Consider the following 144,179-nt stretch of genomic DNA (forward strand, 5'->3'; position numbering starts at 1 on the left):
CTATGTACATATGTGATTCCCTTCCTCAATCAAGAACTGCTTGAGACTGTCACTTTTTGTAACACAGATATAAACATATAAAATGGATTAAAAACTGCATCATCAGTATCTCACTTTGGAAATCAGTGTTCCTGGCAATATTGTTCATAGAGAGGAGAAAACCCACCAAGAATTGAAAGTGAAGAAGTTTCTATGATGTGTGGAGGCCTTTTTTTTAACTTATTACAGAGAAATCTAAAGATAATAGATCCAGGGATTCCAGGTTGAACAGTCTAATTTGGGAATTATCCCATCATATTCTTTAGTTTGCTGTTAGGTTAATAGTGCAGCATTGGAAATTCCTTGTTCCTCAGCAGAAAGAAGTGGGAGCAGGGCTGCATCTCTCTCTCTCTCTTTAGTTAGGGAGGTGGGAGTGAGATGGGAAAAATACAAAAATTACTATAACTATGCAATGTTATTAAGCACACAGTTCTGAAGAGGAAAGATGGATTAACTGATTACTGTTACATAATTGTTTTACAGATTAGCTGGACAAAACACAAGAGAAACCATCTGAATAAACAGGAGCATGGACAAGATAATTTAATAGGACTCTTGCAATTCTAATTTCTATGACTCTGTGAACTATAACTGCTAACAACTGGATAAAGCATTAAAGCTTACTGTTTTGGATGTAATAGGTCTGAAGAGTCTCATTCCTCATTGTACATGTTCCTCGTATACAATATGTTTCTGCCTCAGAGATGTCAGTGGAAGTTGTGGGTGTACAAGGAATGCAGGATCCAGCACAATTTTTCTATGTATTTTGAATTTGTGCTATAATAATTGCATTTGTAGCATTCCTCTGATTGGAAAAACAACCTGTTTGCTTAAAGAAGTAATTATTAATTCATCATGTAGAATAAAGTCACTTCAGGAATGCAACCATTCTGATCTTGGAGAAGGAGCGAGGCAAGTATCATTTATGCTGACGGACACAGAAAAGTCAAAACTCTCAATCAATTTAGAACAAATAAAAGATGTAATCAAATCAACTTTGAAACAAGGACTATAATCATGAGTACATATGTTATCAAATAATATTTAGCAAATAATATTTAGTATAGTGGTTTTATGGTCAAATTGTTTTACAAACACTGTGTAAGTGTGAGCCTGTGCAATTCTCAGGAATAGGACAGAGAAAATCAGGGGGAAAATATAAAGGAGCTAAGAATACTTACAAGCTGCAAAAAAGGAAGATGCAGCAACCAGATCAAAAATGGTCAGTGCTTAGCCCTGACAAACGTGAAAGGCCAGCTCCAGAAAGGCATATTGGAAAAATGGTTCCTAAACAGCCTTATACTGAGGAGAGTTAGTAAAGAACTGGAGGACACCAGGGAAGGTGCCTGTGTGAAAGGGGCTACCGCCACAAACAGCAACAAATCTAAGAGAGTAAATCCTACTTAGTATAAAAATGTACATAACATTTTTAAATTTTTCAAAACCACTTAAGTGCATAAGAACATTGACTTTCAACTGGACTTGGGTACTTTTGAAAATTTACCTATTTTGTCAAAAATATTTTTTTAATTTAATTTTTAGAAAATAATAATAGGAAAACAACTTAAATATGCTCCACAAAATACATCATCATCCAAGAATGAAAATGTCACAGAATGCAGCTGGAGTCTGTACCAAAAAAGTGGGATGTCAGTGGCAAACACATTATGGCTTCCAGTTTTAAAACCATGTTTATTATGAAAAGTCTAATGAAGAAAAGAAATGCATTGTTAAATATTATTTAAATGGGAAAGCTCATAGTTTGTACGGCCCTTTCATCAGATTTGCTATGAGTAAGTTTGATAACTGATTGGTAGCATTGTTCATATGATCATATATGACTTCAATGGGGGTTGGATCAAGCCATTAGGACATGATGTGAAGAAAATGTGGCTTTCCTGTTCTACATTTTTTTTTCCAGTGGTGCCATTTAGGGCTAGAATTTTGTAAGTCTCTTCAACAGGAGAAACAGGACAGAGAGTTGGGAGTAGCAGCTTGTTTAGGACAGTCCTGAAAAAGTTAGGAATAGCAGGTGGAATTAGATGCTACCATGACAGTTGGGAGCAGCAGTTGGGACCAGAAGATCCTGCTATATTTAGAATTGGGTTAGCTGATGAGGGAAGACCTGATTCTTATCTCACACTTGTTTACAACTGTGTAACTCTGTTGATTTCAGTGAAGTTACTTCTGATTTATGCCCCTGTAAGTGAGTCAGAATCAGCCCTAGAAGTCTAAAAAAAAATTGACAGGAGCAGGATTCCTTTTTACAAGGAGAGAACAGGAAAAGATCTTAGGAAAGGCCTAAGGTCTTAGGAAAGGTCAATAGAAAAGAGAGCAAAGTATGTAAGAAGAAGCATCAAGGGAGTGAAAGGGAGTTGAGAAAAGAGAGAGCAAAAGAAACTTGTGAAAGCAGGGGGACGAAAAGCAAACTGAAAGTCACCTGAATAAATATAAATAAATAAAGATAAACATGTAATGGACTTTCACTGCACTGAGGATGTATGTAGACTTTGAACTGCTGACTGACCTGTCTGTATTTCAAATGCAAAAATTAAACATATTAGGCTAGAAACTCATGTATGTCAGAGCTCTGCTTGGTGCTGCTGGGGCGTGTGTGTGTGGACAAAGGTGGCTTTAGGCCAAACTAGTCCCCACAGTAATTTACACTAAAGCTTCTCTAAATTCTGCTGGCTTGCAATGGCCCTGCTATAGGTTGTTCCACCATCCCAGGACCACCAACACACTAGGTTCCACTGGCCCATGACCCTCTTCTCAGCATGCCCACTATATTGGGTTTGGTGGGGATGTGGTATGAGTTGATGGCATAGATCACCCCATGCCACTTTAATCCTCAGCTACCTATTTAGGGCAGCTTTGTGGACCCTTTGTGCTCCCAGAACGATACAATGAAACTCTAGCATGGGCCAGAACCTGGTCCATTATTATATTTCCTTCATTTCTCCATAATGAATACATTTATTTTCTATATAACAATAGTTAGTTCTGGCATATTTAAATATGTGTAACCTCAATGCAGAGTGAAGGTGTTTGAGAAATATAATTGTGTTGGTTTAAGGATCCTGCCACAATCACCAAAATAGGGACCTCTGCATCATCCATGTGTGCTAAAGCATACCTTGCTCCATAGAAAAAGGATAGAAAAGATACAGGCAGAGACACATCCTGCTTGTTTGGTGTGCTGTCCTGCACACCTGAATATTGTTAGATTATAAAAAAATTGAATATTTCAGAGTTTAATACGCTACAGACCCAAGTTCAAACAGCTAAGAAACTCCTCCAAGATGGTGTCTGCTGGGATGTAAACTGTCCACTAAAGTTGTAGCTTTGAAAGCCTGATAAAAGTATAAGATGTTCCCTTTTATAATGTGTCAAATGAAGGGCTCAAATCTGCATGGAAATGTTTGAAGACAGTTATGGAAACACTCAGTTTGAAAATCAGATATAGAATAAAAAATCTTGATATCTGCAAAGAGAGTTTGTTGTTGGTGATAAATGAGTGGACAATCCTGACTGCTGAGTGCGGACATTAATGATCTCATGACACTTTTTTTAAAGTGTAAAAGTTTACCCTGTTATTCTTGTTCCAGTCTCCTCTCCATCATTCTTGTGCAGCATGCTGTATGACAGATATCTGTTCACCCAGAAGCGATTGTATTTCAGTGTTGTATATCCCAATATCATTTATGAAATACATTGGGATCATTTGGAAAGAAAAGCACTGTATACAGTAAATTTAAGACATTGTTATTTATTACCAGAAATATAACACATCTTCAAAACATATCCATTCAACAACAATAGCCAAATCTACGTTGGGTGTCTACACAGGTGCATGTGCCTCTGGTGACAGGGAGAAGTGGTACAGAAGTCATGCTGTCACAGACAGCTGCACCAATTTGAAAAGCAGCAGTGTGCACCAGCCACTAGCACAGGCTGTGGTATGCAGGATGTACACTAGCTGGCTTGGGGGTCTGGCCTTGCCCTATGGTCAAGAAGCCATACCCCCTTGAAATTCTCCATTGACTGGCTGGCATGGTAGCTAATCACTGTTTTCAACAGTCATTTAAGGCTGAAATTCTGCCCAGCAGCAGCTCCATGAAGTTGGGGTGAGGAAGCTCCCAACCCTGTCCCTACACAGCATAGTGTAAGATTTGGTCCATAATGTGCTGAAATCCAGTGTACATGAAGCTGATTTATTTTTGGTATAACTCCTTGCTTCTTTGCTTAACTATTTTGCAAAGGGTGCGTATTTAGGGAGCTGACAATGGGAAAGAGAAAGCCATATAGGTGATACACAGTTTGCATTCCTGACCACTTCTTAACAATATGACTCTGTTCCTAGGCATTGTACAATACAAATAATAATATAATAGTCATGTAACTGGCATTTTATCTAGATTATTAATTCTAAGAGGAAAAGACATTAAGGCTGCAATGATGCCTCTTGTCATCTCTAAGCTCTCCAAATTTTGCTGCAAATATTTCAATGAGAACATTTCATTTTTTGTTTAGATTACTCATGATTTAAAATCATTTTACAACTAATGATCATTTGATAATATTCCTTGCAATAGATGAACATTACCTAATGATTTTGCACTAGTTATTCCATGTTTGGCCCCACATAAATGCAAATAAAATTAAAATTATGTATTCTAATTCAATATTGAAAGTAGTTATGAATGTTGTTATTGCATTGTCTCACATAAATTATCAAACTAAAAGTATTATATCAATAACAGACTGTTCACTAAATATATTGCCAGCAACACGCATATTAAAGAACTATTAAACTGTACAGAATATGTAGATTAATTCATGTTCCAATAAATGTATAGAGACCATTACAAAAACCCAAACCAATCTGGAACTTATATGTATATGCACTCTATATTTGGAGTGGAAAAGAGAAAAGATGTTCAAGGATGTTTTAATGAACTGTCCTGGAGATGGCAGCATTGAGTAATTAATTTTTTTAGAATTTGATTGCAACACTTCTGGTATCCTCTTTCACCCTAACAGTGAAATAAAAGTTACGCATGCAGCACATTTCAGTACTGTAAACGGCAAATCATGTTGAATATTCAGTTTAATTTAGCATATAATGATTTCGGGAAATATATTCAACGGCTTGACCCCACATTGGAGAAATTCTCCAGGGAATCTCTACCACATAATTCTGCTGTAAAAGATAATGATAGCATAGATTTGGATTTCCAGCTATTATAAATCTCCACTCATCAATAAAAGTCTTTATTCAGGGCCCAACTGCATAGACAATAGGTAAAATCTGTGATTTGTGGCTCCATGCTAATAGGAAACAAAAATAACAAAATAAGTCACTGCCCAGTTTGAACTATAAACATCCCCACAAATGAAAATCACACAAAAATCTTCTGTTGTCACTGGTACAGTCAAAATCGGTCTCAAAACTATGCATCCTGTATGCATATCCTATTTTCAATTCCCAGCTCCAAACGTGTCTCTTCTTTTAATTTCTCATACCCTTTTGCTATTATTGGTCTTCTTTGGGCTTATATTATTTGAACGGTACAGAACTTTGGGATCCAATTTATGTGGAAAACATTATGCAACATAAGGTTGCGTTATTTATTTTAAAATGTTGCTCAAGGGGATAGTCTTAGCTCAGTGTTCTGAGCCGCCCAGAGGACAGCAATCTTACTTCGGCACAGGAGAGTCACTCTGTATTATGTTACAGAAATCTCCAATTCCATAGACATTCATGAACGGTTTACGGATGGATTTTATTTGTTTGGGTGGGAGGGGGTTGGGGAACGTTTCTGTTTTGAATTCAGCGGCTGCATTAATTTCTTTCGATCTTTTTACTCTCTTTGAAAGGGAAGCCTCAATTGCACTAATATGGTGGAGAGCGGAGATAGATGCGGGCGCGGGGGGGAGATGATTTTCAGCACCCTTATGTCTATATTGCAGATCAGGCAACACTGGAGTTTAGACGCAGCTTGTATGTGGTAGGTGGGGGGAGGAGGGAGCCTCGTGGTTACAACGCAGCAACAGCGCCTCGATCAAAGTTGCCACACTGCAGAGATTCACTCGCAAGCCCCCAGTTTATAAATAACACGCCAGTGAATGGCGTCTACGCCTTTTTACTACGCTCCACTCCTCAACCTAGCCTGGGCACCTCCCCCCGTGGCGGGGTTGAGGGACAGGCCGCGCTGCCAATAGGAAGGCAGCCCCCCAGGGCGCAGAGCGGCTCAGGGCCCGAAGGTAATTGCAGCCGCAGCGGCGCTGAATGAAAGGAGAGGCGGGCGGGGAGGAGGGGGCGGATTGGAATGCCGCGGCACCAGGCTAGGTTGGAGCCTCCCTCGGCCGCTGCTGGGATGGTCCACGCACTGGCGCCGTCACGTGTTTCTCTCCTTGGAGTGAGACTGAGTCTCGGCGGCGGCTGGAGGGGGCCGGACTCATAAACACAGACACCGCCGCTTGTTTGGGTTTGGGGCGCTCGGAAACTCCGAGGAGCAGCCGGAGGAGGAGAAGTCAGCCAGGCAGCCCCAGACCCGCCTTCAGCCTGGGGCACAGGAGGGGGCTTTGCTGCTGGCCTCGGCGCCTTTCCCGACTGGAATGAGGAGGAGGAGGAAGAGAGGATGTTCCTTCCCCACTTGGGCTGCTTCCCCTCCTGCTGCTGCCTGGTTGCATTTTGTGTTGAAATGGCACTTTCTCTTCCTAACGAGATGGGACTGAATGGGGTCGCCAGCCTCCGCACGCATAAGCAGCAGCGGCCACAGCGCTGATTTTTGGGCTGGGCTGTGTTTTAGGGGGGGAGAAGAGGCGTGTGTTTTGGGGTGTAAGCCCCGGACTTTGCAAAACAAACCGCTACCCAGAGGATCTTTGATCTGCTACAGCGATTGAGATTGCGCTCGCTGAGGCGAAGTTGTGAAGGGGAGGGGTGTTTTGGAGCGAAGCAAGGGGGACCCCCTCCTGCTCCTCTCTACAGAGGAATCCGATCCATACGACTGAAAGATGCGTTTCTTCTCCTCCCCGGCGGCGGCTACTGGGAGAACTAGACTTTCATCTGGACTGACTGGGACTGGACTTTTTAAGGATATATTGACCCTCCTAAGGGTGATTTGGGCATAAACAGCAATATAAAGGCTGCTGTGGTGCTGGAAGCTGCCTCTGCCACTGAACAGCTGCTCTCACCCTGCCAGTATCCCCTCCCCCCATCCCGTTTTGGAGAGGGGATTCCGAGCTAGTTTGCTTTTTTATTGTGATTGTTGTTGCATGAATTGTATTTTAAGAGGTGTGTTTTCCTGCATTGCTTGGCAGTTTTGGGGGCCTGTGGGCTGATAGCTGCCATAAAAGCACCACCACCTCTCCTTCCACCATGGCTAGCCCCACGGATAATAACGAGGGCTTCTTCTCAGATGTCAGGAAGGTGGGTTACTTGCGCAAACCCAAAAGCATGCATAAACGCTTCTTCGTGCTGAGGGCAGCCAGCGAGTCAGGACCTGCCCGGCTGGAGTACTATGAGAATGAGAAGAAATGGAGACATAAGTCAGGAGCCCCCAAGCGTTCCATCCCACTGGAGAGCTGCTTCAACATCAATAAACGGGCAGACTCCAAGAACAAGCACCTAGTGGCCCTCTATACCAAGGATGAGCACTTTGCCATTGCAGCTGACAGTGAGCTTGAGCAGGAGAGCTGGTACCAAGCCTTGCTGCAGTTGCACAATCGGGCCAAGGGCCACCACCACCTCCATCATCACCGCCACCACCACCACCACCACAGTGATGTCTCTTTTGGGGGTGGCAGTGCAGGACTGGGGGAGGCAGGTGACGATAGCTATGGCGAGGTGGTCCCTGGCCCAGCTTTCAAGGAGGTTTGGCAAGTGATCCTGAAACCTAAAGGTCTGGGCCAGACGAAGAACCTGATCGGCATCTACCGCCTGTGCCTGACCAACAAAACCATCAGCTTTGTGAAGCTGAACTCAGATGCAGCTGCTGTAGTACTGCAGCTGCTCAACATCCGCCGCTGTGGCCATTCAGAGAACTTCTTTTTCATTGAGGTGGGGCGCTCTGCGGTGACTGGGCCTGGTGAGTTCTGGATGCAGGTGGATGATTCGGTGGTGGCACAGAACATGCATGAGACCATCCTGGAGGCCATGCGGGCCATGAGTGAGGAATTCCGGCCCCGCAGCAAGAGCCAGTCCTCCTCCAACTGCTCCAATCCCATCTCTGTGCCCCTCCGCAGCAGACACCATGTCAACAACCCCCCACCCAGCCAGGTGGGGCTCAGTCGCAGGTCCAGGACTGAGAGCGTGACTGCTACCTCCCCTGCTGGGGGTGGTGGAGGAGGAACAGGGGGCAAACCCAGCTCTTTCCGAGTCAGAGCTTCTAGTGATGGGGAAGGAACTATGTCCAGGCCTGCCTCTGTGGATGGTAGCCCAGTAAGTCCCAGTGCCAACCGGACCCATTCACATCGGCATCGTGGCAACTCCAGGCTTCACCCTCCACTCAACCACAGTCGCTCCATCCCAATGCCTTCTTCACGCTGTTCCCCCTCAGCCACCAGCCCAGTAAGCCTGTCATCCAGCAGCACCAGTGGCCATGGCTCCACCTCAGACTGCCTCTTCCCACGCAGGTCCAGCGCTTCTGTATCAGGCTCCCCCAGTGATGGTGGTTTCATCTCCTCTGACGAATATGGCTCCAGCCCCTGCGATTTCCGCAGCTCTTTTCGCAGTGTAACTCCAGACTCTCTGGGTCACACACCGCCAGCACGGGGTGATGAGGAGCTCAACAACTACATCTGTATGGGGGGCAAGGCTGCCTCATCCTGCAGCTTGGCGGCTCCCAATGGCCACTTCATCCCTCGCAGTTGCCACCCACAGCATCAGCAGTGCCGCTATCCTGGCACCCCATGCTGCCCCCGGAGTGGTGGAGAGGAGGTAACTGACCTGGAGAAGGGCTTCAGGAAGCGGACTCACTCTGCAGGCACCTCCCCCACCATCTCCCACCAGAAGACACCCTCACAGTCTTCGGTGGCCTCCATTGAGGAATACACGGAAATGCTGCCTTCCTACCCTTGTGGTGGCAACCGGCTGCCCTCCTACCGGCACTCTGCCTTTGTGCCCACTCATTCCTATCCTGAGGAGCATTTGGAGATGCACCATCTGGAGGGCAGCCACCACCGGACCAACCCCACCCCACACACTGATGATGGCTACATGCCGATGTCACCTGGGGTGGCCCCTGTGCCCAGCAGTGGTGGCGCTCCCAAAGGCGGCGACTATATGCCCATGAGCTCCAAGAGCGTGTCAGCCCCACAGCAGATCATCAACCCTGGCCGGGGAGGTCGCCACGCCCAAGCCATGGTGGACTCCAATGGGTACATGATGATGTCCCCTAGTGGCAGCTGTTCACCTGACGGTGGTCCCACCGGCTATGGCAAAATATGGACGAACGGGGCTGGCCACCACCCAAAGCTCTCGGTGGACAGCAGCGAAGGGAAGCTCCCCTGCAGCGGCAGTGACTACATCAACATGTCCCCAGCCAGCGGCTCCGCCACCAGCACCCCCCCGGACTGCTACTTCGCCAGTTCGGGGCCGCCGGGCGCGGAGGAGGGCTCGGCGCAAGGCCCGGCCCAGCCCCCACACAAGCCCATCTACTCCTACTTCTCCCTGCCGCGCTCCTTCAAACACGTGCAGCGCAGGGCAGCCGAGGAGAGCGGCCCCCAGCTGCGCATCTCCCTCAGCTCCGGCCGCTTGCTCTACGCCGCGGAGGACTCGTCCTCTTCCACCAGCAGCGACAGCCTCGGGGGAGGCGGGGGCCAAGAGGGCGCCGGCGGTCCCTACCAGGCGCAGCCCCCGCCGCAGCCGCAGCCTACCCATCAGGCGGCCGCGCAGAGCAGGAGCCGCCTGACCAGACCCACCCGCTTGTCTCTGGACGGCCCCAAGGCCAGCACCCTGCCGCGGGCGCGGGAGCAGCCCCCGCTGCTGCTGCTGCCGCCGGAGCCCAAGAGCCCCGGCGAGTACGTGAACATTGAGTTCGTGGCCAGTGACAAGCCGGCTTTCCCGTCGGCCGCGCGGCCCCGAGGGGACGAAGTCTCCGAGTACATGAACATGGAGCTGGGCCCGCCGCGGGCTGCCTGCCAAGCCGGCTTCGCGGCCGTACGGGCGGCAGCTGCGGCCCGGCCCGGCCGAGGAGCTGCTGCCCTCAGCAGCCGGGACTATGTGACTATGGAACAGGGGGGCGGTGTCGGGGGGCCCTGCCCGGGCTGCGGCGACCCCCCACCCCCCGCCCTCTTGCTCAACTACGCCGACATGCGGACGGGCCGCGCCGCTCCGGAGAACCCCCCCGCCGCCCCTGCCTCCGCCCAGGCGCAGCCGCCGCCGGCCGAGCTGGCAGCGGCGCCACCGCGCTCCTCCTCCCTGATAGGAGGCCCGGGGGTGAACAGCGCCTTCACCCGCGTCAGCCTCAGCCCCGGCCGCAACCAGAGCGCCAAGGTGATCCGCGCCGACCCGCAGGGGGGCCGCCGGCGGCACAGCTCCGAGACCTTCTCCTCCACCCCCAGCACCGCCCGCGGCACGGCGGGCAGCGGCGGCCTCAACGCGCCCTTGCTCTACGGGGCGGGGGGCGCCGAGGAGGTGAAACGCCACAGCTCGGCGTCCTTCGAGAACGTCTGGCTCCGGCCTGCCGCGGGGGAGCTGGGGGCGGCCGCCAGGAGGGAGCAGCAGCCCCTCGGGGCCGGGGGTGGCTTTGAGAACGGACTCAACTACATCGACCTGGACTTAGTGAAGGATTTTAATCAGCGTCGCCAACACCCCCAGGAGGGCACCTCTGTGTTGGGGGGCAGGCAGCCGCCGGCCAAAGCCCCTAATCAGCCTTGTGGGAGTAGCCACTCTAGCGACGATTTGAGTGCATATGCCAGCATCAGCTTCCAGAGGCGGGAGGATGTCTAATAGCTGGGCGGGAGCCAGAGAGAAGGTGAGTGAATGGGGGGGGGGGGGGGGGAGAGGCGATTAAAGGAGCAGAAACGCCCCCTTAAAACTGAGCCCAAAGGGCTAGCAAAAATCAGGCACCTAGTTGGAGGTTGTTCAGACCACTGAACTGTGTTCTAAAGGGGTAGCTTAAGGTGCGGTCTGTACTGTTCTCTTGTTTTATTGGAACGTTGTTTTTCTCTTGTTCCTTTGCACGTTCACGTCCTACTCTCAAATAGAGCCCTTTAAGTGTGTGGAGTATTTGTTGAGGCGTGGGAAGAAGATCCAGGTTCACTCATTGAGTTAATCTTTTGATAGCTGTAGTTTCAAATATTGCATAACTAAATTTTTGTGGGAAAGAATAGACCTAAATAGACCTAAGCATGGTCCCTAGTTAACAGATAGCAAAAATAGGTTGGATAAAGTCTGGAACGGTGATTAATCCTTTGAAGCTTATTCCTTCTAGAGGAAGTTTCTGTAATTAGATTGGTGTGGTGACTTTTGTAAACTAGATGGTATGTTCTTCGAATTGAAAATATTTTTTCTATGTGGGAAGTGTTTTGGAAAATATTGCAGCCACATCAAGTCTTAACTCAGAAGTGTTAAATGAATGTTTTGGTTCATTTTGGTTTTAAATATGCTATTGCTTCCAGAAGCAAAATTAGCATTTGACAGTGCCTCCTTGAATCGTGGATGCTTTTCAGACTTGACACACTGTAATATTCTCCAAGTAAGGGGGAACGGGGTCTCATGTTTTGTGAAAAGTTATGGTGAGGTGGTTCACTCTGTGAAATCTGCTCGAATATTGTTGCTGAGATTAAATGCTTTTTAGTGTCACTTTTACCTGACTCCTTTTAATCTTCAGGAATACATATTTTAAAAGACCCAGTAAGTGGAGGTAGAGGGTGTGGGGGAGGGGATCTAAAAAAAAGGGGTGTGGTCTGTGTTGAACATGGGGGTGGGTATGGGATTCAGAAGCTCCTAAGTTCTAAATTTAGTGTGGTCAGTTATGATTCCTGTATCCATGTGCAAGCTAATTAACCTTTCTAACTCATTTTTCCCCATGTGTAAAATGTGTGTATCTACCTCACAGGGTTGCTGTGAGGATTAATTAGGTAATGTTTGCAAAGTGCTTTAAAGGAACTCTGATAGACTCTGTGTGTGTATAGGCATTTGTGTTTGATATTGATACTAAATATAATTTAGCAAAGCACAATTTTATAAGTATCTGCAAACTGCAGAAGAAGCAAATGGTGTAAATGGACTCTGATTATAAGCTTAAAATGTTTAAAAATGAACAAATTAAAAATAATCTAGTCAAAATTTGTCAGCCTGTTGTATTAAGATTGGCATTACAAGGTGTGCATAGGACAAAGAATATTTTTGCAACCAATGTGATGGATCTGCCAAATAGAAACTGAATACAAAGTGAAAAGGAGTACTTGTGGCACCTTTAGACTAACCAATTTATTTGAGCATAAGCTTTCGTGAGCTGTAGCTAAGCTCACAAAAGCTTATGCTCAAATAAATTGGTTAGTCTCTAAGGTGCCACAAGTACTCCTTTTCTTTTTGCAAATACAGACTAACACGGCTGTTACTCTGAAACCTGAATACAAAGTGTTGATTTTTTAATAAAACGTTTTCTTCTCTAAGTATGTATTCCTGTACAATATTGATATTTTATACAACTAAGTTTTGCTCCAAGGTCTCTATTATGAATAGACAACTCCAGTCTAAATTTTAACACTCTTCCTGATCTCTGCAGTTTTTCATGTATTTAACTCCTAACAATCACTGTACAGTGAATGGTGAACCTTTACAACAACATAGTTGGACAAATACAGTCAAATAGTATGAAACTGTAATAGCACACTTATTCAGTGAATATTTTTATTGCTTCTTTGCTTAGTGTAAAGTACTAGCACCAGTGGGAGTGGATTTATTAAAAAATTTAACAATCAAATGTAGGATTTTCCTTTTACCTGAACTGGTGAGCCTAGTGTAGAAGTGTGAATCGCAAATACCTGGAACAAAAACAATACACCCTTTCCCATATTTGTTACTTTAACATTTGTAATTATCACTTATTTGAACAATGTGTTATTAAGGCAGTCTTATTTTATCTTATCAGCATATGCTAGACTAGTCCTGCCTTTGGGCAGGATTTAAAATTTGGCAAGGGTATTGCTGTAGTGTCAAGGGGTGTGTGCCTTTTGCCTTTCCTGAAAAAATCTGCTCAACATTGGCTGTGTTGTAGGTTTCTGAAAAATCTGTTTACTAAACACGAAGTTGTAGAGGCTGACAGCTAAATGACTTCTCTGCAGATTCCATCTGCATGGCGCATACTTCATTCCCACACAGATTCTGTGGGTGATCTGGTTGTCCATGCACCATTTCCACAGAGTCAAGGGAGCATGCTCCATCCTGGAGCTGAGCTCGACTTTCCCTGAAATTCCTCCTTCTGGCTGCTGGGACTGCACCAGTCTGGCACTAAAAAAGAATTGAGGGCAGGGAGACACTCTCTCCTGAGCTTTCATTGCTCCCTTTGCTGGTGCCCCAGCGCTGAGAAGGAGGAAGCAACATGATCAGAATCTGAGAGAAGATCAGATGGATGAGAAGAGGTTGGGGCTAGACTGGAGGAGATATGAGCTGGGTGTGGCTCAGGGAGGAAGAAGGGGGAAGGAGGCAGGGCAAGGGATAGAGATGAGTAGGAGCAGAGAAGGACAGAGACAAGTTTATGCAACCTTTATTTGGCTCCCTGGTTCATATGCATTATGATATCGTTAAGCCCCAAAATTGGCAAAAAGTTATATACATGATTGCATTATATATATATATATATATATATTTATATTTATATTTATATTTATATTTATATTTTCATAGGACAGCTTTCATCCCCAAAAGATTTAAACTACTTGGGCAGATTTTATTTATCTAGACCAAAATATTTTGTTGTCTCAGCTTGTCAGATCAGGACTTTCCAGCTTCTCGTTAGCAGAATAAATGTGTGCCACCTTACCACAATCGCTCTCCCTCCCTCCCCCCAAGCCATGCATGTTATGCACATTTAACGATATTGAAACATCTTCCATTCTGTGTCTCCATCAAAAAATCAGTTCTGCCCCCTCTAATAGATTTCCCCCTGAACAAATCACTTGTTTCCAAATCTGTTCTGTTTCTCTGTCCTCCTTACCCCCATCCATATTCTTGTCCCCATACCTCTTTGCTGCTGCTGTCCCAAACCCTGCTGCTTTCCTGAATTTACAGGGGGCCTCAAACTCTTTAATTGTTTCTGAACACCAGGGTCCTCTGCTTCTTGCTCCTCTCCCGGCCTGTTAAAGGATCAGCAGTTTAAATTCCACCCTGTTCCTTGAGTTCCTTTACAGTGGTTCCAGCTGCTCTAATCCATCCTTCCTCAGAAAGAACTTCTAGTGCTTCGGATACTCCTCCCCCCCCCTTTCCCCCCTCCTTTCTAGAGAAGGAGCCTGTAGTTCTGTGATTGCACTTACTAGCAACCTTGGTGAGCTGACATGCAATTTTTAAGACCCCATGCCAGACAACTACATTCCTTCCCTCCTCCTCCCCCCACCCTTTCCTCTTCTCTTCCTGCGTTATGGGAAAAGAGAGTTCTTGCTTTCTCTCTGTGCTCTTGATAATGAACAGTAATCTATTGTGCTCTTGGAAAGGAGCAGTAATCTATTTGTGTATGTACCACTCTTAGATTTTCTCTTTTCTGTGTCCTGCCTTTTCTGGTAGCTGTAAACTCTGGTATAGTGAAACTGACAAGATTCTTGTAAGTTTCACTTGGTTTCTCCTGGGATTTCTCAGTGCAGAATTAGCTGAGGCATCTACTTCTTCCAGTGCTTCTGGTATGGTATATAGGAGGCTCTCACAGTTGGCAACATTACGAAGATGAGCAATTGATAGTAGATCTGAATACAGAGTCACAAAATATTTGAAGTATGACGCCATCTTGAAATTCTCGTGTAATATACTAAGAAAAATTTTCAAATACCTCTTTTTCTCTAACTTGCAGTTAAAATAGCTTTATAGCTTTCTTCTAAGTTTACTTTATAATTTAAAAAACTTTGTGGACTTAAGAAATTACTTTAAAAATGTGACACATTTATCTACATGCAATTAAAAAAACTGAAGCACTTCAAAAGACAAAACATTCAGAAGCCTCTAGCTCTGCAGCAGCAGTAACTTGAACATCAGCAAGATATGAAAGTTATACATGCTACAGCAGTATTATTATAGACTAAATAGGGTGTTTCATACTGTATGTACATATTGTTTTTGTCCTCAACTAATTATCTGCTAAAACCTAGACTGTGTCACTGTGTGCTTGCAGTGTGTTAAATTATTAGTATATTCTGCACTCTTTAAATACTTTATTCATAATTCAAACTGCAGACCTATTCCTTTAATGTAATTACTGTAGATACATTAAACAGTTAGCCTGGACTTCTGACTTACATGGCAGTTTTAGGAAAATTGCTTTCAAGATTTTTCTCTCTGGTTAATAGAGTCCTATAAATTGGGACTGTGTAATAAGACACCAAGTAGGCAATAAAATAGCATCCCGTGACACGTAGGTTTTGTATTCAGTCAGTATTAAAATAACATTTAGGATCATGTTTAAATTAGAAAAACAAACAAGAAATTCAAAGTTAAGGATGACACTCCTTTTTAGCTGGTGATTGTAAAAAGAACATGTGTGTTCTGGGTTGGTTTTAAACATTTAACAGCTGGGATGTAGAACCCTAAAGAACATATGTGACCAACACCTGTGGAGTTGGAATGTAATCTGACCAAGATCTTCAGTGTATTCTTTTACTTGTATAACTTACAGGATGCAGCCTGGTGAACAGCTGAACTTGAAAATTTCAATTAGGAACATACAGTTTATAATGGTTTTGCAAAAATTTGATTACAATCACTGAGGCTAATTATCAAAAGGATATTCAGATCTGGATTTAAAGTTACTGTGACTCTGTGTGTGTGCGTGTGCACGCATGCACGCCTGTGTAAAGGAAGGGAATTATTTTTTTACGTTTCAAACCAGACTAAATTAATTTAGTATTGATTGTAGAAACTTTTTAAAAATAAAGTCTCAAGAGAACAGTCTTAAATTCAAATTTCTGTTTTTCATGACATTCAGGTGAAATTTTTTTTTTTTTTTTTTTTTGGTTTTCAAATCTAATTAGCTTTTGGACTTAGATTTTGGGTACCAAGTTTCATCTAGATCTTTGATTTGAAAATTAAGGAAGGTGGAACTCGAAATAGAAAAGCTGCCGGTCTGTAAGATTTAGATGCCATGGATAATTTTGAAAAATGTTCACAGTAAAAGTCATTACACTTTGATAAATTCATTCATTTATATTTTTCTTTCCCCCTCCTTCATTACTTAGGATAGCTTACTTTGGAAAATAGGCTTTCTTAGAGTACCTGCTTCCTACTTATCACAGAATCCCATTCACATTGTTATGCATCCTATTGTCCTGAGTGAGGGGAGTAGGATTTTTCCACTTGCTCTTTTGTCCTGTGCTCTTTGTCATTGCACTTGAATGCTGTGATTATATAATACACAGAACCCTGTTTGTTAACATTGGACTTTAAGTACAGAATAAGCATGAATGAATAACTCCTTGAGCAACAAGGATCTTGTTGTCATGTAAACATCCTCTTAGTAAAAAAGGAATAATAGTCACACTGATTTTTAAATTGCACTTTTTTTCTTCTTCCAGTTTTTCATTTTAGCTTTTTTTCTTTACACTGTGTTACTACTGGGACTACTGTGATAAACCTGCTAGATGAAAAATCTAGATACATGCTAATTTAATTATTCATAGCCTGCATTTATAATTAAATCCCCTTTAAACTATTTAATTTAAAGGGTAGCTCATAAAAAGAAAAACTCAAATTGCAAAATGGTTGTGACTTACTATTACAATAAATCTTCTCTTACATTTTATGGCAAGAGTTGAAATACAAATAACTATGGTTACAATTCCAGGTTGTCAGAATGCTGAAAACTGAAACTTGGTCTCTGAAATATAGTCTGAAAGTGTACATGTTCACTAAACTGAATAGCATTAATTCTCTTTTTAATTGTTCCTTGTTTTGGTAAATTGATGATTTTGATGATAAACAATTACAGCAGTTTGAATGTTACAAAATAGCAGTAGTGAAGAGGAGGGTCTTGTGTAATACCTCTTCTGATCTATTTAAATATGATGGGAAACTGAACAAAAACAGAGGTGTGACTAGATAAAGGAGATTTAAATAAGCCGGACACTCTTAACTAAAAGATGACTTGATATGTATTCTCTCTGATCATGCTTGATATATCTAGGTCACATTCTCTGAAGACTGTCATTAGAGATTTAAACTTGAGTCATTGGAAAGTGCTGTGTTCTTCACAATAATTCACTATGGGGTTGGGAGGACAGTGAAAAGTGTGTGTATGGAACTGTTAATCATAATATGAGATTCTCACTAAAAACCTAATGTTTTAGTATTTGAATTGTAATGTTGATTAAATCTTCTTGCTAGTAGTGCATAATAGGTTTGCCTGTATATATTCTGTCAGCTGCCTTTAAAATTGTTGTATGCAGTCTAGTTGTAGCTGTGTCGGTCCCAGGATATTAGAAAGGCAAGGGGGTGAGGTAATATCCCTCATTCAGAAATTAGGTACATAATCTGTGCATGCAAAAACTGATCTGCTTAATACAAGAATGGAAACACCTCACATTCGCAGAAGTATTGTAGACATTTATTTATGATGACTGCCTGCGCATGTGTTAAAAGCTAGAAAGATACAATCTGTGAGTTCTTAAGACCACACCCCCAATTTGATTTATGTCTTGTTTGCTTTTATCTAGATTTATTTATTTTTTCAACTGCTATGTGGGTGGATGTTTCTAAGTCATAGGAATTCTGAAATCTGCAATCAGCATCACCAAAGGTTTCTTTGAAGCAGTGAATTTCAAGAAAAGAAGGTGGGGGGGGGGGAAAGGTAGCCACCTCTCAACCTCAGACATCTTCTTGGACTCCAGTTCGAAGCCTGATCACACATACTCAACAAGAGAGCTGCTCTGTTTAACTCAACTGCTTCTTGCAGCAATGGGAGGAAAAAATGAACCAAAAAATGAGACAGGAATTAGAAGTTCTAACAATTCATCCTCCCACAGGAATGGGGAAGGGAATTGAGAGAGACACCAGTGTCATCAGATATACTCTTATTAATTTAGGATTTTTTGTTTTAAGTCTACTGACACTTATTTTGTTTCTAGCTCTGTAAGAGACATGTCCAGAAGCAGCTTTCCAGATCAGCAGTTTTAGCATCTATGGCATGCGTTTTTGGAGAGTTTCCTTTTTTAGTCAATAATAAAAAGGAGTCCTACATGTTGTTGTTGAACATTTTTTGAAGATCCACAGTCTGTTTCAATGCAAACTTAACCTCCACAACCTTCTCTCTTCAAGGAATGAAATAGCCCTCTGCCCTGTGTTTTTTTTACTGAAGAAGAGGGGGAAGGTTCTTGATCTTTTGTAGTTCTGCTAGGGCCTATCTGACTTGCTCTGAAGTCTCTTGGAGTCTTTCCATTGAAGTCAGTGGAAGTTGGATTGTGTCCTTAATGACAGTTGGTGTCACTTGGAGAAAGATTTTTGCATGTACTCTTCCTCTCTCCTGCCTCTCTTCCCCTTTAGAAATGAAATCTGATAGGGGAGTGTCTAAGTGGTTGTGGTAAGTATTCCTAATGCTTGCCTAGGTTTTGTTTGTTTCAGAGGGGTGCAATAAGTGACTCATCAGTAATAATTCTCAAGTCAAGCTCTAGAGAACATGTGAAAATGATGATTTTTGTACTGTGGAAGAATCAGGATGAATTGATTACTGTTTTTTTTTTTTTTGTTTTGTTTAAATCGGCAAGTAGCGAACCTTGATTTAAATAATTAGTTTTGCTTTTGTATTTCAGTCATTTTACAGAAGGGCGGTTGATTTCTCTTTGGTTGGTAACCATTAAAACGTATTGATTTGCAACTAAGCATTTACCTCTGCACCAGTTTTGGTACTACTTGCTCACTAGGGGGATACTCTGTATCTGTACGCATCTAAGCAGTTATATAGCTTTAAAATTATGTATTCAGATTTGTGACTGACTTTTTTATTATGTTAGAAATGGTGAATGATGCATTTCTTACTACAATAAGTTTTTACTGTCGATTTGTGTCAAGCTGCATTTGGATGGAAATTTTAGCTCTCTATTAAAAATGCACTAAAATAGCATTTTTAACTAGCCTTATTTGACTAGTAAACAGTGTTAAATGCACTAGATGCAGGGTGGTTTAACCATGTCGGTCCCAGGATATTGAGAGAGACAAGGTGTGTGAGGTACCGTAATATCTTTTATTGGACCAACTTCTGTTGGTGAGAGACACAAGCTTTCTTAGCAACAGACAGGGTGGATTTGATTTAAATCACTAGTCAGGAAGACTCGATTTTAATCATGGATTTCTATATAAAAGTGCATTATTGTTGGTTATTATAACCTTAGTACATATTCTTTACAACTGAGCTAGATGTAGGTTTCATTTTTAGAAGGTACACACTACATTTTTAAAGTGATTTATTTTGAAAACTTTTCAGATTAGTTTTACAGCTATATCAGAAAATGAATGATTGGTTATTTCATTTACCAAAGGTAATTGAAGAAGATATTTATGAAGTCTTTGGGAGGTGAACCATCTCCAATTCAACAAGTTAATCATTAATATTTGGAGGATTTTCTTGCCAGGCTGTATTAAGAGGAGAACATCACCAGACAGACTGATTTAAATTTTTATTTAACTAAAACAACGTTATGTATTCGTGATTTTTTTTCTTCAACAGCAAACATATAATATTTTAACAAAACAAGCGCATGAGTTTTTGAATTTAGTTAAACATTCCAGTTTTTTAAAATCAGGTTTGTTTTTGTTAAAATTGTTTAACTAAAATAATTAAATAAAATATTTAAAAAAACCAACCCAAATTAAATTGACTGTATCCGCCAGGTCAACATGAGAAACTTAAAATATTGGCTTCTACAGCTAACTCCGTCATCTTCACCTTCATTTTCCTGTTTTGTTCATAATTGGGAAAAGAACGAGCTTTCCTGCTTTTTCAGGTCCCAAACGATTTCTCAACTTGGAATGAATTAGTCCAAAGGAAGAAAATATTCTTTCTACACTGGCAGAAGAAGCTATTGCTGTTAAAAGTGAGATCACATCAACAGTGTCTGAATCAAAGTGCTTAAGTGACTTCCACCAGTTCACTGGTGTGACTTTCTTTAAAACATCATCAGCAAACATCTGTTTCTTGACTAGTTCTTATTCCCAAACTGGGTCTCTCTTATGGCCTGCTGCCATTATAGGTTTTCCCTTCTAGTGAGAGAATGGTATGGTAGATCTCAAATCAGTGAAAGCTACATTCAGAAAGACCTCAAGACTTCTGGAATATGCTGCTCAAACAATTTCACTTTTGTTTCTACTGCCTGTCCCTCCCTTCTCACATTTATCTCCAGACTTCTTCTCCTTGTCCAGATCTATTCCGCCCCCAACAATCTTCTGTTCATTGATCTTTTTGAAACTTTGCACTTTTAGGGAGAGGTAAGGGATTGACTCTGTGTACACAAATTTGCAGAGGGACAATAGAGTTGAGGTCTGTTATTTCTTACTTCTATTTATTTACTTATTTGAAAACATTTTTGCTGTTAACAAGCATGTTACTTCTGGAGAGACAAATCCACAGTTTGAGAACTGCAAAACTAAGCATCTCTGAGGGTATCTTCTAGACTGAGCCCTGAGTCCCATTGAGTAGATAGAAAGATTAACCTAAACAATCTATGCAGAAGCCCCTGGAACCCCATAAAATTTGGGTCCCTAATTCATGAATTATTGGAACTCATTTACAAAACTTTTCTTAAACATTACATGAATATATGGTCTCATACTATAGAATTAGAATTTATTATCCCTATTCTATGATGAGATATTTTTGAGCTATAATGTATCTTAATTAAAACGATCTTTAGATAGTTTGAGACAGATAAATCTCAAAAAGCATTTTATCAAAAAAATCCAATTTAAATAAAGAAATCAGATTTTATTTTTTTATTTTATTTTTTAAATCATTGAGTTTTATCCACCCTGGTGACCGAGTTTTCTTCCTTAGGTCTGGAAAAGGGACTTCTAGTGTCACACCAAAATGCAAGGCAGAACAGATTGCTTTAGGGTAAGTAGTTAGCACACATTGCATGGGATCATTCAAGGCATCTCAGAAGTCATAGGGCAAAAAGAGGGCATTAGTGGGTTATAGGTAGTTGTATTAAGCCATAAATCCAGTGTCTCTGAATGGAAGCAGAAGCTCTGTGTGGCTCAAAAACTCTCTCTAACCAAAAGAAGCTGGTCCAATAAATGATACTATTTCTCACCTACCTTGTCTCAGATGTACTGGATGAATTTATAAACAGTAAGTTGATCAAAACACATTTGTATTTTAAAACTGATTTCTTGAAGTAAGTATTGTCTGTAATTAATGAATGGAATTGATTGTTTCTGGTTATCATGTCCTTCAAGATTTTAGTACTAGTAGATCTCATCCTCTCACTCCTTATTTTTATTCATAGCTTGGAAGCAGAAAACAAGCTTTCCTGCTTTTTTAGCTCTCAATCAGTTTCTCAGATATTTGAATGAACTGGTGATTGAATTGAACTTGCTGAATAAAGTGAAATAAAGAAAATAGTCTCTGCACCTGGTAGCCTAAAGCTGGTGTAGGAGTTTGGATCCAGATGTGTAGCAAGTGACTTCAGCCAGTTCAGTGCTCTGACTTTGTTTATAATATTGATAGCAAACGCATACTGCTTGAACATATTTTATTTAATGGTTTTAACAGATAATAAGGTTAGGCTTGAACATAGATTGTCAATTTAAAATTGATTTTTTCAACATTTTTATTTTTAAAAAGAAATCTGATTTTTATTTAAAAATGGGTTTTTATCCACATTGTATAAAATTAAGATATTCTATTTAAATTTCAATTTGTTTTGTGTTTAAAAATATTTTTCTAACTGTACATTTTAAAAATAATTTTGTTTATATAAAAAAAAAAGCAAACCACGGCTTTACCACACAGAGCACAGCACGGACTGTTATATAGAAGGTCAGATAAGATGCTTATAATGGTTTCTTCTGGCCTTCTTTCACAGAATCATTGGTTGTGTTTTTTTTTTTTTTTTTTAAAGAGGTTCCCACGTTCCTTCACAAGCTATTGAACTTAGAGACATTCATGAAGTATTCAAGGGTGGATGGTGGCATCTCAGGAATTGCAGAAAAGACAAACATCCTGGTAGAAGGGAGGAAGAACCAAAAAGCCTTCTCAATAGAAAAGTTGAGGCATTCCTGAAGAGATCTGAGTGTTTGTTTGGTTCAAGCTTCAGTTTATTCCACTCATGCCTCTTGTGCTGTGGGTAGGTGTCTACAGAATTTTAAATGATCTTCAGAGGCGAAGAATGAGGGCTCTGACCCATCTGCAATGCTCTGTTTTATGGAGTATACTCTTTTGTTCATCTCTGATGCTACATTCAGAATAATACTTGGCCTCATTTTTGTCAGTGAGGAGAGTCTTATGGCTAAAACAGACAAATACAACAGACCAATCTTATAGCCTCTATAGTTGCCTTTCCTTTAAAAGAGGCTATTCTATGGAGAAGAGCCTTATCAATTCTGTTTATTTAAATGACTCAAACCAGAGCCTGATTTAAGGGAAGCCCATTCAATGGGAATGGGTTCAAATCTCCTGGCAAAAGGGATCAAAACCTTCCCAATGAGAGAATAATCTTCAACTGATTTTAGTTCCTTTCATCCCTAGACAACAGGAAATCAGCCACAGGGAGCCCCTTCAGGTTTTAAGGGGCTGCTTGAAGGTCAGGAGGCACACGTGTAGAGCCTCACAGTCGGAGGGAGGCCAAGAAAAATAATTCATGTCTAGTCAAAGGTGATTCCCAATTAGTGGGTCCTGGAAGTTACTGGTTCAGGTATGCAGAAATACTTCATCAACTCTTTTTTCATTCAACTCACCCTGCTCCAAGATAAGCACAATATATCTGGGACAGCTAAACCATCCACTGACATAGAGGCCATCCTCCCAGTCCATTTATGCCTCTGTCTGTGATTTTATCTTTCAGTGCAGGCTTTCACGTTAATATTTTATAGGCTGCAGTGTCTCTAGAATATTACAGGTTTCTGGAAAAAAAAAAAATGAAAGCCAGGTTGTAATGATTTGGTACTGTCTTAATTCTCCCCTTCCCATGTGTGTGTGTGTGTCTCATCTCTAAAGTATGGATTAATTGTTTGCTACTTCACTGCAATGTCCTTTGGACTGATAGGGTGACATTTTATGGAAAAATGAAGTATTTTCTTATCTGAACCTCTTTCTGTTTTAGCTTCCACCTGTGCAGAGCACCCTATCTTAGGTTAGCTTATATTGATTGTTTCATCTTGTATTTGTTTTTAGTTTTGGAATTTAACTCTGAGGGTTTCCTTTCATACTGTGGTCAGAATTTATGGCAGTAGCCAAGAGTGATTGGCCCAGCTGCTTCAGTAGTTGAATGGCATAGACGTGTTCTTCAGCTTGTGTCATTAGAAGAAAGCAAATCTTACAGTGTGTTTTGTTTTTGTTTTCTTTGAGATGGAGAGTGGGTTCGCTGCCTGAACCTTGTCTCCACTAAGATTTTTGCGCAGAGATAGCTAACGATGTAGAAATACACCTCTTTTTTTGTAGTGAAGACATAGATGCAGACTCTGAAATGGAACCATCTGGTGAAGGCACAACTCGCTTGTACTTTCATTCTCTAATCTTGATTTTCATTTCGCTTAGGCACTGCTTTGTTGAAATGACAATTTCATCTTCTGTCTCTGATATATAAATAAACTTTTTCTTTGTGATTTTGTTCCCTTTTCCTTTACAAAGTGCGGGCAGAGTTGAATTCTTTCCCTTGTATTCCTCTGTGCTCTATTACATATTTTATCGAATGCTCAATTTATTGTTTCATGATGTGGATAATTAACAAGGCTGAGTTATTATTCTACAACTATTAATTAAACTGAGCTGATGAATATCTGATTTTCTTGTTAGAAGTAATAGGATGTGTGTATTTAATGCTAGCATATGTATACATCAGAGCAATACAAAATTTTAAATATGGGTAAGGGGACACTTCCCAACTTTTAAAAGCACATATTGAGGGGGGGATGAGATTAAAAATCCCCTAGACTCCTAACAACTAAAGAGAAATTTTATCACTTCAGTTATTACAGTTCAAGAACCTCAAAAACAGTAAGCACATTTTATCACCTCTAGTAGTTGTGTGTCTTACGCAGCCTTGCTCCATAACTGCAAAGTTATTTTGAGTAGGCTTACTTTCTTTTTAATAAATTTGTGGGTCTTTTTCCTAACTTCACAACAATATTCAAACTTAACGGAAAAGCAAATTGAAATATACAAAAAACTGTGCTGTTAGCAAGCAACATTTTAAAGTTTCTGTTTGTTCCAACATTTGTCAATATTTATGAAAAATAGTATTTTTAACTTTCATTGTTTAGGTTTGTAGATAAGTAATGGGCAATTAATAATTTGTTAATTTTATATGAAATGAAAACTGAGGAGGAAGAAAGAGATGAAAATACACGCCAACCCTTCTGTCCTCCTCTTACAGGTGCTCCCCCGACACCCCAATTTAATGAACAAAAGTTAAGAACACGCCCTCTGTAATCAGCATATGCAGTACTAAGTTGTGACTTACAGACATGTAAATGATTAAATATTTCAATCTTAAATGGGTTAACATTGCTGTTGGAGTTATTCTTAATATTTCATTTTGATTAGAATTTCAAGCAATTTAATCGTTCTGTTTTTTGTTTTTTTGTTGCTTTTTTTTTTAAAGCCATACAAACCCAAGAACCCCCAAACACCTTAAATATTTTTCAACATGCAACTTGATCATCTAGCAAGTTGTTACAAGGGAAAAGCCTTTCAGAAGGTGTGCAGACAAGTAGCTAGGGCATGTTGTTTTTCAGGCCTTTGAGCTAAGTTAGGAACGTGTTTCAAGATGGAAGAATGAATGGTTGTTTGCTGCCTTTAGCTTCAGGGCTTGAAAATCATGAAGCATGTTGTTGTGCCTTCAAAGCCTGTTTTGCATAAGCAAGATTTTTGGATAGAGTTTTGTATTATCAAGGACACAACAATAAACATTGAGCTACTCAATCTCACTTAATTGGTTGGTGATCAGAAATTTAAGTGTTTAAGGGCCCTACAAACTAGGGTACATCAATAAATGGATTTCAGTTGATCTATTGTATTAGGAAAAATCCCTCAGAACTAAGGGTTTGTCTACGTGGAGAAATTTATATGAATAGTTATATTGCTATAGCCATACAGATATAACTCCCTGAATGGACACACTTATTCTGGAATAAGTGTCCTTTTCTCTGTTAGTTTGTCAGTTCCAGAGGAGGATGAGGTTTAAAAGGAAAAATATGAAACTCTGTCTTCTGGCTCTGTTTAGCTTGAGATGGCCATGGCCCATCTCGGATATGTCTGATCCCCCTGTACAAGATGGGTTGAGTGGAAGGGAGCAGGCTAGATTTGGGAATCATAGGCAGACAGATGATGGTGGAATCCATGTGACCTCGATGCAGTCATCTAGGGCTAAGGTAAGAAAGTGAAAAGGTACAGGTCAAGGACATAGCTCTATGGAAACTAAGTGGCAAAAGGAGATGAGAATGAGAAGGTTCCACTATAAGAAGTTCCAAAAATGGTTGGAAGGGAAAATAGAGGAACCAAGGCTGGTCAGGACTGTGAAAGCCAAGGGAGGATGGTGTACAGGAGGAGTGATCCACAGTATTGAGGGCTGCTGGCAAACTGAAAGGTGAGAATAGAGAAGAGTTCCCGTGACTTGCCCAGGCAGAGGTAGTTAGAAACCACTGTGTGAGAGCCGTTTGTCAGGAGTAGAAAGGACAGAAGCCAGGTTAAGAGGAATCGAAGCAGGGAGTTAGCAGAGAGGAATTTGGGGCCTAGGAGCTTCTATTTTCAGTGGATGCAAATGTTATTAATGGTTTAGATTAAACATAACATTAGGTTAAACATTAAAAGTAGAAATAATTGGAGTACTTGAGATAATATTTTAGGAAATAGAGTAGTGAAAGGCATTAATGTGTAAAGAATGGTTAAAGAAGAAAACTGTACTGCAGTTACACAATCAGAAATGCCAGTGGTCCTTAAATTTTACCCTTTCTGAGAAAATATTTCTTTGGAAAGATCCATAAACAATTTTCTCTCTGTATAGGACACTTAGTGCTATAAAACAAAAATTGCTCATCTTGGGCCAGATGTTGAACTTGTGTGACTCATCATAGCCCAACTGAAGTCAGTGGAGCTAGGACAACTTTCAGCACCCAGGATCTGGCCCCTTAAACTTACAGTTTTCCATCATTTGTTTTCAATAAGCCATTACTAAAGCATTCTGTTTGAATTAATATTAAGTCCCAGTTGAATTTAATTGCAACTATATTATTAATGTTACAAAATGATCTGATTCAGTGTTAAATTTATCGCATAGCCTTGGGTATTTCATATTTTCAGAAAACTCTTCTCTTGAAGATTGACAGGATATTTGCTTTGTTTTGATGCAAGTTTGTTTACTTCTGTGCTTGCTACCCATCAGCACATAGTAACACATCAGCTTTTTATTCTATAGTACTAGCAGATAGATCTTGGGATGTTAATTGCCTTTACCGATTCAGGTCATACCTTAGCATTTGTATTTACGTTTAAAAAATCAAGAGCAAAAGATGTTTGTTAGTAGTATTGCTGAACATTTATTGTTTAGCAATAACTGTTAAAACACTGTTAAACCAGCTTTTGGGTTGAACTCATAATTTTGTTTTGAATAGCTTTTCAGTCAGATTTTTTTTCTTTTTGGTGATTCATTGACTTTCCCTCCCTGCTCCCCAAGCTTTTCAAGCTCATTAGTAGTAGAGTTCATGCTCTGGAGTCTATTTCCAGGTCTACAGATCTCTTATTTTAAATCTACAGATGGTAGTAACTTTTATCATTTAGCTTAAGTTTGTGTGACTGACTGTCTCTGATCCTGGTTCGGGAAAATATTTTAAGCATATTTATCTCATTTCAGGGTGGTATGTCAGAGATTTTAAGGCCAGAAGGGATTATTATTATGATTGTCTAGATAGGCTGTAGAACTTCACTGAGTAATTCCTATATTTAAGCACATATTTAAGTGCTGTCCTGAATGGGTTTGTTTTTCTGAGTCAGTATCTTACTGAACATTTAAGTACCACTTTTTTTTTTAAAAGAAGGAACATCTTATACCATGCCGCCTTTGAGTTCAGGTGGAACATTTTCTACCACTTACCTATTACTTTCTTCTTCTGATCTGGGTGCCACTTCTTGCCAACGCCAGAGAGGCTCCTGCATCAAGCCGACTGTTCAGTTTCTAGGAGAGTTTACTTTTTGCCAGAGGTAATCTTGATTCACTTGTAGACAGATCGTTAGGGCCACAACTCTAATCTGCACTGTGTTTCCTCAGTCTGTGAGTACTTCTGAAGAGCTGATTTCCCTTATGCTCACCCTGAGCTCTCCCACCAGTAGTTTGTAACTCCTTGCTTTACTAAGGGCTTGTGTACACTAGGAAACCTTGCCACTTTTACTGTACTGGTGTCGTTAAATAGCAACCTGCCACCTGTCTTCTCCCCCAACTTCCCCCCCCCAAGTGAGAGCACGGTTATACTGGTACAAAGTGCTTATACCAGTATAGCTTAAGTCCTCCCTACACTAGGAAAGGTTTGTTAGTATAGCTATACTAGCAAACCATCGTTACGTAAATGCGGCTTATACTGGCAAAAGAGCGCTTAGTGGCAAAATATTCAGTATAGACTTGATCTTATTCTGCTCTAGAAAGCAAAATAAGCTACACTGGTATAAGGCCTCTTTATACTGTTATAACTGCATCCCCACTAGTACTTATGTTGTTGTGGGGTGGTTTTAGAAAGCCTAACCACCACAGTTATACAGTAAACCCTTGCTATACCACCCTTCATAATGACGAATCTTTGGCTACAATGAATCTGGTCCTTGGATCCCATCTCCAGCCCCACCACTGTGATTGGGCTTTTTCGTTATAACTATCAAATGGCTTGGATCCCAATGGGTTTGTTATAGTGAGGGTGTATTGTAGTGGTGTAAGTTTTCTAGTGTAGAACAGACCTCACATTTGGGAGAATCCTTGAAATCTGACGTTTTGCTTGTAAAATCCTTTTCACATATAAAATAGCACAAATCTAATGGACTAGACACTGTCTTCTACATCTCCAAATATAGATACCTAAGAGTTGAGGTCAAAAATAAGAGCACCCATACTACCAATCCCCACTTCTGAGTCAGACTTAGAGTGACTATGGAAAAATCTCAAAGTTGATTAGTCTAGGCCAGATTGTTTATGAAGAAGCCTACAATTTACCAATCTCTTCATCCCTCAGACATGTTTCTTTCTGCTTGGCAAGATAGCGATAGATGAGATGTCAGTTGGTGATAGATAAACGTCAGACCTGTTTTTGTACTAAGATTACTTTCTATGGAATATTGACCCTCATCTAGTGGTGTAAATGCTCAAGGCAAATTACACTAGTGGTCTGTAAATGGAAGAACAAGGAGTAAATTTTTAGTGTAGAAGAAACTGTGGCCAAATTCCAGAAGTTACCTTTAAAAGACAGCTTCACTCTGCAAATGTTCAGGAACTCCAGTGGTGGCTTGAGTGGGGAAATCAAGATGCGCTGGGAACCACTACGAATCTATAGTTTTGATTTTTTTTCTGATTTCAAGTTCTCTTTTTCCATTGTGTATGTTAAGAAAAGTTATTTGCATTTTTGTGTTAGCTAATCCTTCTGCATAACTTACTTTTTGTTGGAAAAAATTGTTCCCCTGTTAAAGTTCAGACTGCTTTATTTTTTTAACTAGCAATTTTCTTATCAACTGAAATGACACTAATGGCTCATCCAAACAATGAGTGTTTCTTTTGATCTGAGGAAGTGAGAGTAATAACTGAAGTCTTTAACCATTATTTTAAAGGAATTTCATGGGTGTCTCAAGAGACTAGGAGAGGGACACACAGATCTTGTGTATTTTGAAGGAACTGTCTCTAAAGGAGGAGATTGTGAAAATTAAATTAACTTGATTTACTAGTTTAGGTTATACACGTTGTCTTTATAGTAGGATAAAAGACGCTAAATTGAATTTACCAGGTCATGCTGATGGATAGTTTTCTTCTACCTTAAGTTACTCTGGCAGCATCAGATATTTTGGCAGTGGGAGGGTGGGGTGTGTGTGTGTCTCTCTGTCTCTGACAGGATTCCTCCAAGTTCATTCTGCCTCAGCAAGTGAAGGTCACACAGCACACACTTCCTTTCATTTGCCATCTGGCAGTTTATTATTAGTGATGGTATGGAAATCAGAAATAAGAAAAGCAGGACCAAAATGCTCCACATACTGCTTCAGCTAGCCACTACAAGCTTAGCCCGTTTGTACTGCTTGGTGGAATCTCCTTTCAGTTGGTGTCCAATTCAGAGCCCTTTGGGACTAGAAGAAACTTACAATGCCACAAGAAAAGTTGGAGTCTTCAGGGTGCTCCTTCTTCCGCTTATTTTCTTCTGGAGCACAGAATGCTGCTGGAGCCTCCCCAGCTCAGGGAACTAAGCTCAGTTTTGAGTTCTGTGGTGCTACCAGCATACTTCTAAGACAGCCTGCCACTTGCACCCCTCCATCCCTTCTGTTGCATGAGGAGATGACATTGCTTATAGACCTGCACGTTGCAAGTGAAATTGTGTCCCCATTGAAGTCCGTGACAAAACTCCCATTAACTTTAGGGGGGTAGGACTGCACCCAATGTGTCCTTAGAAAACCAGGCGGAATAGATGATGATAGCTTAGGTTTGTGTCACCCTACTCACTGTGCTCTTTTCAGAACTGCTGGAGAGTGACTGACTAAATTCTCAGAATTACCTTTTTTGTATAATTCTGTTCCGTATGTGAAAATCACTGGCAATCCTTATTGACTTCCTTTTCATAACTTACTTATATTCCCCTGAATAGGTATACATGTCAGTAAGGCAGGAATTGCAAGCATTGTGCTGCTTTTAAATAAGAATGATCACAGAATGTTTGATTTTTATGATCCTACAGAAAGGAAGGAGTGAGAGTAGGAAAGTGTCTTGGGTCTGGTACTGTTTAACATTTTCATTAATTACTTAGATGTTGGAGAGGAGAGTGTACTTATAAAATTTGAAGATAAGGACAAACTGGGTGGGGTTGCTAGCACTTAGAAGGACAGGAATAGAATTCAAACAACCTTGACAAATTGGAAGAATTGGTCTGGAACCAACAAGATTAAATTCAATAAAGGTATGTGCAAAGTACTTCCCTTAGGAATGAAAAATCAGATGCACAACTACAAAATGGGGAATAACTGGCTAGGTGGTAGTACTGCTGAAAAGGTTCTGGGAGTTATAGTAAATTGAATATGAGTCAGCAATGTGCTGCAGTTGCAAAAAAAGGCTGGAGTACTGTGTACAGTTCTGGGCACTCCACTTTAGGAAAAAGGTGGACAAATTTGAGAGAGTCCAAAGGAGAGCACCCAAAATGATGAAAGAAAACCTGAGCTGAGAGGAAAGGTTAAAAGAACTGGGTGTGTTTAGTCTTGAGAAAAGACAACGGAGGGTTGATTGGATAATAGTCCTCAAATATGTTAAGGGATGTTGTAAATAGGATTGTGATCAATTCTTCTCCATGTCCACGAAAGGTAAAGAGATTGAAAATTTCTCATATTTAACTTAGTTAAGGATTCTAGTAACTTACCAAGGGAGGTTAAGGAATTCCTGTTATGGGGATTTTTAAGAACAGCTTAGACACCTGTCACTGATGGTCTAGGGGTTTACTTGGTTCTGCCTCTTCACAGGGGGCTGGACTAGATAACCTCTAGAGGTTCCTTCAAGCCCTACGTGTCTATGATTATATTTTCTGGAGAAGAAGAGGGAATCACTAATTTTAAAATAGCAAACTTTTATTCTATAGTCAGAAATCTCCTTGAAACATTCAAATCATGATTTCCCAGATTCTGCTGCTTTTTGGTTTGCTGAATATATATAATATCCTAATTTAATAACCATAAATCTAATTTGGCTGGATAGTAACCTGGTCATATGTCAGTTTTTTTCAAACATGAGACTTTGATTAAGTATGGGGGAAATTTTGTAATGAAACTAAGGACTAATCTATGTGCAGCACCACAATAATAAAAGATTTTGAATTAAAATCAGTTTAGTTATTTTAGTACAAGTTTATGTGTAAACCAGGCATCAAACTGAAGGGACATACAAACATTCCTTAACATTGCACCAATTGTAAACAGTTTAACTAGAGTTTAATTTACTTCATTGATTGCTTAGCATAGGTTGTAGGTGTAAATAACTGCACAAGGTGTGAGGCAGTGCAGAATTGGGCCTCTGGTTCACAGACTGTTTAGCCATTGTCTTCCACTGTTTTGGTTGAGAAATAAGTCCCATGAAGAAGTCTTTGAAGAATTTACTGTGATGACTGCAACATCCAACTCTGATGTAAGGAGCATTAACCAAGGCATGTTTTCCATTTCTCCAGCTCAATGTGGAAATATTATGACAAACTTAAAACATATTTAAAGTAAGTTGGTGCGACTCCACTGAGCTAAATTTTGTGCACTGTTGCAAGTTGATTGCTTAACTCGGATACCCTTGAAAAGTCTAAAACAGTAAATGTTGGGATTTGTGGTGTGGTGTTGGTGGTTTTTTTTATTCCACTTATGTAGGGACTGGAAATGACCTGTAAATTCAGTAAATGAGGTGCAGCATGACCTCTCCCCCTGAGCTGGCTGGCACATGCACCCTTGGAGCCATGGTTACGCTTACTCCCCACCTATACCCACCTTGGTATTGGTGGGGGATTGTTCCAGATGTAACCCCTGCATTCCCCAGAGTCCTTATTTTTCCTACTCCCAAGAGTTCCCATGTAGAGCCGTGGCATGAACTAGCCCTATGTTTTATTACTTAATTACTGAGGTTCATGATGGTAGCATTTGAATTCCTCCATAAGAGACAACTATCCATACGTTTCAAGCTGCCACTACACCTGGCAACTTTGGTAGTCTTATCAGAGAGGTCAGAAGGATCCAGAAAGAACTTGTGACAAGTATGGGGAAACTTGCTCAACTTCAGTTAATTGGGAACCTGATTTCTGGATAAATAGAGGTTTTATTCTCCAAAAAGTGTAAACACAACATTTTACAAGGACTTTCTATGCTTAAAGCACTTGAAAAACTTTTCTTTAAAAAGTGTGTGTAATGTAAAATTTGTAATTCTTTTGCTAAAAATGCCAAGTGTTGTTCTGTAGTATGACCAATAGTTTAACTTATTTCAAATTGTGTCTTATTATTTTCCCCAAGGTTTTCTAGCTGCCATTAAACTCTCTACACCATCTATGTCTTGCTATTCAATACTACTTTCCTTAGCCTAGCAACTTTTGTTAGGTTCCAGCTGCGTGAGTCACATGACAGTTTTTACTAGAGCAAGCGATTAGATTGTTCAGAGTCAGAGAGGGCAGGGCAGCTGCGGAAACTCAAGAGCTCATTGCAGGATCTATGCCACTGTGCATTTGAATTTTTAATCCTAGTTATTCCTCTCGTCCTTGTGTGCTAAGGTTTGGTACTATTTCAGTCACAGAAGCACCTTTCAGAAGGTTTCCTCATAACTTTTTAGATATTTGTTTTTGTTTTCTGACCAGAATTTACTAATACATTCTCAGTTTCAAGCAACATCACTGTTCATATCGTAAGCAGTTTTTACTACAGCTAAGCAAACCAGTGTGTTTGGACCTTGCTGACACTTGTTGGGTGCTGTTGCTCTCATTTAGCAATCTATATGGTGCTGATCAACATGGCAGATCAATTTTGAAAAGATTTTAAAAACATATTACAGTAACTCCTTACTTAACATAGTTATGTTTCTGAAAAATGCAACTTTAAGTGAAACTATATTAAACTAATGCGATTTTCTCATAAGATTTAATGTAAATGTGGGGGGTTAGGTTCCAAGGAAATTCTTTTGGGGCGGACAAAAGGCATTATATACTGTACTGTGGTGGGGAGGTGCCCCAGCTTACCCCACGCAGGCACAGCCTGCTGCAGACAATGAGGTTGGCAAGGACGCTAGGAAGCACCTTGCGCACCAGCAGCTTCCTCCCCCAGAAGAACAGGTGCTGACTTTGCTGGGGAATGCTCCAGGCCCACCTCTTCCCACTCCACCTCTTCCCTGGGGCACGCCGCAAACCTCGCTCCTCCCTCTTCCTCCCAGCGCTTCTCTGCTGCCAAACAGCTGTTTGGCAGCACTTATGACTTTCTGGGAGGGAGGGGAAAGAGTGGAGACGTGACATTTCCCTGCTCCTCTCCCTCCAGTGGCAGATTTAGAGTTACTGGGGCCCTGTGCTAAGCTTCATTTTTGAGGGACCCCCACAGGGGGAGCATTCTCTCATCTCCCCTCCCACCCCCATTTTTCTTTTTTTTTCCCCTCCATTCCCCTCCTGGGGGTGCAGGGTCTGGGAGAGAGTTAGGGTGCAGAAGGAGGCTCAGGGGCAGGCAGGAAGTGCAGAGCACTTACCTGGGACAGCTCCTGTTTGGTGTGGGGGTGTGCAGGTGGCTTTCTGTTTTTTTTTTTTTTTTTTTTTCTTTCTTGTATTTAGCAGGTTGTCTTTGTATATATGCATTGGGGAATGTGGACAGAATCTATTTTAAAAACACTAGACCTGTGTGAGGATATAAATGCCCCAAGAGTTGAAAATGAGACATGTTAAAAGATCACAAAGCTAATGAAGTGTCACTTAAGACTTTAGATGGCCACAAGACAAAGACCAAAGCTGAGAGCATATAGCCAAAGTAGTGGAATTTTAATGTTTTCTTCAAATGTTTATGAAGTTGGTTTTAAGGTTGCTTTATGTTTTCTGTGATCTAAGTAGACAATACGTCTGGAATTGGACAAGGCTGGAAATGATTCTTGTGATGAAAGGAATAACATTTGGAAATAGCTTTTCTAGCAGATCAACCATTTACATCATTAATTGTTAAAGATTTTGTTTAAAATGATTTAAACAAACCCTTCTTGTTTTATTAGAAAAATTGTTAAAGTTGTAGTTAAGTGTGGGTGTGTAATTTTGAAAAAAAAATTCCATTAAGAATTGTAGCACTTCATTAAATTGTTTGAAATAAGAATTACCTTTAGCTACTTTTAAGAGGCAAACAATATATCCTTTGTTTCCAGTCACAAGGTCAGAAATAAATTTGTGAGAGGCTATATTTCAGTTCTCTCAAAGTAGTATCTGTTGATCTGATCTAGGTTGACGTTCCTCCATGACTGTGATTGGAGGAAGCTAGCGCTGTCATTCTGTGGGACTGGGATGAAAGAACCACTTAATGACTTCCTGCTCCAAAGTGCTTTGCTTCCAAGCTGACAGTGCATGACAGGAGCTATCTTATAGTATTCTTATGAAGGTAACCACTTCATTACTTAAGCTTTTTGTACAAATTCTCTCAACCTAATTATCCTGTCCTGGGAGTCTCTTACTTCCCTTAGAACATGGAGTGTCATTTCCTTTGGCTGGGAAGTGCAGAACCCACTATCCGCTCTCAGAAAAGCCTTTCTAGTGCTGCAACTAAACTGGAGGGAGGGGGAGAACCAAGAAAACAACTCCTGAGTGAGTACAAATTGAAGGGAGGGCCTTAGGAGGATTTGTCTGTGTTGTGGTTGACTACTAGGGAATAAACATTTCATGCTTCCTGTATACCTCATTACAGAGATCTTGCAGGAGCTTTTTAAAAAACATCCTGCTATTTTATGAGAGTTGTGTGGAGGAAATCACAGCAATTTATTTAACAGATGTCTGCTTTAGAGAAGATAAAGTTGCATTTGAGAAGACTAACTTTACCTTTGTACATGCTTCACTAAATGGTTCTGGTATGGACAGATGGCCTATTAGAAGTGGTATTATTATGCAGACCAAAGAAGTCCTATGGGATTGGTTACCCTGTTTATTTTGGATACATCAGCTAGAGCCATAGGTTACAAAAATAGTGTAATTTCATCCCATGTGCTCTCACCTGTGGCGTGTTGACTTGCAGGAGCATGCTTTCATCCACAATGCAGTACAAGAAAGTGTACAAGCTGTTGTGTGTTCCCCTTTGCAAAACAGAGCAGAAAGGGTAATCCGTTCTAGGAGTATAAACGGAATAAAACTGGGAGGCTACAGTAGAGGAAAATTTACAGAATGGGCCTCATTAATCTTAAATCAAAGTGCATGACTCATCAGTGCTAGTCTGAAGAGGATAATGATCTCACGATATGTATACACTGCAATAGGGAAATGTTATTGCAGCACCTGTAGACTACTTGAGTTGGCTTTGATCTAGCTATCTCCTGTAACGATAGCAGTAAAGCCCCAGCAGCATGGATGGTGGAATGGGTTAGCCACTTGGTATGTAGCTAGGGTCCCAGGAGGGTGGGGCTAGCCTGTGCTGCCAGCCTGCTACTGTGGCTTCGTTGTTGTTGCTCTTGCCAGATCAGAGCTAACTCAGCTATGTCTACTTGTGCTGCAGTCACACCTCTGGATTGCAGCAGAGACCTACACGCTCGTCTCTTCAGTAAAAGATGGCCGGCTACTAGGTAGGTTTTAGTACTGGGTATTCTCCAGAGTGGTGACTTCTGTAGAACTAATGCAAATCCATTAACGCAAGTTTTTCATCTTCATCAAAAAAATCACCAGAAAACGAAGGGTATGCAAGTTCCAATCCACCATCTAGTCCAAACTGGGACGAGTGGGAAAAGTTCTTTACTCCATTCTGTTCTTGGACAAATGCAGGTTCTTGTTGAGCACCTTTTGTTGAGATAGTTTCCTATGCAGAAATCCTGGTGCCTATGTGGTGCTCTAGCATCGACAGTGGGAAAGTGGAGTGGATCACAGTGCATCATGGGTGTGGGCTCAACATCTTATGATGCATTTCTTTCCATCCCAACGTTGCATAGGTTTCTGACTGCAATACGTGGCATTTTTCAACAGCCCCTGTTTACTGTGCACCCACCATCTCTGTCTGAAAGGATGGATCCCAGACTGCTCTCTGTTGTTGTGGTCACTGTTACAAACACATCATGGATGGTCATACAGTATATCATGAGTAAGGCTAAATTTTTGTCACAGATATTTTAGCTCCACAGTGTCCCGCCCCCGCCCCGTTGGCGGCCGGGAGCTCAGTGGATCCCCCCCACTGCCCATGGTACTTGGGAGCGGCAGGGATTTTCACCCATCTCACCAGGTTCCCTCTGGCGGCTGGGAGTGGCGGATCCCTCCCGGCCACCCATGGTGGTTGGGAGCTGCGGGGCAGGGGATCCTGCAGCTCTAAGCCAGTGTTGGCTGAAGTTACAGAAGTCTTTGGAAGTCGGACTCCACAACGTTCGTGACTAAATCACAGCCTTAATCATGAGCTCCGAATCTGAACAGGAATCAGAATTGCCTGACCTCCTGTTTGCCATAGAAAGAAACAACACCAGATTTCTTTTGGCATTCACAGAACAGCTGAACACAGTGGATAGGATTGGGAAACAAGCACTGAGTGGTGGGATTGCATTGTTATGCAGGTCTAGGATGACGAGCAGTGGCTGCAGAACTTTTGGATGTGGAAAGCCACCTTCCAGGATCTGTATGTGGAGCTTGCTCCAGCACTGTGGTGCAAGGACACCAAAATGAGAGCTGCCCTCTCAGTGAAGAAGCGCATGGCGATCATTGTGTGGAAGCTGGTGACTCCAAACTGCTACTGATTGTTTGCAAATCAGTTTGAAGTTGGGAAGTTGACTGTTGGGGTTGCAGTAATGCAAGTGTGTAGGACCATTAATCACATTGTGTTACGAAAGGACTGTGACTCTTGGCAATGTGCGTAAAACAGTGGATGGCTTTGCAACAATGGGATTCCCTAACTGCGGCAGGGCAATAGATGGCATGCATATGCCAATTTTGGCGCCGGACCAGCTTGCGACGAAGTACATCAGTAGAAAGGGGTACTTCTCTACGGTATTGCAGGTACTTGTGAATCACTGTCATAAAAATAAAGGGAAGGGTAACCACCTTTCTGTATACAGTGCTATAAAATCCCTCCTGGCCAGAGGCAACATCCTGTTACCTGTAAAGGGTTGAGAAGCTCAGCTAACCTGGCTGGCACCTGACCCAAAGGACCAATAAGGAGACAAGATACTTTCAAATATTGGAGGGGGGGGGGCGCGGTGGCGAAGGCTTTCGTTTGTGCTCTTTGTTTATGTGGTTGTTCTCTCTTGGGACTGAGAGAGGCCAGACAGAAATCCATCTTCTTCAACCCATCCTAATCCAAGTCTCCAATATTGCAACCAGTATAGGTAAGCCAGGCAAGGCAGAGTAGTTTATCTTGTGTTTTATGTGAATTTTCCCTGTGTTAAGAGGGAGGTTTATTCCTATTTTCTGTAACTTTAAGGTTTTGTCCAGAGGGGGATCCTCTGTGTTTTGAATCTGAATACCCTGTAAAGTATTTTCCATCCTGATTTTACAGAGATGATTTTTACCCTTCTTTTTCCTCAGGAACATCCTCTAAGAACTGCTCCATTTACATTAGGAAGGGCAAATCTTCTGGAGATTTAACACTTGCTCCTGATATCCAGGCATCCCAATTTTTCACAGTGTGGTAGGCATGTCGGGTAAATGACACGTCTGGTTTCCACCTTAGGGCTTTGAACTGCCGGAGGGAATGCTCGGGTGTTAGCCCCATTCTGACTCTTGCCTGGATTTTAAAAAGTTCATAACTGTTCATGTGTTCCTTAGGCATTTCAGCCGCCACCTCAGCTAAGTGTCCACTGAACTGCGGCCTCAGCTCTACCATGTACTGTAGAGATGCTGTACCCAAAGCAGGCCCTTCGAAAGTTTTCTAAGAAGGCCTCAGTATCATCGCCTGCCTTGGAGGTGGGGAACTTTCTGGGATGGGAAGCGGTACCTGGAGAAGGATTGCTAGGGTTGGTTGGTATATTCTGCTGAGCCCTTGCCTTCTCCATCTCCAGTGCATGCTTCCTCTATTTTTCTTTCTCCTCCATAGCTCTCTTGTGGGCAGCTTCCTTTGCCTCCACCCTGGCTTTTTCTGTCTCCATCTCCAAGTGCCTTAAGGCTATCTGTCTGTCATGCTCTTTTTGTTTCTCTTCAGCTTCGAATCTGGCCAGCTCTAGTTTATTAGCTGCTTCACTGGTAGTCATTTTCCTCCTTTCTTGTGCTTAACTCTAGCTACACCTGAGAGTTAGGGGGGAAAAAAAACTTGTGAATTTCCCTGTAGCAGGTTAACTACCCTGCCTTTAGGTAGAGAAAACTCCAGCTCAAAAAAGAAAAATCCCTTTGTAAAAAAACTAACACCTCTGTCTCCAGGCAAATAGACAGAAAACTCTCTAGCTGCTCTCAGCTTAAAAAAAAAAAACCTCTTCAGGTCTGTGCTTTTGGTCAAAATGATCTCTGGTTCAAAATGATCCCACTGCTCTGCCACCATGTCAGAGTTCCTTCCCCACTCTGAACTCTAGCATACAGCTGTGGGGACCCGCATGAAAGACCCCCTAAGTTTATTCTTACCAGCTTAGGTTAAAAACTTCCCCAAGGTACAAACTTTGCCTTGTCCTTGTACAGTATGCTGCCATCACCAAGTGTTTTAAACAAAGAACAGGGAAAGAGCCCACTTGGAGACGTCTTCCCCCAAAATATCCCCCCACGCCCTACACACCCCCTTTCCTGGGGAGGCTTGAGAATAATATCCTAACCAGTCTGTTACAAAATCATCAAAGACCCAAACTCCTGGATCTTGGAACAATGGAAAAATCAGTCAGGTTCTTAAAAGAAGGATTTTATTAAAAAAACAACAAAAAAAAAAACCCGGTAAAAATCATCTCTGTAAAATCAGGATGGAAAATACAGGGTATTCAGATTCAAAACACCAAGGATCCCCCTCTGGGCAAAACCTTAAAGTTACAGAAAACAGGAATAAACCTCCCTCTTAACACAGGGAAAATTCACATAAAACACAAGATAAACTAATTCGCCTTGCCTGGCTTACCTATACTGGTTGCAATATTGGAGACTTGGATTAGGATGGGTTGAAGAAGATGGATTTCTGTCTGGCCTCTCTCAGTCCCAAGAGAGAACAACCACATAAACAAAGAGCACAAACAAAAGCCTTCGCCACCGCGCCCCCCCCCTCCAATATTTGAAAGTATCTTGTCTCCTTATTGGTCCTTTGGGTCAGGTGCCAGCCAGGTTAGCTGAGCTTCTCAACCCTTTACAGGTAACAGGATGTTGCCTCTGGCCAGGAGGGATTTTATAGCACTGTATACAGAAAGGTGGTTACCCTTCCCTTTATTTTTATGACAATCATCATGGGCGTTTCACTGACATCAATGTGGGGTCATCCGGGAAGGTGCATGACGCACGCATTTTCAGGAACATTGGCCTGTACAGAAACCTCCAAGCAGGGATTTTCTTTCCAGACCAGAAGATTCCTGTGAGGAATGCTGAAATACCCATAGTGATCCTGGGAGGGAGACCCAGCGTACCCCTTACTCCCATGGCTTGTGAAGCCTTACATGGGAAAACTGGACAGTAGCATGGAGTGCTTCAATAACAAGCTGAGCAGGTGTAGAATGATTGTAGAATGTGCCTTTGGCAGATTAAAAGCACACTAGCACTGCCTTTATGGAAGGTTTGACCTAAATGAGGACAATTAATCCTGTGGTCTTAGCAGCCTGTTGCGTGCTTCATAATAGTTGTGAGGCTAACGGTGAAAAGTTTCCCTCACGGTGGAGTGTGCAGGTGCATCACCTGGCTGCTGAATTTGATCAGTCAGATACCAGGGCTATTAGAGAGGCACAACGGGGGGCTATTTGAATCAGGGAAACCTTGAGGCAACATTTGGACAATGAGCATGAGTACCATGTTTTTCTATACAGCACTCTGCCATGCTTTGTTAACTTGCTGCCTTGCATGAAAATTGTGATGATTCCTGACTGGGATTTGTAATCAGCAAATGGTCAGACTGACACTATCAGCAGCAACCACCCCCTATAGGAGACAACTGAGGATTACTTATCTTTCAGAGAGTTTGTTTTTATTAAATACCAATTAACAAATGCACAAAAAGGATTAAAACAATTGATTTGTTTGATCTAAAATAAACTTAAATTTAGATCCTAGAATTTAGACATGAAATTCTAATTCGCCTTTTCTGATATTAAATGTTACCTTTATAGGCAGCTCTTGGAAAATATGCACTACAGGCAGAATGACAGATTGGTTAGTAGAGTAATACATTGTAACATGGGAAAACTGAGTTTAGAAACACATGTTCCTAGAATTTCTGCTCGTAAGATTCCTGTGACCGGAGGTAAAGTATCTGGAAAACACACTTAAGAATAAAATAGGCATTACCTTACACTGCCTTCTAGAAGCATCTGCAATGGCAGTTTTAGGGAAATCCCCCACTGTGGCACTAGCAATGGTAACAATGCTAGTGTAGATTGCCCACAAGTGTTTAAACTGCAGCGTTTTCTAAGCTTTTTAATAGTAGAACTAGAGACAGTGTGGTGTTTAGCAGTGACCCACTGGTAAATTTAATCTACACACTCTCGTGGCTGATTTTGGAAATAGATGACTTTTGTAGCAGATCAGGAGACCGCTTGCTGGGTGAAATTTGGTTCACCTGCATAAAGCCTGAATAATTTAGCTTTATGTGGGTGGAAAGTTGGGGGATAAAGTCTTTCCCAAATCTGGTCTCAGAACAGGAGAGTACAGCGCAGTCCCCCAGTAGCTGCTACTCCAGCCTATGGGCTGGATTAGTGGCTGCAGTCCCTCTCTCCTGTTTGAGTAGCATATTAGTACAGCTTGTTCTGTGTAAAATACCTCTTGGCCTTGCAACATGTCTGATTCACGGCTTCCCTCTTGTTGGTTTATATGGAGCTGACATGGAAGCATCTTCTGTAGCAACAGGAGGTGTGCCGTTGAGTAGCTACTTTCCTTGTGATCTCCCATGTCCCCTTCCACTTATTCAAACCTGTAACCGTAATGGGATAGCTGTCCATATGTGTGTGAACTTCACTCTCTAATAAGCAAAGATATGGAAAAACAAATCTAAAATATAATAATAAGCATGCCCTTTATTTTTCTTTGTATAACTATTTTGGTTTTATTTGAGATTTTAGGGCAGGAGGAGCAAACAGGCACATAAAGATGATGCCTCGAGTCTGCTGCTGAGAAAGTAAGTCTTAAAATCTGAAACTTCGTACCAGGTCACATGAATTCAGTATACCCAAAACCCTTTCTGATGGTCTGTGTTACGGCAAAGCTTACATAATACTCTTCTGCACCAGGGGGCCCATAGACTCTGTATAATGGATCTTCAGCCTGTTCCCAGCTCAGGAGGCAGAACTAGAACTATCAGTCTCTGACCGTGAGGAAGACGTTCAATACCTGAAGACCTAGTCTGCTACCTCTGTTGCAGGCAAGCTTTTTCAGGCCCTCCTTGCTGCAGAGCAGAAATTGAACCCAAACTGAAACCCCTAAAGGGGATTTTTAAAATTCCTATTACTGGATTCTAAGCTTTACTGGGTTATTGTTTAGCTTTGGGATCTTGGAAGATAGGTTTCTGGAAACACCTAATAAAGAGGTAACTGACCATGGCAGCTCCGTTTACAGTATGTCTGGAAAAGCCTCGCAGGCAGCTGCATCCCCACAGGGATAGGAAAGCCATCAGAAGACCTGTAGCTCCAATCCAACTGGAAAAAGCTAACAGGGTTACTATTCCCTGCTGCTGATGCAAGCCACCATGTCCCACCAAGAGACAGACAAGGTTAGCTTAGCTGTATGGTATTTTAAAGAAGGGGGAAAATATTCTAAGCTCATACAACCAAAGGTGGTCCAATAGCTCATATTCCAAAACATGGTCAAGGCTCTCTTTGGTGCAGCAACAACGCCATACTGGTCAAGGCCAAAACTAAGAATATTCCAGAGTTCCTTTAGCAAACGTTGTCAGTGCACATTGAGCTGCAGACTTTGATAGTCACCTGGCTTGCTGTGTTCAGCCTCTTGTTTCCAGACCTTTCTTATTGCCACTACTTCAGCATCAGAGTTGTCTGGACTCTGTGCACAATCTATTGTACTTTTCATAAGGATAATGTAATACTAGGGACAGACTTTACCTTTATTTCCAAGTTGAATACTATGCTCCACAGATCACAAGTGATATCCAAGCACGCATCACGAATCTGTGACGGGCACTATATATTAGTAGAGCATTTAAATTCTTCATAGACTGATCAGAGGCTTTCAGACACTCTTGATTTGTTTACTCTGTGCTGTCTAGCAGCAATAGCCTGGACTGTCCCAAAGATTTATCCACATATATGTAGGTAGACAAAGTGCAGTAGCCTACAAATATAGGAGACTTGCTCCTCCTTTACATGTTAGAGGTGAAGTATTGGGCTTCCTGAAGTCAATGGTAGTCTTGCTGTTGACTTCACTGCGGCCATGATTTCACCCTAGAGCTCGTTCCTTAAGTGTAATGGCAACTACATGGACAGAAAGACCCTTTGTTTCAGACAAAGAAATATGTAAACCGTGGTCCTTTGTTCATACTTTTTACCACAATTATACAAACTAGATGTGGAAACCTTTTCAGTCTTTGATCCAAGCTGTCACATGGACCAGATGCTAATTTGGTGTATATAGTTATTCCTCCCTGGCTGCAGCAGATGTTCTGCTGTAACATACTGTATTATAAGAGTACTGAAGTCATTGTTATTCGTTTCAAAGTTAGCTGCTGCCATAGAAATACTTTATTTATAGAAGCTACCTCAAACTGGCTGCGTCTTCAGGCTTTGGATGATACCTTCCTTGTCACTGACTAACATATGTCTGCCTCTCAAACTGGGAGCAGTGAGAAGTCCACTTGTAAAGGATGTGTGAATCTTTTACGAGAAGAGAAAATTTTCAAGCAAATGCAGAAAAAGTTCCTATTTTCATTCCATTGTTTATTACTAATAAACATGCACATCATTTTATTTTCAGAAGATATTTTTTGCCACATAAAATTATAGGTCCAGTCTTGTCGTTACTCAGGCAGAACTCCTGTTTACGTCAGTGGAAATCTTTCCTGACTTAACACATGTTTGGGCTCTCTAAATATATTCATACATACTTACACATTTGTCTTGTTTTTTCTTGATGCTCAGTTTGGCTTCTAACTTTAGTTTCATATAAACAGCCAGTGAAACCTAGACGTATTGGTTTTCATTGAAGCACTGAGGGAAACCTCAGCAACTCTTGTAGCTCTGCTGAAATGGACATGTATAACTGTATGGTGCAGTGTAGTATAACAGTATTGTGTTGCACTATGATGACTTTAAAAGATTTTCCTCAACATATGCATATTGAGTACTGATCTTTTTATAACTGTAAAAGAAAACTTTCTACATAGTTTCTTGGTTTTGACTTCTTAAAAGCAATTTAAATGACTGATAATGATAATGGATAATGAGTATTTGATTTATTTCTAAAGATGATTGTTATGCTGCAGACTTCATATTTAACAGCAGTTTTTAGTCTTGGGCTTGCTGCAGTCAGTGGTAGTCTTGCTGTTAACACTTGATTTAAAACACCGTCCAATGAAAATTGTATTAATCTGGTACATTTTCTGAAATTCTGTTGACTTCTTTTGTTTTAGCGATTAATTCTGTGTTTAGTGTGCATGTGTGTACACACGCACGCTAAACAAAGAATTAATCGCAAAAACAAAAGAAGTTTTATATAGTGTGTGCTGAATAAAATCTGAACCAGCTGTACTTTTACCGAAGCTTGTTTGAAGGCTTCCGTCTCTGACGTTACTCCTATCCATCTGGAATGTCTTTTTGAAAACAAGTTACACATGCAAGTTTTATTTATTAAACCTATGTTAAATCTTTTTTCTTAAATGGCTAAAACTATTTGTGAACTGTAACTAGCATGTCATAACAATTGTTAACTATAATCTTTTTTATTGACGCTTAAACATTCCTTGTATCTTCCTGTGTATTTACAGTAGCCAGTATAGTTGGGGCCCCAATCCTGATTTACACATCTATGCTGTTGTAATAGAAATAATGTAGTATTAATGAATATTTTAAAACTCACTTATGAACAGTGTGAAATCAACATAAAATGAAAGTTTAATTGAAATTTGTAAATTATATAAAGCTTGAATGGTAATTGTTTTTATTTAATGAAGTTCTACTGCATGGTGTCATGTTTAGAAGCAGTCTTCCTTAAAAAGTATTTTTAATGTTTATCTAGAACAGTGGTTCCCAAACTTGTTCCTCTGCTTGTGCAGGGAAAGCCCCTGGCAGGCCGGGTCAGTTTGTTTACCTGCTCCATCCGCAGGTTCAGCTGATCGTGGCTCCCAGTGGACGCAGTTTGCGGCTCCAGGCCAACGGGAGCTGCTGTAAGCGATGCGGGCCGAGGGACATACTGGTAAGATCTTTAGGGAATTGAAGCCCCATGCTATGGATAGAGATGCTAGATTTGGCTCTATCCTCATGGAGGCAGTGCTCCGACCTCCATTGGAACTGGGCCACCTGGACTTAGCACCAAGGACTTTGGCCTCAGTAAGGAGTCCGCGGCCTCGCTTTGAGACACACAGTGCTGTTCCCTGATTCCAGCGTCAAGTTGAGAGGCTTCATCTAAGGAACCCCGGCACCATCAATCATATCCGGTTCCAAAGAAAGATATGCTGGCAAGACACTAAGCATCGTTCACCATCGCTGGTGCCTAGGAAGAAACAAATGAAGACCGACAGAAGCTAATCACCAACACTGAGATTGGCAGGACAAGGGGATATTGCAAGGATGTGACCTGGGTCAGGCCATCCTGTGGTGCTGATAATCCATGCTGCACCATTGACTCCGATCTCTGAACAGGAACCATTGAGTCCGGCGCTGACAGACTAACTGCTGCGAGGGAGGCTCTGGAATCCCACGAACCTGCTGGTGTCGTCGACAATGGAGGCCTTTGTGACAGTAAGGGACTATTAGCGCTACTGGTGCAGACATCCCCAGGCTGTATGGGAACTATCAAGGGCGACACCGATCGGAAAGACCTCTGCAGGCTCGAGGTCGCAGATGGTCACACAGTCCTGGTCCCCTCCCTCCCGGCGCTGCTCCACCCTGGTCTCCGGAGGATCCTCTGAGGCAGAGCTTTTATGTCTTAAGGAGGAGCCAGCACTCCCAGTCTAGGCACTATCCTGCTATACCACTAGAACATGACCCAGGCTCCGGTACTGAGGCCGGTGCCGTGTACCAAGAGACTGCACTGCAGGATCTGGCCAGTGCCTAGGGTGAAGAACAGGGCCCAGTGCTGGGCCCAGGGCCTAGCATCCTCCTCCTTTTCCCCAGATGGTGGCAGGAACTGTTGTTTTACCCCCGCTAGAGGATTATAAGGCACATGAAGAGTTTCTAAAGAGGATAGCTCAGAACCTGGGGATCCAGGTGGAGGAAATTAGTCCTCCCATTCTCTTGTGGGCATCTTAGTGGCAACAGGCCCTGTGAGAGTGGCGTTGCCCCTGAATGATGCCATCATGGACCCCATCAGTGCATTGTGGAAGACCCCAGGATTCCTGCAGTAAAAAAGACAGAAAGAAAATATTTTGTCTCTGCGAAGAGGTTTGAGTTCCTGTGCGTGCCCAGCACTGGACTCATTGGTGGTGTCCCAGCCAACGAACGAGAAAGGCAAGGTCAACAGGGATCGACACCCCAGGCCAAAGATTCCAAAAAATTGATCTTTTTGGGAGGAAGGCTTATTCAACAGGGGGTCTCCAGCTCAGGATCGCCAATCAGCAGGCACTCCTGAGCAGGTGTGATTTCAACACCTGGGACTCAGTGCAAAAGCTTAAGGACTTACTACCTCAGGAGTCAAGATGAGAGTTCGTGGCTCCTATAGTGGAAGGTAAGGCCATAGCAAAGGTGTCCCTGCAGACAGCCCTGGATGCAGTGGACTTGGTGGCTCATTCCATGGCCTCGGTAGTCATTACATGCAAGAGTTCACGGCTCCACCTCCCCAGGCTTGCCACACTAGCTTTGTAGGATCTCCCCTTTGAGAGTACATCGCTCTTTCCTGAGCAGACTCCAAATTACACAGCTTAAAGGACTCCAAGGCCACACTAAGTCCTTGGGCCTTCCATACTCCAGCCCCAGTGAGGAAGCACTATAGGCCACAGCTGGCAGCTCACTTCTTCCGCTTGCCTGCTTGATAGGACTATATCAGGAGGAGGAGCAGGGGCTAGAGGAAGAAACCTGTGCCACAGTCTTCACCTGCACCTTTGAGACACTAGACAGGGTCAAAGCAGGTGTTTTGATGGGACATTAGGGACGATATACCAGGACAGTTAATGGATCCAGTTCCCCCATTTTTTGTGGACTGGTTATTCCACTTTTATCGGGTGTGGTCCTGTATTACCTCGGACCAATGGGTGCTACACACAATAGCATTGGGATACACCTGTCAGTTTTGTTGTAACCCCTACTTCCCACTCTCCCTCCCCGTCTCTCTTCAGGGATGCTTCTCACAAGCAGCTTCTAGCCCTAGAGGTGCAGTTGCTCCTAAAGGTAGGAGCAGTGGAGGAGGTTCTGCCAGAGCTAAGGTGCTGCGGGTTCTACTCTCGCTATTTCCTAATCCCAAAAGCCAACAGCAGTCTCAGACTGATTGTGGACATGCGAAACCTCAACAAATTCACGAAGAAGCTGAAGATCCACATGGTCTGCTTGGCCTCCATCTTTCCCTCTCTGGATCCAGGGAACTGGTGCACCGTTCTTGACATAAAGGATGCTTATTTCTACATTGCCATGTTTCAGGGACACAGAAGGTTTCTCTTATTTGTCGTGAATCATGTGCACTACCAATTTACGGTGCTCTTGTTTGGTGCTCAGTGGCCCCTTGGGCATTCATGAAGTGCATGGCGGTTGTCACAGACTTTCTGGGGAAGTAAGGGGTTCAGATTTATCTGTATCTAAATGACTGGCTGGTCAGAGGTCAGTCCAGACGTCAGGCAAAGGCAGATGTGAGACTAATAGTCGATCTTCCAGGACTTTGGTCTGCTCATAAATGTGCAGAAGTACACCACCTCCCAAGTCCAAAGGATAGAATTCATTGGGGCATTTCTGCACGCCATACAGGCTGGGGCTTCTCTCCCAGAAGCATACTTCCAAGCAGAGGCTTATAGAAAGCCTCAAGAATCACCCTGTCACTACAACAAGGAATTGCTTAACACTCACGGGCCCCATCGCATCTTGTACCTATGTTGTTCAGTACATGAGACTCCAGCTCAGACCCCTCCAGGCGCGGCTGCATCAGTATGCTCTCCAAGCCGACATCAGCTAGACTCAGTCATTGCAGTTCCCCCAAGGGTGATCGCTTCCCTCAAAGGGTGGACCCTGTAGCGGTGTGCGCAGGAGTTCCTTTCTTGAGACCCAAACCATCAGTGTCTCTCATCACAGATGCATCCACAATGGGATGGGGAGCTCACTTGGGATCCCTCAGTACTGAGGCTCTCTGGTCTCTGGAAGAGCTCTTGTTACACATCAATGTCAGAGAGCTCAGGGCAGTTCGCCTGGCCTGTCGGGTGTTCCATCCCCATGTAGCGAGCAGATGCATGTCAGACAACACAACAGCCATATTTTATATCAACAGACACACTCCTCTTACTTGTGCCAGGAGGCACTTCGCTTATGGGAATTTTGTGTAGCCCACTTGACTCTCCTTGAGGCCTCCTGTCTTCCGGGTTGTCAGAACGAACTAGCAGATCACCTCAGCAGGGTCTACTCTGACTACCATGAGTGGTCCATTTACCCTGAGGCCCTATAAGTCCTCTTCCAGAAGAGAGGAACTCCCCAAATAGATCTGTTTGCAACAGAGCACACAGGAAGTGTCTCCAGTTCTGCTCCTTCCTGGGACACAGTTCAATATCTCTGACAGATGCCTTCCTCTTACCTTGGGCAGGTCATCCGTACTATACATTTCCACCCATTCCTCTCATACACAAGATTTTTGCTGAGTATTAGATGGGACAGAGCACAAATCATCCTGATAGCCCCAGCGTGGCCATGACAGTACTGGTTCACTACGCTCATGAACCTGTCAGTGGATACACCAGTTCCAGATTTGATATCTCAGGACCATAGTTGCTTGCGTCACCTGAACCTCGAGTCCCTTCATCTCATGGCCTGGAAGCTCCATGGCTGAACCCATTGGAGCTAGCATACTCCAGACTGGTTCGAGAAGTACTTTGAAGGAACAGAGAGTCTTCCACTAAAGCTATTTACCTGGCAAAGTGGAAAAGGTTCTCAATCTGGTCAGTGCGGAAAGGCGTCTTGTCCACGCTTTTGTCAATACCATTCATTCTGGACTACTTACTACACCTGAAGCAGCAAGGGCTATTGGTGGCATCAATTCAAGTCCACCTGGCTGCAATTTCAGCGTTCCACCCATAGGTGAATGGCCGATCAGTTTTTGCAAACTCTCTGTAGTTGTTTTCTCAAGGGTTGGACAGACTGTTCCCCCAGGTATGACAACCAATCCCATCCTGGGATCTCAACCTGGTGTTGTCAAGACTCATGGGTCCCCTATTTGAGCCCTTGGTAATGGTGTTCTCTTCTACTTCTTATCCTGGAAGGTGGTCTTCCTGGAGGCCATTATTTCAGCCAGAAGGGTCTTGGAGATCAGGGCCCTTACTTCAGAGCCTCCATACACGGTATCCTTCAAGGACAAGGGCTAGCTGCGTCCTCATCCAGCCTTCCTTCCAAAGCTGGTTTCACAATTCCATGGTAACCAGGACGTTATTCCTTCTGATCTTCTATCTGAAACCACATGCCAATAACCAGGACCAGAGACTTCATTCACTAGTCAGATGTGCTCTGGCTTTCTAACCGAGAAAGGACTAAATCGTTTCAGAAAACTACCCAACTGTTCGTAGCAATTGTGGTTAGGATGACAGGTTCTCCAGTCAACCCAGAGAATTTCATTATGGATCCCCTCCTGTATTTGCACATGCTACAGCCTGGTGAAGGTCCCTGCTTGGGCCCTGACAACATATTCCACCGGTCTGGGCACAAGCCTCTTCACCTGAATTCATGGCACAGGTCTCCATCAAGGACATCTGTAGAGTAGCAACGTGGTCTTCAGTCCACACTTTTGCATCTCACTATGCCATAATTCAGCAGGTCATAGAAGATGCTGGGTTTGGCAGAGCGGTGCTACAGTTATCTTGTCAGTGAACTCCGAATCCTCTGCCTACACCTGCTTGGGAGTCACCTAAGAAAAAATGGTTACTAACCTTCCGTAACTACTGTTCTTTGAGAGACGTTGCTCATGTCCATTCCAAAACCCACCCTCCTACCCCTCTGTCGGGGTTAGCAGTCAAGAAGGAACTGAGAGGGTGGCAGGTCAGCAGGGCCCTTTATATTGGTGGTATGAGAGTGCAACTCCAGGCGGCACCAGAGCCGACCTGATGGATACTACTGAGAGAAAAGCTTTCCGGTGACAGTGCTTGGGGCAAACACACGTACATTGGAATGGACATGAGTAACACATCTCGAACAACAACAGTTGTGGAAGATTAGTAACCATTTTTATGATATTCCTGTTACTGTAAATGTTTTGCCAAACAAAAACTTATAATACTTTCTTTCATGTAGTGATAGAGAGATTGGTTGTGTGCACTACATTGGAAAAAAAAATTGTTCTGTGTTCTTATTTTTCCATTCATTTAATAATCTTTTACATGTCTTTGAAGGAGATGTATCTGGCTTAATTGGTATCTGTTTGTGATCTTCATTCAGTGCCAGTGCATCGCAATTATATAGTAATACAGGAGGTGCAGATGTTTCAGGATGCCATTAACAAACTCCTAAAAGTAGGGAGTGAGTGTGTATAACTTGTGATCCATAGTAACCATATTTTTTCCCCCGACAAAAAGGTAGGAACAAAACAAAAAGCAAACCCAGAAAGGAAGGAATACTACTCTTCTTGTAATGCCTTTATTTTTACATAATGGCTTGTATTCTCTTCGTCAAAATACATTTCAGGCATAAAATATAGCTTTCTTCTCATGATTTGGTAATATGCTGCAAGAACCAATAATTTAAAGAGTTTCAAGAGTAGTCTGAATCTCTATAATCATTGTACAATGTAATTTAGGTATTGGGATTTTATTTTTCATTGAGCCTCTATTAATCATGTCAAATTCAAGCACAGTGTTTTCTTAGTTTTTCTTAGTTTTTTTTTTCTTAGTCATCGTTTAACATTATGTAGAATATGGTACCTGTGCCTGTGTTGCAGAGCCATTGGTGACAACCAAGTCAAAATCTGATTGAACGATACCTTATCTGTTGTTAAATAACACTTGTTGATTCCTGTTTCCAGTAATGTTCAAGATTGCCTGTAGTGGAACTGCATTTTGACATTGTGCACAGAGGAGGGACAGGATAGCCCTCTTGGTTATACTGAAAAGATCAATACGGTATTCCATTGCATACTTTTTACTTACCAGATGGTATATGAAGCCTAGTAGTTTTGGGCTGGTATGTCAGTGTTTATATCTAAATGTTCATAAATGTATATAATCTTCTTGGATACATTACAAAGCTCTTTTTTGAAAGTATTCAAGTTAAAAGATAACATAAGGAATCTTTCAAAATCTCAGAAAAACGTGCATGTGCTGCAAGTACTGTAGCTTATAGCAGCTTTTATGTCTTGTAGATATTAAAGAAATCGGTGTTCTTGCTGTTAAGTATTAACAGTGTCTCAAATGCTAAAGTATCATTAAAAATGTGTACAGTAATCCATTTCAATATTTCTGGCTTTCACCACCCAACACACCAGTTTAAAAATCAAGTAGTTGTATTATACAGTGCTGTATGTTATGGAGTTGGGAGTATAGTGAGTCAGTTTCCCAAGTTGGCAAGGGGCCAAATCAACAGAACTTGAGGAGGTTCTGGCTGGGCCTCTTCAGTGTAACTTTATCCAAGGAACAGATAAATTCTTTTCAAAGTCAAAGCAAGTAACGAGTTCTCTCCTGATACACAAATGTTATACCAAGTTATAAATGGCTTATGTGATGTTTATGGCTTCCTTTTGGATCTAAAAGGTGTGAGAGGTATAAGAGGGGAAGAACTAACATAGTTATTTTAAAGAAAATAAGTTTTCACTAAGTCACTGGCACTAATTTTTATTTTACCTAGCATGTTAGGCTTTGTTATACATATGAGTATACTTTATTCAGTGGAGGATCATTGGATAGAGTTCTGAACCAAAAGTGCCCAGCCTGTTAACTGCATTTCCACTACTCTGAAATGTTCTTTACAGTTCATCATACTCAAGGAAGGAGACTTCTATAAACGGTGTTGGAATTGACCATGTGTAAAATTCTGAGATATGATATCACTAAATGCTGGCAGTATTAGGTTTGCTTTTGTAATAAATGCTTTCATAGTAGTTTTATTGACCTCAAATGATTCTTGGATATTTGTCATATTTTTTTGTTTTTACTGAACTTGAGTATGATCCTGTATAACAGCTTTCTGTGAGGAAAATAGAACTAGAATTTATTTTAAACATACCTCGTACTTTAAATAATCCAAAAAGTCATTTATTTCCTAAGTGGCCTTCCATGTTCTCCCAACTCCACTCCTTCCATGTAGCAAAAATACTTCTTAAAATTATTCGCTAATCCTAACTGGCACCACAGGCACCAATTATAAAAGACATTTGAAAATGACTGTAAGAGGATAAATATTGCTTGATAAAATGTGCCTTTTAGTGCTTTTTAATATTGTGCAACAGGTACTCTTATAAATAGGACAAATCACTTTGTTCCCAGGTAATGTTTAAAATGAAATGACTAAAATTCTAGTTACATTTCCCCTCTGTCCCCCAATTAAGCTTTTGTACAAGCTTTGGTTTGGTACAAGCTGAAAATAAATGAAAAATACCCAGGAATCATTTGGGATCAAGAGAAGTGTGCTAAGCAAGTATTTTATTACAAATGTAATGCTAACACTACTATCATTAGCAACGCTTCTCCTGTAACAAAATAGCATAACTGTAATTTTGTGGTTGTATACAATCTCATACACTTTAGGGTGCAATGGGAGCAGAGTTACCCCAGCACATGGTGCTTTTGAAAAATCCAGCCTTAAGTCTCTACAGATACTGCTAGATTTACAGCCTATGTAGTTGATATTGCTCACAGTATTAAAATCTGTGTCAGTATTTCAGTGGCTGAAACCATGCTTTCTAGGATTTCTGTTCCCACAAGTTTAGTATCATGTTGATCACCAAACTCGGTTATAACATATTAGCTATAAAATATGGGTATAATTGGATAAGAATGTTAAAAATATTGCGTGTATTAAAATATTTTGTCTAATATAATATAAAGACGGAATTCAAATTGAAAACTACTGTTTATTCTTTTTGTAAGTGATACAGTTGTACTTTTTTTAAAAAAGCTAAAAATAAACAAACTCACATATTTTAAGGACAGATGTCAGCCTAAGCTTTAGGAGTTTGACTCTTTTAGTTAAATGTTGTAATTTCTATCTAATTGCAAATAAATGTGTACATATCAAACATCCCTATAGTTAATTCTGACATGAATAAGTCTTGGCTTTGTGCCACTTGAATGAAATAATAAAATAACTCTGGACTTTAGGCTAACCTGTACCAGCAAAATAGGAATGTGCAATGTTCTTTGGCCACTTTTGCAATCGCAAAACCCAGGTTACTTTAATCACTTCCTAGATAGGGGAATATATGTTTGCGGGGCATTCCAATGACATGAATGATTTCTTTTTAAGATTCGTTTTTTAGATTTTCTGCAGACAGTGATGATATATTTAATTATTGCTTTATCCTTAAGATATACCAGTGTCGAGAGGTTGTATGCATAAGTTTAAGTTTAAGTTTAGCTTAAGTTACCATAAACTATGTTGTTTTAAAACTAGTGTCATTGTTTAGCTCTTATTCAGGCCCAGTGTATTTTGATCTGCATAGGGAATATTTTAAAGAGTGACTGCCTTAGAAATGTCAACAATTGGAAAGGAAGGTGCAGCTGTTTTCTGTTACTCTTTAATCTTGTACCCTTCTGTGGCCTGTAATGTAGCAGGGTACTTGTTTACTTATTATAGTGTGTGAATTATAATTTTATAAATATACTGTTTATTTAGAAAGCCAAAACAACCACAAAGAGAAAAAAATTAAGATGTGCCTGCAAGGATTTCAGTCTTTGAAATCAGAGCAACAAGCCAATGTAAGACTGAATGAGAAAATGGAAGTGGAAGGGTTTTGTATGTTATAGAGTTAATTAACTTCCATCCTCGTACCTTTATTTTAGGGTTCCCTTTGACATATTTTAACCTGTCGCGTGAAATTTTCCATGATTTGGTGTCTACCTCATGTTGAAATTTATTAGAAAGCTTGATCCAGAAGAGTTGGCCATATTCAAGAATATCGTCAATGGGAAAATGGGTAGTTTTAACTATGACAGGTTTCAGAGTAACAGCCGTGTTCGTCTGTGTTCGCAAAAAGAAAAGGAGTACTTGTGGCACCTTAGAGACTAACCAATTTATTTGAGCATAAGCTTTCGTGAGCTACAGCTCACTTCATCGGATGCATACTGTGGAAAATACATAAGATGTTTTTATACACACACAAACCATGAAAAAATGGGTGTTTATCATTACAAAAGGTTTTCTCTCCCCACACCCCACTCTCCTGCTGGTAATAGCTTATCTAAAGTGATCACTCTCCTTACGTTGTGTATGATAATCAAGGTGGGCCATTTCCAGCACAAATCCAGGTTTTCTTCCCATGCCACCCCTCCCCCCCAAACCCACTCTCCTGTTGGTAATTGTTAAACCCAACACTCTCACAAATCTTGGGAGACAGGCCAGTCCTTGCCTACAGACAGCCCCCCAACCTGAAGCGAATACTCACCAGCAACCACATACCACACAACAGAACCACTAACCCAGGGACCTATCGTTGCAACAAAGCCCATTGCCAACTGTGCCCACATATCTATTAGGGGACACCATTATAGGGCCTAATCACATCAGCCACACTATCAGAGGCTCGTTCACCTGCACATCTACCAATGTGATATATTCCATCATGTGCCAGCAATGCCCCTCTGCCATGTACATTGGGCAAACTGCCCCCTCTCCCCCCGCATTCCTCAGGCGTTCTTGTTAAACCCTGGATTTGTGCTGGAAGTGGCCCACCTTGGTTATCGTGCACATTGTAAGGAGAGAGATCGCTTTGGATAAACTATTACCAACAGGAGAGTGGGGTGGGGGAAGAGAAAACCTTTTGAAATGATAAACACCCATTTTTCATGGTTTGTGTGTATAAAAACATCTTCTGTATTTTCCACAGTATGCATCCGATGAAGTGAGCTGTAGCTCACGAAAGCTTATGCTCAAATAAATTGGTTAGTCTCTAAGGTGCCACAAGTACTTCTTTAGTTTTAACTACGTAATTTTTTTTGTCCAGACTATATTTTGAACATTTCTAGTGTCTTAAAGGTTTTTGAGTAGGACCTTGAAATTTGGCAGGAAGATATCTCTCAAACTTTAGGACTGCTTTACACTGTCCCAGTGAAAATCTGCCTAAATGTGTTAGAGGTCAAAACCGCTGAAAATGGACACTTGGGCATATGCAGTAGAATTTGTTATAGTCTTGGTCATTAGTTCTGAAAGTTTTAACTCTTTTTGTCATAGTGGAGTTATCTGTAGATCTTAAAATTTTTTCCTTATCATGGTGTTTGATACTAATCCTGTTTTTCCAAGGAACAACCACCACTCTTACTAACTGGTAAAATAGTGAGTAGTATTGTGTAAAGATTAAACTAGGAACAGTTTTTCCAAATTTCAGCTAATATGCTAGAACACTTAACAGTTTTCAAACCTGGCTGTATAGAGTACAGGATGGTAACCCTAATAAGTTTGAATGAGAAGATTATTGGTATTTTTGAGAAATCTCTTTTAATAAGAAATTGACCTGAAAATCTTTGCTTCTGAAAGTAGCGTGGTTACTTAACTGAGCTAAAGAATAACCTATCTTGTTTGTTGTTGGTAGTAATAGCGCTGACCCATTCTTGCAAGCAACTGCAGCTCACTTTGACTCTCATAATTAGTTCATCTGAGTGTACATGGATACTTCTGCAGTATGTTAATTTTAGTTTGTTATAGTCTTATGCTTTATGTAATTTATACTATACAGACAAGTAGTAGATTCTTGTACTTGTCACATATGTATTAGTCTCATAATTAACTCTCACCTTTGACTCTCATAATTAGTTCATCTGAGTGTACATGGATACTTCTGCAGTATGTTAATTTTAGTTTGTTATAGTCTTATGCTTTATGTAATTTATACTATACAGACAAGTAGTAGATTCTTGTATTTGTCACCCTTTCCCACCTATATATGAATGATCACACATTAAAACAGTCACGTTTAACTATATGTTCAACCCCCCCACTTCCCATTGCTTTATAACTTATAAATACCCCACCCTATTTTTGGAAAACCTACCCTCTCTTCCCCAAAATAACGTGGGTTGAGACACCCTTTGGTTTGGCATGTTGTTTTGTGGTGGGCAGGGTGTTTCTCAAGAACTTGAGAAAATGAAGGTTTGTAATGAAAGTGCTGATTCTACCTTAGCGGCAGTACAGTATTGTTATGTGAGGCCACTTGGAGCCAGTGTGTCCCTAGCCCCCCATGCACGAGCGTACAGGTGGAGGAGAGGTGCAAGGTGCTTTCTGCCATCCTCCTTCACATTCCTCCTCTCTTGCCATAAGGGCTGGGGGACATTCATAGTGCCTGGGCTCAGGGAACACAGGGACTGCACCCTGCATGCATCCATGGAGTGCAAACCAACCAAAAGTATTCAATATATCGAAAAAAGACAATGTAAAAAAAGAAAAAGTCTTAGGAAGCAGCCGGTTCATTTAACACTGTTGGCTTTAAATTTTAATAAATAGGTAATGTAAGGCTAATTTGGTGGCCTTAAAAAACATAAATTGGTACATGAATTGGAACATACGTTTTAGAAGTTGAAAGTACTATTTAAACAATATGCATTGCCTTTCAGCAGTGTAGTACATTTCCTCTCATTGATCATGGGATAACCAATAAACGTGACTTCGGTGTTGAGACAGCAAGTGTAGGATTTTTGCTGGGATGACACAAGTAGTCTCTGATTTTCTGTGTGACAAATATTATTATGTAGCCTACAGATAGTGCCTAGTGTAGGGTGTAAATTACAGATCCAACATAAATATACTGACACATGAAGAGAAGGGAGTTATCTATTAATTTTAAGATGCCTTTTAATATGGTATTTGGGTAATAGGCCTTCTATTTGAGTTACATAACCATTGGTGGTGGCTGTTTTTTCTATTCAGTCTTTGGTGAACCTAAATCTCCTTATTATTCCCTTTCCTAAAGTCATAAATATTTTTTCTTGCCACTTTTCTGTCACAATGAAATAGCATCTCTAGGGTAATAATGAAGAGAAGGGGGCCTAATGTAATCAAATGTCAGATACTTAAGGGATATACCTTGCATTAAAATTTCATTGAGTGTAAAACTCAGCCTTGGCCTTGCAACTAGTTGCCTAATAAAGAGACATGCTGATTCACAGGTGTCTTACTAATGTTGTTCACATCGTTTAAAAACTTTTTAACTGGTTGTTGCCACTGCTGACCTGATTTAAAACTGCAGTGTTTGTGTTTTGTTGCAGGTGCTGATCTGTCCCATGGTTCCCCCCCACTCCTCCAATCTCAAACATACAATGAACCATTTGTTCCTTGCATTCTTTTGAAGTACATTACAGATTCATATACATTGTGAACATCTAGTCTGACCTCTAGCATAACACAGGGCATAGAATGTTACCCAGTATTTGATTTAATATGCTCTTTGTAGAGAAGTAACACAGTAGTAATAGTAGCAACATAGTACTAGTATTAAGAAAAAAATCACTTAAGGATTTTTCATATAAATGTTTGAAGAGTTACTGAATTCAGCAGTGTATCTTTTCCTCCTTGTCTACCATGTGCCTTCTGCTCTGCATAAACTCTAATTTTTTTTGAAGAACATAAATAAAAATGCTGGCGTACTGCAGTTCTACTCTGGTGCCAACAGCCATCCTTGCCTGTTGACTAATACTCTGTCAGCTGCCAGTTGGGTAATCCATTTGACAAACATTGGGGGAAAAAAAGGTGTTCTGAAAATAACTCTCGGGTAGATTAGCCAAGAGGAATTTTGAGTCTTCAAATATATTACAAATGTTAATACTTGTGTTAAATAAACCGATAAACTTCTGTTTCAGATTTATTTTTTATGATTGTTAGACAATATGGGGGTTTCTTGAAGCACAAAGTAACAAGATTTTCTAACAGTTTGATTGATAAAAGTTTCCTTGAATATTAGAAACAGATAATAGTGTTTATCCTCCTCCTGATATTCCCCCCACCCACCGTTTGCATATACATAGCTGTTGTGACGGGTTTCATCACAGAAACCCCCTTGGGGTTGCCAGCTGATGTGCCAAGACTACTTCTGCCCCTGCTTTCCCTGCCAGCTTGGGATTCCGGCTCCCTGTCTTATTGAGCCAAACACGCCAGTCTGCTCCAACACAGACTCAGTGTCTGAACCACATGTCCCAAAGCTGGAGGCTTAACTGAAAGCAACTTAAGAAGTGTTCCTGCCTTTAACACTCAGATGCCCAACTCCCAATGGGGGCCAAACCCTAAATAAATCCAGCTTATACAGGGTAAACTCATAAATTGTTCGCCCTCTAACACTGAGAGCGAGATATGCACAGCTGTTTGTCCCCACCCCCAGGTATTAATACATACTCTGGGTTAATTAATAAGTAAAAAGTGATTTTATTAACGACAGGAAGTAGGATTTAAGTGATTCCAAGTAGTAACAGGCAGAACAAAGTGAATGACTAAGCAAAATAAAATAGAGCACGCAAGTGTATGTATAATACAGTAAGAACTCTGAATACAGATAAAAACCTCACCCTTCGAGGAATTCCAGTAAGCATCCTTTTACAGACTAGACTCCTTCTAGTCTGGGTCCAGCAATCACTCACACCCCCTGTAGTTATTGTCCTTTGTTCCAGTTTCTTTCAGGTATCCTTGGGGGAGGAGAGGCTGTCTCCTTAGCCAGCTGAAGACAAAATGGAGGGTTCTCCCAGGGGTTTAAATAGACTTCACTCTTGTGGGTGGAGACCCCCCTCCTCTCTCCTATGCAATGTCCAGCTCCAAGATGGAGTTATGGAGTCACATGGGCAAGTCACACGTCCACGCATGACTCTCAACTTACAGGTGGCAGCCATGGTTCACATGCTTCCTTGAATGTCCTCAGGTAGACTTCTTAAGCGGATTGGAGCATTCCAAGATTCATAGTCTTTTAAGTGTTTCTTGATTGGGTACCTAATTTGCACATTCCTTTCTCAAGGAACTGACCAAAAGCTCTGTTAAGGCTACTTAAAAATCAAGCCAGTACACAGCCAATATTCATAACTTCGAATACAAAAATGATACATGCATACAAATAGGATTAACAGATTCAGTAGATCATAACCTTTACATAGATATGTTACATGGCATATGTAGCATAAAACATATTCCAGTTGTCTCCTATATACATTCATAAGCATATTTCCATAAAGCCTTATGGGGGGCACCATCACAGCTGTTACAGAACTAAAGAATATTTGGCTTGTTAAAATCCAACTGTGTGTCTTGTCCTGGGCATGAAGGGAAACCATGCCTCAAAGAATGTATAACTGAAATGCAGACACACACAAAACTGATAGATTCAGAGAATGGTGCCAAAGTAGAGTATGTCCAGACTAAGAAAGTTTTTTTTATTGCGTTTAAAATGTTTTAAAATACAACTTACCTTGTCTTTATTAGTATTTTAACATGTTAGTTGATTGAGATGGTCCCTTAGCTATAGCCATAAAACCAGCTATTATATATATATTAATAAGCTTGCCTTGTTGACGCTAGGGTCCTTTAATCATAGTCTGTGTACTCATAGAGGAATTTTAAGATGAGTTCACATTTGTAAGTCTTTCAGAAAAAGTGAGTCTAAAAGAAGAATATGTTGTATGCCTGACATATAAGGGCAGAGTGGATGCCCCAGGCATATGGTGCATCATAAAAGGAAGGCACAGAGAAAGAAACATGGAGATGAATGAGCATCTCCTAGATAGAGTAAAGCAGGGACTATGATAAGCAAGAACAGAAAAACAGGTGTGGGCAAAGTTTATGAAGTGCCTTGAAAGTGAGGATGAGAAACTTGAATTTAATGTAGCTAGTGAGAGAAAGTCATTGGAGGAATTTGCAGGGGAATTCATGATCTTAGCACAAAGTAGTGAAAATCATTCTCACTTTTGAGTTTAGTGCTGCAGCGAGCTAGATGGAATTTGGGGATGCCAGGAAATGCATTAAGAAGAGTAATGAAGCAAGAGTGTGCTGAACACAGCAATGGACTTGTGTTTAAAGTTAGAACAATTATTTTAGATTGGAATTAACATGAGCTACATTGACCTTTTATTAGGTGGAATATACAGAAGACTACACATTTGCATTAAACGTTATTTTAAAAGGATAGAGAAAACTGCCAGACAGAAAACTTTGTGAAAGAACTAATTGTACTGCATAGTCTGGAGCAGTGGTTTTTGAACTGGGGTGTGCGTTCACAAGCTCTTATCGGGGGTACGTGAGAAAAATCCGTCATGGCGAACACCACATTTTCTTTAGTACAGAGGTTTTCAAACTGTGGGGTGCGCACGCGCGCACACACGTGTGGGGGAACATTCAGGGAGGTGAGCAGTCCTGTGGGGAAGGGGTTGGGGAGGGAGTGCAACCTCCACCTGCTGACTTAGTGCAGCAGGACACCCAACCTGTCTCGGTTGGGGGGAGGGGCACAACCAAAAATTGGAAAGCAAAGGAGGAATGAGTGTGCAGTCGGCAATCACAAAATCTTAAATTCTAGTCCCAGTCTTGCCGATGACGTGTTGTGTAGTTTTGGGCAGGTCACTGCACATTTCTGCCACAGTTTCCCCTAAGGTAGCCTGGTGACTGTGATTGTAATTAGGATTAATTAGCTAATGTCTGCACAGTGTATTGAAGTTGTAAAATGCAACATAGGTGCAATTTCCATTTAGATGTATTGGGTGACATTATGGTCTCACTGATTTCAGTGGAGCCAGGATTTCACTCCTAGAACAGTGCACATCCATCATTGGTAGGGAAACCAAGGATTGCCAACAAAACTGCAGAGATGAGCTGGTAGTCTCTCGCAGTATCTCTGAGGGCAGACATGCAGTATGGCACTGCTGGGTATGACCTAGAACAAAATTAAACTAATTATTACAATAAGGCTTAAAAAATCTTTTGCACTCTCAAGGTGAGATTCCATGCTCATCCCCTGGTATAAATATCTAGATGGAAGGTCAGGGCTGATTCTTCTAGAGCAGAAGCTGATGTCTTGGAGGGAGTGAGGAAGTGCATTTTTTTCAGTAAATAATTTGTGATATCCTCATTTAGAAACCAATCTGCAGCTTCACTGACTTACTCTGTGGACTAAAATCATGCTCCTATTGAAGTTAATGAAAGTTCAGAAATTCATTTCAGTGTGACCAGCATTGACGCTTTGTATTAGCTGTACACAGTTTGTTGATGCAGCTCTTTTTGTCAAATGTTTGTTCCTCTCTGATCCTTTGTGCACTACTGTAGATGAAATCCCATCAATCAGGACCTTTTTTTTTTTAAAAAAAAAAAATGATGTCAGAGGCTTGGCTCAATCAGTCTGGGGTCTCACCAGTTTTCAGACTGTACTTTAGATTTCTCATCATTGTCTCAGTATGATTTTTCAGGTCCCTACTGCTCTTCTGTTGCACCTTGGTAAAATTCTTTATGTAAAAAGGAATTTAAAAGAATTTAAATAATCTGTGGCTACCTTGAAATCTTGACCTGGTGTTGGTGTCTGCTGCCACAAAACTAATTCTTCTGTGATGAGAAACGCGTATGTTCATAAATTCTGAGTTGCAGAACCTGTTATCTATTTGGGGAAAAAAAACTAATACCTACTTTTGTGGGGGCGGTTTTTGTAATCTGAATTCCATAACTCTCCCTCCTTATTCTTTATAAGTACATAGTGGTAACTGTAAATAGTATTTATTTGTTAATACTGGTGTGAGTTACTAGTAGTTTTATCCAATTATTTTGTCACCCTGCTTTGGGAAACTGTTATGCTAGTCAAGCAAATATTTAAAAATGTGAACATTGCAGAAAGGTTATCTTTGTTTATGCTACAATGTTTATTTTGAGTAATTTTGAATTAAGTTGATATATCAAGGATAATGATTCCTGTAAATGAGTTGCTTTCTGGAGAGGCTTAGGCATGGCATCAGTGATATCTGTAATCATTGGTGGCTTGTATACAGAGACACTTAGTACGTAACAAGCCAGAGTATGTGTCTGCACTGCACTATCTTACCATGTGCTGACTTGCTGTAGTATGTCAAAGTGCATTATGGAACTTCTAGTGTAATTGGTATAGAATCAAACAAGAAAATGGGTTGCTTATATTCATGACTTAGTCATCTGTAACACATGCTACTGATGTGTTTATAATCCTTTATAACTAGGGCCATAAATCAGTGGTCCATTTTGGTCAATTTCACAGTCATAGGATTTTAAAAATGGTAAATTTTATGATTTCAGCTATTTAAACCTGAAACTTCGCAGCGTTGTAATTATAGGGCTCCGGACCCAAAAAAGGAGTGGTAGCGGGGGTCACAAGGTTAGTGTAGGGGGGTTGTGGTACTGTTACACTTACTTCTGCGCAGCTGCTGGCAGTGGCGCTGCCTTCAGAGCTGGACAGCTGGAGAGTGGTGGCTGCTGGCTGGGAGCCCAGCTCTGAAGGCAGTGCAGAAGTAAGCGTGGCAATACCGTGACCCCTTAAAATAACCTTGTGACCCCCCTGAAACTCCCTGTGGGTCAGGACCCTCTATTTGAGAAACACTGGTCTCCCCCATGAAATCTGTATAGCAGAGGGTAAAAGCACACAAAAGACCAGATTGCGTTTTTCGTGGCTATGAATTTGATAGGGCCTTATTTATAAGCATGCCTGTAACATGCTGATAACCTCTACTAATCCATTTATTAAGCCTCTATAAACTCTTAATATACCCTCAATGGTAAGTGTGACCAAAAAGATCAGTCTCTTACATAATTGGCTACTACAACATGGTATTGGTTATTTAGTTACACATTTAGTGAAGTTATTGTAAGCCATTCCCATTTTGTGTATCAAATAACTTTAACTTACTACAAGTTTAAAAGATTTTGTAATTTTTATTATTGAATTAAAATATCTTACTTGTTCTCAAAATCCAGTTTGAGTATCAGCTTCAATTATTTTAGGTACAATTATGCAAGCAAAATATTATTCTCACATTAGATTTATTAAAATAACAGATTATTAACGTAGCTGTTCAACAATTTTGCACTTAAAATCTTAGTTTTAATGCCTCTAAGTATTAGTTCAGTGAACATTAGGTCCATTTATTATGTTAGTGCCTTTAAGTTATAGCTAGGGCCCTACCAAATTCATGGCCTTGAAAAACTTGCCACAGACCATGAAATTTGGTCTCCCCCCATGAAATCTTTAGTGGACGTTTACCCTATACTATACAGATTTCACAGAGGAGACCAGTGTTTCTCAATTTGGGGGTCTTGACCCAAAAGGGAGTTGTGGGGGAGTCGCAAGGTTATTTTAGGAGGGCTGTGGTATTGCCACTCTTCTGCACTCCCTTCAGAGCTGGGTGGCCAGAGAGCTGCGACTGTTGGCCAGGCACCCAGCTCTGAAGGCAGCGGCCAACTAGCAGCAGAGCAGAATTCTAACTCCTTTTTGGGTCAGGACCCATACCATTACAGCACCATGAAATTTCTAATTTAAATAGGTGAAATCATGGAATTAAAGATTTTTAAAATCCTGTAACTGTGAAATTGACCAAAATGGACCATGAATTTGGTAGGGTCCTAATTATAGCACTAGCAGTATTTCAGGCTTTCAGCTTTTCACTGAATGAAATTGTAAAGAAGCAGAAACAGAGGGCTGTTTTTATTTAATCTATCTTTCATAATTAATCTTCATTTTATTCACAGTTGCATCCAAATCAGCACCCCAGATCATGCTAGATTCTTTTTCCTGTATCCACCTAGTACAGCGGTTCTCAAACTGTGGGTTGGGACCCCAAAAAGGGTCGCGACCCCATTTTAATGGGATCAGCAGAGCTGGCGTTAGAGTTGCTGGGGCCCACCGCCAAAGCCTGACCCCCACCTCCTGGGACTGAAGCCTGAGGGCTTCAGCCTGGGGTGGCGGTGCTCAGGCTTCGCGTGCGCCTCCCCCCGGGTCAGGGTCATGTAGTAATTTTTGTTGTCCGAAGCGGGTCACAGTGCAGTGAAGTTTGAGAACTCCTGACCTAATGCAAACTCTGTGAATGTTCCCCCTGGAGTGCCACCTGGAACAGGAGTACCTCTGAGCCTCCTGACCCACCAGCTTGGGCTCCCTCTCATAGTGTACTGCTTTGACAAGCTGCAGAGCCCTCCAGCCTGCCCTTTCACCAGCGTTCATACAGTAGGGGCATACGCAGCTGCCGTTACATGCGGGCTGTCTAACCACAAGCTTCCCAGTCTGGGACCACAGAACAATACCGTCATGCCCTGGTCAAATCTGGCTAGAATATGGGTTTAATACCTGGTCTGCCTTTCATGTGAAGAGAATAATGCACATTTGTGGTAACCAGACAGAGATTTACCCCAAGCACTCCAGTCAAAGCTTACTGGTATAGATTAAAACAAAAACAAGTTGTTATAATCACTTAAAATCTAATCTTCTGTAATTAATAGTGATTTCAAACTGATCAAAGCAGATTACCTATCAAATAAACAAAAATGCAAACTAAGCTTAATATACTAAATAGATTGGATATGAATTAGCAGATTCTCACCCTAGAAATGATACAAGCAGGCTGCAGATCCTTATGGGGCAAGCTGTACTTGCTTTACAGCTTGGAATCCTCAGGTGTTTCATACACAGGCTAGAAATCACTTTAGCCTGGGTCCAGCACTTCCACAGTTCAGCCTTTGTTCTTCAGGTTTTTCCAGGAGTTGTCTTGTGTGGGGAGTGAAGAACCACAGATGATGTCACTCACTGCCTTGTATAGCTTTAGCATATGGTGGGAGCCCTTTGTTTCAAAACTTGGTTCCCAGACAGGTTTGTGGAAAAATACTGACTCCCAAGATGGAGTCCAGAATCATGTGGCTTGGTCACATGTCCTTGTAGAGTCATAGCAGCCATTACTTACAGGCTGTTTGGAGTGTTCTCAAGAAGGCTCTCAGGAAGTTTTTCCTAATGGCCTATTGCCCTGAGTAGGCCCTACCCCACTCACTATCTAGACTGAAAGCATCTTGTCTAGTGAGCATTACCCAGGTGTAACTACATTTGAAGTACAGATACTAGTCAATATTCATAACTTCTGATACAAAAATGATACATGCATACAAGTAGGATAATCATATTCAACAAATTATAACTTTTCCAATGACCACTCACATGACTTACTTTGTATAAAATACATCATAATTATGCTATAATCATGTCATATAATATCACTATGAAGCATATGGGGTGCGGTGTCACACTCTTTATTTGCCTTATTGTTCTGGACTAGAATAGACTATTTTTCCTTTTCCTAATCACTGTCTAGCCCTTATTTTCCTACTACACAGTCTTCAGAGAACAACTAGAACGACAGTAATTGTTTTGATACAAATAAGTATTACAGTGTCTAGCAGGTTCACCAGCTATTTCAGCCGTTGCACTGAGAGCTGATTAAATTGCTCAGTGCTGTTTTTGAGGTTAGTCCCATTGAAGTCTAAAATATCTTGATAGTTAAATCTAGCGGAGGGCGGGTGTGTGTGGCATGCATCTGCCCATCCAAGCTCTTGCACTTATAGTAAAGATTCAGTTTGCTGTAATTGTTGTCAATTTGTTGAACTTTTTTTTAAAAAACAAAAAACCCCTAAAGTCCTGTTTTAAGTACAGACCAAAGTGACTTCCCTCTACTAAGAAGAAAAGGCTTTGAAGAGCACTGTAAATATTGTTTGTTCTTTTTTTCAGAAATTTGTGTTATTACCTTCTTCCTGCCACCATATGCTTTATAATGAAAAAAGTAGATTTTGGACGGTTGTGTGTGTACACATACATTTTCTCTCTTTAAAAAAAAAAACATTAAAAGAACATTTAGGTTGCAAAGTCAAGCACTCAAAAGTTAGGAAAGTCAGAATTAAGGTTGTCTGAACAACCTTAATTCTGCCCCTTTGTGCATATACATTGTGATAGTCTCTAACTGCATGGTCACATAAGTTTTTCTCAGGACCCCTGCCTAGTCCAGTGTGCAGGATGGGTGGAGTTCAGGGAATGAAGCAGTTATTCAGTTTTTCCCTTTTATCCGCAAGGGTCAATTTATGCCTCTATCTTATTTATTGCACACCATCCAAAGCCTGCACTGAATATGGAATTATTAATGGCCACACAGACATTTCCATGGCACTCATCACTGTAATAGCTGAACCTCACAAATATGAATGAATTTATAGTCAAACTCCCCTGTGAGATACCAGAGTATTGTCCTTCTGTTACATGCAAGAAACCGAGGCACAGGGAAATAAAGGCTAAAACTTGCAAAAAGTTTCTGCTAATTAGAGGTATTATAGTGACTGTCCTAACTTGAGACATCCAGAGAATGATTTGTTTTCAGAACACTTAGCATTTTTATATTATTTCATATGTTCAAAGCAGTGTTCAGACATTGACCGAATAAACCTCACTACAACCTTGGAAGGTAGATGTGAAGTAGTGTAATATCTATTTTACAGATGAGGAACCTGAGACAAAAGAGATAAGTGACATGTGTAAGACCAACAAGAAACCAGTAAAAGACCCAAGATTAGATTTAAGGATCTCCTGACTTTGAATAGTATGCTTATTCTTACAGACCATACTGCCTTATTATCAAAATTTCCATAACTTCCTTTGGCTTAGTTGCAGTTATGAGTGCCCAGCCCTTCTGAGAATCAGGTCCCAGGTGTCAAATGGGGAATACACAAATGATCACTTGTGAAAAATCAGTTTAGTTTATTCTTTCATGTGCAAAATTGTAATTTCTTATGTACAAATTTTCCAAATATATGTGGATCTTGATGATTGACTATGTGAGAATTACTAGCACTAAGCACTGCTAGGTCTTCAGGGAAGGGCAAACTGAGTGCAGATTACTGGAAATATATGTCAGAAATGCAGTGAGAATATTCTTTATCAAAAGCAATTTTTTGATTTGTGGCAAAGATTTATTTTAAGTTCTCCAGATACATAATTTGCATATGATCTATGTTTTCTTGACATCAAGATGATCTTTTAATCAATCAGCTAAACTAATCTCTTTAATGCAGCCTCCATTAGGAGGACTGTGGCTTATGGTCAAATGACTGCTTTATTTTCTTGTAGGCTAGTCTGAGCTAGTACCTCATCTCTCTGTGTTGCAGATTTTTCACTCAGGACTTCTCACTCCTCCTTTTAATTCTGTATTTACTTGAATTACGTTTTTTTTCCTGCTGGGCAGAACCACTTGCTGTAAAGCACAGCGAGCTCCACGCACACACCCCCCATAATGTGGTAATTGGCTGAATGGACATTTCGTATACTTCTCATGTCCCAATTTCTCCGCCGCCGCCTCCTCCCTGCACTCCATTTTTGGCAACTTTGTGTTTTTTTCTGGTTGGTTCAATCTATTTTGTGCTATTTTTCTGCTTTCTTGGATGTCTGTTCATTCTTCTGGTCTGCCTCCCAGTTTCTCCTTTCTTATCATTGTTGGTCCTTAGTGTCGTCTTGTTGGACACTAGAGAAAGTGTTTCTTCTACAGTCAGTAAAGCACTTGTTCCTTCAGCACTTCAAGTAGTGCTGTATTGGCTAACCCATTCATTTGGAGAGGCAAAACTTCAGGGGGACCTGGAGGAGTGGTGCTGTGGCCAGGTTACCCACTCCAGAGACTGCTGTATATTTTCCTTTCTTTCACAAAGGGTATGTCTACATAGCAAAGAGAAACCCATGGCTGGCTCATGTCCGCTGACTCAGGCTTGGTTGGTGGGACTGTTTTCACTGCTGTGTAAACTTCAAGGCTCAGACTGGAACCCTCGGTCCCTCCTAGAGCCTGAGCCCGGAAGTCTGCACAGCAATGAAACAGCCCTGCAGCCCAAGCCCCGCTAGCCAAAATCAGCTGGCAGTGGGCCAGCTGATGGTTTTTCTTTGCTGTGTAGACATACCGAAAGTCTCCCCCCACCACAGTCAGGTTCTGCACTCCCCATACATGTCTATCAAAAGAAATGGCCCTAGCTAAGCAGAATTTTGCAGGCTTATCTTTATGGTGGACATACATGAACTGTTATACATACAAAAATCCAGAACGGTCACCGCAAGGCTTCTGTAGATGTGGCTGTAGGCACATATTTCGTTAAGGTGCTGTCAGGAAGACATTTCTGTCTCACTGTGCTGCCTGCCAGTTCATTTATCCTTGGACAAAGAAGACTTGCTAAGTGTAACTGCACTTTTTGTGTTTTAAAATTGCTCTTAAGTTGTCTAGCATTCATTTTATATGAGGGAACAATAATATTACTTAATAAAAGTTGTCTTTGATATCTATGAATTTTGCCTCTCCCTTACACTGACCCTGGAGATGCTTCATACTAAAAAAAACTTTGGTGCTGAGAAATACAGTTTTATATATAGGTCCCACTCTTCTTGTTTAAACCAACAAAGAGAATGCCTTCACTTTGAAAACAGAATGTGAATTGTTAGCAGGGTTTCAGAAAGACGGCACAAGTGACTGCCTTGAAAATTGAGCTCTGGGATAGTCATGTTGGATGCTAGAAAACCTTTTATCTTTTGCTGTGGTGGTCATACCAATATACGGGAAGTCTCAGTGCATCTTCGTAAGTTCAGGCAGGATTAATTGTGTGTGTTCAAACTAGCTACAATTTTGAGACTGTGTTAATATACCAAGAGGCAGATAGGTTACCTACTTTTCCCCCCTAGAGAGACGTCAGTTCCAGTTGTTAGTAGTGTTGGTGGGATTGTTCAACTCATAACTATATTAAAAGAAATAAAGCAACATTCTTTTGTAAGAAATTCCTTTTGAGAAATGAATTGCGTCATGAAGAATCATGCAAGGTAACATCTTCCAATTATTAGTAATCTTTTATACATTCAGCTGTAAATGGCACTTGTTTTGACAGACCACTTATAACGTAACTACAGTATTTTAACCATCAGATTGTGTAGTTTTAAAATCCGTCAAATAAGAGTTTTTTGAGAAGACTTTTGGAATCCTGGTGGTTTTTTTTTTTCATTAAAAAAATCTGGATGCAAAATATGTTTGAGTTGGTAGTGTATTTAAAAAAAAATGCAATATGCTTTTTTCTGTTCCCTATCTGTGGAGATGTACAATAGGGTCAGATTTATAGTAGTTCCCAAAACAAATATTTTTATAATACATAACTTTGATTTAAGATTTTTACAAATCTTTGGTATAAAAATAAAAGATGGGATTTTTCAGAAAAGCTCAGCATTTGGTTCACTCTGCTCTCATTGAAGTTAATGGCAATTTTACCGTTGATTTTTATTGGGAACAGTGAGGACATTGCTAAGTGCTTTTGAAAATCTCACCCAATGTATCATCATTTAATTTTATTTTTAAGGCGCTTGGGGTGAGGAGTAGTTTACATTGACTGGATGATGAAAGTGAACACTGATTCAACTTTTACTCTTCAAAGTTAAAATTCAACATTCAGTTTAAAAGGAAGAGAGTAAAAAGGGGTTGTAACTATCAGGTTTTCTACTTTGGATTCTCTAGATTGTGGGCCCAATCCTGAAAGGCACTCAGCATCCTTAAATTCCATCAAACTGGGACTAAATAGCTTGATCTTCTGCAGGAACTGAGGATGCCCAACAGCTCTCAGGTCCTTCAGATTCAGCAAACAGTGCAACTTCTACAATAACTATTTACTCTTTGGCTGACTCAGTCCATTTCTGTGAGAGTTTTAGAGCAGCAGCAAACACTTCGTGCAATTAATATTGAAACTATTAACATGATGATACACATTTGGTATCTGATATTTATACTCTATGCGGCAAATTGCAATTTTGGGGAGGGGAAAAGAGGATGGGTACCATCACTGTTCTTATGTAAGGAACATCAGAGGAAGTTTAAGTTGCCAAGACTAGTAGAGCAGCATTATAAAAGGTTTTAAGGTGAGCTGGATGAAACAAATCTAGTTGGAGTCTGAATTCTCTGATTTTTTGGGAACCTTTATTACTTGTCTCTTTTCTTTCTGGGGAAAAAAAATTCCCTTCATATTGGTTGGAATGGTGCTTTAGTTGAATCCTCAGCCTGGATTATTATTAAAAAAGCCTGTAGAGAGGGCAAAGGGATCCAAAACACATTGTATTTTTATTAAACTGGGGCAAAAAGCCAACAAGAGCTTCACTAAAAATGTAACATTTTTCCACAGGGATATACTCTCTTCTGTGTTTCCCATTTTATAAGAAAAAGAAACCCACAATCTGCAGGCTGCAACTCACTTTCCTGTTACTCAACTCATTGATGGACAATAATTTCTTTTGCAAAACTGGAAAGGTAAAAATGATAAACTAGAAATGCAGTTTGAGCTGTCAGCTGTGTTCAAGCTTCTGTCTGCTATTGAACTTCCATAATAAAGTAAAAAGGAGTTTTGGGAGTCTTCTATGACCCTGATATCTCCTGGGAGAGCAATTCAGTGGTGCGTAGACAATCCAAGAAGTTTTTGGAAAGTGTAGGGTACAATTTCCTGGTGTAAGTGCTGGAGGAACCAACTAGGGGCAGAGCTCTTCTTGACCTGCTGCTCACAAACAGGGAAGAATTAGTAGGGGAAGCAAAAGTGGATGGGAACCTGGGAGGCAGTGACCATGAGCTGGTCGAGTTCAGGATCCTGACACAAGGAAGAAAGGAAAGCAGCAGAATACAGACCCTGGACTTCAGAAAAGCAGACTTTGACTCCCTCAGGGAACTGATGGGCAAGATCCCCTGGGAGAATAACACGAGGGGGAAAGGAGTCCAGGAGAGCTGGCTGTATTTTAAAGAATCCTTATTGAGGTTACAGAGGCAAACCATCCCGATGTGTAGAAAGAATAGTAAATATGGCAGGCAACCAGCTTGGCTTAACAGTGAAATCCTTGCTGATCTTCAATACGAAAAAGAAGCTTACAAGAAGTGGAAGATTGGACAAATGACCAGGGATGAGTATAAAAATATTGCTTGGGCATGCAGGAGTGAAATCAGGAAGTCCAAATCACACTTGGAGTTGTAGCTAGCAAGAGATGTTAAGAGTAACAAGAAGGGTTTCTTCAGGTATGTTAGCAACAAGAAGAAAGTCAAGGAAAGTGTGGGCCCCTTACTGAATGAGGGAGGCAACCTAGTGACAGAGGATGTGGAAAAAGCTAATGTACTCAGAGCTTTTTTTGCCTCTGTCTTCACGAACAAGGTCAGCTCCCAGAGTACTGCACTGGGCAGCACAGCATGGGGAGGAGGTGACCAGCCCTCTGTGGAGAAAGAAGTGGTTTGGGACTATTTAGAAAAGCTGGACGTGCACAAGTCCATGGGGCCAAATGCGTTGCATCCGAGAGTGCTAAAGGAGTTGGCGGATGTGATTGCAGAGCCATTGGCCATTATCTCATGGCGATCGGGGGAGGTCCCGGACGACTGGAAAAAGGCTAATGTAGTGCCCATCTTTAAAAAAGGGAAGGAGGAGAATCCTGGGAACTACAGGCCAGTCAGCCTCACCTCAGTCCCTGGAAAAATCATGGAGCAGGTCCTCAAGGAATCAATTCTGAAGCACATAGAGGAGAGGCAAGTGATCAGGGTCAGTCAGCTTGGATTCACCAAGGGCAAGTCATGCCTGACTAATCTAATTGCCTTCTATGACGAGATAATTGGCTCTCTTGGATGAGGGCAAAGCAGTGGACGTGTTGTTCCTTGACTTTAGCAAAGCTTTTGACACGGTCTCCCACAGTATTCTTGCCAGCAAGTTAAAGAAGTATGGGCTGGATGAATGGACTATAAGGTGGATAGAAAGTTGGCTAGATCGTCGGGCTCAACGGGTAGTGATCTAGTTGGCAGCCGGTATCAAGTGGAGTGCCCCAAGGGGCGGTCCTGAGGCCGGTTTTGTTCAACATCTTTATTAATGATCTGGAGGATGGCGTGGATTGCACCCTCAGCAAGTTTGCAGATGACACTAGACTGGGAGGAGAGGTAGATAAGCTGGAGGGTAGGGATAGGATACAGAGGGCCCTAGACAAATTAGAGGACTGGGCCAAAAGAAATCTGATGAGGTTCAACAAGGATAAGTGCAGAATGCTGCACTTAGGACGGAAGAATCCCATGCACCGCTACAGAGTAGGGACCGAATGGCTCAGCAGCAGTTCTGCAGAAAAGAACCTAGGGGTTACAGTGGACGAGAAGCTGGATATGAGTCAACAGTGTGCCATTGTTGCTAAGAAGGCTAACGGCATTTTGGGATGTATAAGTAGGGACATTGCCAGCAGATCGAGAGACATGATTCAACATTGGTGAGGCCTCATCTGGAGTACTGTGTCCAATTTTGGGCCCCACACTACAAGAAGGATGCGGAAAAATTGGAAAGCGTCCAACAACAAATCATGTGTTCCATTCCCCTAATCATGTTTATGAGGAGAGGCTGAGAGAATTGGGATTATTTAGTCTGCAGAAGAGAAGAATGAGGGAGGATTTGATAGATGCTTTCAACTACCTGAAAGGGGGTTCCAAAGAGGATGGATCTAGACTGTTCTCAGTGGTCAGTGGTAGCAGGTGACAGAATGAGGAGTAACGGTCTCAAGTTGCAATGGGGGAGGGTTAGGTTGGGTTATTAGGAAAAACTTTTTCACTAGGAGGATGGTGAAACACTGGAATGGGTTACCTAGGAAGGTGGTGAAATCTCCTTCCTTAGAAGTTTTTAATGTCAGGCTTGACAAAGCCCTGACTGGGATGATTTAATTGGGGATTGGTCCTGCTTTGAGCAGGGGGTTGGACTAGATGACCACCTGAGGTCCCTTCCAGCCCTGATATTCTATGATTCCTTGCAGCATCTCTTTCCGTTCATAATCTGATTAATTGCATTTTTTCTAACATCTTTCTACAACAGCCCAGAAAACTGGCTTGTTTTCTCCTCCTTATAGGTGAAGCATGCACGTATGACCTGTAATTATGTCACTCCCTCCTATATTGATGTTTCTGGTTGTCATCCCCTCAGTTTCCTATCGCTAGCCTGTCCAAATCTTCTCTTACTGACTGAACTGGTTGGTTTGGATTTTGTGCTGATTTTTCACTGAGTAGACAGGCTGTAAGGCTGAATTGAAACTGGTTAATTCTTACAGTTGTTCCTTTGCAGTATTGCTATAACCGTGTTGGTCCCATGATATTAGAGGCAAGGTTGGTGACGTGATATCTTTTATTGGGCTGTTTGTAAAAGACAGGCTTTTGAGCTACACAGAGCTCTTTAGGTATGGGAAAGGTCACAGCTAAATACCAAGTGGAACAGATTGTTTGGAGTAAGTAGTTCACAGGTACTATAAGAGACTATTCAAGGTGAAGTGGCCTGTTAACACCTCAATAGAAAAGGACAAAAAAGGGGGAGTTAGTGGGTTACAAACAGTTGTAATAAGCAATAAATTCACTACCTTTATTAAGAGCATATCTACATGTACAGTGCTGCAGCTGCAGTCTGGTGAAGACTCTCTATGCTGACGGGAGAGAGCTCTCCCATCAGTATAATAAAACCACCTCTGCAAGCAGCAGAAGTTATGTTGGCAGGAGAATCTCTGTCCACACCAGTGCTTTGGTCAGTGTATTTATGTCGCTCAAGGGGGTGATTTATTTACATCCGGACATAAGTTCTGCCGACTTGAGCTGTAGTATAGACATAGCTTTAGACCAGGATTTTTATTGTCTAAAGTTATCAATGTTAAGTTCCCAGGCTTGTCTCTTGAAGATGATGTGCAGATTGCCTTTGAGGATGAGGGCTGAGAGGTCAGATACAGAGTGATTGTTTTGTGAACAGTGTTTGTGGTGGTCTTGTCTCTTATAATTTTTCTAAGTAAGCTCATTTGAGAGCATTGTGATTGTCTCATTTCACACACACTGTTCTTGTTGGTGCATTTAGTGCACTGGGTGAGGTATACCACATGTTGTGATAGACGTGTAGCACCCATGAATCTTGCAAGGTGTGTTCTGAGGTGTATTGACCCTCGTACCAGTGGAGATATGTCTGCAGGTTTTGCATCTGTTATGGCAGGATCTGGTGCCACTTTGAGTTGGTGGTCCTGGTCTGTTGAGAGCTTATTTCTGGTGATGAGCTTGGTGACGCTGGTGGGGGATTGTATTCAATATAGGGATGTAAAAGGTTAAACAGTAAGTGTTAGGCTTACCGTTAACCGAGCTTAACCATTAACCCCAGAGGCCCCGCACCGGCTAGAAGGACCCCAGCCGCACCGGCTGGAGCCAGGGGCCAGCCTCCCAGAGGGAGCCCAGCCCCGACTGCGCCAGAGTGGCCACAGCTGTGGCCGCGCCATGCCAGCCAGCAGGACCCAATCCTGGCCACATCGTGTCAGCCGGAGCAACCCCAGCCTCTGCCATGCCAGGCCGGCTGTAGCTACCTTGGTTAACTGGTTAAACGATTACAGTTGTTTAACCGGTTAACTTTTATTAACTGATATTTACCTCCCTAATACAATGATGATCTTAAGCAGTGGCAGTTCTGGCTAGGCTGCTGTCACCCTTTCCTCCATTGGAGTTCTGAATGGGACAGTGATCCATTTGTGATTGATCAGCTCCTGCTCAGCTTTGGTGTATATTTTAAAGTCCATTCTTGATAAATGCAAGATGTATCGGGAACTAGCCCAAGTGATACATCTCTTGTTTATGATTTTTCCTGCAGACACGGAATATAATTTTTGGGGAGTGAAAAAGGGAGGATTCATTTTTTTTGGTATTAGCCCTCTCACAAGCTGGCTAATCATTCTGTATGGTCGGTCATCAGTCTTTTTTGTAAGTGAGCCCAATCATTTTTCCCATGAATTTCAACTGTAATCAGGGCATAAGCTAGATCATAGTTTTTAAAAAAAAAAAAAATTCACAATTGGATAAGGATATATTCCACTCTGTCACAAGCCCCACTGCACTATTTATCTTTTCTCTTTCATGTAACCATCTGCTGCTCCATTTCACACCCCATCCGTTGCCTTCTCTTCTACATCTTGCACTCCTTAAATTTCATTTCCCCCCACCTCCACAACCCTTTTCATCATGTCTTCTGCACCGTTTCCCTTCTCCTGAAATGGCTAAAACAATAGCTCTCATTTTCTGTAAGACTGTTCTCTAAAGCTGTTTTCACTAGGAAGAAAGGTGTGTTTTTAACTCAAATTAGCAAACTTAAGGTGAAAATCTTAATGATGACAAGATGGCTTGTAGCTCTCACATGGTCAAGGTAAAGCCATAGTCTTTAAGTAACTCAAGTTAAGTACGCTGCTTTTTTGTACTTCTTAAGACAAGGCCTGCCAAGCAACATCTACTTGAAAACTCCTCACCAGAGTATCTTCTGATTTGTTAGTGGAGAAGGTAGCGTTCAGGCTTCCAGCAGATAGGGTAGAGAGAGTCCTGCATTTCTCATTGGCAGAATGAAGAAAACTGCATGTGAGATGAAATGGGATTTAGCTGAAGGAGTGAAATAGTAGGAGAGGAGAAGAACACTATATGAAGTAAGGAAAAGTAGTCGTCGTTGTCGTCATCACCACTCCCATAACTGCATTGGTCATTGGGGCACCATCACTGATGAGCAATCAACCAGTTGTCTCCACCCCGACCATTGTGTGTCAGTGCTTGAGTCTCTGTGAAGTCCATTCCTGTCAACTCTTTTATGTTGTCAGTCCATCTCTTCTTCTCTTCCCCTGTCCCTTGGAGGATGATCTTGGATAGGCCCGATCTTGTTACATGGCCGTACCAATTCAGCTTATGCTTCTTCACGGTCGTCAGGAGGTCTTCATATGACCCAGCGGATTGGGTGATGATGTTGCGGACCTTTTCTTTAGTGACAAGGTCGAAGTAGGAGAGGCGCAGGATTTTACAGAACTTTCTCATCTCTTCTACCTTTATTTTCTGTTCAAGTTCTGTCGTAAGGATCCATGTTTCGCATACATACAGAAAAATGGAATGACCAATGTGTGCAGCAGTTTCAGTTTGGATTTCAGAGCGATATTCTTATTCCTCCAAATTGGCTTCAGCTTTGCCGCTGCTGCTCTCTGCGCAGTTCTTGCCAGAATTTCTGCCTTTGATCCTTCATCAATGATGGTTTTCCCCAAATACTTGAACTGTTTCACTGTCTCGAAATCTTGTCCACTGACAGTATATATGTGAGCTGATCCCGTCACGTTTCTTTGTCATCAGCTTGGTTTTCTCTGTACTAGTTTCCATGCTGTATTTTGTGGAGGATTCATCCAGTTGTTTCACAAGGTTGGCAAGTTCATCTTTGCTGCCTGCCAAGCCATCAGTGTCATCAATGTACCGAAGATTTGAGATTATTCGCCCCCCCGGTGCTGACTGCATACGTGATCTTCTAGGGGATCAGTCATTATGCACTCCAAGTAGATGTTGAGCAGTGTGGGTGAAAGAAGGCAGCCTTGCCGGACTCCAACAGTGGTGCGAAACCACTCTCCTATTGTGCCATTGACGAGAACTGCACTGCTGGCCTTGGCATACAGTTCTTTAATGGTAAGAATAAGCTTATGACCAACATTTACTACTTCATGGTTGCCCCAGAGAGCTTTGTGCTATACTCGGTCAGACGCCTTCTTGAAGTCAACAAAGACGTGGTAGATGTCCTTCTGGTGTCATAAGTACTTCTCACATCGAACACGAAGGTTGAAAATCTTTTTCTGTGGTACTTCTTCCAGCACAAAAGCCAGCTTGTTCTGTAGTGATGATATTTTCCGCTTGCGGCTTCAGTCTGTTCAATATGACTTTCAACATCACTTTGCTGGGATGGCTAATTAAGCTTATGGTCTGGTAATTTTGACACAATTGCAGGGTACCTTTCTTTGGCAGAGTGATGATTAGTGACTGTGTCCACATGGAGGGCCACTCACCGGTCTGGAAGATCTTGTAGGAAATCTTGGTGAGTACATCTATGACTATTTCTCCTCCGAATTTCATCAGTTCAGCTGGGATGTTGTCAATACTTGTACCCTTTCTGTTCTTGAATGATTTCACAGCTGTCTCCACTTCTTCATGCAGTATTGGAAAGTCATCCTCTGTTGAATCTGGGCTGTCTAGGACACTAGAATCTCCAGTTGTCTGGTGGTTGTATAGATCAGAGCAGTAGTTTGTCCACCTATTGATGATGTCCCTTTCTTCTGGAAGACTGTTCCCTTCTTTGTCTTGAATTGCGTTAGCTTTGGTCTATCTTTCCTTCAGATATTTTACAATCTGGAAGACTCATTTGCTATTTTTATTATTGATACACTCTTCAATTTTAGAGCATTGTTTTTCAATCCATATCTCCTTGGCAACCTTCATTCCTTTCTTGATCTTTCTGCCAATCGCTCTGTATTTATCAGATCCCTCAGTGCTGTTCTTGTCTCTCATAAGGTCTCTTCTAATGTCACACATCAGTAGTATTTCATTTGTGACCCATGGTTTTGTCATCTTAGTGTTTCCCAAGGATGTCCATTGCTGCCTCATTTATTAGTGTTGAAATTGTTGGTCATTGTTTCTACATCTTCCTCTAGAGCAAGCAATGGGGCAAATTTTCTGCCAATCATTGGTTGGAATAACTCTGCAATGTTTCGGTCTCTGAGTCTTTCTAAGTCAAATTTGGTTCTGGTGAACTTTGGCCTAACGATTTTCCTTAGCCGCCGCCAAAAGTTTAGCATCACAAGTGTCATAAATATAAAGGGAAGGGTAAACACCTTTTAATCCCTCCTGGCCAGAGGAAAAACCCTTTCACCTGGAAAGGGTTAAGAAGCTAGGATAACCTCGCTGGCACCTGACCAAAATGATCAATGAGGAGACAAGATGCTTTCAAAGCTGGAGCGGGGGTGGGGTGGAGAGAAACAAAGGTTCTCTCTGTCTGTGTGATGCTTTTGCCAGGAACAGAAAAGGAATGGAGTCTTAGAATTTAGTAAGTAATCTAGCTAGATATGCATTATATTATGATTTCTTTAAATGGCTGATAAAATAAGCTGTGCTGAAAGGAATGGATATTCCTGTTTTTGTGTCTTTTTGTCACTTAAGGTTTTGCCTAGAGGGATTCTCTATGTTTTGAATCTAATTACCCTGTAAGGTATTTACCATCCTGATTTTACAGAGGTGATTCTTTTACTTTTTCTTCAATTAAAATTCTTCTTTTAGAACCTGATTGCTTTTTCATTGTTCTTCAGATCCAAGAGTTTGGGTCTGTGTTCACCTATGCAAATTGGTGAGGATTTTTATCAAGCCTTCCCCAGGAAAGGGGGTGTAGGGTTTGGGAGCTTTTTTGGGGGAAAGACGTTTCCAAGCAGGCTCTTTCCCTGTTATATATTTGTTAGATGCTTGGTGGTGACAGCAATGAAGTCCAAGGGCAAAAGGTAAAATAGTTTGTACCTTGGGGAAGTTTTAACCTAAACTGGTAAAAATAAGCTTAGGGGATTTTTCATGAAGGTCCCCACATCTGTACCCTAGAGTTCAGAGTGGGGAAGGAACCTTGACAACAAGGTTGTGATCACTTCCAATAACAGCACTGGGGAGAGCTCCTTCTTTTAGCTCTGTTAATCCCAGGACGAAATCGGTTTTGCTCCATGATGTAGTCGATCTGGCTGTGATGTAGACCATCAGGTGCTTGCCACATTGATCATCTGGATGCTTAATGTGCTTGCAAGAACCAGCTGTTATAGCTGGCAAACTCCAAAAGTCTCAATCCTTTCCCATTTGTTACCGCATTACAAAAAGGGCCACAATAATCTCACCAATCTGCCTGTGCCTCAGTACCCACTTTAGCATTCCAATCTCCCTCTACAATCAGGATATATTTCTTGTGTTCCTTAACGATGATGTCTTGGAGCTGATCGTAAAAATCTTCAATTTGTTCATCGTTATAGTTTGTTATAGGGGCATATACTTGTACCACTGATATTAAATGGTATTGCCTTTAGATGGATGGAAATAAGTCTGCGGGACATTGGGCAGCATCCTAATACTGAATTCTTGATATCTTTATGCACAAGAAATCCTATGCTGTTGATATGTTTGTCCTTTCCATTGTAAAAGAGTATATAGCCTTCTTCCGTTAGTGCCTCTCCAAAGTTCTTCCATCTGACTTCAGAGATTCCAAAGAGGTGCCAGGTGTATTGTTCCATTTCATATGTGAGTTCTTTCAACCTCTCTATTTGTCTCAATATCCTTACATTTCATATGGCTATGGTGATGTTATCTCTTCCACGGATCCTCTTTGTTGGAGTTACACCAGTAGTATACGTGTTGCATCCGTCCTGTTGGGAGACGGATGGCACGGTCATTATTAACCCAGGCTGTAACCAATCCTGTGTGGACATAGTTGACTTGCTCATCATATGGTGTGTCTTGGGAAAATTTCTGACCTGGGAGAGCCCATCCTTCTCTAGGCAGCCCCCTTTTAGTCACCTCTTACTACTTGCAGGAGGAGCAGTGGGCATATTCTGTGTCCGGACTCACAGGGGGAGATAGGAAGGATAGAGAGAGAAAAGCAAGGGATGGGGAAGAGATTTTTAAAAATTAAATTCCTCCTCCCCAGTAATTAGTCTGGCCTGGTCTGTAACAGTCTGGAAAAAGGTTCTTCCCACCAAGTGGAAACAGAGGCTTGAAGTTGTGAAGAGCTTGATTTCTGCATATCTGTTATAGGGATGGGGAGAGGACCAGGAAAACTGGGGGGTTTGAATAAAGTGAACCTCTTCACACAATTTCCAGTTTGAAACACTGTCTGTATTGAATAGGGGTCGTGAGTGTTTTCCCTTTCCCAAACGTCCAGGGTAGCTGCCTGACCAAAAGCTTAGCAATTGCAGAGCAGACTGCCCATGTTCAGCGGAGATGCATCTGTCCAGGTTTTGCAGAGCAGGATTCTGAATTAGGGGCAGCGAAAAACTATGCGAGCAGTCTGAAAAATCCAGGCTGAACGTTAGACAGGCACTATTTTGCTTAGACTGAAGCTCATCCAAAGTGTGTGTTGGGTTTTTTTCCTGCCTACAATACAGGAAGATGGAATGGTAGCCCAGTATATTGTTACAGTAATCAGTATTCTGTCACCATCCCATAATTGACAGTTTTCTAGTCTGTCCAGGAATATTTCCATGTATGGTGATCCGCGCTCTCACGCTCTCTTCCCCCCCCCACCCCCAAAAACAAAAACAAACCCCTACTTTGGCAGTTTATTAACTATTTCCCTGTTGCTACCTTTGTGGCGAGGAGGGGAGAGACATCCCTACCTTAATCACCTTCTAGCTGTTCCGCCCCCCATTTCTGTCTCTGCTCTTCTAACTGCTTCCCCGTTTCTGTCTGTGCTTTTTTTATTGTATTGACGTTCAGTTGAAATTACAATGTAATGTCACAGTATACCAAGTAGGTCCAGTATTACTGGAGATGCACTTTGCCCGATTTGCCTGGCATGTTAAGCAGTAGTAAACTAGTTGTATCTATTTGCTGAACTGAGAACAGTTTCAGCTGAGTCAAATTATTGTGGAGAAAAGTGCATAATTATATTTCTTCTTTGAAACAGGATAATCCTGTAGTTTGCATGGGACTGTTTTACATATGCCTTGTACAGCACCAAACACAGTGTTGGCACCCAATAAATCAGAATAAGAAATTTAAATGGGAGGCTGGAATGCATCTTTTGCTTTAACATAGCCCTATTTTTCATTTTCATAGCTTGGAGATATTTTAGTCTTGTGTTTTTCAACGAGAATTGCTTGGGGAGGAAAGAATGAGGATGATAAATTGAATACGTTTTAAGCACACTTCCCTTGTATGCATGAGGTTTCAGTTGACTTCAGGGGGAAAAAAAAATCCTTTTTGTCTAGACTGGTGTTTTAGGATAGTTAAAGTCCTAAATGCGTGCCCCCCCCCCTTATTTTTTTTTTATTTACCCCTAAGGGGAAATAAGTGAACTTCAGAAAGACTTCAGTTGCTTTCTCCAGGAGATGTAAATGACATGTTGCTAATATGAAATCTTAAAATAGGCTTCAGTAGTAGTGGGAACTACAGTTGAGCTGTCTTGTGTCCAGTCTGGCCTAAAAACCCGGTGAAAAGAGAGTTCTGCCAACTGGATCATACATTAGTGTTAACTGTATCTTCTAACAGATGATGAGCAGAGATCACTTGTCAAACATACCGTGTAGTAGCTTTTAAAGATGTTTGTTTGTTTCAGTACATTTTTCGTGCATTACCAACTTCTTCCATAAAGTTAACCACAAACCATATTACTGGGGACTCAGCTACAGCCTGTGGTGAGTAGGAAATAAATTAAACACAGGTTTTCCCTTTTGTTAAGCTGCCAGCGGTGATGTCAGTAATGTTAATGATCCTTACCTCAGCTCGCTCTAGTCCTAGTACCATCTATTAAAACATTTGTCTCGTGTGTGCTGTTTTGTATGTTGTTAAGGAAACACTGATGCTTGTTGATAAGAAACAATAGGACACCCAGATGATGACTTGAATCTATATCAGGCGCTTTCGCCATTGAAACATTTTATAATACTACCCTGGGGAGAGGACAAATAAAATGCTCTTACTATTTAAGAGAAAAACTTAAAAGAAATATTTTGAGTCCTTTTTCATTTAGTAAAATTTTAGAAAATATAAAACATGTATTTGTAAATATACTACCAATGGATTACAAACTAAAATTTGTCATGTTCTGTTAAGGCTGTTTTGAGTCTGTAAATCAGATGTTGAATATGTTTCACAGTTGTGGAAAATTTCAACTAAAACATGCAGCATAAACTCTGGACAGCAAGTTCAGTGCCTGAAATTAGAACATGATGCAAAAACACCATGATAAAAGAATAATTTCTGCATTTGCCATCGAATAATTTTAAAGGAGACACCACAACTTTTGCTATTGAAAAGCATACTACTTGTCATGTAATGCTCACCAATGTGAGTCCAGGTTGCACAATCTAACACATGCAGATTAGTGAAGTAGGTTTATCTTTGTCAGGATAGGTAATATAATTGGGCACTACTTAATTTATGGTGTAATTTAGGAACCTTGTGTAAAATATGTGTAAAATGATATACAGTTTCATATTTCATTGTGGCATGTATATCTAAGTCATAATGTTAATGAAAAATTCCCTCTCCCTTTTGGTTTTCTGGATTCGCACCTGAAGTATTGTGTTAAATCTCAGTATGGCGCGTTAGTGAGACCATATATTCCTAATGGATCGTGTGATGTGGTCCAGCTTTCATCCAGACCACATCACACAATCCATTGTCTACAGCCAAGCTCTAAGATACAACATTTGCTCCAATCCCTCAGACAGAAACAAACACCTACAAGATCTCTATCAACTGTTCCTAAAACTACAGTACCTACCTGCTGAAGTGAAGAAACAAATTGACAGAGCCAGAAGAGTACACAGAAGTCACCTACTACAGGACAGGCCCAACAAAGAAAGTAACAGAACTCCAGTAGCCATCACCTTCAGCCCCCAACTAAAACCTCTCCAGCCCATCATCACTCCAGCCTGAAGGATGATCCCTCACTCACAGATCTTGGGAGACAGGCCAGTCCTTGCTTACAGACAGCCCCCCAACCTGAAGCAAATACTCACCAGCAACCACACAACAAAAACACTAACCCAGGAACCTGTCCTTGCAGCAGAGCATCATCATAGGACTTAATCACATCAGCCACACCATCAGAGGCTCGTTCACCTCTACATCTACCAATGTGATATATGCCATCATGTGCCAGCAGTGCCCCTCTGCCATGTAAATGGGCCAAACCGGATAGTCTCTATGCAAAAGAATAAATGGACACAAATCAGATGTCAAGAATTATAACTCTCAAAAACCAGTCTGAGAACACTTCAGCTTCCCTGGACACTCAGTTACAGACCTAAAAGTCGCACTTCTTCGACAAAAAAACTTCAAAAATAGACTCCAACAAGAAACTGCCTAACTGGAATTAATTTGCAAACTGGACACCATTTAAATTAGGCTTGAATAAAGACTGGGAGTGGATGAGTCATTACGCAAACTTAAAGACTATTTCACCATGCTAATTTTTCTCCTACTGTTACTCACACCTTCTTGTCAACTGTTTGAAATGGGCCATCCTGATTATCACTACAAAAGTTTTTTTTTCTTCTGCTGATAATAGCCCACCTTAATTGATTAGGCTCATTAGAGTTGTTCATTTTTTCATGTTCTCTATGTGTGTGATATCTATCTTCCTACTGTCTTTTCCACTGCATGCATCTGATGAAATGGATTTAGCCCACGAAAGCTTATGCCCAGATAAATTTGTTAGTCTCTAAGGTGCCACAAGTACTCTTCATTCTTTTTGCTGATACAGACTAACACAGCAACCTGTCTGAATCAGACTGAGAGGATCAAAAATAACACAAACAGAAAACCCATAATAAAACAAAACACAAAAGATAGAGAATTTTGATACTGTGGCCAAGGTCTGTGGCTCTCTAGATAAATTATATTTATATCCCTTTGCATGCTCTGTGGGAAGATATCATAAGAAACTAATAGGATTTTCTAACCATCCCTAAGAATAGGAAAATAGCAGGTCAGTGTCCCTTGCTGTGTAACCATGGTCCTCCATCTGGGCTATTGTACCTAGCTTCTGCTGCTGCAAGTCACTATGCCATTCCAACCAGGCTGTAATGCTTAGCTGCCACTGTGGATCATCATTAAGGCTCTGTGAACGACACGGAAAGTCACAGATTCGTGACTTCTGCAGTGGCTGGCTCTGGGGCTGCCTGAGCAGATCAGGCAATCCCTGGGCCAGTTGCACTGGCCACTGCTAGGACAGTTTGGGTGTGGGAGGGGGCTGAGTGCTGGGAGTTGGTGTGCAGAGCGGCGCTTACCTCGGGGGCGAATGGGCTCTCCGAAAGCAGCTGGCATGTCCCTGCAGCTCCTAGGTGGAGGGGCCAGAGGGCTCTGTGCACTGCTCCTGCCTGGAGGCACCACCCCCGCAGTTCCCATTGGCTACAATTCCTGGCCAATGGGAGCTGGAGCTCGTGGCAGGGGCAGCACATGAAGCCTCCCTGGCCTTCCCTCCCTCTTGGAGCTGCAGGAACATGCTGGCCACTTCCAGGGAGCTGCGCGGAGCCTGGTAGGGAGCCTGCCAGGCTGCCCCCCGCCTTCCCACCCAGCACCAGCGGGAGTCCCAGGCCACATGCCCCCCCAGCACCAGTGCGGGTCTCGGGCAACCCCCCTGCAGCCCCCTGGCCCAAATTTTAGTTAGGGGTATATAGCACAAGTCATGGACAGGTCACGGGCTGTGAGTTTTTGTTTACTGCCTGTGACCTGTCCATGACTTTTACTAAAAATACCCGTGACTAAATCGTAGCCTTAATCATCATACCCCACCACCTTCTACATCCCATTCCCCCCGACGCTGCATGTGGAAGGATGAGAGAGGCCCAAGATGCAGAACAACATCTTGCCCCACCATTTACTACTTTGCAGTCCTCTTGCCTTCATTTTAAAGCATACAGTTTATTTGCATGTAGCAGTCTAAATCCAAACTGGTGACACTACAGAGGATGGACAAGGCTATCTTTCCTGGTGGTTAAAGACTCGGCATTTCTAGCTGAAGGTTATTTTTACCTGAAAGAGTGGACTTCTCACTCAGGAGGAATTACAGGGGATTGTCTGACAATCTAAGGACCTCTCCAACCCCCACATACCTTGCATGAGCATTGCTAATGTTGGTCGACACTACTGCATGTGTAGTGCCTCTCAAAACTAAAGATTTCACAGCCTAAGAGCTTCTCTCTGGAAAATGTCTTTTGACAGCCACTTTCTCTGTGATCACACTAGGTATGCCATATATCTCTTACTCAGAATAGTGGGATACATCTCTGTTTTTTGTAGGCATGAGTGTCTTTGGTCAATGAGAGCAAATTCCTATACAAATCGGCTTCATGCTTTCTTGTTATATCAGTGGAAAATGTTATGGAAGGCAAGGGACAAAGTTAGGGTGAACAGATGTCCCGATTTTATAGGGACAGTGCCGATATTTGGAGCTGTCTCTTATATAGGCACCTATTACCCCCCCCCCCCGTCCCAATTTTCTACACTTGCTGTCTGGTCACCCTAGACATGGTGGTCATGGAGTCATCAGAAAAGTCAAGTTATAATCCGGGCACCTGCCAAACACAATGCAAAGGAATACAGATCATATTGCAAGTTGAAGGAGCCCCTGAAGTACAACAGGAGAAATTACCATTTTGCATTGGTGGTTGGAACAAGTTTGGGGTGAAAGGAGTTAAAGTGATGATGGATATTTTCAGAGCAATCTTCATGAGACTCTGCCAACTGTGTCTCGAATAGACCCTCACCCTGAGTACCCCCACCTCCCCGATTGGTGCCAGGCTCTCTAACTTTGGGAACTAATAGGTACTCACCAGTGGTCAAAATTTAAGTTCCTGAACATTGTCCATAGGGGGTGATTCTGAGCTGTGGAAGAATCAAATGGACAGTTTTGTCTCAAGTCAACTATGGAAATGGCAGGACATGAAGGCAGTCCACCATCATTTATTACAGATTCGAATAATACAACCCATTCCCTGGCAGAGGGAACTCAAGGGCAGTTCCTCATCCTACTATATTTCTAGCCTGGGAGAATTGGGGACAGAAAACAGATTTTCAGGCAGAGCGCTGAATAACTGCCTACAGGAGCCTTTGTTAATGATGGGATGTTCTCAAGTCTACTTGACAACTGACTACAGAGAGGTTTTCTGTCTTCCATGGATCTGAAGGAGACTTGTCTTCATATTCTCATTGTATGATCTACAGACAATAATCCTACTTGGCACATGGTTGCCAGCTTTTTCCACTCTGATCATTAGTGTTTGGTCTGGCAGAGTGCTTCAGGATCTCTTCCAGGATCATGGTAGTTGTAATAATGAATAAAGAAGGAGGAAATGATCTCATATCACTTCCTGGACAGTTCTGCTAATCAGGGTTCTGTGTGTAGAGAAATCAGATACAGAATGAAAAGGAATACTTGTGGCACCTTAGAGACTAACCAATTTATTTGAGCATAAGCTTTCGTGAGCTACAGCTCAGTTCATCGGATGCATACTGTGGAAACTGCAGAAGACATTATATACAGAGAGACCATGAAACAATACCTCCTCCCACCCCACTCTCCTGCTGGTAGTAGCTTATCTAAAGTGATCACTCTCCTTACAATGTGTATGATAATCCAGGTGGGCCATTTCCAGCACAAATCCAGGTTTTCTCACCCCCCACCCCCCAAACTCACTCTCCTGCTGGTAGTAGCTCATCCAAACTGACCACTCTCCTTACAATGTGTATGATAATCAAGGTGGGCCATTTCCAGCATAAATCCAAGTTTAACCAGAACGTCGGGGGGGGGGGGGTAGGAAAAAACAAGGGGAAATAGGCTACCTTGCATAATGACTTAGCCACTCCCAGTCTCTATTTTAGCCTAAATTAATAGTATCCAATTTGCAAATGAATTCCAATTAGCAGTTTCTCGCTGGAGTCTGGATTTGAAGTTTTTTTGTTTTAAGATAGCGATCTTCATGTCTGTAATCCACGTGACCAGAGAGATTGAAGTGTTCTCCGACTGGTTTATGAATGTTATAATTCTTGACATCTGATTTGTGTCCATTTATTCTTTTACGTAGAGACTGTCCAGTTTGACCAATGTACATGGCAGAGGGGCATTGCTGGCACACGATGGCATATATCACATTGGTGGATGTGCAGGTGAACGAGCCTCTGATAGTGTGGCTGATGTTATTAGGCCCTGTGATGGTGTCCCCTGAGTAGATATGTGGGCACAATTGGCAACGGGCTTTGTTGCAAGGATAGATTCCTGGGTTAGTGGTTCTGTTGTGTGGTATGTGGTTGTTGGTGAGTATTTGCTTCAGGTTGGGGGGCTGTCTGTAGGCAAGGACTGGCCTGTCTCCCAAGATTTGAGAGTGTTGGGTCATCCTTCAGGATAGGTTGTAGATCCTTAATAATGTGTTGGAGGGGTTTTAGTTGGGGGCTGAAGGTGATGGCTAGTGGCTTTCTGTTATTTTCTTTGTTAGGCCTGTCCTGTAGTAGGTGACTTCTGGGAACTCTTCTAGCTCTATCAATCTGTTTCTTCACTTCCGCAGGTGGGTATTGTAGTTGTAAGAATGCTTGATAGAGCTCCTCTGTCTGAGGGGTTGGAGCAAATGCGGTTGTATCGCAGAGCTTGGCTGTAGACGATGGATCGTGTGGTGTGGTCAGGGTGAAAGCTGGAGGCATGTAGGTAGGTATAGGGTGGTGTTTATGTGACCATTGTTTATTAGCACTGTAGTGTCCAGGAAGTGGATCTCTTGTGTGGACTGGACCAGGCTGAGGTTGATGGTGGGATGGAAATTGTTGAAATCATGGTGGAATTCCTCAAGGGCTTCTTTTCCATGGGTCCAGATGATGAAGATGTCATCAATATAGCGCAAGTAGAGTAGGGGCGTTAGGGGACGAGAGCTGAGGAAGCGTTGTTCTAAATCCACATAAAAATGTTGGCATACTGTGGGGCCATGCGGGTACCCGTAGCAGTTCCGCTGATCCGAAGGTATACATTGTCCCCAAATGTAAAATAGTTATGGGTAAGCACAAAGTCACAAAGTTCAGCCACCAGGTTAGCCGTGACATTATCAGGGATAGTGTTCTTGACAGGTTGTAGTCCATCTTTGTGTGGAATGTTGGTGTAGAGGGCTTCTACATCCATAGTGGCCAGGATGGTGTTATCAGGAAGATCACCGATGGATTGTAGTTTCCTCAGGAAGTCAGTGGTGTCTCGAAGGTAGCTGGGAGTGCTGGTAGCATAGGGCCTGAGGAGGGAGTCTACATAGCCAGACAATCCTGCTGTCAGGGTGCCAATGCCTGAGATGATGGGGCACCCAGGATTTCCAGGTTTATGGATCTTAGGTAGTAGATAGAATATCCCAGGTGAGGGTTCCAGGGGTGTGTCTGTGCAGATTAGATCTTGTGCTTTTTCAGGAAGATACAGATATAAATAAAGATATCTATATATATATAGATAGATAGATAGATAAAGGAAAAGATATAGAATGATAGTTTCTAAAGCATCTTAGGATATATTGGATACTATAAGATAAAAGTCTTGTCTTGGAGGAATGTTAAAAATGAAAGCACCGGTAATGAAAAAACAAGTTGTGCCTTAACAAAAGTCCAGTCCCTATTGAAGTCTATTGGGAATGCTGGTTTCATGCATAGATAAGCTTCCCTGACAAGAACTCATGTGAGAGAGATCCATTAATTCCTGTTTATCCCATCCATATTTCACCCTGTCATGTCCATTGGCTGAGGTTAAAGGTCCTGTGATTTTTCTTGTTTGTTCCCTCAGCTGAGGAACACTGGAAATCCTTGGGTGGGTTTGTTTGTTTGTTTGTTTTTTTTTTTATAAACCATCAACCTAGCGTAATATCTCTTGATGCCACTAACTCAGAGATCTGCCATCACAAGGGCCAGTCTTCTATCCAGGACCAGACCGGCTCATCCTAACTGTCTTGTGTTTTGAAAGACGTGACATAAACAAAAATTGACCCAGGTTATCAACAGTAATAGCTCCTAGAAAGCAGTCTATAAAATGAACTTATTCTACTTGCAAATGAAAAGTCCAGGGGCTAAATGTGATGTTAAAGTTGGTTAGAGGTTGCCTGGAGTTCATCCAGGAGGGCCTTTTTAAATAGGACACAAGTGTCCAAGCTAAAAAGTCTGTTCGCTACATTATGTTCTTAAGTAAAAGGAGGTTTTCTGCACATCCCAATGTTAAGTGGCTCTCTACGAGGGCTACTCTGATTTCACCCTACAAGGTTGTAGAGCACAATTGTCAACCAGCATTCTGGTTCTTATGATGCTAACTTGATAGAACTCCTATGAGATGTGGTGTTATATTTCCTGTCAAAGTTGTCTTCTCAATAGCTGCTATCTCCACCAGGTATCTCTCTGATGTTGGGAGCTCTTTCTGATGAGACCCGGTATTGTCCATTTAATTCAGACAAGGTTGTCCTCACAAGATGGGAATCGTTCCCATAATAAATTCAGTTATTTTGTCACAGAAGTCAAGAAATACTCTATAAAGTTTTTAAGTCCTAATGGTTGTGCACTTCCTAAGTTCTAATTTATGTGTGTACACACAGATCTAAGGCCCTGTTTATTCTATATAGTTATGGTGATATTACAGTGACCTTGAGGAAGCAGGTCTGCTTTCAGTAGGGATGTTATCTTTGTTTTTGTTGTGTGTGGAATCAGTCAGACCACTCATCACAGTTGTGCAGTTATAGTATGGGTTGTCAGTATCTCCATTATACGTTTTTTTGGGGGGCAAAGGGGGATAAGGAGTTGATAAATAGGTCATTTTAAAATCATCTGTCTAAGCTAAAACTTTCCTTAGCAGAGAATCCAATGTTTCTAAATGTTTTTGTCACTTGTGTGTTATGTTTTTTGTAATTTAGAACATGCGTAACACGTTTCAGATGCCTACTTTAGAATCCTTGTAACTCACATAGTTTTGGTTTTTTAAAAGAAATTTTGAAGACTTAGACCAAAATAATATGGACTTTTTGCCTTATTTTTTTAGATCTCAATGAACAATACAAATTGTTTAAAAGTAGAATCTCTTCACTTAAATGGGATAACTCTTTTTTTATAGATCTATGTAAAAGTGTTTCAAAGGATGTAGTATAGAGCATCTCTTCATTCCTGTTTCAAAAACAGCTGATACACTCAAAAGCTTAATTCAAATGGACAGAGTTCTGAGATCTTGAAAGATTCTCCAGTTAAAATGGTGTTTTTGCTCCAAACTATCTTACAGGGAAACCGAAGTTGCTTATGTGGTGTCACAGTAGTGTCACAAGATAATTTTCAGGAAATCTTTACAAGAGTATCCTATCCTGTTGTAACCCTGCAGACATTAAAGTGTGGTAATAGATCTGAAACTGACCCATGTTACTACTACTACTACAAGTATCCTTTTCATGGTGCTTTTCTAAGGAACTACTGAGAGCCCCAGTTTACATGCATTGAAAGCGTACTACAGTTACTGCTCCATATATTTTTGGACAGTCATCCTGAGTCACAGAAATTCCTAGATCTACAACCTACTCCAGCCTTCACCTTGTTTCACTTTTCCAAAGGTTTTGGTAGCTTATGCACCTAGTCTTCCATAATTACTATTTTCTTCAGGACAGTTGAAGTTTCTGAATGATTTCACTAGATAATAATTTCCCTGTCTCCAGAAAATGCTTTTTCTCTTGTATTAGTTTCTGTGTACAGAAGACTGGAGAGTAACACCCAGAGATTGCACAAAAGAGTCTTGATGGTACTGATTGTGTTGGGGGAAGCAAGAGGGGATTTTTAGAAGTAATGCATGACAGATTTGGGAGTTTAGGTAGATTACAGAAACATTAGATAATAGATATGATATATTGCTTTGACACTGAACATTGTATTTATTTATTGAAAAATCTCAAAACAAGAAGCTTGACATAAGTGGAAAAATTGTCCATTTCCCTTCCTGTTTCTTCCACTGTGCAGGTTGGAACTTGTGACCATACTACTGAGTACAGTTTGTTCTTGCACTAAATTCATTCAGCTATGCTGGATTAGAGCCAGATATGAAATGAAAAGCAAATCATGCGCATTTCACTACTTCTCCGTTTAAATTAGGTGATTTCTTTCTTTGTCACTCGTCCTTTAATAAAGCATGGCATTACTGTCTATTTTTAGGTCCAACATAGTTGAAAGCGGTGAAGCTATGTTAAGCTGTATATAGATATTCTGGTAGGAACATTCCAGTAGATTGCAATATGAGTTCAGGAGAAAGTTGAAAGTAAATGAGAGATCTGTGAGAGAATTCTCCAGGGAGTTTTCACAGCATACCATGCATCATTTGCAAGGATAGATTTTCCTTTCACTTGAAGGACCACACAAAGTAAATTCTGTTTCTTGGGAAATGAAAGAGTATGGGACAGGAGGCCTTTTCAGTTTTTACTCCAGTGTCCCTGTGGGAAGTCTTTATTTGCAGGGGGAAATATACTGTTCATCTCTCTTTTTAAGACATAGTATATGTTATGAAAATTATACACGTTTGTTAAAATCAGAATCTTAGCTTATAAATTCTATTTAGGCCAGAAGTAAAACAGAAAGTAGTGGTGTTTATGGAATATTTTTTCGCTGGCGGGTCACTTTTTGTCAAAGTCCTAGTTTTAATGATGTCATAACCTCCCTACTGAGAGTAAGCTCAGAAGCAGAATTATGGCTGCAGCATCTTGTGAGGTGTCAGAGGTTGTCTGTATGATGCATTAGTCCGCACAAGTGGGATGTAAATTCTAGTCTAGTAGTCCTGGTACACTAGGGAACTTCTAGTGCATACCACCAGGATCAACATGGGCCAGTTGATGCATGACATGCTGGGTTACACTAGAATTTATACCCTACTAGTACAGACTAACACACCGTGTGGATGAGGCATCAGTCTTCTCTCAATGATATGAACTATATTTTTAAAAAAACGTCAGTGGATATCAACAATAGGTCCTGACTTCTGGCACCATAGGAATGTCCAAAATTTGCATTTTTATAGTTTTTCATAACTTATTAATGGTCAGTGGTGGGCATGTTGAGGTTGCATGGCACCTTTTCATACAAGAAATTGTGCACCTGGGTAGGCAGGAAAGTGGGGTCAACAATCTAACCAAAAACTTCCTTGCAGAGAGTACAAAAGACCCCAGAAGGATAATCTTTTCTTTGATATAGAAATTAGTGTCAAGAAATCTAATCAGTATGAACACTCTTGTTTTCTTTTTTCCGTATGTGAATCTCTCAAATATGTTTAAAATATATTTCTGATTTTCAGCATCTTTGATGCTTTAGTAATTGTTACATGTTTGAGTACAGTTTATGTATGTCATTCTTTTCTAAGGTGTTAAAGACTGAACTTCGAATGGCACATGTCACTTGTGTTGTTCAAAGCAGTAATTATAAGCAGTGTGTTTACAAGCCTAATACGGTTACTTTCTTTCTCTTTCAATTTCAGAATGATGACCTATACAACCTCAGCAAATCCTTCTTTTTACTCATGGGTATCCAGACTATAAATGTTACATGAATCACAACTAGGACCTCACATCCTCCTCCTCGTCCATAGATGGGTACGATGCATCCAGTTCAGTTTGTTTACTTTACACAAACCTCAGGAGTTAGTTGACTGAACTGCACATTCTGTGTTGTGCCAAGCAAAAGCACTGTGACACCTGGACAATGAGTCTCTATTACTTCATCCTCTACCATAAGGACTTAGCTGGACACAGTGAACTGATGTGCCCACCACTATGTCATGGTGAGAATGGGAATTGTACTAGCACATTTACGTGATACATTACATTTCATTTGCTGCTGAAAACCTGTATGACAAATCATCATTGTAAATTATTACATACAAAACTGTTAATGTTGGTTGAAGAGTATTAAATATTTAACATAGGTTTTGATTTATACATGTACTTTTTTAATTAAAATGTAACTTTTCCTACAGCACATCTTTTTTGATGTGGAACTGAGGTATACTATATTCTGTTGTAAACAGAGTGGGGAACCTGCTTAAAACAAGGCTAATAAGAATAGAGTAGGGTACTATTCTTGTTTTAAGATTGTAATTCAGAAAATAATATAATATGAATCATTGGCCCCTGGGCCTTGATTGTACAGTCATATTTACTGATACTATCAGTTGTAAGATAACCCTGATGTTGAGCTAAATTCTTTCCAAAAGAAAAAATAATAATTTTGTACTCCTCTTGTAAAATAGGCTGTATTAACTCAAATGAAGATAAACTTACTGTAGATGGTATTTACAAGTGTCAACTTGAACTCATCTATTGCACAGAAACTTACAAAAAGCAGAAAAAAGAAATCAAAGTCTTCCATTGTGTATATATTAGGAGAAAAAAGGAAAAAAAAGAACCATGGGTGAAGTCTTCAAATCAAAACTCTTCCTGGAATGAAATATGTGGGTGTTTGTAAATTCTGGAAATCTTTCTATACGTAATAAACTAGATACTGTTTTATCTGCTTATTTTTTTTTCTTAGTAAATTGTCTCAATTTTCTACCCATCCACTCAGACATTCTATGGACATTTTCTTTTTGCGCTACCACGAATGGTGGCAGGATACCATAGAGCTTGCTACTTCAGAGGTCAAATTTCAAGCATAATTAGGTAATACAATATATTAACAGGGAGCACACATCTCTGCGTTACTTCACTAATACTCTTCATGTTTCCAGGAAATTATCACTCCTCCTTATTCCGTTGAAGTCAATGAAAAAGTTCACACAGGCTTCACTGGAAGCAGTGTCCGGACTTTTGTTTTTCGTTTTAAAAAAGTGGCCTAGACAATTTTTGGGAGTTCCCTGTGTGCAAAAGAGGCAGTGGGGCAGTGCTATTTCTGTGGCACTGTCCTATGTCCTCCTCTGATCCAGTGAATTTCCATGAATAGCACCTGCAGGGCTTCACTAATTTGCTGTGGGGTAGAGCAACAGAGGTCAGGCTCTGCTTCTGGATTTCCATGTGAAAAGATGGTCAAGAAATAATATAACTTGAAGCTGTATTGGTTCTTCCTATGTCCTTTCTGCTGCTTATGTTAAGCAGCTCTAGGCCACTGTCCGTTCAGGAGGTGCATTCCCAAGGAGAGACAGGCCATTGGAACAGTAGATGTCTCTGCAGTATGGCCCTTGAGCCCACAGGGAATGGGTTTCTTTTCTCATCCTTCTTCAAGATAGGCAGAGTTAGAAGAGGATGCTGCCTTTGAAATTCTTGCCTTTGCCCACAGAAAGCCTCTCTCCAGAGAAGTTGGTGCTAGAAAAAGGCACCCTTTTCTTTTCCCGTCTCTGATAGAAAACACCAATCTAGTCTCGGATTTGTTCCATTATTCTTGAAAGGCATTGACGTGGTTTTTACTAAAGAAACATTAATGACTATATCATAAACCACATAAATGTCAGACCAACACTTGTAAACCTAAGTTACCTTTCTTCATTTATGTTGCACCTTGGACTCCTTATGCTTTTCTTTACAGATCTAAATTTCAGTGAAAACTTGCATGTGTTTTAAAGTAAATGTCTGGCACGCAACTTTGTTTTATCAAATTAACATGAGTGTTTGCTGCATTTAATTCAGTTGCTGAATGTTGGCGAGTGCTGCTGATAAATTAACCTTGATGCTTTAGTATTTCGTGACCAATGCACTCTGCATTGTTTCAGATAATTTGCATGCTCTAACAATTACTGAAATAAATAGGTTGTAGCTACCGTAGGCTACATTGAAGTGTTTTTTTTTAAATGAAGTATTGACTACCCTTTCTAATACATATATCTATGTACAAAACTTGTGTAAGGGTATTGACTTTTTAATTTAATCAATTTAATTTAAAAATCAGCATTTGTCATTATATTGGGTGGAAGGGAATGTGTTGGGTGAGAGCACTCTTCCATTCCTGTCGCAATTAACACTGTTAAGCATACAATAAATTAACAAAGTTAGCACTAACTGTTTTTATGTTGGTGCTTATTTTTTCTTAGTAAAAATAAAAATCCCTATTTCAGCAAATATTTATTGAAAATTCTCATGAAGTAAAATGCATTCGTAACCAATTTAAATCTCATAATTTTTCTCCTTTTTTTTTACACTTGTAAATTCCACAACTTACTTTAAAAAAATTCAGACATCATGAAGGAAACTCTATTATATTAAAGCTTTTAAACTTTTTCAAGAAATGTGGTATTATCTTGTTTGTTTATGCATTCTCTTGTTCTGTCCATTACAAAAAAGATTTTTTTTCATTTCTTAAGTTACTAAACTGAACAAATGGGATAGGTTTTACATCAAATTTATTTTCCCTGGTTGGTTTGGCTTAGTTTTGCCTTCAGTCTTTTTCAAAGGAAAGCTGCCTATATTTCAAGTTTTAGCTGACTGGGACAATTACAGTAGAGAAGTCCGTTCATATGTGGCTTTAGCAATAGTTTCCCACCACCATTGGAGAACGAATGGAACTGAAGTTGGAGAAAGATTGAACCAGTCTCCTGTGGTATTAGCCCCATTTACACCTTGTGTTCTGAGGATTGCTGTAGTCAAGCTCAGTTTGCTGCTGAGCTGGCACACGTACCACAGAACTGTAAACAAATCCTGATCCTTTGTCTTTGACATTAACCTGGTTTGTTAGCATTTTAAATGTCAGATGTCTCAAATATTAAACCTTTTCCAATAAAGGCACACTTAAGAACAGGAAGGAAGGTATGTTCATGTTATAGGCAACGTCTAATGCTGCCTTCTGTCTGTCACATATTTAAATAGTAGACTATTGGAGAATCTTCCTTTCAGCTCAGTTTTGTCTGAAGAGACAGTTCAGTTGTTCTTCTAATTGACATCCTTTAGAATACAATAAAGTATCAATTGAAATGTATTAAATATTTTTGGATCTTTCTACTTTTTCAAATATATTGGTTTCTAATGCAACACAGAATACAAAGTGTACAGTGCTCACTTTATTATTTTTATTATAAATATTTGCACTGTAAAAATGATAAACAAAAGAAATAGTATTGTGCAATTCACCTCATACAAGTACTGAAGTGCAATCTCCTTATTGTGAAAGTTCAACTTACGAATGCAGTTTTTTTTTTGTTACATAACTGCACTCAAAAACAAAACAATGTAAAACTTTAGAGCCTCCAAATCCACTTAGTCCTACTTCTTGTTCAGCCAATTGCTAAGACAAACAAGTTTGTTTACATTTACAGGAGATAATGCTGACTGCTGCTTATTTGCAGTGTCACCTGAAAGTGAGAACAAGCATTCGCATGGCACTCTTATAGTCGATGTTGCAAGGTATTTACGTGCCAGATATGCTAAACGTGTATGCCCCTTCTTGCTTTGGCCACCATTCCAAAGGACGTGCTTCCATGCTGATGATGCTTGTTTAAAAAAAAAATGTTTTAATTAAATTTGTGACTGAACTCCTTGGGGGATGATTGTATGTCTCCTGTTCTTTTTAACCACTTTCTGCCATATATATCTTGTTATAGCAGTCTCAGATGGTGACCCAGCGCATGTCCATTTTAAGAACACTTTCACTGCAGATTTGACAAAAAGCAAAGAAGGTACCAATGTGAGATTTCGAAGGATAGATACAGCACTCGACCCAAGGTTTAAGAATCTGAAGTGCCTTCCAAAAACGGAGCATGCTTTCAGATGTCTTAAAAGAGCAACGCTCTGATACGGAAACTACAGAACCCGAATTACCAAAAAAGAAAATAAATCTTTTGCTGGTGGCATCTGACTCAGATGATGAAAATGAACATGTGTCTGTCTGCTCTGCTTTGGATCGTTATCGAGCAGAACCTGTCATCAGCATGGGCGTGTGTCTTCTGGAATGGTGGTGGAAGCATGAAGGGATATATGAATCTTTAGCGCATCTGGCACATAAATAACTTTAGACACCGGCTACAACACTGCCATGTGAACGCCTCTTCTCACTTTCAGGTGACTTTGTAAACAAGATGTGGGCAGCATTATCTCCTGCAAATTGTAACCAAACTTGTTTTGTCTGAGCGATTGGCTGAACAAGAAGTAGGACTGAGTGGACTTTGTTTTATTTTTGAATGCAGTTATTTTTTGTACATAATTCTACATTTGTGAGTTCAACTTCCATTATAAAGAGATTGCACTACAGTACTTGTATTAGGTTAATTGAAATATACGATTTCTTTATTTTTTACAGTGCAAATATTTGTAATAAAAAATAAACATACCGTGAACATTATACACTTCGTATTCTGTGTTGTAATTGAAATCAATATATTTGAAAATGTAGAAAACATCCAAAATATTTAGATAAATGGTATTCTATTATTGTTTAACATTGCGATTAATCATGCAATTTTTTTAATCACTTGATAGCCCTAGTTTGCTTTTGAAAAGTTCAGTTTTTTCAGTGAAATAATTTCAAATCAGGGAAACCTAATAAAATATATACGTTTAGTTTTTGGCGATAATAATTTATTATAAAGTGTCACTAGTGTTTTAACCACTTCCTACAGAGGAATGATATTGAAGCCAGTGATTTTATGTAATGTAGCAAGGGACATCATGTTCTCTAACACTACAACTTGTGCATGATATCCTCATTTTTATCTCCTTAGCTATAGACTGGTGGAGCTCCCTTAGCTATCAAGCTTTTTGATTCCTGAGGTCAGTAGTAGTAAGGTAAAGCACAGGCTAAGTCCCCTGCTGCACACACCTGTTGAGTATAAATGCTGCTTTCCAAATGTTTCAGTTGGTTCCTTTTTGACAATGGTTATCAAAGGAGGTTCCTGCAAGATACAGTGCTACAGTAGGGTGTTGGTTCAGCTCTCTTTCACATCCCAGCAATACGCCTTAGGTATCCTTTCTTCGTTCCTTCCAGTCCTGCTTTTCAGCCCAAGTATGTTTCAGCAGTTCTAAATCTGAGCCCTTTGTTTTCAGTGCATCTCTGAGAGACTTTAGTGCCTGTCTTGTTTTTTGTGATGGAAACTCATTTCTGTATTGTACTTATAGTTTGCATGGCATGTTTGCATATGAGGCAGTTTTGTGGACTAAGATCATGGAAGCAAGTAATACAGAGGCTCTCACGCCATTGGCTAATAGATTATTTTTATCTTGGCTGATCATGAATGCACACTAGGAACAATCTGTAGCTAGGAATGTGCCAGGCAAGAGGAACACAATTGCAGACAGTTGGTTTGTAACCAATCCTTGTAAGAAGTCTCTGGATCAGAACATGAGGGACCAGATTTTCCTACAGTGTGAGACACTACTTCCATCTCACTTACGCAGAAAGCTATCAAAAGGAGGTTGTGGTAGCAAGGGCTGCCTTCTCCATCCACTGGTGAAGGAGACTTCTGTATGCCTTTCTACCAGCCCTTCTGGTAGCAAAGGCCTTAGCAAAGCCCAGGATTGAAAGATGTTCAGTAATCGTAACTACCCTGTACTGGTCCAGACAGGTATGGTTCTCAACTGAGTTCAGTTGAGCAAACTTGATGAATTCAGGCTAAACATCTAACTTCAGCTTATCACTTGAAACCACAGCTTCTTGGATGGGATCTCTGAGCAGCTGCCTCTTGTCCCCCTGCCATTTTATAAGCCATCTGCCAAATAGCCATACAATTTAATGTGGAAAAGATTTCATGCCCATGTACAATAGCTGCTAGTCTGTCTTCTTACCTAATTTAAGGCTAACTCCACCTAGATAATTGGAATTTGGCTTATCATAAGCTAATGGACAGTAAACCAGGATCCTCTGTGGTACTTAACACTTAGCTCCACTTCTATTTTAAAAATCTATCGTGTTGTGGGATATTAATGTGGCAACAAAAATTATGAATGCTCATTTGAACCAACTGTTTCTTGTCTGCTTGCCTTTCTTACAGGGAAAGCCCTTTTCCTCTTAACAGTGATTTCAGCTTAGAGTAAGTGAGCTTCAAACTTTAGTGATAAACTCACTTTTTATGAGGTTTTACAAAAATAAATGTTCAGCACCTCTATCTTGATTCTTCTCCAAAGTTTTGTTGGACTTCCATCTTAGCCTGTCAGCCTGCTGACAGTCACCTATCCCAGTGTTCAGAGTAACAGCAGTGTTAGTCTGTATTCGCAAAAAGAAAAGGAGTACTTGTGGCACCTTAGAGACTAACCAATTTATTAGAGCATAAGCTTTCGTGAGCTACAGCTCACTTCATCAGATGCATATGCTCTAATAAATTGGTTAGTCTCTAAGGTGCCACAAGTACTCCTTTTCTTTTTACCTATCCCAGTGAAGCCCTTCTCCCTAACTAGGCTTGCTAGGTGTCCAGTTTTTGACTGGGACATCCGGTCAAAAAAGAGATCCTGGTGGCTTTGACCAGGCTGTTAAAAGTCCAGTTGCTGCGGGGCTGGCAGGCTCCCTACCTAGGTCAGTGTGGCTCCAGAGAAGCTGCCGGCATGTCCATCCAGCTCCTAGGCATAGGGGCAGATATATCAGCCTTGTGCGCTGCCTCCGCCCTGCTGCCTGAGATAAATGCTGCTTGGAGGTTGCACCCCTCACCCCATCTGTCAAGGTTCCTTCCCCACCCTGAACACTAGGGTACAGATGTGGGGACCTGCATGAAAACCTCCTAAACTTCCTTTTACCAGCTTAGGTTAAAACTTCCCCAAGGTACAAACTATTTTACCTTTTGCCCTTGGACTTTTGCTGCCACCACCAAACGTCTAACTGGGTTTATTTTATTAGGAAAGAGCCCATTTGGAATTGTTTTTCCCCAAAAAAATCCTCGCCAAAACCTTGCACCCCCCTTCCTGGGGAAGGTTTGATAAAAATCCTCACCAATTTGCATAGGTGACCACAGACCCAAACCCTTGGAACTTAAGAACAATGAAAAAAGCATTCAGTTTCTTACAAGAAGAATTTTAATAGAAGAAAAAGTAAAAAAGAATCACCTCTGTAAAATCAGGATGGTAAATACCTTAGCGGGTAATTAGATTCAAAACATAGAGAATCCCTCTAGGCAAAATGTTAAGTGACAAAAAGACACAAAAACAGGAATATCCATTCCATTCAGCTCAGTTTGTTTTCTCAGCCATTTAAAGAAATCATAATCTAATGCAAAAAGAAAAGGAGTACTTGTGGCACCTTAAAGACTAACCAATTTATTTGAGCATAAGCTTTCATGAGCTACAGCTCACTTGATCGGATGCATACAGTGGAAAACACAGAAGATGTTCTTATACATACAAACCATGAAAAATGGGTGTTTACCACTAGAAAAGGTTTTCTTTCCCCCCACCCCACTCTCCTGCTGGTAATAGCTTACCTAAGTGTTCATTCTCCTTACAATGTGTATGATAATCAAGGTGGGCCATTTCCAGCACTGACCGCTATTCCTTCCTACATGCATCCAGCTTTCACCCTGACCACACCACATGATCCATTGTCTACAGCCAAGCTCTGCGATACAACCGCATTTGCTCCCACCCCTCAGACACAGAGAAACACCTACAAGAGCTCTATCAAGCATTCTTACAACTACAATACCCACCTGCGGAAGTGAAGAAACAGATTGATAGAGCCAGAAGAGTTCCCAGAAGTCACCTACTACAGGACAGGCCTAACAAAGAAAATAACAGAATGCCACTAGCCGTCACCTTCAGCCCCCAATTAAAACCCCTCCAACGCATTATTAAGGATCTACAACCTATCCTGAAGGGTGATCCAACACTCTCACAAATCTTGGGAGACAGGCCAGTCCTTGCCTACAGACAGCCCCCCAACCTGAAGCGAATGCTCGCCAGCAACCACATACCACACAACAGAACCACTAACCCAGGAACCTATCCTTGCAACACAGCCCGTTGCCAACTGTGCCCACATATCTATTCAGGGGACACCATCACAGGGCCTAATAACATCAGCCACACTATCAGAGGCTCGTTCACCTGCACATCTACCAATCTGATATATGACATCATGTGCCAGCAATGTCCCTCTGCCATGTACATTGGTCAAACTGGACAGTCTCTACGTAAAAGAATAAATGGACACAAATCAGATGTCAAGAATTATAACATTCATAAACCAGTCGGAGAACAGTTCAGTCTCTTTGGTCACGTGATTACAGACATGAAAGTTGCGATATTACAACTGAAAAACTTCAAAACCAGACTCCAGCGAGAGACTGTTGAATGGGAATTCATTTGCAAATTGGATACAATTAACTTAGGTTACCTTGCATAATGACAGCCACTCCCAGTCTCTATTCAAGCCTATTTCCCCTTGTTTTTTCCTAACTTCCCACCCCCCGCTCCTCAGACGTTCTTGTTAAACCCTGGATTTGTGTTGGAAATGGCCCACCTTGATTATCATACACATTGTAAGGAGAGTGATCACTTTAGATAAGCTATTACCAGCAGGAGAGTGGGCTGGGGGGAGAGAAAACCTTTTGTAGTGGTAAACACCCATTTTTTCATGGTTTGTATGTATAAGAACATCTTCTGTATTTTCCACAGTATGCATCCGATGAAGTAAGCTGTTGCTCACGAAAGCTTGTGCTCAAATAAATTGGTTAGTCTCTAAGGTGCCCTAAGTACTCCTTTTCTTTTTGTGAATACAGACTAACATGGCTGTTACTCTGAAACCATATAATCTAATGCATATCTAGCTAGATTACTTACTAAGTTTTAAGACTCCATTCCTGTTCTGTCCCCGGCAAAAGCATCACACAGACAGACCCAGACCCTTTGTTTCTCCTCCCCTCCAGCTTTGAAAGTATCTTGTCTCCTCATTGGTCATTGTGGTCAGGTGCCAGCAAGGTTTTCTTTCACCTGTAAAGGGTTAAGAAGCTAAGTTTTTTTTCCTCTGGCCAGGAGGGATTTTAAAGGTGTTTACCCTTCCCTTTATATTTATGACACGCCCCCCAAATCACAGTTAGGGTGAAACGCTAGCTGGGATTTTTTCCTGGAGCTCTAGGAAAAAACAGAGTTAATAAGATACATGCACCTCTAAATATACTACCAACTATATAAAGATTAACAATATTTTCCACATCTCAAGGACGATTTTAAACAGTTGATTCTGGGAAACTTTCACAGGAGAGTGCATCAGCCACTTTGTTAGAAGCTCCTAAGATGTGTTGGATGTCGAAATCAAAATCTTGGAGAGCTAAACTCCACCGAATAAGTTTTTTTTGTTATTTCCCGTGGCGGTATGAAGCCACTGTAGCGCAGCATGGTCGGTTTGCAGGTGGAAACGCCGTCCCTAAACATATGGGCATAGCTTTTCCAGAGCGTAGACAATGGCGTAACATTCTTTTTCAGTGACTGACCAGTTGCTTTCCCTCTCAGACAGCTTCTTGCTGAGAAACACTACAGGGTGGAATTCTTGATCCAGTCCTTCCTGCATTAAAACTGCTCCCACACCACGCTTGGATGTATCGGTGGTTACTAGGAACGGTTTGTCAAAGTCTGGGGCCCTTAGTACAGGGTCAGACATGAGTGTCGCTTTAAGCTGGTTAAAGGCCTTCTGACAGTCTTCGGTCCACTGAATGGCATGTGGCTGTTTCTTTTTGGTTAGGTCTGTCAGTGGGGCGATGATTTGGCTGTATTGCGGTACAAATCGCTTGTAATAACCAGCCAAGCCTAAGGAGGATTGAACCTGTTTCTTTGACTTTGGGACGAGCCACTTTTGGATAGCAGCCACTTTGGCCTGTAGGGGGTTGATAGTTCCTTGACCCACCTGGTGTCCAAGGTAAGTCACTCTGTTTAGGCCTATTTGACACTTCTTAGCCTTAACAGTTAGTCCTGCCTCCCTTATGCGCACAAAGACTTTTTGTAGATGTTCCAGGTATTCTGCCCATGAATCCGAAAATATGGCCATATAGTCAAGGTAGGCAGGTGCATTCTGCAGCCCAAAAGGGAGTACATTAAGTTCATACAGCCCGACATGGGTGGTGAAGGCTGACCTTTCCTTGGCGGATTCATCTAGCGGTACCTGCCAGTACCCCTTGGTTGAGTCCAAGGTAGAGATTAACTGGACCCGTCCCAGTTTCTCTAATAGTTCATCTGTGCATGGCATAGGATAGTTGTCTGGGTGAGTTACAGCATTTAGCTTAGGTAGTCCGCGCAAAAGCGTATCTCCCCATCTGGTTTGGGAACTAGAATCACTGGAGATGCCCATGCACTGCCAGAGGGGCAGATTATACCCATCTGTAACATATCCTGGATTTCCCGTTCTATAGCAGTTTTAGCTTGAGGAGACACCCGGTAAGGTTGACTTTCATTGGGTGAGCATTACCTGTGTCAATGGAGTGGTATGCCCGTTCAGTCAGTCCTGGGGTGGCTGAGAACGTTGGCGCGTAGCTAGCGCACAGCTCTTAGATCTGCTGTCGCTGCATACGCCCAAGGGTCATGGAGACGTTCACCTCTTCCACCCCACCAGCACTTTTCCCTTCATAGTAGACCCCTTCAGGCCACTCAGCGTCATCTCCTCCCTGGGCTGTAAACTGGCAAACCCTTAATTCTCTGGAATAAAAGGGCTTTAGAGAATTAATATGGTATACCTTAGGCTTTCAGTTGGAGGTGGGGAATGCTATGAGATAATTAACAGCTCCCAGGCGCTCCTGGACCATGAATGGCCCTTCCCACGATGCTTCCATTTTATGGGCCTGGAGCGCCTTTAAGACCATGACCTGGTCCCCTACTTTGAAGGAACTCTGTCTGGCATGTTTATCATACCAGGCTTTTTGCTCTTTTTGAGCATCCTGTAGGTTTTCTTTAGCAAGGGCTAGAGAGGTTCGGAGGGTGTTTTGTAGGTTGGTTACAAAGTCCAGAATGTTAGTTCCTGGAGAAGGTGTAAATTCCTCCCATTGCTGCTTCACCAACTGTAATGGCCCCTTAACCTTGCGGCCATATACAAGTTCAAATGGTGAAAACCCTAAACTAGGTTGTGGTACAGCTTTGTAGGCAAAGAGCAACTGCTGCAACACTAGGTCCCAATCATTGGAGTGCTCATTTATGAATTTACGTATCATGGCCCCCAAAGTTCCATTAAACTTCTCCACCATGCCATTTGTTTGATGGTGGTAAGGAGTGGCAACCAAGTGATTTACCCCATGAGCTTCCCAAAGGCTTTCCATAGTTCCTGCCAGGAAATTAGTCCCTGCATCTGTGAGGATGTCGGAGGGCCAACCTACCCTGGCAAAAATGTCTGTTAGTGCCTGGCACACACTTTTAGCCCTGGTGTTGCTTAGAGCTACTGCTTCCGGCCATCAGGTGGAAAAATCCATGAAAGTCAGTATGTACTGCTTCCCTCTGGGTGTCTTTTTCAGGATAGGACCCAGACTATCCACAGCTCCTCGCTGAAATGGAACTTCAACGATGGGGAGTGGCTGGAGAGGGGCTTTGACCTGGTCTTGGGGTTTTCCCACTCTTTGGCATACCTCACAAGACTGGACATAGGTAGAAACATCCTTGCCCATTCCCTCAGTGGAATGACCTCCCCAACCGGTCTTTGGTCCTGTTCACCCCAGCATGGCCACTAGGATGATCGTGGGCTAAGCTCAAGAGCTTGACCCAGGACTTAGTTGGAACTACCAACTGTCTCTGAGGATGCCAGTCTTCCTGATGTCCACCAGAAAGAGTTTCCTTGTATAAAAGTCCTCTTTCTACAACAAACCTGGATTGATTAGAAGAGCTGAGAGGCGGTGGGTTGCTCCGTACTGCCGTCCAAGCTCTCTGGAAGCTTTCATCTACCTCCTGTTCGGTCTGGAACTGTTCCCTTGATGCTGGAGACATCAGTTCCTCATTGGATTGTGGACCTATGCTTGCTCCCTCTGGAAGTGATGTAGGGGATGGGGCTGTTTCCGTTGACTGTGAACCGCTCTCCGCTGGTGCACTATGTTGGGGTTCAGGCTCCGACTGAGCCTCTTGTGTAGGGTTATCAGCTGCTGCTGGTGCAGGTTCAGTGGGGCCCTCTGGTGTTGGGGTTGCAAGTACTGGATTCAGTGCTGGCAATGGGTCTGGTGCTGGTGGTTCTGCCAGTTCCGGTTCTGGCTCTGTCTGGGTCTCTGGGACTGGTCCACTACTGCTGTTGCAGACATTGGCCTGGTGTCCGGGTCCATCACCTCTGACTGGGTCCTGGTAGAAGTTTCCGGAACAGCGCTAGGCGTGACGGCTTGTTTAGCCTGGCTGCGGGTGACCATTCCCACCCTGTTGGCTCGCTTCACATGATTGGCCAAGTCTTCCCCCAACAGCATTGGGATGGGATAATCATCATAGACTGCAAAAGTCCACGTTCCTGACCAGCCCTTGTACTGGACAGGCAACTTGACTGTAGACAAATTGAAAGAGTTTGACTTGAAGGGTTGAATCATCACTTGGATCTCTGGGTTGATTAAATTGGGGTCCACTAAGGAAGCATGGATAGCTGACACTTGTGCTCCGGTGTCCCTCCATGCGGTGACCTTCTTCCCACCCACACTCACAGTTTCCCTCTGCTCCAAGGGTATCTGGGAGGTATCTGGGCCTGAGGATCTCTGGTGTGATTCCGGTGCAATGAACTGTAATCTGTTGAGGTTCTTGGGGCAGTTGGCCTTTACATGCCCTGGCTCATTACATTTAAAACATCGTCCAGCTGACGGGTCACTGGGGCGAGGTGGGTTGCTGGAGAATGGTGTGGCGGGACGATAAGATGTCTGGAGGGTTCCTTGGGAGGTAGTTGGGGCCTTGGGCGGCCCCCGGTAGTAGGGGGTGGTCTAAGGTTGTCCCTTCTGGTATCCGCTCCAACTGCGACCAGTTTTTTTCTTTTCTGCCACCTCCACCCATTTGGCTCCAATCTCCCCTGCCTTGATTACAATTTTGGGCTTCCCATCTAGGATGTATCTTTCTGTTTCCTCAGGAACACTCTCTAAGAATTGCTCCATTTACATTAGGAAGGGCAAATCTTCTGGAGATTTAACACTCGCTCCTGATATCCAGGCATCCCAATGTTTCACAGTGTGGTAGGCATGTCGGGTAAATGACACGCCTGGTTTCCACCTTAGGGCTTTGAACTGCCGACGGAAATGCTCGAGTGTTATCCCCATTCTGACTCTCGCCTTGGTTTTAAACAGTTCATACTGGTTCATGTGTTCCTTAGGCATTTCAGCCACCACCTCAGCTAAGGGTCCACTGAGCTGCGGCCTCAGCTGTACCATGTACTGGTCTGTAGAGATGCTGTACCCAGGGCAGGCCCTTTCGAAATTTTCTAAGAAGGCCTCAGTATCATCGCCTGCCTTGTAGGTGGGGAACTTTCTGGGATAGGAAGTGGTACCTGGAGAAGAATTGCTAGGGTTTGTTGGTACATTCTGCCGAGCCTTTGCCTTCTCCATCTCCAGTGCATGCTTCCTCTCTTTTTCCTTCTTCTCCAGTCCTTATCTCCATTTCTTTTTCCTTTGCCTCCATTGCTCTCCTGTGGGCAGCCTCTTGGTTTTTTTTCTGCCTCCATAGGTCTCCTGTGAGCAGTCTCTTAGTGGTGTTCTGCCTCTTTCACTGCCTCCATTTCTTTGTCCTTTGCCTCCATTTCTCTCCTGTAGGCAGCTTCTAGGGCTTTTTCTGCCTCTTTCGCTGCCTCCAGTCTGGCTAACTCCAATTTGTGTAGTGTCTTGGTTTCTGTCATGTTTACCTCTCTGGTTTTTAACTAACTTTACACCCGAGAGTTAGAAATAAAACAAAAAAAACCCAAACAAACTTGGCTTGTAAAATTTTGCTGTGCTGTAATGTGATACCTCTGTTCTCTGATAGTGATTGTCAGCCTACAACAAAACCCAAAAAATCCCTAACACCTTTGTCTCCAGGCAAATAGGCAGAAACCCCCTCTAGTTGCTCTTAAATTTTTTTTTTTAACCTTCTTCAGGTCTGTGAAGACTGGTGAATTTCCCTGCAGGAGTTTAACTACCCTGCCTTTAGGTAGAGAAAACTCCAGCTCACCAAAGACAATTAATTCCCTTTTGTCTCTGCTCTGGTCCCAAAGCAGAAAAAAAAACAACCTAACTGCTTTCAGCCAAAACCCTGCTTTTCAGCAGCCCAAAGGAAAAAAAAAATCCTTTTCAAATCTCTGCTTCTAGTTCAAAAACTCTCAAATTGATCTCAAAATGATTTCAAGTTAATCCCACCGCTACCACTATGTCAAGGTTCCTTCCCCACTCTGAACGCTAGGGTACAGATGTGGGGACCTGCAGGAAAACCTCCTAAGCTTACTTTTACCAGCTTAGGTTAAACTTCCTTAAGGTACAAACTATTTTACCTTTTGCCCTTGGACTTTTGCTGCCACCACCAAACGTCTAACTGGGTTTATTTTATTTGGAAAGAGCCCGTTTGGAAACATCTTTCCCCCAAAAATCCTCACCAAAACCTTGCACCCCCCTTCATGGGGAAGGTTTGATAAAAATCCTCACCAATTTGCATAGGTGACCACAGAGCCAAAGCCTTGGATCTTAAGAACAATGAAAAAAGCATTCAGTTTCTTACATGAAGAATTTTAATAGAAGAAAAAGTAAAAAAGAATCACCTCTGTAAAATCAGGATGGTAAATACCTTAGCGGGTAATTAGATTCAAAACATAGAGAATCCCTCTAGGCAAAATGTTAAGTGACAAAAAGACACAAAAACAGGAATATCCATTCCATTCAGCACAGCTTATTTTTTCAGCCATTTAAAGAAATCATAATCTAATGCATATCTAGCTAGATTACCTACCAAGTTCTAAGACTCCGTTCTTCTTCTGTCCCCGGCAAAAGCATCACACAGACAGACCCAGACCCTTTGTTTCTCCCCCTCCTCCAGCTTTGAAAGTATCTTGTCTCCTCATTGGTCATTGTGGTCAGGTGCCAGCGAGGTTATCCTAGCTTCTTAACCCTTTACAGGTGAAAGGGTTTTTCCTCTGGCCAGGAGGGATTTTAAAGGTGTTTACCCTTTCCTTTATATTTATGACACCATCCCACACCCTCACCCCCTTCCCTAGCCTAGAGCCTGCACCCCTCCCACACACCTTGGCACTAGCCCGGACCCTCTCCTGCACCTCAAACCTCTCATCCCTGGCTACAGCCCAGAGGGCGGCCCCCGCCCAGCTTCCCAACCCCATGCTCCAGCATGGAGCCCCCTCCCCCACCCTGAACCCTTCATTTCTGGCCCCAGCCTAGAGCCCAACCCCCTGCCTCAGCCCGGAGCCCCATCCTGCACCCTGAACTCCTCATTTCTGTCTCCACCCCGGAACCCTCACCCCCAGCCAAAGCCCGCACCCCAACATTTCACTTGCTTCGGACTAAGGAGCTAAAATCTAAGAGTGTGACTCTTGAAAAAAGATACCTTCATAGAACCAAAATTCTAAAAATAGCTTTCAGAAAAAAGGAAATTTTAAATTCACTGGACAATGGTCTCTTTGTTATAAGATAATTTTGTTACATTTTTACAATAGTAATCCTTCGCTTCAATTGATTTTTTTTTTCTGAGTTTGTTTCACTTTCAGAACATTTTCATGAATCCTTAGCCTATTGAGGGAACGCTCACTCTCCAGCAGCTGTCATTTCTGGAAAAGGGGCTCAGCACTGAACTAAAACAATATCTCAGCCGCAGACATTGCACTCTCTAAACCATATGGTTGTTGGCATCAAGTGGTAAAGCTTTCACATTCCCAGTTCACAAAGCATTTGCCTACTTACTATCAAAGAACACAATTTCTCATAGCTGCTACTATAAGGATGCTATGAGTTTATTAATAATTTAATCACATGCTTGTGTCAGATTCTCCAGGCCCTGGCATACAGACAGAAAAGAAATTAAGGTCACCACACCAGTCTTCAAGAGGAAATTATTTGTAGGTAAGTGAAATGAGCAATCAGATAAGATTGCCCAACCTTCTTCCACGCCGTATGTCAGAAGAAGAAACGAAAAGAGGGTGAAGGGCTAATTAAATTGTTGGAAAGGAAAGCATGGCAGAAAGACGGTTGGTAGAAATCAGCAAGTATGTTCCTGGAAACAGACAATATGTGATTTCCCTACAACAGATTTCTTTAAATATCTGGAAGTTAGAAAGCTTGTGTTGACTTAAATTTGGGTCAGATGTAATTTTTTTGCTAGATGAGATATTAAAATGTGTGTGATGGGGTTTTTGGGGTGCAACCTGAACTGTGGGACCACTGAGCTCTCTTCTGTGCCACCCTGGGGTATTTTTCACACCGTGATGCTGTGACAAGCTACAAACCTCTGGCAGGTACTTAACTTACACAGACATCCACAGGCGGCAGGGACAGATCCAACTGTTACATGAATGCTTCTCCCAGCCACTCATGAACAAACAATAGAGAGGCTCCAGCCAATTCCCCCCAGCTTCTTAGCCTTGCACCCCCGAAATATACCATCTTTTCCTGGTCAGAAGCCTGACCAGTGTATTACCCAGCCTGCCCCTCCCTCGGTGTGGAGAGGTCCACGCGAGCCTTCGTAACCTGAGCTCAGATTTCCCAAGCACTTCAACCAAACCACACTGTTTTAGGTAAAATATAAAACAGATTTATTAACTACAGAAAGATAGATTTTAAGTGATTATAAGTACTAAGCATAGAAATCATAGTGTGTTACCTAAGAAATAAAAGTAAATTTGCAATCTGAGTTCTACAAACTAAACAAGATTTGAATTAAGCAGATCGTCAATACACAGACTGGAACTCTCCTCCAGCCTGGGGCTACCCTCCCCAGTTCAAAGTTTTTATCCTCCGGACGTGTTTCCAGGTGTTGAGTTGTGTGGGGAGTGAGGCCAAATCATGATGCCACTTCCCCTCTTTATAGTTTCTTCTAGCTTGTTAGAAAGATCTATGCTTTTGACATTGGGGTCCACCCCCATTGGTCAACATTCTCCATTGTCTATGTGCTCTCTGAGAAGTCTCCATTGTATACAGTTCCTGGGATAGTGGATTCTCTTTAATGGGCCATCAGCACATATGGCTACTCCATTGTTGTACTTGAAAGACTAGTTGTGGGTGTTCCCAACCTCACAACATATTTTAGTAACACACAAGTAGCAAAACTCCATAACTTCACATACAATGGTAGCTCATGAAATCCAACAGGATATTAATGTTCAACAGATCATAGAATCATAGAATATCAGGGTTGGAAGGGACCCCAGAAGGTCATCTAGTCCAACCCCCTGCTCAAAGCAGGACCAATTCCCAGTTAAATCATCCCAGCCAGGGCTTTGTCAAGCCTGATCAAGACTTTGTCAAGCCTGATCAAGGCTGATCCAGGTTTTCTCACCCTCCACCAAAACCTGGATTTGTGCTGGAAATGGCCCAACCTGATGATCACTTTAGATAAGCTATTACCAGCAGGACAGTGGGGTGGGAGGAGGTATTGTTTCATATTCTCTGTGTGTATATAAAGTCTGCTGCAGTTTCCACGGTATGCATCCGATGAACTGGGGAGGGTAGCCCCAGGCTGGAGGAGAGTTCCAGTCTGTGTATTGACGATCTGCTTAATTCAAATCTTGTTTAGTTTGTAGAACTCAGATTGCAAATTTAGCTCACGAAAGCTCATGCTCAAATAAATCGGTTAGTCTCTAAGGTGCCACAAGTACTCCTTTTCTTAATCCAATAAATGTAACCAACCAGATGTGTTTGTTTTTAGAGAGATTGAAGTAACCTAACTTGACCTCTTTTAAAAAAAAATTACATTTTGCTTCATGGTTCTGACTCAGAAATATCTTATATAAGTGAGCCTGTCCCATTCTCAACTCTGTTTTGAATTGATGTTATTGTTTGTTGTAAAAGTGGTACTTGAAGCACACAAGCCATTAGACTTTTCCATGACCTATGGGGTAATGCTGCTTGGGAATTCCCATAATACTACGCAAACATAAAGAACTTGCTGCCTGAAGATGCCTCTTACACCATGACTACTCCAGCACCTGTCATCTCTGATGTTATATTAAGAACTCTGAGATTGAAAGCAAAAAGCTTTATGCCCTCTAGAGATTAGACAGATGGAACCAGTCACATAAAAAAAACTACAGTAGAACTTCAGAGTTATGAACACCTCGGGAATGGAGGTTGTTTGTACCTCTGAAATGTTCATAACTCGGAACAAAACGTGTTAGTTCTTTCAAAAGTTTACAACTTTGACTTAGTTTACAACATTGACTTAATGCAGCTTTGAAACTTTACTATGCAGAAGAAAAATGCTGCTTTTAACATCTTAATTTAAATTAAACAAGCAGAGAAACAGTTTCCTTACCTTGTCAAATCTTTTTTTAAACTTTCTTTTTGTGCGTGTGGTTTATGTTTAACACACTATTGTACAGTATTTGCTTTTTGTTTGGTTTTTTTTGGTCTCTGCTGCCTGATTGCATACACTCAGTTCCAAATGAAGTGTGCGGTTAACCAGTCAGTTCATAACTCTGGTGCTGGTAACGCTGAGGTTCTACTGTACATTATTTGTAGGAAGCTAAAGGGTGTTGCATCCAAATTGAAGGAAGGGGAGCTAATCAGGATCATGACCTGCAGAAAATGTATTTCCAACTGGTCTCTTGCACTATGCTTCTACAGATTTTTTTTATCTAATTTTATTTACATAGAATTGATTTGTAACTGATGTATGGGAAGAGTTGTCTTTTTGCTAGGTGAAAAACTTAACAGTAGTAAATATTTATATTAAAAATTACAAATATTTGCTATGTTGCCGTTGCTATTTTTGCAGATACTTACCTGTGAATAGGAAGTTTTCCCTTACAACCCAGCTTCTGCTTGAAAGTAAAATGAGTGAAAACTATAGTTTTGTGACATCACAATCTATTGCTATATACTGATATCACAAATTCTGTGTTTTGATGTGAAGACAGGCAAAGAAACAGTGATGAAAGATGAATGTACATTGTACATCATGTGATATGCTAAAGCTGAGTGTGAAAATTCCTCTTTTGGGGCCTTCCTAATATCAGTGTTTCATCCAGGAATCAGTGGTTCTACTGCCATATTCTTTTCAGGACCTTCTTTTCAAAATAATAAATTACTTACACTTTGGACCCAATACCAATACATTTCTAAATGATTTACAGTTAATGTTATATAATTGAAATAATATCAAAGGTCAAGTACCGGGAACATCTAACTCCCCCAGCTTTACCTTGTGCTTGTGGCATTCCCTTAAGTAAGTTTCCTAAGCAAAATTGGTCTCCTCTTTGTTCACTTGTCATTTTGATTTGAACAGTAAAACTGAAGGGAAAAGGCACAATATTTATAAGCTAATATTAATATATTGTACCATTTTAGCGTATGTGACTGAATTTTGATCATTTCCACTTAATGTTTGAGTTCTTATTCTTAGAATTTTGGGAAAGAAGGGGATGGAGACAGCCAACAAAATGTACCTTATTCTTCGTTTTGAAATCAGTACAGGGCCAGATTGAAGCATAAACCTATAAGCCTTTGCCACAGCTCCTGGAGTTCCAGGATCGGTTAGGATTTCATTTTAAAAAAGCCCAAAAACCCAGTGCAAGTTTCTTGCTTTCATGATTGTGGAAAAAACCTTGAAAACAGGACCAGAATGTGGACACAGTGATGCCTGTCTGAGTCTGCAGACAGCATGAAGCAATGAATTTGAGAGAGATGTTGAGTTGTCCCATCCATCTTAAATGGGTTGTTCTCAGAGAGGTCCTGCTACTATCGCCCCAGCACAGGATGCTTGGGTGAGGGCTGCTTTCCAGCTCTTCTGGGCTGTTGTCAAGCAGCGACCCCCACACAGCAGAGTCTTCTGTTCAGGTGGGTGGTGGCTGAGTCCAACCTACTGTATGTAGGACAGACCCTAACCCACTTGAAGGAAGGAAGAAGGCCCACCTTTCCCAAAGAAGAATGGTGATGGGTGCCCTCTGTGAGTGAGCAGAGCCACCTAAGGATGGGGGGTTGTGCTCCCAAGGCACAGGGGTAAGGCCATGGGGAACTCAGGTGTGGTGTGCATAGAGCCCTAGATCACCTTAATCCCATCATGAACCAGTATTTTCAAGTCATTGTTTGTGCATGTACAGCAGTGTTTGTGTTAATTATTAAGCCCTTTAAACATATGTGTGAGTGAATATATCATGGGGTTAGCAGGGGAGAATACATCAAATGTATTTTGAATGGATTGCAGATTTTCAGCATTTTTAGCTTGGTTTCTTGCTTAGTATTGAATATTAAACTCATTAAAATCAGAAGACTTCCTGGCAGTGAGCATATTAGCAAATTATTTCTTTGCCAACACAGTTTCTTATACCTGGGCACCCGCTGGTATATGTGGTGTTTGACATGGAAGCTCACTCCACCGCAAGGCAGCTAGGATTTCCTTCTTTCCCTTTTTGAATTCCAATGTTAGGCTGACTGTTCTCCATAACACAGAGCTGTAGATATGAAAATTTCTTCTCAAACTGTAGGGGGCTTCAGGTGTATTAGATTTACAATATCGAATCTATTTTCCTTGTAGGCCAGCCCAAAGACTCTGTGCTGAGTTTGTGTTCCTTCCAGCTCCCTCAGAGTGGGTGGATCAGTGCAGCCCAGCCCAGCCTGCCATTTACTACATCATCTTCTGGCTTTCCTCAGCTGCACAGCAGAACAGTCTAGCTCAGCCTGCCAGCCTGCCTGTGCCAGTAGACCTCCTGCGTTCATTCCAGCTCCCTCAGAGTGTTTGAGTGACTCCTCCAGCCTGCCGTTTCGCTCCCCTTCCGCTGGCTTCTCTCGGTAATTCAGCATAGTGGTCTACCCCCTAATGCCAGCCTTTCTGCCACCCAGATAGCGGGGTCCTGCAGGAACAGGTAAGCTGGAATTTAATTTCTCCTCAGTTCCCATGTGTGTGTTAGAGGAGCCTGGCTGCCTTGTTGAGCTCATCAGCAGTTCTTCAAAGAGCAATGCAGAATGTTCTGGTAGCTCAGACTGCCAGCCCCTCCGTCCCTGTAGAGAAACCAAATGGCTGTAATCTGTGGTAAAAGATGAGTATGAGGGAGAAAAGTGCCTCAGATGGGACATAGATTCTGTTCCCATACCTCTTACAGCTACCTGCATACAGAGCATTTTACATTAAAATACTAAATTGGGACTTGGGAACTCTGCATTCTGCTTCTGGCTCAACCATAAACATCTTTGTGATCTTGGTCTATTCATTGAATCTTTCTGCCTCGTTCTCTACTGTGAAAAGACAATAATACTTTCCAACACCACTGGGGGTTTTATGAGGATAGATTAAAGTGCGTGAGGGGATCAGATACAGCAGTGATAAGTGCCATAGAAAAACCTATAAACAAAAAACATAATTTTCTTTAACAACAGTGCTGTTGTCCAGCTCTTCTAGTCTCCTATGATTTGTGCCCCTTTAATGTGGTCTTGTCCTGGGCCAGCACCCTCAGTTACCTGAAGGTTCAATCCTGTGCCCTTGGGGTTATTAATCCAAGAATGTTGGTATCACCCTTCTCACTTCTTCTGTTTCTTCATAGCAGAAGTGAGACTGCCAGGGAACTGTAGCACTTCAATCCAGTTCTGCAGGCTGTCTCTAAAGCTCCTTTTTTAAAATCCTTGTAAGGAAAGGAGGCTGCTTAAGTTCTATTGAGCTGATTTTTACAACACTGAAGTCCAGAGATTTTAAGCAAGTGCTTAAGGTAGCCAGTTCTGAATAGGTATAGACTTAAGCACATGCTTATGTGTTTTCCTGAATGACGGCTTCTGTTTGCTGCTTTTCCTTCTTTTTAGGAATTACCTGAGCTAGGGGAATAAGTGAGCTGTGTGCTCTGTCAGCTAAAGAGCTTCAAACTTTCAATCTTCAAAACTTCCTTGAAAAGGTGGCACTGTTCTTAGTCTTCATGTCTTGTCTTTGTATGCAGCCAAAATAAAAGCGAGTTCCACTTAAACTAATATAGCACCCTCCCCTCTTTACAAACCCACTTCTTCCACGAACCTTAGGTTAAGCACCTTACCAGCGATCATTCCACATCTCTCCCTTCTAGAACTGTTTTATCCCATGTTTTGTCTTGTATGTTATGATCCCATTCTGTGAAGCGCTGAGCACTTCAAAACTCTCTCATTGACTTCAAAGCCCCAAACGCTCTTGTTATAGCACCAGGACCTTTGGAACAAAAGCTGCATGACTGAAGGCAAAGGGAGTTTCCCTCAGACTTCAGTGGGAGCTGAACTGAGCCCTTTGTTGTAAACCCTGTGTAGTAGGGACACTCTCGTTTCTGTTTTGTTAAACAGCTTGCTAGCTTATAGTGCCATGTAATTGTTTCTTAGTAAACCCCCGCATCAGGCTGTAAAATAGTCACAAATCCGTGTTAAGTAAATAACCTCATGATAACAGCTGTGGTGTTAATCCATTGTCTTAAGTGTTGTTTAAGCAAGATGTTTCTCACATTTGACATTAATATAGGCTGATGCTGAATAGACTAAATCTTTTAAGAAGTGCCATGATCAGCATGTTTCAGCATTCGTTGTTTGGCTTTTTAGCCACTTAATAAGTTTCTTTCTGTTCATGTGGATAATCATTTAAAAAACCTTATTGTCAATGAAGTATCTCTGGTTACTCACGTTGTAATAGATAGGTTTCAGAGTAACAGCCGTGTTAGTCTGTATTCGCAAAAAGAAAAGGAGTACTTGTGGCACCTTAGAGACTAACCAATTTATCTGAGCATAAGCAGCTCACGAAAGCTTATGCTCAAATAAATTGGTTAGTCTCTAAGGTGCCACAAGTACTCCTTTTCTTGTTGTAATAGATAGTTGATTAGGTGGACTTTACTGTGTTCACATCTGATTTTGGGTAGACATTGCTAAGGGGGTCTTGTCAAGAAAGTGGCAGTTATTACAGCCCCATCTGGAGTGATTGATTAGGATGCTGAGATGCTCCATTAGGAAAATGCAGTGACCATATAGATGATTTTAAAAAAAAAAAAAAATCTGTGATCAGTTCCTAAATACAGGAGTTAAACCATGCCTAACTTTAATGAAATAGTGATACCTTTAAAAAAAAAAAAAGTATTTCATTGGCTGTGCTATAATGAGAAGGATACAAGAATTGGGACTCAATTAAAAGATTAAATTAAAAGCCTTACATGCTCTAATATTTTCTTTATCATCTTTGGTTGAAAGGCTTGCACTATTTCCTCACAGCTCTTTCTCAAAACCAAAATTTACGCAAGCAGCAAGAATTGGCTTAATGTAGTAGATAAACTACACCCTTTGGTTTCTTTCCCATTATATCTAAGGAGAAAGTTTCTGTCTTTCCTTTATCTATACACCTGAATATAGCTCTGTAATGTAACTCTTACTGTACCTATCTGATAGATATGATGGGAATAACATGAGGAACTCTCAGCTTCCTCAGCTACATTATGTCTCCTAAGTCAAATGGCTCTGCGCATCCTTATGTATTAAACTGGCAAATGCTCAAAAACAAAATTGTTGGAAATCTTTAAGCCATGCTTTGAGAAATGGATCTGAACATCTATTAATACTTTAATCTTCTGCAGAAAAATGAAAGGTCAGGAGAGTTAAAAATATGAAGTATGATGTTGGTGCAGCAAAATTCAGTATTTCCATATGATCAGAATTTTAATAATTTATTCTTACACCTCTGCCACCACCAAAGCAATCTGGACAATGTACAACAGAAAGAAACCAAATACAGTAGCATATGTCACATCTTCTTAAAATACTAAAGAGTGGGTCTAATTTAAAAAAGGAATTGAAAGGGCGGGGCCGCGGATACATTTTGAAAATACTTTTAACAGCAGAAACATAAAGCTTTAAGATGGTTAGGTTTTTTTTAAATGGGGATGTTCAAAATGAGGCTTACTACTTCAGATGCAATGACGAGAGCCTTAAATGATGGGTTATGTGCAAATCTGGAAACACAATGGGCTAAAGGAGCAGGTACATGAGGTCTAATGGCCCTTAAGGTTTTAAATAAAATAGTCATAACTGAAATCAGTGTGCCATTTTAGTCAGAGACGCAGCAGGAGAGGTGATATCTTTTATTGGACCAATATCTGTCGGTGAGAGAGACAAGCTTTTGCGCTTATGCAGAGCGCTTCTTCAGGTCTGGGAAACTTACTCAGACTACATCTACACTGCAGCACGTACAGCAATGCAGCTGCAGCGCTTGTGGTGGAGATGCTCTAAGCTGATGGGAGAGAGCTCTCCTGTAGGTTTAATAACTCCTGCCTCTGTGGGAAGTGGTGACTATGTCGATGGGGAAGCTCTCCTGCCGACATAGCACTGCCTACACCGGCGCATAGGTCAGTATAATTTACGTTGCTTAAGGGAGTGCATAAGTCACACCCTTGAGTGTTATACTGAAGTAACCTGTAGTGCAATGGTTCTCAACCAGGGATATGTGTACCACTGGGGGTACGCAGAAGTCTTTCGGGGGTACATCAGCTCATCTAGATATTTGCCTAGTTTTAAAACAAGCTACATAAAAAGCATTGGCGAAGTCAGTAAAAACTACAATTTCATGCAGACAATGACTTGCTTATACTGCTCTATATACTGAAATGTAAGTGCAATATTTATATTCCAATTGATTTTTTATAATTGTGCTAAAAATGAGAATAAGCATTTTTCAGTAATCGTGCTGTGACACTTTTGTATTTTTATGTCTGATTTTGTAAGTGAGATGTAACTTGGGGGGTATGCAAGACACATCAGACTCCTGGAAGGCGTACAGTAGTCTGGAAAGTTTAAGAGCCACTGCTGTAGTGAGACAGGGTCTCAGAGTGTCACAGCTAAATACAAAATGGAACAAATTGTTTAACATAAGTAGTTAACACACATTCAAGCTGAAGTGGCCCATTAACACCCCTCCAATTGTAGGGAGGAAAGGAAGGGGGGAAAAGCAGGAGGGTTGTTAGTTGGTTATAGATTGTTGTAATAAGCCAGAAATCCAGTGTGTCTGTTCAGTCTATGATTTTAGTGTCTAGCAAAGTTATGAATTTAAGCTTCCAGGTTCGTCTTTTGAAAGTGTTGCGCAGGTTTCCTTTGAGGGTGAGTACTGGTAGATCAGATATAGAGTGATCATGTTGGGAAAAATGTTCACCCACAGGTGATATGGGGTGTTTTTGTCTTTTCTCATTTTCCTGATTGAGTTCATTTGAGAGAATAGTGATTGTCTGGTTTCACCCACATAGTTGCTAGTGGAGCGTTTAGTGCGTTGGATGAGGTACACCACACGTTGTCACATGCATGTGTAGGACCCATGGATCTTGAAAGGTGTGGGGGTGGGGGGTGAGGGAGGCAGGGGGTGCTGATCATTTCCGCAGTTTTTGCATCTTTTGTTTTGGCAGGGTCTGGTGCCGCTTTGAGTTGGTGGGTCCTGGTCTGTAGGGACCTTGCATCTGATGGTGAAATTGAAGAGGTTGGGGGCTATTTGAAGGCCAGAAGAGGGGTTTCAGAAAACATTTTAGAGTTCAGACAGTTTAAAAAATGGTAGGCAGATGAAATGATGACTCTACCCATTAAGTAACTGAACTGCTAACTTGACATGTATTGTTATGAGGTGGTCAGATACTGTGTTTCTACAATCTAGACAGCCTTTAGGGCCAGGTCCTGTGCTCATTCAAGTAAATGACAACATTCTTATGGCTTTCAAGGAACAGTATAGGCCCTAATGAAGCCAGCCATGAATCTGATTAAAGACTGCATGGTTTTTCAATATAATTACACCTTTTTGTAAATGTTCTCAATAATTTCTTCATTTCTGTAAAATTTTTGCTGCAAAAGCCCAACATGACTCTGCACCTGCACAGAAAATCCTACCTTTGTAATTGAAGTGATGTGACCTTAATTTAAAACAACACAAACAAACGGATTTCCAGCTGCATACTTTCATTTGCATTGAAATTGAACTTTATGTACTTAAGTACTATGTACTTTTGGAAAGGTTCTGGATTGGGAGTAAGATGAGAGGAATCTGGCAACTCAATCCTTACTTTCAGATCCAGCTAACATAATTACAGTTTTGCTACTGGCCGGTAGCACTGCTCTTGATATCATCAAAGCATTCTTGTAAAACATTGTGAACTACTCCCAGTGACCATTTCTGTGGTCGGCATATGGTAATCTTAATGCACATACTGAACCATGCCTTGTACAAAGAGCTATGAAGATTTTACATATAAACACCACTATAGATCCACGTGAACTACCAAGGTACCAAACAGCTTTGTTGTAAACAGCATACAATTTGAAATTTTGGCATCTTGGTACCTATTGTGCAAATATCTTTCAAATAATTTTGGGACTCTGTGGTCTATAGTTTTGCTGCTGTAATCTATCACATCAAATAATACATTTCGAGGGGGCTGTGTCAAAAGCATTGGAGTTGACGTTGACAGTTGACGTTGATCAGTTGCATTGCTAAAATGATGAAGAAAAAAGCTAGAAAGAAAGCTGCAACAATACGGTCCGCCTACAAACATGACGAACTGTAACTTCTAGGAAATAAATTGATTTGTTTCTGGAACACATCTGCTCAGTTTTCTAGTAAAGTGCAATTTATGGAAAGAAAATGACCTGTTTGAAAGACAAGACTAAGCCAATTGTGATTTAGTTTAACCACTCATAGATACGTAGCTATTACTTTTATTTCATTTGTTTCTGGTAGCACTCAAAATGTACTAGGTGTTTTCAACAGCTTTAAAAAGGAAAAAATAACAGTCAAAGAGAGAGATGGTAGGAGGAAAAGGTAACAACAAATAAGTAAGTAGGGCCAAGTCTTGATAATAAAATGTTTGTATTATTCAATGGTGTGTGTGTGTGTGTGTGTAATACACATGCACTGGAATACCAAAACCTAGTTGGTCTGCTGGAATGCTTTCCTTGTTCAAATCCTTCCTGAAGGACTCTGTCTGCTGTGGTGATATCTCAGGAACATTAGCATATATGCCTGTTAGATATTTCCATACTAGTGAATTGTGTGATGTGGGACTGTTTGCATGGGGAAATACATGGTTTTGCTTTTATAGCACAGTAGTAGGAAATCTGCTGTGTACAGTGTTACTGAACATGTTGGAGATGTGCAGGACATAGGGGCAAAGTGGCAGAGAAAGCGGTGAATAGGGATGGTTGTGGGTGTGGCTGCCCTTTAGTGCCCCTTGCTGATCTAATGTGGTGCTCCAGGCACTTGTCTGCTCTGTGTCCCTTCTCTCAGGTCCCCTTACGAACGCTGTGCAGACCAAGTCCAAAAAGGTTTCAGACAAAATTCCCCCACTGCAATTCTACTATTAAATCCCAAAATAAACTTGCAATAAAGGCTCCCCCTTTGCACTCGTGGGTTGCACAACCCTCCTTTTTGGGGACTATGATCACTAGGATTTCCTCTCTCTCTCTCTCTCTCTCTCTGAGCACCTCCATGCAGCTGAGCCCTGATGACCTTTTATCAGGCCCAGGTGCTGGTTGTTCAATTAAGGGAAGCTTGGGCCTAGACACCCTTAAATGGGTCAGCAACCCTATGACAGGGATGACTGGAGGTTAAAGTATGTTAACCAGTTTCACCCAGAACAGCTTTTGTGCGGTGAAACAATTTATATGAAGATTAGGCAGACTCATATCTCTATTACATCAATGTAAATTTGGAATAAACTCTGCTGAAATTGAGTTATTCTGGATTTACGCCAGTTCAAGTGAGATCAGAATCTGCCTCCCTCCCCATAGAAACCTTCCAAGTAGATAATCCCCTGGCACAGGTGTTTGAAATGAGGGAGATCTAATTCTGAAGAAGACAAACGTGCAGATAAATCTGCCTACCTTTTTGTACCACATTTGAAGTATTTCTCGGAAAAATCCTTAATACTGTATTTCAAGTACATTTACGGCACAAAAGACTTGCACAGAAATTCTAAATTAATAAATCAAGTGTTTACATTTAACTGCAGGCATTTATTTTTAATTTTTATCACATATTCATAATACCAAGCATAATGAAACGGATTATAATGAAGTTTACACAGATGTGCATCAGGTTTCAGTAGCTTTGTAGCAGAACATTCTGATTAGGGTGACCAGATAGTAAGTGTGTCAAATCAGGACACTTCTTTTTTCTGGGGGATAGAAGAGGGAGGGATAGTTGTGTGTATAAGATTAAAAATAGAATGTGCACATAGGCCTACCTTGTACTATAGGGCTTCTTGGAAGAGTCCGAGCCCTGCAGTGCAAGGCTGAAGGAGCACAAGCTCTGCACAACTGGGACTTGGGCTCCTTCAGCCCTGTGAAAAATCAGGAGAAATAGTACTTTGATCAGGACGGGGGACAAATGGTACTTTAAGCTTCTATTCCCGAGTGGTGATCACTTCTAGGCCAATTATTACTCTTTGTGCCTTGTATAATAATTCCTATTGGAACTGTTGCATTCTTTCTAGGTTCTACTTGTTTCTCCTTTAGGATCTGTAGCAGATTGGCAGCCCAAATTTTGACACCTTGGCACAGCAAGTCCTTCAGTGCCTAGCTTTATGTGCTCCTCTGGGTGACATATCGGCTTTGGCTTTTCCTTCAGTGACACATTCTGTCCTTCATCAAAACAATTTGGAATGTACTAGGATTAAATAAATGGTATGTATTGAAATACCAACCTGCCAAGCTAACCACACTTAAGTTTGCCAAACCAAACACGGTAACTGGAAATTTGCCTCAGCCTTGAAGTCTGTCTCCGATAGGATAGGGCTGGCTCCAGGGAGAGGAGGCTGCTCAAGAAGACACAGACTCAGAGATCCCATTCCTGGAGCAACAGAAAGCAGACTTTGTTTTGCAAATTCAAACTTTGGGTCAGTGTTATGGGCTACAGCTGAATTTCCACATCTCTGGGTTTGCTAATCCCTGTTACCCACCAATGATTTAACATAGTCCCACCATTTCTAGACTATTTTTAAAGCATTATCTCAAGATGATTCTTGTAATTTACAAAATATTTTTTCCTCATTGCTATTTATAATAACTCCTTAGAGACTTCAAATCGAAATCTATTTCCTGGCAGAAGACTCTCCTTCCATCATACATGCTAGTTATTGTAGCATGTATAGTGAGATTTGAGCTGCCTGTTGGCATTGTGGTGTTTTGGGATTTTATTTTTAAGAAACATTAAAGCATTTAAAGTATTAGAAAGAAAACCCACATACACAGAATATTACATGAAGAGGCTGTTGGGGGAGGAGGAAAGGTGGTAGGTAGGCTAATTTGGGGTCTAGCAACCTTGAGAGTGAGCCTTCCCAAAGTTTAACAGCAGCTAAAGAACTATGGGTCCCCTGCGCCCATCTGTGAGTGGACCATTGCCTGTGCCCATGAAAGGGGGTCATTGCTCTAATGTGGCACTTGCCCCACTTCCCCAGGACCTAACACGAACCTCTCTGTAGCTAACTACTGGGTTTCTGACTTCAGGAAGTTGCAGGGTTTGGGACAGGAGAGCAGGCTGGACTCCTCCACATCCTCCCCCTCTCGAATCCATAGAGGTAGGGTGACCATATTTTCCCAAAGGGAAAACAGGATATTGCTGTGGGCCAGCCCGAGCCCCCTTGCAGCATGCCCACGCGCGGGACCAGCTTGAGGCTCCTTGCTTCCTGCCCACCCATGTGGAGCCATCCCAAGGCCCCCCTCTACTTTCTGCATGCAGGACTGGCCCAGGACCCCCTGACTCCCACCTGCGCAGGGCTGACCCAGCCCCAGCTGCTCTCCCAAGCCCTCCCTCCCGCATAAGGCTGGCATTGCTGCTGATCTCTGCTCCAAGCCCCATCCCCCCCACACGTTCCTCCGTGCCCCTCTAGGGGTCACATCCCACTTTTTTTTTTTTTTTTTGGCAAAACTGCATTTGTCCCATTTGCTCTTGCCAACTGATGATCATCAGTTGGCAAGAGCAAACGAGACAAATGCCCAGTTTTACCAAAAAAGTCAGAATGGCTTAACAGGGCTTAAAAAAGGGACAGTCCCAGCCAAAATATGGACATATGGTCACCCTACATAGAGGAAACCAGTGCACATTAATACAATCAATTGCTTCATTGAGTGGAACCCCTTTTAGAGAGTGGCTCTGAGAGACGTGGTGATTGGTTGACACTGTTCACAGTGGCTTGCTCATGGGACCAGAGGAGTCACTGAGTCAGCAGTGGAATAGATGCAAGGGGTGGAATCTACAGGATAAGCAACTTAAATGCTCAGGGTGATATTCTGGCCTTGCTGAAATCAATAGGAATTTTGTCATTTACTTCAGTGGGGCCAGGATTTCACCTTCAGTATTGGGACAAGAGGAATCATGTCCCATTCCCTAATGAAGTTGGAACTGAGTCTTCTCTCCCCTACATGAATTATTTCTATGGAGTCTAGCTCCTAATAGGGAGATAATGTCTAACTCAAAGTTAGGCTTCATCATTTTCTTTCACTCAGAGAAGACTTTCCCCCTTTCTTTCACATAAACTCTTGCATCCAGGATCTCCCAAATCCATACTCCATTCTCCTTAAGAATGCACCCAGGGTTTCATTTCATCCTGTGTCGGAATCTGTCCTGCCGCTCTGTTTTTCCAAGCACCCGTGCTGCTTGTTTTTTCCTTTCTTGCTATAGTTCCTGTCACTTTAACAAACCTTGAATATTCTTTCAATAGCTCTGTTCTCACTAGTCTGAATATTGCTGTTTCTGAGCTTGTCATGCAATACCTATAGGACATAAAAACATGGGAAATGCCCTATATCCCTCAGTTATATTTAAAGTAGTAAGAGCTCTATTACTGAGTTCAGTTGTAATTACACTGACCTAGTGCTTTGTCAGTTCAATATTTGCTTAGTCAGTTTTGCTGATCTTAATTTACTTACATTTGGTTTTGATGCCAATTTCTCCTTTCTGTTTGGTATTCCTAGTAAATGTGGTTTTTATGGTGCACCTTGCTCTTAAAGGAGATGAGGTTCAGAGCAGCAAATCTTGAGATTGTAGCCTATAGGACTTGTGAAGCAATCAAGGAAAAGTACAATGCTCTACTAGAAAAGTACATAGAGGCCTGCCTGCTTTATATTATCATACATATAGAGATTGCTAATGCCAATGTTGCATATAGAGATACAAATTATGATTGACTATTTCAGTGGTGGCTGATGTCAGTGGTAGCTATGAGGGGAAATTGCATCTTTTAAAAAAAATCTGTTAATTCAAGTTATGCAGACTTTATGAAATCAGATTTAATAAATTCTACATTAGGTATGGGTGACAAAGCAGAGTTAAAAACTATATGGAGTTAATAATGTAATGGGAAATCACTTCTAATTCCTAAATAATAGCCTCTCCCCAAACTAGTCAAAAGCACCCACTCCTTGCCAGGACCAACATCTTAAATCAAACTTGGAATTCATATTCCAAGCCGTTTTTGAGTTATGGCATGCTAAAGATCACATCTTTTTAAAAACGTTGATATCTCCCAAACACTTGCTTCAAGCTTTCCAGATAAATTCTGCCTTGGCGTAAGCACTTGTCTGTGAAATTTCAGATGGCTTGGTTTCATTTTGATGAAGTTAAGGCAAAATATGTCTAAATCAGCCTGCAAATGGAAGGATTCTTTCAACCTGAACTGTGGAGAGACTATTGTCTCACCATAATAAAGTAATAGATGTTTCAGAAGTGCTTTGAAGTTGTTCCAGCCTCTTCATGGTGCTGTGAAATCTGATACTTCAGCTTTTAAGCAGTCTGTGAAAGTACAAACTGTAGTACTTGTGGAATTCATTTAGTGACTTCCAAGCTCAAGTCTGGCCTGGGAATGAAAAGAAACAGTTTAAGGGAAGGTGGGGCCTGGGGGAGAGAGGGGCAGGCTTCAATAAAATGTGGTGGGCAGTTGTCAAGTTTGGCCTATTTTCAGATATGTGGCTTCATGCTTTCTAGAGATAAACTGTGACTTTTCCCAAAGGATTGAAGGATTTTTTTTTTCCATTGAAACTTTTAGAATCACATGGCTGTGAAGTTAAGTGAAACACAGAACAGCCAAAAACCATGCTTTGTTAAAGCACTTAAATGTTAAATCTTTTGGTTGGTTGCAAGACCTTGTCTCCACTTATATCAGCGCAGTGCATTTGTCATCTTCAAAAAACAAAACAACCTCTCTGCCCGCCCCTCCCACCCCCCAAGTTACCATACTGTGTAACAGTCTAGCAAGGTTTTCCTGAAACCCCTCATCCAGTCAGCAGATGTTGGTTCTTCATGGAAAGGAGTAAATGGGTTGTGCTGGCTCCGAGGCTCTCAGTTGTTACCTCAACGGTCTATGAGGGAGGTGGAAGTGATAGAGATGGAGGTTTTGGGCAGTGTGCTGGACCAGAAAGAGATGAGGGATCTCTTTGTCTGTTATGTTTCACAATCGGATCGTTTTGTTCTATTTTACAGTAGGCTAGAAAAGGCACCTGATTGTATGTTGCTTCTTAGTTTTTCTTTGGACTTGGTTTTCACTGCAGAGTTAACTTTGAGTTATAACTTGAGAATTGTCTGTAACTTGTGTCATGGTGACACAAAAACCCCTTTAAATTCAAGGGGGCGGGTGCTTTTAACTTGTGCTGGCTGGCGCACCGGGGGGCACAGGCGGCTGGCGCACCGGGGGGCACAGGCGGCTGGCGCACCGGGGGGCACAGGCGGCTGGCGCACCGGGGGGCACAGCTCCTCAGCTGCTAGCACAACCACTCTGTGCATCTCTAATGTTGTTCTTCAGCGTGGCTGCTTTCCACTGAGCACGCCTAACTCAAGAAGAATGAAGTCAGATATGGATAACTGAAGTTAACAATGCACCAAAGACACAGGAGGACACCAGAGGACTAGGCTGACCAGACAGCAAGTGTGAAAAATTGGGACGGGGGTGGGGGTTAATAGGAGCCTATATAAGAAAAAGCCCCAAATATCAGGACTGTCCCTATAAATTCGGGACATCTGGTCACTCTACAGAGGACTAACTGTGATTCAGTCACCATTTCACCATTCCTCCTCTGCTTCCTGCTTGCTTTGGGGAAGGAGTAAGTCGTTCCACCCTTTTTTGTGAAATAGTTTATTCTCCCCTCTGTGTGCCCATGCAGCTACTCGGACCAGTGAGTACGGAGGGTGGAGCTAGGGCTACTGCCATTCCTCCCTTGCCCTCTGACTCCACTCGGCCCATTTGCTTACAGTGGGCAGTTGTGTCTGCAGAGAAGCCCTTCCTCTGCCCAGTAAAGCCAGAGTCACAATTTGAGCAGGAGAGAGCGGAAGTGTGTGTGGGGGACATCATGCCCTGCACTGAAGAGTAAGGGTTGTGACCATCTAACGTATATGGAATATCCAGCCTGGAGTTTTAAAAACACTGCAACACAAAATCTGTACACACAATCTGCACATGTGTGTGTCCCTAATTAGCATTCACCAGTATCCTGAGAACACCAGAGTTGTAACTGCATGCAATCAGATTCAGTGGTTGGTGAAGTCAACCCTATATATAGTTTGTATATCAGATTACGTTTCTATTGTGTTTTGGAATCCTTTGGTTTGAAAGACACTATGTAAATGCAGGAGCTGATTATTTTATTAAGGATAAATAAATATATATATTATATAATATATACACTTAGTTCTCCTGATTGGGGGAAGGATATGACAGTGTAATGGGGCAGAATTTGGCCCACAGGGTATAATTTGCGGGTTTGTGTCAGATAAGTATGGGGCTTTCTGATGCCAACTCTGATAGAAGGAAAACAACAAAAGAAAAGCCCAGCCCATTCTGTTTAGGAATGGCAATAAGAAGCAGACAACTTGGATCAGAGGATAGTCTGCAGTGATGCATCCAAAACAACTGCTTTTGTTCCAAATTGAGCTGATGCATTCGATAAAATATTCAAGGAATGTTGTGCCGTTTGTGGTGCAGTACTATAGATATCGTTGTCATGAAACTAAACACTCAAATCCATGTTAAAATAATATTACCATTGAAACAAAATCAACAAAAATAAGGCAAATTCCAAGGGAAGACTGCTGCCGCCCTGCAAGTCGACTGAAGTTTGAAATGAAATGAAAGGATCTCCATTTAACGCTCAGAGCCATCACTCCGAAGACCCTTTGCTTATGCCAGTTCAGTGGCTCAGAGAAATAGTTTTTAAACTGCTTAGCATCAAGAGGTCAGAAATTACAGACAGTAGTTTAAGAATTTAGAACCAACTGTGTGATTTCAATGAAGGTGAGCATGAAGGCTCCTTTATATTAAGGAGTAGTATTTTTTCACTTGGCATTGTTTTCTAAGTCAGACATAGGCACACATATATGTAATGTTATGAAATTGTGTTTGTGTGTGTGTGCGCAATTCGTACATATACTATATTTTTGGTGACATCATAATGAGCAGTTAAGGTCGCATTCATATTTTCAGTTAAAGTGGGATTTCATTCTTGTAATTAGGCAGGAAAGCAGCTGTTGAACATAACCAAAATTACACTGCTTGCTCTCAGGGTAAAGGTTCATAAGGTTCAAATTCATTCAGTGGTCTGGGAATTCAAAGAGGCTAAAAGTAACTTTCTAAAAAATATTTTAGAGCAGCTAACACTATCTTTCAGAAGGTTTTACTGCTTGAAACTTAAGGTAGAAATAGATCAAAACAAATGTATTAGTATTCTGTATCATTAGTGTTTCTGTTTACATCACAATAGCTGAGGGATTTAAAAAATCCTTATCAAATATCATTATCAATACTCTGGCATTTTATAATTTTGGATGTTAGCTCTTTTGAAAGAGATGAGAAGGTTTCTAGCCAGTAGAGCACAAAGTGGTCAGTAATAATAGAATATTTGGGTTAATTACCTTACCAGTCTCTTCTATTCTTCTTAATGCTTCGGGCTTTGTAAATGTAATATTTTTGTCCTGTATTTTGTGTAAATGTATAATGCAATTAGAGACTTGTGCATTGAGATGACACTAATATACAAGTGCCACGTAAATATTTATAAATAGAAATAATAACCCTAAATGAACAGCCTCCTTTGCATGGAAGTATCCATAGTTGGCCTGGCTAGTGATTTTGGTGCTTCTGAAAGGGGTTGAATTCTGAAATCTCCTGTTAACCTGGAGGGCAGGTAGAGCACAAGCAGCAATGCCAACTTTGCCATGCTCCTCTGCTCTGATCTATAGGGACGCTTCTCAGCAATCTTTAAAATGTTATGGTGTGGACGAACTGAGTGAAAAATACATACATCCTTTTTTTTCTTGATAACTATCGTTTGGATTTGTATCTCCCTCCACCCCCAAGAAAAAAACAAACAAACAACAAAAAACTCCTTTTTTTCCTTCCCTTTTGCAGCTTGCCTAGTTCTGATCAGCTGGGAAGTGGGAACAGCAGCGTCTGCCTCTGGAGAACAGGGAGCTGCTGTGGCAAACAATATCAACAGTCTGCAGAAAATCAGGGATAAACTGGGAGGGAAGAGCCCCTGTTCTTCCATTCCAAGGTATCTACTAAGCAGGGAAAGGGCGGGGAGGGAAGGGGAAGCACTGTGATTGCCTAATGTAAATGGAAGGCTACGCTGACAGAAACCATGGACCGGATAATGGGAGGGGGCAGAAGCAAGTGAGGTGAGGAAAGGGGGGATGGCAGCCAGTAGCTAGTGAAGCTGCTTTGCCACAGATCTCCCTCCTGCTACCCGTGCAGAGACCGTAGGACTTGCTGGGGCTACCTCTGCTCTTCTCCTGGCAGTGCTGTCACAACACAGGAACTGCAACCATCCTTGCCCACAGTTCCTCTCTGACTTGCTTTTGGGATGAGAATGAGGGAGAGGAACAGCATTCCCCCTCTGCAGGGTTCTGAGATCCTCACCCTTTCTGCATTTATAACAGCACCAGGTCCACTGGGTCAAGGCCCTTTGTGGCAATGGAAAAGGGGGAAGGATTTGTCCCTTACCATAAACTTCATTTCTGTGAAAAATGAGGGTTAAAATATTATAGGAGCCTCTTAAGCTCCACAACATTCCTGTGAGAGGTAAGTAGTAGTAGCCCCATTTTAGAAATGAGAAAACACAGGCACAGAGGACAAGAGACTTTCACACAGCCACACTGGAAGTCTGTGGTGGAGCTCAGAGTTCAAGCCTACCTGCTACAGTCTTGTGCCTTGACCATCAGATCACCCACTGTTTGTTTGACGAACCCCCCAGCAGATGACCCCAGTTTGGACACCAGCACTCTAGTAACCTACCTCATCAAAAGGGGTCATTGCTGAGGATTCTCTCAGCTTACGTATTGAGAAGAGACAAATAGTGTTAAAACAATCCCTTTAAAATTTCCATATACCCTATATTTTACTGTAACTCAACTCAGAAAATCCATTCATTTCTGCCTCTCTCCTTTAATCTCTAAATCCATGAACACTAACAGGCTCTCCTATCTCTTTAAGGTGATAGTTTATGGTGATAATAACTAAGACAGTTAAGGGAAAAGAAACAGCTTATTTGTGGTGCATTTATTACTGCCAAGAAATAACAAGATGAATAGTGAAATATTTCTCTCTGTAGAACACAGTTTTGTGTTTTAACGGATAGGCTTTGTCAGAGCTAAAAGGGAGTCTTATAATACATTTTTTGAGAGAAGACTTCCAATGTTAATGAGCAGCTGAATCTGTCTCAGGGAAACAGTTTGTTGCTAAAAATAGATCCTAGCCTAACTGTAACTAAACTCAGATTGCAGAAACCAAGCTATTCAGACTCCTGATTTCTAATGCAGGAGGAGAGGAAGCTATTACAAACAGCTCTGATTAATATATATTTTCAAAATGTTCCAAATGAGCCCAATTTTGAAATTAATCCACTTGTGAACTTCTATCAAATACGCTTACAACATTCTCTGGAGATTTTCTTCAGATTCCCAAAAGCCAATCAGAAACCAGTTAATAGTTATGAGGCTAAAAGGAAAAACACTGCACACAATCTATTTATAGAATGCTAAGCAAAACAGTGTGATAAAGGGCAAATGTAAGCTTTCAGTGAGACTTCTCCCTTGCAGTCCCAGTCATGTGGTCTTTACATACAAACCATACAATTAACCATGGAAATTAATTTGCTTTAGAACAACATTATTTTGATTAGAAGAAAATATTACAGTGTTTGTTTACTGTTTAAAATGTTGTCATTTGCAGGCCCTCTATGTTTAAGGGATCATAATGGCTTGCAGGGCCTAGAGATTTGGGGCTATATTTTCAGGTGGGCATCTGCAGGTCTGCAAGCATGGGTGCATGATGGAACCTTCCATTTTCAGATGGAAAACTTGCAACATTGGCAGATTTTTTTTTTTAAATGCTCAGTTATGGGTGTCAGTGCAGATGGAGTCTTAGCAGGTGGGTGCGAAAGGACACATGCAGAGCTCTGCAGAACTATTTGTGCCTCATTCAACTGGTGCTGTTGTTGCCATTTTTTTAAAAACCCAGGTGGTAGGCTGGGGTGCCATCTAGCTGGAATAAAGGACCCAGTCCAGAATGAGAATGGCAGGTCATAAGAGGTTCTGCTATCTGTTTTGCAGGTGAAGTTGAACTCCTGGCCATGATGAGTCTGACTCAGGAACCCCTTCTCACTGCCCCCCATGAAGATTGTGCCAGTACCAAAGTCTAGCAGCATAGGTTGGGCAAACTCTGGATAGAACGGATAAGAGAGTAGCACGTCCCTGGGATCAGCTGTCATTTTTGGGGCCAAAAAGTCTACCCATAGGGCAGCCTAAAATGATGCATACCACCTATTAGTAAATAAGAACTGGTACCACCTGGTGTCAGATAGGAGACAAACTATCTGAGGTACTTCCTGTTATGAGGAGTTGTCCCACATTTCTAACAACTAAATAGACCTTGCAGCTCTCTGTGGAACAGAAAGAATAGTGATATAAAATTTGATACAATTAATTTAGGGTAAGTGGCAAACAATAAGGACAGTGACTTTGAAAGAGTGATGCTACACAGCATGGGATAAGTAGCCAGCAGTGCACTAGTAGAAGAGAGAAACCATGTATTTAGCAATGCAGCCACAGAATTTGATGTCCTTTCACTGGGCGTATGTTGTATATGGACTTCCCAGAGCCTCCATAACATACTTTTACCACTCTTTGCTCTGTAAATGGATGTGAGAACCAGGCTCACCTTTGCATAGGAATCAAATCATACGTATGGCGCTGATCACCAGAAAAATTGGACAGCAGTCCTTTGAGTCAGATGGGCACCAGGCCTGAACAGAATGTTATTCATAGCCAGGCAGAACAAAAGGCTGCTCAAATAAATGCACAAGAATTAGGCAATGCATTGGAGGCAACAGAACAGTTAGCTAGGTGTGGCATTTGTCACAGGTAACAGGGATGTCTCTAATCACGTAGTAGTAGGTCAGAGGGAATTTTACCTGTGGTACTGCTATCCTTGCTTATAGTGCATCTTAAAGAGACATAATAAAGTTTATTAATTAATGTACAGCATCCACTATAGAGAAGCAGACCAAAATACCCAGCAAATGCCAAACGCCTACCAACACCTGTATGTTTGTCATGTACTTGTATTTAAGATCTATCTATCAAAGGTACAATACTTATATGACCCTCATTACCATAGCTTCTGAGTGCCTTACAATCTCTAAGCACCATATGACACTCCTGTGATGTAGGGAAGTGCTATTATCCCCATTTTGCAGATAAGGGATTAAGGTATGGAGAAGCTAAGGCCCTGATTTTTAAAGGTATTTAGGTGTTGCTCCACTCAGCATTGCGAGGCCTAAGTCCCATTGCCCTTCAATGAGACTTTGGCTCCTAAGTCACTTAGGTTTTGCAGTGTTGAACGGAGCCATGCCTAAATAACCTTTACAAGTGAGCACCTAAGTGAGTTGTTCAGGGTCCTATAGGAAGCCTGTTTAGGAGCACAAAATTGAATTTAGCTCTCCCAAATCCCAGGCTATCACCCTAACTGTTGGAGCATCCATCCTCATGACTTGCGTGTCATCTGCTTACAGTGACATTGCAAGCCAGGGCCCCAGTTATCATGGTTCTTTTCATCCCTTTTTCTCTGACCACTGGTTTAGTTGTAGACTGTGGCTGGAGTTCCACTGTATTAAACCATGTGGAATCATGGAGGAGGGGACTAAACCAGTGGGAGGTTCAGGGCATGTTACCTCAGCCTGGGTGATTGGGGATGGCACAATAGACCAGATGACCCTTTTGCACAGTTATAAAACAGCTGCTTTATTGTATTACTCTGCTTTTTTTTTTTTTTTTTTTTTTAAATGTACTTCTTTGGGCTTGCAAGTTGAAGTCTTGCCAGAGCCATGGACAGAGTCCTATTTTAGAGCCATTTATGTTTCCTTTGGGTCATGTAGGACTTGTCTTCTGTACTCCTGGACAGTGCCAGATAATCCTACCCTTGTATAATGAGGTGTCCACCCCACATAAGCCCCTTGAATCAGGTTAGTGTGGGCCAGAAGGGGCCAATTAACCTTATATGTTGCACCTGCAGGGGAACCAGGGATTGATAAAGTCTAAGGGCAGATGAGCCAGCTGGGTGAGGAGCTGGGATAGCCTTATAAATCAGGAAGAGGCAGCAGGGAAGAGGTTTGCAGTCAGTCCCTAGAGGGAAAGGGAGTTGGCCAGGGACAAGGAGGTGATCCAGGGGGAGAGGAAGCCCTGGGGAGCTGCGTTGGACTGGCAAGAGGCCAAGCAGGGTGAAGTAGCCACGGGGAGCAGAGGAATCTCTGGTGGTAAACAAGCAAGGAGGTACAGGCAAGGAGATGGAGAGGTGGGGTAGGGAGGAACCCAGGGAAAGAGCAACAGGGTCTGAGATTGAGCAAAGCTGGATTTCTAGTCATTGGGTCCCTGGGCTTAAACCCAGAGTAGTGAGCAGGCCCAGGTTTCCCTACCAGCTCCTGGTAAAGTGGCACAGGTCCTAGAGACTTGGAACGAAACAGACACACCAATGGACGGCTTGTCCAGTGGGACCTTGTTACCTCAGAAGAGGAGGGACTATATCATTACCTGGCTGGAGGGCTGAGTTAAGAAGAGCAAGCACCTTGAGGCATGGAAGTGGGGGCAGGGAGGTGGGGGGAAAAACACAATGCGAACAGCTGATAGATGGAATAAGAGCTAATTCCCAGAGTTAGCCAGGAAGACATGCACCTACAATGCGTGGAACCCATTTATACCTTGTCACTAGAAATATGCTAGACGCTACCCCAACATGATTGTGATATATAACGTGTTTAAACAAAGATTAAAAACAAGAGCCCTAAGCATTAGCAATCAATCAAAACCAATACTATTCACTGGAATATGTTGCCACTCCTGTAGCAATGGTCTGGCCATAGTATTGATTCAGAAAAGATTCTGCAATTTGCTGCTGCACTAAGTGAGTATAGCCTAGCTAATGATGAAAAGAGCATATTTTCCCATATTTCCTAGTTTGAGGCTGTAAACTCAGAAAAACATCTCCATCCTTTCACCTTCCTTCATAACAAGGTGTTTAGGCCAAAAGGGCTTCCCAGCTGCTGTGCAGAAACTCTTTCATAGTGCTAAATTGCAGAAACCTAATCTCAGGTTCCAAAGCAGACTTTTCTTGGCATCCTTTGGCAGCAGCAAACTATCATTTAAACTGAATATATCAGTTCATTGCACCTGATTTAACAGCTTGCCTGTGATGGACCAGAAAGGAGAAAAACTGTATAAAGCTCCAACCAAAGTGAACCCGTTTACGCTTTGAAAAGCTAGAACAATTGTAAATATAGATTTAAAAAGCACTATTCTCTACCATCTGTGCAGAATTCCCGCTCCTGAGTCTTAGTTCCTTAGCATGACACTGGTGGATCTCCATTAGCTCTTAAGATCATATGGAAAGCAGCAGTAGTAGTAGGATAGGGCTCAGGCCAAGCTTCATTGGATGCCAGCAGCTGCTGAATTGAAATGCTGCCTTCTGAAAGTTCCTGTCATTTGTTCTTACTGTGATCAGCAGAGGAGTTCTTTGCAGGAGACTACATCTGACCAGGTATTACTCCACTTCTTCCTCAGATCCTTACAAAGTCTAATCAGGTATCTTTTGAGTAACCTTCCTTAGTGTTCTTGTAGGTCAGGACAGTCAGCTGAAAAGCTAAGGTCTTTGTCTTAGGTGCCCTTCTGAACTGTCCTGATACTTTGGAAAAATTTTGACCCGGTTCTAAGTTTTATAGCTCAAGCCCATTTCATATTTGATCCTCTCAGAAGCTTTAGAGTTGTGAATTATGTTACATTTACTTGAATTAATTACCAAAATCATTTCTTTGCCAGCAGTGATCTCTCCAGGAGGGAGAATGGTGCCGTTTTGGGAGAAGCAGCTACAGGAATTGCATCCCTAGCATCTCAGACAAATTACTAAATAAGAACTCCTTCCTCACTCTCCGGGAGATTATTTCTAATGCTTGTGATAAGGTGTGTGGGAAACTGTAGGCAGCAGGGTATTTAGTGGATTTATATTTATATTGTGGATGATGTTGCTACAAGCTGTAACTTTAAATGTTTGCATATATTTGACTGCAGAATCCTCTGTTGCTATGCCCTGGCAACACCTGTTCACATCATCTTGAATTGTGGGTTCCCAGCTGCTCCAAAAATCAAGCCAGGCATCCAAAATTAGTGGGCACCCCTTGAATATTTGGCACTTAGTCTTCCTTTGTCAGTCTTCATTCCCCACAGCGCCATATACAAACTAAAGAGAAATTAGGACACTGCAAACTCATTCTAGGTTGAGCTTGAGGTAGGGAGAAAATATTCACGTCTAACTCTGCTGTCTCTGATCTATATTTTGCAGCTAGGAAGCTGGGTAGCAAAGATCAACCAACATGATGCATATGTTTGTATTCCCATATGTCAGTCTCTCAGACAATTTCACAGATTAGCTAATGGGAAGTAGGCTTTTCAGCTTCTTCAGGGCTCTTATGGAGAGATGTGAATGTACTCCAGAACCTTGATGAGTGATAGAGGGAGCTCTCAAAGACAAATTTCCACTGATGTTACTCAGACACACGACCTATATAGAAAGTCAGGAGTCACTCTCAGTTAAAGAAATCAACACTGACTTCTACCCAGGATGTGAACTGTTTAAGAGCTCCGCTATACTTGTGTTCTTCTTTATTTTCAAACACATGGTGGCAATGCAGCAAAGTTACAGAAACAACAGCCTGGACAATGGCCACATCCTACCCCTGGTAACCCAAGTTTTATGGGATCTGGGTAGACCTGAAGGAGGAAAGCACGGAATAAAGCAAAGCCAGGGAGAGTTGTGGAAATGTTCCACAGAATATGGCAATTACACTGAAGTAGAGTAGCCTTTACATCCCCACTGCACATGGGGAACCAGAGAATCCACGGAGTGGTGGACCCTCTGCACCTTCCCCAGCCATTCCAACCCAGCCCCAAGTTTCCCTGCATGTTGCCTCACAGGAAGCTTGCATGGAAGTCCATTTCCATGCTTTGCAGGGTGTGCTAATTCCCTGATTGTCCCAGGCATGGCCAAATTCTGCCTCCCCATCATCTTGGACAGCACTGCCATCTGGCTCCCCATAGCCACAGAGATAAAGACAGGAGTTGCCTATCTGTGCATGTGTCACAGTGATGGGAAACAACAAAAATAAAAAGAAAAGCACAGTTTGCCCCACAGTGTTTGTTGCCAAACAGACTCCTGTGCGTATTCCTCCTCCCCTTCACATACATACAAACGCACACACACGTCAATGTGAGAGTATCCTCTTACTGGTGCATAATTGAATGAATCTTGATTCACACTAGAGCTGGTCAAAAAATGGGATTTTTCTCCATGGAAATGTTTTTTCTAAAATGAAAAAATTTTTTCATAGAATTTCAGTGAAATTACACCCCATAATATTTAGATTCTGAAATTCCTCCCTTGTGCCTTATGGAAATTGTCATTCAGGTACCTCTTGTTCTCATTCTCCTCTCTGGGTTGGACTTCCGCAACTGTATTCCATCTCCCATGATGCACTACAGCCATAGGATTGCCATGATGCACTGTCTCTCCACTTAAAAAGTAAGGACCATGGATGGCGTGAGAATGAAGAGGAGAGTGGTCATATTTGCAGCAGATCGGAAACTGTTTTCTAGCTCCATTTCCCAGAGAGGTACCACATTTTTCAGGACACTGTGTCCTGAATAAGAGAAGTTGTATTTTGACCCCAGTAATACTGGCTGACATTGGCACCCACTGGTGCATGTGGGTGGTTGTCTCACCATTGGAACTGCATGATCTTAGTTTTAGTTCCCCCTACTTGCACAGTTCTGAATATTTCACAAGGTCTCAGCTCCTTTGCTCCTGGCAATTGTGGCATCAATGTGTTTTTGCTCTTATGGTCATTTGTGCATGAAGCCATCTCAAATTTCTCTCCCAAATAACCTAATGACCTAAACTACACCCACTACATTAGGTATCTCTCCTCCTGCTTCCCTGCGAAAAAAAAATCCCCAATCTACCTAGTCCCCTTATTAACAACCTAGAGTGAGGGTTAGTGTAAGAGAATCTCTTAAAAGCTGTTCTACTGGAACACAAATGGGTATAAATGTGCCTCATCACAGTGTACTTAGTCTGAGACTCACACCACAGTGGCATGGAACACACTGATCTGATCCATTCAAATATAAACCTGCCAGAACAGATAGTTCTGCACAAAACCATCCCACACTCCCACTAAGTGCTAACAAACAGGACTGTGCTTGGAAGAGCACACAGTAAAGCAGCAGTGTGTTCCATTATTTTGTAAATGATCTAGGGGACGAATGACACACCAACCCAGTTCAGGACTATGCAGATTATGGAGGCTTTTCAACAGAGAGAACATAAAGCTCACTGCATGGGGCACATGGGGGGAAATCAACATCATCGTAAATATATCTATCTATATATCTCCCAACTTCCATCTCCTTGTGAAGATTTCTGCTGACTTACCTAAGTATCCAAGAGAGGAGTTCTGAGGATTTCTCAGCCCTTTGTCCCTGATTCTTGTACAGATGAAGGTGGGAATGGAGTAGCCCAGTGAGTGAATAGGAGGGTATTTTCTCCTCTCAACTCCTTATGGGTCATTCCATTCCAACTCTCTGAAGCACTGTACTTCATACAGCAGTATGTTTAATAAAAGTGTGTAGATGCACAATTTACAGTAAAGATGCAAAAGAGACGACACTTAATAGGCAGGTTTCAGAGTAACAGCTGTGTTAGTCTGTATTCGCAAAAAGAAAAGGAGTACTTGTGGCACCTTAGAGACTAACCAATTTATTTGAGCATAAGCTTTCATGAGCTACAGCTCACTTCATCGGATGCATACTGTGGAAACTGCAGAAGACATTATATACACAGAGACCATGAAACAATACCTCCTCCCACCCCACTCTCCTGCTGGTAATAGCTTATCTAAAGTGATCACTCTCCTTACAATGTGTATGATAATCAAGTTGGGCCATTTCCAGCACAAATCCAGGTTTTCTCACCCTCTGCCCCCCCCCCCCCAAACTTAATAGGCAGTCATCTGTCCCAAGAGACTGCTTCAAAGTATCCTCAGCCATATGGGCCAGATTGTCTGGTATGGTCAGCTGCTTTGTGTTGCCGTCCTGGCATAAACTGGCCCTGTTGCTGACATAACACACACACAGAGGGTCACTTTAGCACTCTGGGGGCGTAGCAGTAGAAGGCTGAATGGGTGGAAGAGGGGGGAGGGCATGGCTAGGATGCCACTCTACCACACTGATCCTCAGCTGTGCTCTTGGCCCTATGGGGCATTTTCACTCAGTATAAATTAGAGCAGCCTTTCCTCAGGGACACCTGCCTGGCACAGAGACAACACCGGGACTGGAAGAGTGTCAGATTTGCTTGTGTTTTTATTTTTACTATTGGGAAAATGTGATCTTAGTTTTGGTTCCCCCTACTTAGTCACTTCTGAACCTCACCTCACCCCCCCCTCCCCCCCGGCTCTTCAGCAGGGTTAGATCCTTTAGCTTCACAGCACAGACCTCTGCCATATGAGCTAACAAAGTAACTGAGAGCAGTAGAAGGTTCTCTCACTCTGTGTGGACCATCCACTAAAGGGAGATGAGGGATGTATTTTGCCAGTGGGTTTCACAGCCATTAAATTACAGCAGAGGAACATTGGAACTCAATAATTCTGGATTCCAGAATCCGAGAGGAGCGTTCTCTTGTGATCACAGATTCTTCTGCCCCAAACCCCCCATCCCCACCAGGGGTGCTGGAACAATTTGTGTAGTGGGGGTGCTGAGAGTCATTGAACCAAGCTGTAAACCCTGCATATAATGGAAACCACTTCAAGCCAGGAGGTGTGGCTGCACCCCTAGTTCCAGCACTTGTGATCCCCACTCCTTTCCCTGGCCCCTTCAGCCTGTACTTGTCCCAATCTCTCCCCGGTTCTTTGTCTCAGTCTGCCATCTCGCCACCTGACAAGCCTGGCTCTGTGCCCCTCTGCATTTCAGTTTGGTTATTTCCTCCTCCTCCTTTCTGCCTGGGCACCAGCAGTGAGAGTATTGAGAGCACAGGAGAGGCCATCTCCCTCCTGTCAGTTCCTGTGCTCTGTGCTACACTGTCCCCCTGGCAACCAGGAGGAGCGATCAGAGGGAAAGTCCTGTTCAGCTCACGCAGTCCCAGGTTGCAGCATGCTCACTCATACTCTCAGGATGGCATATAGGAGCTATGAAGAGGTGGAACATGCTCAGTGCAGATGGACTCTTCAAAGAAGTAAGCTGCCAAACTAACAAGTCTCTACTAAGCAAGTGCAAATTGAGATTTTTCCAGAGGAGGCTTATAACATGGCCAAATTTGGATGAATTTTCACAGTGATAGCAAAAGTCATATCTCTGACCTCAGGGCAATGCCCCTGCCAAATTCAGAGTTCCAGCTTCAAATCACAAATGCACTAGAGGTTCTCAATGAAATAGTTGTAGATTTTTTTTTTTTAACACGGACAGAACCAAGTCGTATTTCCGAACCTCATTCTGAGAAATGGCTTAGCTGTTTTTGCTTAAACTTTTCAAATTTTTCAAGTAAACTGAAAGGGCATCAGATTTAAAACCCATTAAAACATCAAAAATACTCAACCTGAGGCATGGGAAATTTCAGCCCAAATGGTTAAAGTTTGGCAAATTGTAAGAAACTGAAAACAGGTTCTTATCCTGGGGAGTGTTGGGTAATTTTAACTAGTCATTGCTATCTGCTCCAATCACATCCATGGAATTAGATTGTTTGGTGCAGTATAAAAGTTCTGGGATGGATGTAATATATGTGGGAAAGCACACGTGAGTTTTGCAGGTTCACCCAAATATTTTCTTTATATAGCGCATTACAGAAAATTATTTTAGAAAGTGTTAAACCATTTTTATTGGGGTTATTTTTCATATCCTTGTGCCAGTAAACCAAGTGCCTTAGTTATTATAATCACAATGGTACAAGATTTTTAGGGGGCCATAAAATTGGTCCCAAGTAACTTTTTATACCTAAAAATGTAACTGTTATTTTGACATCTTCCTGGGCTAAAAGCTGGGATCTTCCTGTCCAGTGGTATATGGTTTCTCATTCCTAACCCTGCAGGACCATGATATAGCAAATTATGTTGGAATTTCTTTCTTCCTTCCCTTTGGGCTTAATATACTAATGCTGTGATACCATAGTTATGGCAACATTTATAACCAGAAATTATACTAATACAGCAAAAGTACAATATTTTTGCAGGATTATTAGAGAATAACTGGTTGTGTATGAAATGGCCTCCAATGTTGAACATAACTTTCTATCACAGGCAGCTACAGTTATTTATGATAGCAATATAGCTGCTGTTTATTATTGGACAAATTTCTCATACATGAAACAAAAAGAACATAAGCTTTCTTTGGCATCTCCTTAGTAAATAACAGAGGAAGGTTTGGAGTTTCAGAAGTTCAGTCCCTTAGGATAAAAAACAACCACCCAAAGCTATAAATCAGACCTTACTAATATGAGCGCTTCTTATTAGCATCATAGTTTTCAAATAAACAATGTGTCTGATAAGCAGTTACTCTGGGAAGTAAACTGCAAATGGAACCTATTGGTAGGTAATACAACACTGAAATCTGTCAATAAAACAAATATTGTTTTGCTTCAACAGCTCTGATTTTTACTCCTAGAGAACGGAGCTTTCTAGGCAGTTTTATGGGCTAATGTTTGATAGACATGTTACAGCACTTCTCTTTTGTAGTGGTAAACACCCATTTTTTCATGGTTTGTGGGTATAAAAAGATCTTCTATACTTTCCACAGTATGCATCCGATGAAGTGAGCTGTAGCTCATGAAAGCTTATGCTCAAATAAATCGGTTAGTCTCTAAGGTGCCACAAGTACTCCTTTTCTTTTTGCGAATACAGACTAACACGGCTGTTACTCTGAAACCTGTTATGTTATATGGAGTCTTTAACCTTTACATTTATTTTAATGTTATAACAAAAATAAGCAAGAGATCATTATTTAGTTAATTTAAAAGTCATCTACTATGAGCATTTGGATCAAATAATAAAAAAGCATAGCAAGATGAATCTTCTGTATAGTCTTGTAAACCTGAGGAAGTGTGCTGGAAGTGAAGTAATCTTTTAAAAAGTTTTTCACAAAATAGAGAGCAACAAATAAAATTTCAGAATGCTCGTACCTCTTTTGGGGTTTCTAAGGAAATAGAAGCTACATTTTAATTTTGTTTTTGCTTAACATTTTAAAATATGAAAAACAAGAAACTCGTTGCAGCAGCATGAAATATAAAAAAATAATTTCTTGGAACTATAGTAAAATATTGGATCATTTTCCAGTAATGTTTATTATTTCAAAATTGTTTGTGTACATGATTTACCTGTCACTGGAAGACTCTTTATACTCTCTTGGATTCTATTAACACAACTATTTTCAGGAAATCACATTCTCTCTATCTCTGTGTAAACAGGGATATGGAATATGATAGGGTTATAAACAGAAAAACCGGATATCCATTTAAATCCAAAGTAATTGTTGTTCATTTTAGTTTATTTATAGCTTTGAAGAAAAGGGATAATTTTTAAATGCAAAACTTGAGCCATTCTTATCTTTGTTCCACTTGGGACTGACATCATTTTGTGAAAATGCAAAGAATGTACAGTAAGGCATAGAGTGGGAAGGAGATCTTTGTGGAGAGATGATTAATGGTGTTTAAAAGAAGGAAAACAATTATGAAATAAATACAGCCCATGAGATTCAAAGTGAAAAAAGGATCACAGGTGCAGACTGTGAACAAGCCCCAAAAGAAAGAATATTGGACTCTTAAAGAGAAGATACATAGGATGAATACATAAGATACATCAGCAAACAGAAGATATATAGGATATCTCCTTTCATAAAGTCTGTATTTGATAAATCAGTACACGGAGAATTTAAAGGCCTAAATGTTTATAAACTCAAAAGAACATCCGTACTCCTGTAAAGTAGGACAAATAGTACAACAGTGTTAATTTACATGAAGTGGGAAAGATGTGTGGGCTAATGGGTCAGTTTGTTTTTGACTTTTGCAAACTATGTGATTTCTGCCTCTCTTTGGTTTGATTTTGTTCTATTTGTTTAGTTCCATTTTGTTCCATCTCAGCTACATAATTGTTCTTTTAGCCTGTAAATATTATGGTCAATCTCCAGCAAAGTTTAGATGAGGCCAGTCTAATGTAAACAAGTGTGTCCATGCCAAATAATGAGAGTAAGCATAGCCATCTCTTGTGATATTTCTTTCCCCCTTTTCCCAAATGTTCCTTGATTGCGAGAGCAATGCAAAGCCTGTCACAGTAGCACACAATTCTGAGCTTAGTTTGACTGTCCATCTGGTATTTAGTCTTGGTGTTTGATGCAGGAAACATTCAGTAAAATGCAATGTGGAAATGGGAAGAAGATAGCTTCGGGGGCGTGTTCTGCCTCCTGCAGACTAGGTCCCTGATCTGCCACAATATCCACTGGGGCTGGCCTTACCATGAGGCGAACTGAGGCAGCCGCCTCAGGTGCCAGACTGTGTGGTGGGGGCAGGGGGGTGCCACAGGGACCCAGAGTGTAGAAAATTGTGTCTGCAGCTGCTGCATATGTATTCTCTCTGCTCTAGATGTACAGAGATGGTGGAGTGCTGTGCTGGAGGAAGAAGGGTATAAGAGACATAACAGGAAAAAAGGTAAGAGGGAATAACAGAAAGCAGCAGGAGCTGCAGGGAGAGAGGGGAGGAGGAGGAGGAGCCTCTTATGTACCTCTCTAGCACCCCCAGGAGCCTGGACTGATTAGCACCAGCTTCTCAGGGAGCTTCCTGTTTCCTGCTGCTTCCCTGAACCCACGTGAGGAGAACAAGCAGTCAACTGAAGTAGCAGGAGCCAGTTAGGCCCTTAAGACACTGATATCTTCCCTCACTCAGGCCCTGCTACCAGCCTGCTTATTTTCCCCCTTCAATTGAGTGTTGAGAGCCTCTGTAGCGGGCACAGAACAGCAGTCATGAGTGAAAGAAGAAAATGCCCCTCTGGGGCAGCATTTGGAAAAAGAAAGCAAGCAAAGGAAGCTTTTCTATCTGAGCAGGAAGGAGCTCTCCTGAGATACATAGACACAAATGTTCACGGTGAGCTTTCCAGCCCCAGTGAGGATGAGTGGTGAGGACATGCCTGATCTTCCTGTTAGTCAGAGTGCAGATGACCTGGCAGCTACTGCAGCATCCAGATCTCCATCTTAAATGGATGTAACCATGCACATTCCTGAAGAAAAGTGTAGATCAGAGAAGAGTGTAGTGGAGGCACAAGAAACAGCTGCTGCTGACTTTAGTTCCTTAAGTCGAGATGATCCAGGACTGTGGACCCACTTGAGCAGTAGCCTGAGGGACTTCCTTGTACTGCATGGGCCACAGCAAGTGAAAATCTTCATGTTCCCCAAAGACAATGAAAATAGAAGTTTCCATCCAACACATTACTGGCGTGAAATCCCCAATGGTGACAAAGTGGAGAGGTCATGGCTTATGTACTCAAAAACCCAGAATGCTGCATACTGTTTTTGTTGCAAACTCTTCCAGTCTAATGTTCCAGCCACATTGGGTTCTACAGGAACAAAGGTCTGGAAAAATCTGGCTAGAAATCTGGCATGCCATGAGAAGGCAGCAAATCACCAGAGAGCATTCCATAGGTGGAAAGAGCTGGAGATGAGACTAAGGTTAAAGGCCACCATAGATGATCAGCATCAAGACAAGATTGCATCAGAGTCTCTTTCCTGGCAAAATGTTCTGAAAGGCTCATTGCCATTGTGAGAATGCTTGCTACCCAAAACCTAGCTCTGCGTGGCACTTCAGATCAGCTGTATGTGCCAAACAATGGAAACTTCCTTAAAATTGTGGAGCTGATGGCCGAGTTTGATGCTGTACTCCAGGAGTATCTAAGAAGAGTCACCACCCAAGAAAAGTACACACACCGATACCTTGGAAAAACCATTCAAAATGAGATCATTCAGTTACTCGCAACAAAAGTCAAACAGGAGATTGTGGCAGGTCTGAAGTCAGCAAGATATTACTCTGTTATTCTGGACTGCACCTGACATCAGCCATACGGAACAAATGACTTTAATGGTGTGTTTTGTAACAACAGAACCTAGTGAAAATGTCCCTGAAATGTCAGAGAGCATTTTCTAGACTTTATTGACATTGATGATACTACAGGAGCTGGTATGACAAATGTGCTTCTTAAAAAGCTGGAAGATACGGGAATTGCGATAGCTGACATGAGAGGTCAGGGCTACGATAATGGTGCCAACGTGAGAGGAAAGAACAGAGGATTGCAGACATGGATCCGAGAGTTAAAACCTCAAGCTTTTTTTTTCCCATGCAGTTCTCATTCATTGAACTTGGTCGTCAGTGATGCAGCATCAGCTTCTAGTGAGGCTGCTGAATTTTTTAATGTAATTCAAAGCATCTATGTATTTTTCTCTGCATCAACTCATCGGCAAATTTTGAAGCAGTATCTGGGAACATCCTCTCTGACACTGAAACCACTGAGTGCCACATGATGGGAAAGTCAAGTGGAGGCCATAAAGCCTATCAAACACCAAATTGGGAAGATAGATGATGCCATAGTTGCCATTATGGAGGATAATGCTATGACAGGAACTGTTCGTGGGAGAACAGTAGAAGAGGGAAATGGAATCACCAGAAACATACATAACTTCAAATTTCTGTGTGGCTTAGTGTTGTGGCATGACATACTGTTTGAAATAAATGTTGTAAGCAAGAGACTCCAAGGTGTTGACCTTGATATATCTGGAGCAATGGAACAACTAGACAAAGCAAAGTCATACCTACAGTCTTACCGGTCAGATGAGGGATTTCAAAACGTTCTGAAGAGTGCACAGAAGTTGGCAGAGGAACTTCACACTGAAGCTATTTTCCCACCCATTCAAGAATACAAGAATCACCGAAGAAGACATTTTGATTTTGAGGCACGGGATAATCCCATACAAGACCCCAAACAAAAATTCAAAGTTTAATTCTTTAACCAGGTGCTAGATTGTGCAGTACAGTCAGTTGAAGAACGGTTCATGCAGCTCAAGGAACACAGCAGTATATTTGGGATGTTGTATGGTATTCCAAAACTCCTCACCATACCTGAAGAAGACCTACACCAGCAGTCCAGGGCACTAGAGACAGTGTTGACACATGATGACATGCGCAATATTGATGGGAGTGATTTAGGTGATGAACTGAAAGCCCTTTCAAGATACATTTCAGCAGGGTCAACTCCAAAGGCTGTTCTGGAATATATGTGCACAAATAAGATGACCACCCTCTTTCCAAATGCTT

The 144,179-nt window shown here is 41.7% G+C and overlaps 1 protein-coding gene and 1 long non-coding RNA gene across 2 annotated transcripts in view; both read left to right on the plus strand.

Annotated features, from left to right (window-relative positions):
• Positions 1-6,406: 6,406 nt before the first annotated feature.
• IRS1 (insulin receptor substrate 1) lies at positions 6,407-92,869 on the plus strand. Its single transcript, XM_084639765.1, has 2 exons — positions 6,407-11,021; positions 91,840-92,869. Exon 1 carries the CDS (start codon positions 7,424-7,426, stop codon positions 10,994-10,996), a length of 3,573 nt encoding a protein of 1,190 aa, XP_084495891.1. The 5' UTR covers positions 6,407-7,423; the 3' UTR covers positions 10,997-11,021; positions 91,840-92,869.
• Positions 92,870-141,397: 48,528 nt separating this feature from the next.
• The window catches only part of LOC311526709, a 21,218-nt gene continuing 18,436 nt past the window's right edge, over positions 141,398-144,179 (plus strand). Inside the window, exon 1 of the long non-coding RNA XR_014713111.1 lies at positions 141,398-141,530. This is a non-coding gene — a long non-coding RNA (uncharacterized lncRNA). The remainder of the gene's footprint in view (positions 141,531-144,179) is intronic.

This window comes from Lepidochelys olivacea (genome assembly GCF_965140295.1).
Source record: "Lepidochelys olivacea isolate rLepOli2 genome assembly, chromosome: 9".
Lineage (NCBI taxonomy): Eukaryota > Metazoa > Chordata > Testudines > Cheloniidae > Lepidochelys > Lepidochelys olivacea.

Excerpts from the sequence above, each read along its gene's own strand:
- IRS1 (XM_084639765.1), top strand. The coding sequence starts at position 7,424 with ATGGCTAGCCCCACGGATAATAACGAGGGCTTCTTCTCAGATGTCAGG.